General features: G+C 41.5%; 1 protein-coding gene across 3 annotated transcripts; it reads right to left on the bottom strand.

Annotated features, from left to right (window-relative positions):
* Positions 1-406: 406 nt before the first annotated feature.
* Positions 407-108284, bottom strand: MYBPC1 (myosin binding protein C1). Of its 3 annotated transcripts, XM_063133365.1 has the most exons (31): positions 108154-108284; positions 88562-88594; positions 86065-86106; positions 72885-72989; positions 71730-71878; positions 71456-71573; positions 69172-69220; positions 63028-63084; positions 57480-57646; positions 55071-55203; positions 51242-51366; positions 48946-49051; positions 48009-48175; positions 46358-46520; positions 44290-44396; positions 41534-41667; positions 40538-40697; positions 37746-37850; positions 34069-34257; positions 32677-32811; positions 26326-26436; positions 22099-22266; positions 20259-20347; positions 19285-19480; positions 16728-16867; positions 13429-13588; positions 11337-11473; positions 8123-8309; positions 3809-3867; positions 2467-2506; positions 407-645 (listed from the first exon to the last, which is right to left on the bottom strand). In XM_063133365.1, the coding sequence occupies exons 1-30, from the start codon at positions 108176-108178 to the stop codon at positions 2486-2488; spliced, it is 3537 nt and encodes a 1178-aa protein (XP_062989435.1). In that variant the 5' UTR covers positions 108179-108284; the 3' UTR covers positions 407-645; positions 2467-2485. The 3 variants fall into 3 exon arrangements, with proteins under 3 accessions (XP_062989435.1, XP_062989436.1, XP_062989437.1); XM_063133366.1 differs by lacking the exon at positions 3809-3867; XM_063133367.1 differs by lacking the exon at positions 26326-26436.
* Between the last annotated feature and the right edge of the window lie 2231 nt (positions 108285-110515).

Here is a 110515-nt window from a genome sequence, read left to right as displayed (position 1 = left end):
AATGTCAGGAAAGAAAACTGAAATCTTCTAACGGAAGATGCGTTGAGCTGAAATAACTGTTAAATGCTGCAAATTAAGTGTACCAAGCGGTCCATTTTTAGCAGCCTACGAACAATGTTAGATCCATTATTTATCAAAAGAGGTATGCGTTTCAAGGCCTGGCTGCATTGCCACTGAGTTTAGCAGTATCTGCTTCTCACAAAAAGAATATATCTAGCCATATAAAGTACAAACTAAAAGATCAGCTCCCATGCGTATTTGCTTAGCTTTTCTTTTTGGCATTAAAAAAAGAGAGAGAGAGAGAAGAAAACAAACAGAACGATGTGGAACATTACAAAATGCGGATAAACTTCCACTTAATTCATTTCAACCCCAAAAAGCAATCCATGCGCGTATGTTCTTTCCACCAGCAGCAGCAGGAAGAGGGGGAAGGGGCAATACATCAGACCATGCTGTAGGAGTCCCATGGCAGGGGTTAAAAACACTGCGGGTGCTGTGGCTACCATTTTCCAATGCAGTGGTGGAGAAGCACTGTGGCCAGGCATTACTTTTCATCAGGGTTGCCTGCTTGTATTTCTTGCATATAGGACTGAATGATATGTGGGGGCACCCCTTGCATTAGTAGTCTGAAGAATGAGACCCCACCTATGGACAAGGAATAAAACAGTCGTTAAAGCAACTAAGAGGACAGGTTTTTGTAGAAAGTGAGTTCCAGCTATGAACATCTTGATCCTATATGCATTTGGTGGGGTAGGGTGGATGGGTACAGTGATTTCAGTGGAGCTTGCTTCCTTGTGAATGGATTTAGTATTTGCAGCCTTCGTCACCTCTGATGGCTGCATTGTTTTTTTCTTCATGTGGGATGGAGTTTATCCCTTGAAGCATGTTCCATCAAGAAGTCATATGGTCTATTTAAGATTAACATTGCTCAGGCGATGGAAACATATGACCAATTAAGAACCAGAACACACATGGTCACTGTGCAAATGTTGCCAACAATGACGACCTCATGGTGAGTCATCTTTGTCCTGGCTGCAAAGTCTACAAGCACTCATCAGGTGGGTTGGTACCATCCTGGTATGGGTTTTCACACCTTTGCCCCGCAGAATGCAGTGAGAAGGCACTCAGTGTGATGGTGCTGACCTGTGCTACCTATAGCAGTATGGGAGGGCAAGGAGATCCGATGCGATGCTGACCCACGTGGTGAGTTCTTGTGCCAGGCCAGAGCACACATTACACTTGCCAAGGAGATACAAAAGCAGATTCCCAGTGGCAACTCTTCCTCCACTCAGCAATGACTTACTGATAGTGAGACTGTCGGCCAGTAGGCCAAATGAGACATTAAATGTATGGCCATGCCCATGTCTCGTCTACACAACTCCCAGTAATGGAAGACTATGTGTGACCTGACATGGCCTTCTGGGTCACCTCCTACACACACACTGAATGCTATGTCGTCGTGACACTTATCTGCTTCAATTAGACAAGCGCCATGAGACAGGAATCAGCCAAACATTTAAAGGAGACACCTAGTCTGTTCCCTGAATGCTGATCACGTGAGCTCATGGTGAGATGGTCATGTGATTGTTCCACAACAAGCACATTTCTCAACCTAATCCCCTAGTTACTGTAATTCTCCCAAAACTGTTACCATTTCTTGATCTATGGAGCAAGTGCAACTGCTAATAACAAAGACTTACCTTCTGATGCTTTTCTGATTCATAACATGAATCTTAAAGCTTAAGAACCTTTTGAAGAAGAAGTTATCAAACACTTCCTGTACATTCCAGCTCTACTAAATCAGTCATGTTTTACCATTGACTCTTAAGGGAAATAGCTTTTTTCACATTCAACCAAATGAAAAACACAAGGGGCATTTCTGAACGTTTTACTCAAAGTAATTAAGACATGTCACCGAAGAGCTCTTTCTTTTTGTTTAAGCAATCTTTTGGGCTATGATTCCCCAATGCAGAAGACAGACAAAAGAAGAAGAAAAACTGGCATGCTTTTAAAGCATTCTTTAAAGTCACTGTAGTATAAAATGTTCAAGTAAAATTAGGTAATAGTTGGGTATCAATAGCATCATTTCTGGAGGCATCTGGACCTTGAGGCAAATAGCCAGCTTTAAATGCTAAAATGCTCTGATATTTGGCTTGCTTATTTATGTGTAGTAAGCTGTTAACTGGGCTCATGCTTTGTTGCATCTTGCCGAAGTATTTACATAAGCTGTTAGTAAGTGGTTGCATCGTTACAGGGAATTGTAATTACAAGCATTTATTGGGCAGATTCAGTGCTATTTGTTAATTATGAGCACAGTACTGTATAAAGTCAGTCCATTACAATATTGATTTTCCTACCCCATTTTCATTAAATGACATAATGAAAATTATGCCATACATAGGGTAGGCTTTGTATGACGTGACAACAGCCATAAGCTTCATATGCAGGGACCATATGAAAGCTTACCTTAGATGAAACTATACATTCAAAAATCCTTACTGTGCAACTAAGGAAGAGAGAGAGAGAGAAGTTGTAAGCACTTAACTTGCTAAACACAAAAGTACAGAACTTGTTGAGTGAAATTATGTTCACAACTATGATAAGATGATGTTTTAATCCTTAGTCATGTAAAAAATGAAAGAGAGAGAGAAGCAAATGGAAAGTCAAAATAGGCAGGGATCTAGCACTACTTCAACATTACTATTAATACATTAAGCTTTATTAATTATGCACAAACACAAGTGATTGGCTACGGCAACTAATCTAGGGGACACAATGGAGCCAATCTGATTGTGCCACTAACCTAGGACCAAAACAAAAAGCTAAACTAAACTAAAACACACACATATATATCCAGGGTGTTTCTCAGTATAGGAAAAAGCCACAAATTTAAAAAAGCCACACACACAGCACTGAACTATATATATATGTGTGTGTGTGTGAGTGTGTGCATGTGCGTCAAAATTCTAACAGGCAAAATTATCAAGGATTACACACAGTCTAGATGTAACACAATTCACGTCCTATTATATACCTTTGCGAAGAATGCTGATATCATTTAAGAAACTGTACTTATTCTGCATGAGCCCCATTAACTATATGTTATTACTGGGACATTTAGAAGGGAATAGCTCTTAAAAGAAATATCCAATCTAGGTAGAAGGGTTAGTGTATATTACAGACTATTATTTATAACATTAATAGTGCAATCCTACCTATATTTTCTCAGTTCCCCTGCGTTCAGTGGGTCATACTCCCAGGTAAGTGTGCATCCTTAGTACACCACCAACCTGTGTGTGGCCATTTTGGCCCTGTTTAATAATTTAGATTTTGATAATGTGTTTCTGCTCAGAAGTTTTTATTTATTTAATAGGTGTATAGTACACTGCTGACCATATTTAAAATGTCTCTAAGCTGTTATCAAAGTTCATTATTGGTTCTGCACTAGGCTGTGATCTGCAGGGTTATAGACAGTTGTTTAAATCCTCCTGAATATTAAAATAGATATAATTCCTTGATGTATGGTGGATGTTGCTAAAGGATGTATAGGTTAAAAATTACATGAGTGTAGGATTATTTCTAGAGATGGAGCGGAAGGTCTAACCTAAAGTTTCCATAATCCAGATGTTAGTTCCCAGATTCTTGATTAATTTGGCCTTCTTTGCCCATGCCATAGCCAGTATGCCATGGAGCAACTACATAATCGAAGAACAAATACAAAATACACACTTCTCATGCAAACACATTTTATATAAGAAGAAAGGGATGAAATGGAAGGTAATGCCCAGTGGAATATGATTTTAGAAACCTGTTTCTGCCCCGCCAAGAAGATTGGTTCTCCTGGGGTAATTACTCCATGATATATCACTGCAGAATTAGAATATTTGTACCAATATTTATTCTCATTTGAAATACACCAGTTATAATTTTCTCAGCTTTCTACTGGTATGAGTAAAGCATTCTATCTCACATATTAGATTGTAATCCATAACTTCACAACAGCAACATGATGGCAACATGAACCGCCCAGAGAGCTTCGGTTATTGGGCGGTATAAAAATAAAATAAATGAAATGAAATTTGCTAGGTCACACTCCTCAGCTCACTGAAACTGGAGTAGTTCTGCTGACGTCAGTAGGAGTCCTTGAGAATAAGTGGCCTGACAATTGCAGCTTTTGGGAGTGATCCAAAGTCCTTGGTCAACTGGACATTCTCAAGTCAGCTTCCTTCATTAATTTCAAGGAGCTTTGTCTCTTCTCCCACCAGTCAAATAACAACCTTTGCCAAACACACCCCAGCCGAAAAAGCCCAACTCATTCATGAATTTTTATGCCCAAGAGCTTGTCTGCACAGGTCTTTTTCAGAGGGTTTGATTCCCATCACATGATTTCCATGCATATCCGGTTTCCTGCAGCTTCTTTTGGGGGAAATCGCAGTGTCAATACAGGGACAAACCACAGACTGAACCCATGCGCAGGAACAACAATGACTCTTCCCCTGCACAAAGCAGGGACATTTCTCATGCTACTCCTACAGTGGCTGTAAGATTTGCAGAAGGGATGCAATCCAAAGGACATTGAATTGCAGCTGGTACAGATAAGCATAATCGATAACATACCTTTGAGGAATCTAAAAAAGATCTACTCAGTAGCAGAAACAACGGTTAAAGAGGGGGTGACTTAGCAGTCCTAGGACTGGCACGGGGGCTACACTGACAAGAAATCAGGATTGGAGTAGGAAAAAATAATCAGGTAGCTGTCTGTATAAATCAGGTAAGCTTACTGTATGAATTGATAGATGCAGTTTTGCTGCAAAAATGTTTCAGGCTCATTGGGATCAATGACAAAACTCCTATTGGTTTCAAAGAATATGAATTGAACTTGTTAAACCTTGAAAACTGCACTATATGTGACACAATGATCTGTGCATAAGATCTCCTGGTTTGTTTGTTTTGAGGTGGTAGTAACAGCTGGAGGGGGGATTCAGACTGGTACTTCGGCAAGGCTTGGGCTAATCAGGGAAACAGCATGGGAGAAGGGGTTTCTAATATTATTTTAAAACACAGAGAGATGTGAATTCCGACAGAAGGATCTGACATATCACATCTCATTTGGCCCTGACATTCAAACAAAGCAGCACATAAGCAGAGCAAAAGTCCTTCATTGGTACTTTTCTTCAAAAGTGGAAACAAAAATTGGGACATCCTTATTGCATCATAAAAGTTCAGCAAATATATGAAAGTCATATGCAGTGTGTGTGTGTGTGTGTGTACGTGCAATATTTTGTTATATTTCTACAATGGCTAGTGTACACACACACAGAGTGCAGTTCAGAAACGGGGGGAAAGAACAATTAGAGCCTAATCCTAGAACCTAACCCTTCCTGTTAGGGCCCCTTCCATTAATTTCAGTGGGGGAAAGGAGTGTATACAAATTATCCATCCACCCAACTGAAATGCAAAAGAATGGGCATGCATGCACACATCCTGTCTGAATGGGGGCAGCACCATAAGGAGCTGACTGGAGCTTAGCCTGTACAAAAACACTTGATTTTGGCTTCATTGCTCCTTTTGAAGTACCCAGATGTTCTTGAGAAAAATGACCAACTGAGCAATCCTATACATGTCTACTAAGAAAGAACAAGTCCCATTACGTTCAGTGGGACTTACTCCCAGGTAAGTGTGTATAGGATTGCAGCCTTAATGGAAACATTGTTGACCTTAGTGACTACAGGTTATAGATGTCCAACCAATTTAGCAGGAAGTAAGACTGCTGAACTGCCCCAAGGACATATTATCAAGCAGCCAGTAATTAAGAGGTGCGTGACTTGAGTTAATAAATCATAGTATCAAATACTAGGGTGTGTGTGGGTGGAGACAGTAAAGGGGGAGTGGAGAATACAACCCTGCAATGAGATATTCACAACACACTGGTTTCTTCTATGGCTGTGAACCAAAATTACATTCATGCTTTCCGTGTGAAGTTTTTTAGCCTTTCCATCTCCAGATGTTAAAACAGAATGTTGGTAGCTAAGATGTAAAGAAGAAATTACTCTGTTATATATGGAATGGACTCAGTGTGGATGAAAAAGCTATGCATATGCAAATTTTTAAAGCCACTTTTTACCATGAGACATTGGAGGAATAGACATCTTTACTGTGTTTTCCATACAGGCATTTGTAGCTAGGAATGTGAGAATACAATTACAGGTTGAATTTCTGAAGCAGTTGAAGGCTTATGATTTATAATGATAGATTAGTCTAACCTGACCTTTTAGACTTGGAAATAAAGGAAATGGCTTTTTTTAATTTATTTTTTTACCGGTTATCATTTCCCATGTGGTGTGGAAAAGTGAGTTTGGCTGGAATGATGCATCACTTCTATGCAGAAGAATAGGTAATAGGGAAACTCAATAAATATGCCTAACCTAATAAAATGCAAAATGATATCTACACATTAACATTTTGTGACGCAATTCACTTCTATCCTGTTTGAGTTGTTTGAAAAGATAAATAAGAAATCACACACACAAAGCCCTAAGTAGAATTGCAACATACTATTAACGCATTAAATAAATATCATTTATTATCTAAACAATGAATGATACTTTTGATTTTTAAAACTATAAATTTTCCTAAGATTAAACAGCATTAAATGCAGTTCCTTGTTTCACCATTATGTTTTGCCTTGAAACTGCATAAAAAAAACACTCAATAATTTAAAGCTTTTTTTTCTTTTAACAGGTAGCTTAAATAAGCTTTTCTTGTCCTCCCAAACTAGCAAACCAATGTCATAAAGTACAACTATATGAATGATGTATATAGGTTTTGAACATGACTAGGAAAAAGGGGAGATAAAGAACGTCATCAGATGGGGGAAATCGTGTTTCCTTACCGTCGCTTTCCCCCAACTTCTGTCCCACAATACTTCCTCTTTCTTCACACAGGGGAAGAAAGGAAGTAAACAATTACCACATGGCCCACTCAGTGGTTTTTTTATCATGGTGCTTTTCCTGTACGCAGCAGGAAATGGCGGCACATTTTGTTTCGAAATTAAAAAATGAATTTACCGGGGTCTATTTTGTGACAGAACAAAGAAACGGGAGACGTATGGGAGGCGGATGACAAAAGGACCTACGAATGTCCGTAAGCGGGTAGTAACGAGCGTGCGACAAAATGCTTGTCTGATGACGCTCAGTCAAATTTAAAAGTTGCACAATTCAAAGCAAATGTTACTTTATTTGCCCCATTTCCTATCCATTTTTTTAAAAAAAAAAATATCTGAATACATTTTTCAGATAGATGTGCCTCTGCTTTATGGCGCTGTTCTGCTAGCTCGGAAGGATAAGTAAAGAAGGACCCCCTTTTTGTACCTAGAAAACACCCACAAGCTTCCAGTTTAGTGCAAACATGCTGAAGGCTGGCAAAGTACTCAGCTCGTTGTATGGTGTTAAAACGCAGGGATGAGATGTCAACTGAGAGCCCATACATGTGCCTATATGTCTGTGATCAGCCAGACACGCTGCAGTACAGTCAAAGTATTCCTACAGAGGTTGATGAGACTGTAGAAAGTGCTTTGTCTGTGGCATCAGTGAAGACCAAGATACAGGCTCTTTAAATTAGATCAGTTTGGGTCCAGACTGCTTCTGAATTAAAAATAGAAACAGTGGGAGGTGCAGTCTCAGATCTGCCACATCTCATTTGGTTTAGCCCTGTTCTAACCCTTTCACCTACAGCAGCCTTCCCCAACCTTGTGCACCCCAGATGTTGTGGACTCAAATTCCCATCATCATCAGGAGCACGCTAGCTTACAATGATAGGAACAGTAGTCCGGCACATTTGAAGTGTCCCATGTTGGGGAAGGCTGAACCACACCATCCTTGAGATGTATTACTGACATTCAAAAATAACACATTCCACAGCTCTCAGTACAGCTTAAATATTTCATTGACATTTTTTTTTATAGTTTTCCATGTAATCAATAAATTACCTGCTCTCTAAATGATATTCTGTTAAAGCGACACGTAGCTCTATAATCACAAAACCCAAAGACGTAAGCAGGCCTCTTCCCCTGATCTATTTTTTTCCTACCAAGAACTATTTCATCAAGTAGGGACAGCCTTACCTTTCACTTCCAATTTGCACTCAACTTCTGCCTCACCAAGAGTGTTGACAGCCTTGCAAGTGTACGTGCCTCCATCGTAGGGACTGGGTTTGCGGATCTCCAAGGTACAAACACCCTGATTACCAAACATCCTGTACCGGGGGTCATTCATTATAACTATTTTGTTCTTCATCCATGTTATTTTAGGCTGCAGTTAACGACACACAGAGAGAAATTATGAAATGGAATGCAAAAAATTCCCTTTCTGTGGTAGTCTTATTTTAAAGTTAGATTTTTAAAGAGGGGAGCTATGTAGATCATTCCATAAATTTTAAGAACTCACTTAAGGTTTTACTGCTTTTATTACACTTTTGTAGGTTTTACATTTGTTTTATTGTATTTTGAAGTGTCGTAAGCAGCCCTGGGGATTCTATGGAAAGGTGTGGTACATTATAAATTGCTAAAATAAATACTGTTGTCTACATTCTGAACCTATCACCTACCTGCACGTCTGAGTGGATGCATCAGTCTGTTTCAGGGGTAGGGGATCCCTTTCATTCCGAGGGCTGTATTCAATTTCAGACAAGCTCAGGGGCCAGATTCCAGGGGTGGGTGGGATTGAAGTCAAATGGGGCAGGGCCAAAGGCAAAAGGGGTGGAGCCAAAAATACAGCCCCCAGGCCCAGCCTATTTTAGCTTAAACCTCTGACTACCTGTAATTAAGCCCTAGGAGAGGCATTTCAACTGCTTAGACTTGGTAGGGGGAACCTCAAAGAACCTGGGAAACCACCAACTGAAAAGAAGGGGTCAGGGGAAGGGCGCATGAGCCTCTGGAGAACCTCGGAGGTCTGGACTGGGACCCCAGGTGAGCCAGATTTCACCCCCAGGTTTAAGATTCTCCACCCTTGGTCCATTTCTGGTCCATGTTACTTTCACATGCATTCACTTATAAGTCAGCTCCATCCTTTTCCCATTTTAAAAGTTATTTTTTTCAGCACCCATCCAAAGATTCACATTTAAGCATGCATTTATTTTTGAGCGCATCTTCTCTCAAAATACCCATTTCTAAATGCACCTTGATACATATTTTGAGCTGAGAATGACATTGCAACATTCGGAGGAGTGCAGAACACCAAATAGATAGATACATTCTGATCTACACATTAGTCCAGGAAGTCTCTTTGTATTTAGAATTCACAAAGATCAATTCTCTCAAACATTCCAAACCGCACTGGTAGCTAAATTTTCAAATGTCAGGCTGCCAGTAAAGCAAAACTAAATAGGGGGCCAAATTGCCCCACCACTACACACACACACGCCAGATGATGTCACATCCCCGTTTCATGTTTCTCCATGCTGGGAGAAGCATGGAATTCCATGCCTTTCTCAGTACATGGGGAGGCACTTGGCTGCTGAATCCCTATGCACAAAGCCACTCACTCAGCCAGACATCCTTAGGCCTAATCTACACCGAGCAGGATATTGCACTATGAAAGTGGTATGAAAGCAGTATATAAAAGGCAGGAGCCACACCAAGCAGGATATAGCACTATGAAAGTGGTATATGGTATGTGTCAATGGGCCCCAATGGTTGTCAGTGCACTTCAATACCACTATAGAGCAGTAGTGTGGCTCCTGCCTTTTATATACCACTTTCATAGTGCAATACCCTGCTTGGTGTAGATTGGGCCTTACTGTTATCTCAGGTACCTGTTGAGTGGCTTTGTGAATGTCCGGACAGCTCCATCACACCAGGGGGGAAACACGCTCCCTACCATGGCTTCTCCGCCCGTGTTTTCATTCCTCAATTACTTCCTCCCCAACGAGCACGAGGCCCATTGAGTCCGCTGTTCTAATGGCGCTTCTTCTCCTGCACACAGCAGGAGAGACAAGCAATTCCGTGTTTAAAAATACATCGGACTTAAGGGGGGGGTTTGTTGTCGTCAAAGGAAGGCCAGAAGGGGTGGAAGGTGCGTGGGAGGCAGATGTCATGTGAGGGACCTGAGCAAACTCCGTGAGTGCCCAGTAACGAGCATGCAATAAAACGCTCGTCGGATGGAACTCTCAGCAGCCAAGGCCCTTTCTCCATGTTGCAAAAGGCACAGAGCTTCATGCCTTTCTTCCAGGATTTCTCCAGCAGGGATTTCTCCAGGGAGGAACCCAAGGGAGCTCCGGGGGCAAGATGTGGAACCCCCAGAGGCTGGAGGCTTGGCTTCTCTGCAGTAAAAGCACAGAAGCAGGCGCAACTGTAAATAGGTTCATGTGGCTCACATCCAGGGGTCATTATTAGGGTGACCAACTGTCAGGATTTCCCTGGATTTGTCCTGGTTTTTGTTCTTTCCATGGTGTCAGGGGGGATTTTCTATAATTTTCAATAATGCCCTGGAATGACACACCTTCCCCTTTAAGTCTGCCATTAGCATGGCAGGAGGGAATGACATGCTTTCTTGAGGCACATCATTCCCCCACCCCGAGCTCCAATTGAGGTCTTAAAGGGGAAAGTGGGTCATTCGTGGACATTATAGAAAAGGCCCCAATTGGAGTGGATGGTGGTGGTGCAGAATGAAATCCTTTCCCCTCCTCCACTCCAATCGGGTTCTTTAAGGTGGCGGGGGAATAACGTACTTTCTGCAGGACTCAGAAAGCTGCTTCCCCCCACACACACTAGGAGTCCTCTTTTTTGGTTTCCCAAATATGGTCACCCTATTAAAGGTGTGCTGTAAAATCAGACATGTGACCAAGGCTATGTTTGGGTGGGCACAACCCCTTGGTACTGGACACGCCCCCTTGGGGGCGACCATGTTGTCCTCCTTTTTGGTTTCCAAAATATGGTCACCCTAGTCATTACATACCCCAATATCTAAACACTACTAAAGATGGAGAAACAATGCAGTAAGGTGCTAGTGGTGCTGATGAGATTATATGTCTATTTATTTGTAGCATTTATATACTGCTGAATATAGTAAAATCCCTCTGTGGTTCACACTATTAATATGAATATTGTGAAAAACATTCAAATGTGTTTAGATTTTGCTACACAGCAACGGTGTGGAAGAAGTGGAAACTCAGGATTCCTAATACTCTACTGAGTAGAGTCTACCCTTTAATCTTTTCATTCTGTCCTGAGATCAGATCTGCTTGGTAAAGTGAAGCATTCTATTTGAAGATGTCCATGTTTATTTAAAAACCCGTGTGCTGTCTTGTAAGATGCATATATAAATATGTATATATCTTACCTTGGGATTTCCTCTGACACTGCAGTTCAAAGTTGCATTGTAACCAGATACAGCATAAGTGTTAACTAAAGGCTGAGTAAACATTGGTGCTTCACTGAAATTGAAGTCTTCATAAATCGGGTTTTTGTAGACTTTACCTGCAAAACAGACATTCGGGAACTGCTAGAAAATAGTAGTTTGTAAAGTTTCACCCCTCCCAGTTTTATTGTGACTGCTATTGTTCCTTTTAACAGGTATGCAGTCATCAGTGACATAAGGGATTCACCTTGAGAAGTCTATCATACATTCTTTAGTGATGTTGTTTGGAACCTTAAAGCTTTACCCTTATTTTATAAACTGCTTGGGGTCTGGGTACATCATCAAATGTTCCTTGCTGAATTTGCTAGATCACCCTTATTTTAGAGGACAACTCCCCCTCCTTTGGAAAAAAAAATAGTTGTTTTGCATCATAGTTCTGGAGAGCAGAACAATTGCCCATATTTTCATAGTACTCACTTTCATAGAACCCCACTGATTTTGGAGACACCATGACTCCAAAATGTGCTTTATTTAAAAAATTCTTATGCGGCAACATTCATGTACAAGCCCCACTAAATACAAATAGACTTGGCACAGCCCCTTTAGAAGAATGATCATAGAGAGTCCTCATCACAAAATACTGGATACACTATACCCTTTCCTACAACAACCCTGTTACTACAGCCACGCAAAGGCCTTCTATATAATCACTTATTTTTAATTTCCCCATCCCCTTCATATTTTATTTCTTCCTGTCCACTGGTGCTGATATGGGGCAGGGACGGAGTTGAAAAAAAGAGCCACCTCTTTGTCCCTCAGTGAATACAACTGAGGTTGGGCCAGGAAGATACTCTTTATGATGGCCTTACATTTCTATTTCTTAAGTGTCACCATTGCTTGCTCAGCTTGATAGGGTGACTATTCAGAATCCTTGTTTTACTGCATGCAGAATATCCTGCATGAAAAGGATGAGGAAATCTTGGTTCTGCAGAAAATTAGGTCCAGCCAACCGTATTCCACACCAAATACCTTAGGTTGGAGCCAGGCCCTGCCTTCCATGGACACTCACAGAAGATGCCTCTGTCTGCTTTTCTGGAATCCCGTCCCTCACCCCATTCAAAAAGATCCCCTGACCCTCCGTGTAGCATTTTCAGTGGGCTGGAGGGACTGCCAAGAGGAGGAGGTGGCAGGGAAATTTGCTTCCGCCAACCCAGTTACTCATGCCTAAATCTGGATCTAACCCCTTATCTAAAACTGTCCTGACATTCTGAATAGCTACATGAGTTGAAAATCTCCTTTATTATGCCTGGGACATAGGTTAAATCTTTCTTACGCTCTCAAAATAGGATGCTAAGTAGTTTACAGGCTTTGCAGACAAGATGGGTTTGGTATAATATGCAGCGACAGGAAAAGTTCTAGCCACTTTTTAGACCACAGTCCTCCTGGCAGATGTCAAGTCTGAGTCACAGGACCAAAAACTAAGATGGTAAATAAATCAAATGTCTTTGTCTGCCAGAATTGAAAGTGGTTGTGATGGGCCAGTTGTATGAACTAGCCCTGAGCAGAAACGATCAGCATTTCTGCAATGAACTGCGTGTGAAAATCCACACAGCTAATCAAGGGCATGCTAACTGCTATTGTTTGTGCAGTGTGCAGATCAGCTCATTACTCATGCAGATGAGATAAAATTTTGTTTCGGCATTATACTGAAGGGGGGAAAACAAACAAAATTCCCATAGATTTTAGCAGGTGAGGTCTGCAGCCTAGAGGGGGGGAAATCCAATAAGTGTATCCCCCCTCTCTCCCAAAGATAAATACATTTATATTACAACTCAAACTGAGAATTGAATCTCTTGTGCTCTATTCTGTACCTCCAAAATTGTGTTATATTCTTTTTGCACAATCAAATATTACCAATAGTGATTTACTATTGACACTATTGGGTAGCTGCATATTACTATATGCAGCCGCCCCTCAAGGCATGAACAATGCAAGCTACCCCCACTTCCCCTTCTTTTATCAGCCTTCCTTTGCCCTATTTCAGTGTCATAGTTTTGGAGTTAAGCTAGCTAACCATCTTTGGCAATCACGGCACTCTCTTTTGTCTTTGTCGCATCCTCGCTGAGGCCACACATGTTTTCAGAAAAGATCCGGAAGTAATACTCATTCCCAATGACCAGTTCAGTAATGGTTGCACTGGTTCGGTGGTAATGTTCGATGACGGTGAACCATTCCTGCAAGATACAAGCCCATGTTAAATTTGTCTAATCCCACAGAAGTAAGGCCCACTAAGGCCATGGCTAGACCTACCTGGTCTAGTGTGATGGAGGGGTAAGGATCTTGCGGTGTGGTTATCGCGAGATCTCCCCTCTGTCTTCACGCAGTGTGCGACGTCCTAGGAGGAACAGGATGTCCTGCCTGCCATATTTTTTAAAGGGGACGGAGCGCATGAGCGCTCAGGCGAACAACAGTAAGTTTTTCTTTAAAAAATTAATTTCACCACTCCCCCCACCTCACCCCCGATGGGCAGGGAGCCAGGACAAACCACAACACCCACCCACACGTTCCACGGTCTTGGGGTCATCCCGAGACTGCGGAAAAAGCAGGATTAAAGGGTAGGGCGATATCCCTCGGAAAGGGAGGGATCATCCCTCCTTGCTCCAGGGATCCCCTGTGTGTCATGTAAATGCACAGGGACGATCCCGGGGTGATTCCCGGGATATCGCCCTGTCTAGCTGTGGCCTAAGTTTAATGGGAGTGACTCCTAGGAAAGTGTGCACAGGATTTCAGCCTTAAGAGTACAATTCATTACCCACCAAATTGCCTTTTTATAATCCGTCCCCATGAGAACACAACCAAGAGATCCAGAGTTAAGGGAAGTTAGGATGTTTATCAGTAAGTTCAGATTCAATGTGAAACAATAATAAAGAAATTGTGATTTAGTAAATATTTTGGCAAACAGTGGGTTTCCTCAGATGGGGAAATTGTGTTTCCTTACCATTGCTCTCTTCCTGGTTCTCTTTCGTGTTTGAAATGAGCACAATTACAAGGAGAAGAGAGCAGCGACCATGTGGCCTGTACATTTCAATGGGACAGTGCCTTCTAGTCAGCATTTTATAGCGCAACCTCAGAAAGCCTGGTTTTTTGAGGTTTATTTTGTGACAGTAAAAATGAGAAAAGAATCGGGAGACGCGCAGAAGGCTAACTGCGTCATCAAAAGGACCTGCGAACATCCGTGAGTAGCCAGTAACGAGCGTGCTATAAATTGCTGGTTTAAAGAAGCTCTACATTTCATGATTTGCTGTACCATTTTGACATGCCTAACATCCCTGCAAAGTTTAATGACTTGGCAGTAAAATCTGAATAGAAAGCAAAATCAAGTAAATCGGCACATTTCATTTAGAAGCACCAGAGAATCATTCTAGGAAAAGCAGTATGATGAAATGTGAGTTTTGAGAAGTTGTTGCTAGGGGGAGACCAAAGATCCCTTTGTCTGTTGATTAGTAAAGTACACTGTAGATAAGAAAGCCAGGGAATGGAAAAAGAAAACCAAAACCCCTTTTATGCATCTGATTCCAAGAAGTCATTGCTCCTGTGCCACCTAATAGCAATATTTTTCATAGGAGTACTATTAAATCCCAGCAGTTTCTCAAATTTCAAGAAGAATTATTGGCGTGTACCCCATAAAAACCTAAAGCACACTTTGAAAGAAACTTGGTCCATTTGTCAGAGGAATATTGACAGCGCAGGCAGGCAAAAGGAGTATAAAGTTCACAACAGGCAAGGCAATGGCAACCAGGAAAGGGGAATTTTTCAAACAAAAATCATGCACATGGCACAAAACTGCTAGGCCTGTAACAAGTTGAAGGGGTGGGGGGAATCGTCTGTTGTTTGATGGTTCGTTTGTTTGTAAAAACATTTCTATTCCGCTATCGCAGCCTGTTCAATCTGTGTTAAACCACTTGTGTACATTTAATGTTACTTCACGTCTAAAGTGGTGATGATATAGTATACAGAAAAGTGTGTGTGTGTGTGTGTGTGTGTGTGTGTGTGTGTGTGTGTATATATATATATATATATATATATATATATATGATAAAAGCCATCCTTTCCCCCCTCCCTCCCCTGCCTGTTACTGTGATTTTAGATTGTAAGCCATATGGCAGATTGTCTTGTTGTTTTATTCTGTACAGCACCATGAAAATTGATGGCACTTTATAAATAAATATTATTAATAATAATAATTTTAGGATACTTTTAGGGTGTTTTAAACAGTCTATACTATGTTTTTAATCAGTATTTTATGTATTTTACGCTTGCTGTTGTTCCCCACCTCTATCCAATCGGAGAGGCAGGTAAGAAATATATTATTATTATTATTATTATTATTATTATTATTATTATTATTATTTCACCCCAGTTCTTCAACTTGTTATATGCATCATTTTGGTTGATATTTTCAGCTGCTGCCTCCTGTTTTGGGTCTTATAGCAGTTGTTATCCATAGGTAACCTATGAAAAATGAATTATTTCCCTAAACCTATTGATTGAACTGGGGTGGGTGGCGAGTTGCATACATGCTTGGAGGAAGAGGAGGAGGAGGAAGAGGAGAAGCAGCAGCAGCAGCAGAAGCAGCAGCAGCATCTCAGCCCGTGCCAACTCCTCCTCCTCCACTGCAAAGTAACTGCCTCCAGGCCACACCCATTTGGAATGAGGGGGTGTATACTTCCAGGACAGAAGCTCTGGCTGGCTTCCAGCCAAGCAGTAATTCTAGAAGTCGTCTTGTTTTGAGAAATGGCGCATTTCTTGCCTAGGGTCAGTTAACATATGTGAGGCAGAAAGAGATTGGGCAGGTGATCTTTCTTCTATCACTGTTCTGCTATGGCACTTCGTAGATCAGCTTTCCCTATCCTGGTTGGACTACAACTCCCATCGTCCCCAGCCAGCCTGGCCAAATTGGAGGAGCCTGATTTAAATAATCTGGCTGGAAATTTCATCCATTTTTACTTTGTTTGCTCTTTTCATTTATTCATTTATTTATTAAGCCACCCCTCCTCTTTCAAAAAGCGACAAAACACTTTGTCGCTTTTTGAGGGGGTGGTGGGCTATAAATAAATAACCCAGGGATGGGGAAATTATTTCTGCTGAAATTTCTGCAGCATAACCGTGTGTGGGGGGAAATTTTTTTCCCCAGCCTCAAAGAGGCCAAGTTCATTGTTAGGTCTTTCCTAACAGCATCAGTTTTTAAATGGCAGATGAGCTTGATCACAAAAGCACATGCATGCATAAACAGTAGCAACTTTTCAAGACAACCTTGCATATGAAAATTTAGCAATCTTGTCCTAAGATTTGCCATGCAGAAAGCCTACCCACCATGCTCTTTTTGTCAGCCTTCTGGATTGTGTAGCCAGTAATGTTTGCATTGCCATCATCCTTCGGCGACTTCCATTCCAAAGCAACATTTTCTCCCCAGACATCAACAATGTTTACAACTTGGGGTGGGCCTGGACGATCTGTGGCAATCAAGTGGCATTGTAAGTATTTCTAATTTTACCTGTAGATGTGATTTTGCTTAATTTGCACAACTCACACTGCTCACAGGGTCCAGCTTCTCTTGGCACAACCTTTTTATTTTCTTTTGAGGTTTGCACCAAGGCTATGGCTTCTGAAGGGCCAAAAGGCCTTTCGGGTGGCATCTCCAATCCCCGACACCATCATGCAACTTCTTCCTCCATTTCTGTGCTGCAAGCTTTCCATACTGCCATAATGCTGCATCTGATAACAGTGATGAATTCCAGCACTGCAAATTCCACCCAGATTTGACCACATTATGGCATAATCCTGGAGTAGGGTGACCATATGAAAAGGAGGACAGGGCTCCTGTATCTTTAACAGTTGTATAGAAAAGGGAATTTCAGCAGGTGTCATTTGTAGGCATTCAGCACCTGGTGAAATTCCCTCTTCATCACAACAGTTAAAGCTGCAGGAGCCCTGCCCTCTTGACAAGATACAAAAGAGGGCAGGGTTCCTGCAGCTTTAACTGTTGTGATGAGGAGGGAATTTCAGCAGGTGCTTCATGCCTACAAATGACACCTGCTGAAATTCCCTTTTCTAGACAACTGTTAAAGACACAGGAGCCCTGTCCTCCTTTCCATAGGGTCACCCTATGACCTGGAGCAATTCTTGAATCACATCTTACACTACACGTATTCACATTAACTTAAAAAGAAAATTAAAGGTCAAATGATCTCCAAGACAGTTTACAACAGATGATTGCAATACAGAACAAAGTAATGGATTTGTCTCTTGTTGGGGCAGCCGAGAAAGAGCTGTGGGGGTGGGAGAGAACATGATGTTCAAGCTTCTCCCCAGCTCTCCTGCTGCCATTCCTGCTGCTGTTGTTACAGGGCCTGCTGGGAACCAAGGCCTAATAAGCTCCTTCCGTTCAGGAAGTGTGCTTCCAGACAGTTATGATTTTCCCTATCTCTAGGCGGTGGGGCTTCTCGCTTGTCTCTCAGTGGTGCGACAGCTCAAAGAGATGCTGGAAGGCATGAAGTTAAAGCCTTTCCCCAACTCTCTGGTGTTCTTGCCTCTGCGCCCTGACAGCACACAGACAAAGGTCAACAATATTTTAAAAACCCAATAAATAAACAACAAGAACTTTATAAAAATGGCAAGCAAGAGCAATTAAACAACGCAGAACCTTCCGACTGTGGTTTGTTTAGCGTGATGTGCAAACCAGGAACTCTGGCTTGTCTCTTCCCCCACAAGCCAGATAAATAACCCAAGAGCCGTTTGTAAACAATAAGTTAGTTCCATCACCCCCAAACTCTGGCTTATTGTATTGTACAAACTGGGCCAGTATGTTGTTGCTGGTAGTAGACAGTTTCAGATACTATAGAGGAAGCATACAAAAAGATCAGAGAACAATGATGAAATAAAATTAATAACCCATTTCTGGTTGCTTTTTCCTAGCTTCTTGCAGTTTATATTTAAGGGACATCTGAACATGCCAAAGAACTTTCAGGACTTCACAGCTATAGGCTATATCAGGGGTATGCAAGCATCTTTGGACGCATGGGCATACTAGTAATTTATTTTCATTTCCAAGAGCACATTTCTCCCAAGTTATTTTGGCCCACATGCATTTATTTTTGGGATTCTTACATTTTTTGACCACCCCTTCCAGTAGGGTGATCATATGGAAAGGAAGACAGGGTTCCTGTATCTTTAACAGTGGTATTGAAAAGGGAATTTCAGCAGGTGTTATTTGTATGCGTGCAGAACCTGGTGAAATTCCCTCTTCATCACAACAGTTAAAGTTGCAGAAGCCCTGTCCTCCTTTCCATATGGTCACCCTAGACCAGATACAAAAGAGGGCAGGGCTCCTGCAGCTTTAATTGTTGTGATAAAGAGGGAATTTCACCAGGTGCTGCATGCATGCAAATGACACCTGCTTAAATTCCGTTTTCAATACAACTGTTAAAGATACAGGAGACCTGTCCTCCTTTCCATATGGTCACCCTACCTTCCAGGATTCTCACTTTTCTTGACAACCCCTGTTCTTCCTCCTCCTCCTCCCCTCCTTCCTACTTGGGATGTCCTTCCCCCACTACCTCCCTTCTCTCCTCTGTCATTCTGCCACACTCACTCCCACCCCCACTTCTGCCTCCCACCACATTCATCTCTGCAGTGAGGAAGCAGGAAGTCAGCAGACTGGGAGATAAGTCTCCCCATCTGCCAACTTCCTGCTTCCTCACTGCTGAGCAAGGTAAGAGGCAGAAGCAGCAGTGGGAGTAAGTGTGGGAGGATAACAGGGGTGAACAGTGGGTTGGCAGGTGCACTTGGGAGTCCCAGCAGAAGCCAGGGCGGGCTCTGGTTTGCTGACTCCTGTTCTGTATTCTTATCAGCCATGATTTTTTAGACATACCAACTATTTGAATCTCTATTGTAGCTCTGTCCACCAAATTGTCTACTTTGACTTTCATGTCGTATTTCCCAGAGTGGATCCTCTCTGCCTTTCGAATGAAGATGATACTATCATTTTCACTGTTGCGGATGTTAATTTGGTTCTTGTCTACATGGGTACCATTTTTCTTCCAAGATACCTTAGGCCTTGGTCTTCCCTGTGGCAAAACAAACAAACAAAAAACATGTCAATGGAGGAATCATAACACTGCTTTATTATTATTTGACTTTTTTAACATAAACTTTAAAGAAGAGGCAAGGAGGCAGTAGAGAGAATTGTCAAGGAGAGATTGAAAGCTGCTTACTGAAGTATAAATTTGAAACAACATTCAAACATGTACATCTGAACAGATAGCACAATTTCCTTCAATGTAGCCACCAGATACACTGAAAGTCTGGATATCCAAATGGCTGATGCCACAGGAACATAAGAAAATGCTCGTAGGACTAACATGAAAGCAGACATAATTTGTCAACAAGATGGCATGACATCAGCAGAAGCTTCAAATGCGCTATTATCAAAGTTTGACTGACTTTAACAACTTTAGCTGATTCTGGCTACATTTCTGACACCACCACTCCCCAATGTATTTAGCAAAATATTGGGTTCTAGATTTAGGCATCATATAAGCAACTCAAGGACAGGTCATCCCAGGGTTGTTTATCACAGTGAAAGTAGGCAGGCCTGCGGAAAATAGCGTGCGTACACACACACACACACACACACACACACACACTCCTGCTGCACTTCCAACAACCCATGGTTTCTGGGAGCCTTTTGGCTGAGGAGCAGGATAAAAGTGCTTCAACCAACAACAACAAAATAATGCACTGCTGTTTAGAGAATATAATGGTATCTTCATATTTCTGCCCATTGCTCTGTTCTAGAGTAACAGTTACAATAACAGTATAAGAAAATACATATTTGTCCCATACCTGAAAGGGAATAACAAGATTCACAGCTTCTCCAACCCGTCGAACGTAGGTTTGCTTTAAGTGTCTTGGCAGGCGAATCTTCGGAGGTTCTTAAAAAAATTTTTTTTAAAAAAAGGCATTTGTTTTTAATATGTTTCATTAACAAGATCTGATCCTGGTTTCATATGCTGGTCAATAAGCAGAGATTGAACCATAGTTTCCCAGTTTGGAGGGAATAGAAAACTGTAGTTTAAACTAACCACAACTGAAATGCTCAAGCTGTCATCCAAGGAATTTGGGGAGAAGTGAGAGAAGTATGCAGGCCCAATACTCATTCTCGGCTTAATGAACTGCACTCTATTAAGTTGAGATGGTTATATATCTGAACTACCCCTTTATAGTTTCTAAAATGTATTCTCAAAGTTGAATTTTAAAAGCAATGTTCAAAAACTAAATTAAAACCTTGAATTCTACATCTGAAAAATGCATATTTGTGCATACATTTATTTAAACTCCAATACATTCATGGATACAGACGCCAGGGCTTTGGCTTTATACTCCCCCTGGGATGCCACTTCTTATTTGTGGCATCAGTCGCGCGATTGCTGCTATGATTGACAAGTAGGGTCTGAAAATGAAGCTACCACCAAGCTTAGCCCCAAATTGCTTTTTCCAGTCTAAGAGCTTTTCTACACGAGGCATTTATTGTGCACTGGTGAGTCATTACTCACAGGTTCTTTAGACAACATTGTAATGCTCAAGTTTCACTTCTGCTTTTTAAGAGCACTTTCCGCAGTTTTTTTAGAGCAGGGAAAATGGGTTATTATTTCTGATGGTGAAAGAAACGGTATTTGCACTATTTAGCAATAGCACAGCGCCACCTAAAGGTTGTGTAGTGGAAACACAGGAAAGGAAAAGCTCTTGGTCGCATCTCAATTCAGCAACGAAACTGAAGGGACAGCGATTAAGAGCCTCGTGCAGGAAAGCTCTGCCACTGGGTTGCTAGCGCAGACATCTCTTCCAAAGAAAAATTTCTTTAAAAAGTAGCCGTTGCTCATTTCTACATGCCATAAACTTGTCAGTCCACTCAAATGATTGTCTGCTTAGTTGCAATGATCCCAACATCCAAAGAATTCATTGGACAGTAAGCACAGAAACTTATGCTGCACGGATTTAAAAAAGGCCAGATGATCCTTGCTGGTGCACATATGAAATGGGGGAAGATGGTGTACTAATTCTAAACTAGGGGTGGGCAGACAGTCCCCCCCCCCCCACACGGCCGGGCAAAGCTGGTAATAGGCCTGGGCCAGATGGGAAATGTAGGCACCATTTCAAACTGCTCATTAAGTATTTTTTAATCAGTTCTAAGTACATATGAACTAGAAATATTTATAAAAAAGGTAATGGCAAGCGTTTTTATTCAAGATGTATATAAGACATCACTTTTTCATATTCAGAAATGCTTTACGTGCTTTTCTTTGGGCAAATTCCTCAACAACAACAGAAAAATCAAGCAACTTTGCCTTGTCAATGTTAGTACTGCTCACTCACAGGAGAACTACTTTGTAGCAAATCTTTACCTTTGCGTCTACCAGGGGGACTCAGAGTAGGCCCCTCAAAATCGTAGGCCCATGCCAACTGGCTCCACTGGGCCCCCCTTTGCCCAGCCCTGTCCCGCCACCCCAGTCTTCTTTGTGGTTCCCAGTGCCCTGCAGTGGCAAGTTTAGTGGTACGGCAGCAGCAATTCTCCAGTGGAAGGTGAGTGCGAGCCCTGGTGGATTCCAGGGCTGGTGGAAGCTATATCAGGCACTGTAAATTCTATCAAGGTTCACATGAGTTAAAGGTAAATTGTGAATCTCACCTATAACTTCCTTGACTAAAATGGGCTGTGGATGCAGCCGAGGATCACTGGGACCAGCAGCATTCACAGCTTTTATTCGAACAAAGATTTTTGATCCAGTTGGAAGACCAGTGATGGTGAACTTTGTTTTGTCAGTTAGTTCGGGATTGGCCACAATCCATTCTTCCGCTGAAGTAGAATAAAAGTAAAATAAAAAAGGGGTGGGGGAGGAAGGATGAACACCAATCATTTTTATATATACGCAAAATGTGGCTCTATGAAGAAAAGCACTAAACATTTTTTTTAATTAGATGTAGCAAACTGAATGTCATTTCCTTAAGATATTTTGCACCTTTGTGGTCAAAGTACTAGTTCTTAGTATGATGCACATGTAAGAAGCAAACCTTATCTGATTTCAAAGCACTGTCAGTATTCTCTACTTTTGAGATCTACTAATGTATATTGTTACCAACAAAACACAATAGAGTAAACTAATCAGAATTATACACCTGTATTATTTATTACTTCTTTAAATGGAAAGTTAACATGCAATCAACACAATAATGATCAGTGGCAATACAAAAATCCACATGGAATTTGATATCTGGCACATTACTAGGAGCTAAATAATTTCCTGTCTCTTTTAAAGAAAAGTTTTCTAGCTTTCATAGTTGGGAAATGACGAATGTGCATATGCTCACACACACAGCTTTACTGCGCCTTGCAAGGGTCTTTGTACAGTCCATGATTACCTCAATCATGTTCACGCATACATCTCTATGGCCCCCTCCTCAATCTATGCCTATTTTCCTGATGTTGCACCATTTCTCTTGAAACAAAATGAAAAGTTCCAAAATGTTCTGAGAATTCTAAATAAATTCTAATCCTGGAGTGGTGACCTAATCCCAGTGTAAATGCCATACGTATTTATTAAAGCTGTGTGGGTGCTCCAGTGTGCACATAGAACTCCCAGCAGGCAAATGCTTTTCCAGTCTCTAAAACAAAAACGGTGAAGTTTTACTGCCCAAAACTCACATATGAAATTTAGAAAACAGTGTGTCAGCTAAATCCACTGATTTATGCAAAGAATTTGTATAAACTGGTCACTTAGATAATTTCTGGAGCACAGAATTGGGTCTTTCTTGATACAGAATTTGATTTTTTGGCACAGAGTATGTAGAGTCCTGGGCATGATCACATACAGTTGGCACTGCTGGGATGCCACTGGCTCCTGCAGTTGTGATAGTCTATTTATCTCCAGTGGTAGACAATGTTGGTTATTTACCACAAGTGGTAGACAATGTTGGTTATTTACCACGGGTGGTAGTCAATGTTGATTATTTACCACCGGTGGTAGACAATGTTGGTTATTTACCACCGGTGGCAGACAATGTTGGCTATTAACTCCAACACCCACAACCCAATACAGGTGGTAAGAGAATAATATAAAGTTTTTTTCCCTCTTGTTTGACTTTGTCCTTTTCTGCTTAAGTACTCTGGAGTTACAAGAGTAAATGCCATTAGAAGAAAAACATCTGTGCAGATTTACCAAGAGATATGTGAGTAGCTGCAAGTGACTTGCCATGCTGATTTGCAATCTATACATTTTCAAAGATGCATATTTCCTATTCTACCATTTTTGTCTCAGGAATGCCTTGCAGGAACACTCCCATAAGCAAAAATTATAATTGATTACTAGCACGCTGGACTGGCAAAAGATACCTGAAAATGAATGGGACTCTTACCAATATATGTCTTGGGGGAGATCACAGCCACATTGCACAAAAAGAACCTAACATACTTACAAAAGTGGTCAGGGACCTGTCAACTCCTGTTAAATTACAATGGGATTTAACTTCAGCCAGCCTCTAGCATTATATGAAGGCAAGATCCCACTTGGGGACCAGTGACCTACTTCTACTATAAGTACCACAAGTATTTATGAATAAATATGAAGCCTAATTTAGAGTTGTATGGATACTTCAATGTAGTTGCCTTGGCTCGGTGATGCATGCTTTGGTTATAGCTAGGCTAGATTACCATAATGAGGCTGCTTTTAAAGACAACTCAGAAATTCCATTTGGTACAGAAAGCAGCAACAACAATGCCTGCAGGGGCCAAAAGATCAGAACATACAACACCAATTCTGTACTAGTTACATTGGCTGCCTGTTTCTGAGCCCAATTGAAAGTGCTGGTTTGGGCCTTTAAACCCCCAGTTGGTTTGAGACCAGGCTATCTAAAGGACTGCTTGCATCTTTACAAAGCTGCCTGAACTCTAAGATCAGCTTCTGTGAGTAAGAGATGTTAAGGACAGCGCCTTTTCAGTAGCAGCCCCGCACTGGTTGAATGCGCTCCCTTAGGAAGGGCATATAGCCCCACCATTGTTTGTTTTTAAAAGAAGGCATTTTTATTTCAGTTCTCATTTTATTAAAGGTTGCATCCTGATAACATTTTACTAGTCATTTTAAGAGGTGTAGTGTGGCTTTTAATTTGATGTATTTTGGCTTATTTGTGTTGTGTAATAGTGCTCTACACTGCTTTGGCAGGGCAGTGTCCCCTGGAAGGCATTTTTGGAGGTAGTATCCAACAGTGCCCAGTGCTAGTGATAATGACGCTGTGCTAGTGAAAACTAACCCTTAAGCAACATCAACTAGTGCAACAAGAAAAAGCAGTGACTTCCTGCCGAAATTTAGCAGCAGCATCAAAATCCAGTAGCAAATCGTTGCTCCTTCCTGTTGTGCTAATTACACTGTGCAAGCATTGATTTATGCTGGCACAGCATTGTTAGCGCTAATGCTGGGACACCCTGGGATACTACCCTATAAATCTCCCAATTTTGTTTAATGCACATGGTGGAGCTCCAAACAAGCACACATGCACACACACACTGTCTTCACTTCAATGTCCAGGACAAGTCTGTGCGCACACAAATAGGGATGACTGCGTGGAGCTGTCCCTGAAATTGCACTGAATGGGGAAAGCCTTTGTGCATGAGAACTATCTGCATATCAGAGCTCCACACATGCAAGGAGCCTCTGGACTGGGACTGTAGCTTCATCTGGATCTCATCAAAGGCCCTTTCTACACCTAAGGATTATCCCAGGAAAATGGAGGGATCATCCCTGCCTGCTCCCAGGATCCCCTGTGTGTCATTTGGACGTACAGGGATGATCCTGACCTGGGATGATCCCAGGGGAAAAGGCAGATGTAGAAACAGCCATAGTCTCCAGCTTATTGATGCTCAGAGTCAGAACATTGGAGAACAAAAGCCATCCATTAATCTCTTATAGAAACAAATTTAGAAATCACAAACAGCTTTAAGTAACAATAACTGGCTGCCTTAAACACTCAATTATTGAATAGGTCTTTGGGGGGGGGGGGAACAAGTGCATTTTTATACCAAAAGAAATAAGCATGCTGTATGGATAATGCATGTTTAGCGGGAGAAAGCAACTACATTCATTCTTTAAAAACTGGTTCTTCTACGAACAGAGTGGTTGTGTGCTTTAGTTGGTGGAGTACTGGATTTGGCACATATACTGCCTGCAGCCATAAGCCACTCCTTATAAGCTTCAGTTTACCATTTGTGAAATGAAGTTATAATAATAACCTACCTCACAGGGCTATTATGAGGATAAGCAAAATAATAGCAGCGAAACACTTGACAGGTTAAAATGGCTATAAATATTGTATAATTAATAATAAGGGTTCTGTTTCCTGAACTTTACCACACTCAACCAAATTATTTTGGAACTTTGCTGGAGTATATACAAGATTGTGCCCCTTAAAAGCTGGGGGTGCAGGAGATCTCAGAATGAATAGTTAAGTATCTTCATTGCATACTTTACCTTCCAGGTCATAGGTTGCCTCCAGAATTTCACCATCATATAGTTCTGCCGATATACCTTATGAGAGTCCATCATTACAATTAATTCAGAGACACCCACTTTCACACAGGTGATAAATGAGTCAGTAGTTAGTACTACCTGTTAGTAAGTATACAGAGATATGCACTGCACCTTGAAGAGGAGGTTTGGGATGATCAAGGAATTGGCAAGAGAGTGAAATCAACCGTATGTATTTGGATGTGTTTTTGTGCACGTGTGACTCCTACACATAGTAAATCACTGCTTTGTTTGATTTCATCCTTCGTTTCCATCAGATTGAGGCTTCAGCCATAGATCAAAGGGAAACGGCAAAATGGAAAGGGGGGAGGGGAGAAAAAAGGATGACATTGAGCACTCACAGGGTTTGGATGTCTTCTCTTCGTTCTGCATCTTGCCCCCGTCTGCCTCCTCACTATTATTTTGCTCTGTACCACTGTTTCCCTTGCCCTCTGTAGTGGGCGCCTGGGAACCTAAATGATTTGGAAAGCACACATGGGAATTTACAGTCATAGGCAGAAGAGCCTTTTCGACTGGTATATCTGAGTACCCAGAGAGAGAGAGAGAGAGAGAGAAAGAGAGAAAACTGACACAGATGAGAAATTTGAAAAGAGGAGATAGGCAGGAGAAATCCATTGAGAAAAAGAGAAGATTTAATAGGAAGAGAAGATGAAAGTGAAGTCCAGAATAAGAAAGAGAAAACTAGAATAGAAAAGAACAGTTGTGCGTGGAGGGATATGTTGATATCAGGTGATCTGAAAGTTGGCTGGGCATGACTACAGTTGCAATCCGTTGACTGACTGTCACAAGCTCAGTCTCTCTCAAAATTGTTTGTCGAACAGGTTGCATTCATAGTTCTCTGGGTTTTATAACTTTTAATAGAACCCCATAGTGCATCACATGTGTGGTTCGCTGTACTGCAGCGTATGATTAAGAATCTAAGAACATAAGAAGAGCCCTGCTGGATCAGACCAAGGGTCCATCTAGTCCAGCACTCTGTTCACACAGTGGCCAACCAGCTGTTGACCAGGGACCCAAAAGCAGGACACGATGCAACAGCACCCTTCCATCCATGTTCCCAAACAGCTGGTATACATAGGCTTACTGCCTCTGATACTGGATGTGGCAGATAACCATCATAACTAGTTTCAGGATTGGTGACTTGCTAGGTAGAAGTAATGACAAACCCTTGGACCATAAAATGGACCATTACAATTGGGGAAAAGGGGACTTGTAGAACCTGTTGGTAACACTACTTATGCAATAGTCTCAACACAGTCCATCTTCATTAGCTGTTAAGAATCACAGAATAATAGAGTTGGAAGGGGCCTATAAGGCCATTGAGCCCAATCCCCTGCTCAATGCAGGAATCCATATTAAAGCCTACCTGACAGATGGCTGTCCAGCTGCCTCCTGAAGGCCTCTAATGTGGGAGAGCCCATGACCTCCCTAGGAAATTGGTTCCATTGTAACACTGCTCTAATAGTCAGGAAATTTTTCCTGATGTTCAGTCCTAATCTGGCTTCCTGTAACTTGAGTCCATTATTCCATGTCCTGCGCTCTGGGATGAATGCTAATTATTCTATTTAAATCTTGATTCTGAATTTCTTGTGAATTATGTCCACAATCAGAACACACACTTGGAAAAATGAAGCATTTGGAGTACAAACTTTACTTGAGGTCATTTACCTAGCTGAAAGTTGTTTCAGAGGTAGCAGATTTTTCACAGCCCTTGCTCACTGCATTGGATCAAAATTAAGGTCACAATGTGCTACCTTATTATACTGGTGATGCTTCTGTCATATTGGTTCCACAGAAAAAGAAAATACAAAACAGGTAAGGGGAATCTCTTTATTACATTTTTTTTAGCTGAAGAAGAGTTCTGTATAAATTGCATACTAGTACTCTTACAGAAATAAATCTCTCTCTTTCTATATATAGAGAGAGGGGAGGGAGAAATATGTGTGTACTGATAGGGTTTATAGGCTAAAACATCTGGAGGGCCACATATTTCCCAAGCCTAGTCTATGTGTGTGTGTGTGTGTGTGTGTGTGTGTGTGTGTGTGTGCACTCACTCCTGCCAATTTCTGGGTTAAATAAATAACCCACGAAGTGACACTACATGAGAATTGGGTCAATGACATGAGGTATTATAAACAGGAGAAAAAGAGATTCTAATTATCCAATTGCTCATTCCCTTATTTTCAGTTCCCCAAACCTTGTTTGGCTTCTTGATATTGTAAATGAATGAGGGACTAAATGAGTTAAGAGCATTTTAATAACTGATATGTCACTAAGCCAATGCTTGATCCTTTAAACCTATACATGTATGCGTATATGGAATGTAATATTGGTTCCATGGAAAGCTGAGAATCCTTTATTAAGTTTTAAAGGAGCCATGATGTTTGTCTCTTTTCCCAAGGTCATTCTGTACTTTATTAAAGCAGCCCTACTAATACCCCATTCAAGGGCAACAGACAAGAGAAAGAGAGAGAGAGAGAAAGAAGGAAAGAAAAAGAAGTAAAAGAGAGAATGACTGATAGAAGAAGCAAGCAGAAGAGGAGAAAGACAGAACTGAACAAAGTGATAGCTGAAAGTTTGACAGTCAAAGAAAGTATTCCTGGTGATTCAGGTAAAATATTAAACTTTGTAAAAAAAAAAAGTGAAAGAACAGTACAAGAAAAAAGATGAAGAAGAGAGAAATTCAGGTATTGAAAGTATAAAGAAATTAGACAAGGTAGGGCAAGAGATACAGCAGTAAACACCAAATATTTTTTGAATTCTCTAGAAAGTTTTGTTCCAAACTTTTACAATATATACATGAGCAACATTAATTGTATATACATAAATAGATGTATATCTAGATATGCAACGCATAAGTAGATTATACAAAATGCACACAACACTGTAAAATACATCACTACTGTATTTTATCTGAGGTGGGTAACACCAAAATGGCAGACACAGCTGTCATTTTGAGATATCTTCTTAATGCTTTTAAGCCTATCTGAAAGAAAAAAGTAAAGGTTTGCTCCGTTCAACAAATACATAAGGAAGTTTGATCCACTGAACCCTGAAGCATCTGTCTCTTGAAAGACTTTTCTCCCTGTTATTGCTAGATTTACCATTCACCGTGCAAGCATATAGCATTCCCCATGTTTATATAGAATTTCTTCTGTTGTTGTTCCCTTGTTACTGACTGGTAGTTAATCACACAATCCTGAGGTGGTTAAGTATTGATATTACCACAAGCTAGATTTTTTTCAGTATGGTGGAACTGATCCTGTGAATGCAATTTCTACATGTCTTGAGATTATGACTCAATACCAACTTTCATAACCCACATTTCAAAGGATTTCCAGGATGCAGTGAGCCACAATGTTAACGAAAACCAGGCCTTTTACACCATCAGTCTGACCTCACTAAAACACCAGCACCTTAAAAGAAAAAGGTCACATGAATCAGCCTCGATTTACCAAGAGGCAGCCTTAAGTCCCAATCAATAAATGTTGCTCAGAACCCCCTTTGATTTCTAGGTCAAGAGTAGATCTGAGCCAAATGTTTGGTAAGTTCAATTCTCCACAAATCTGAAATATAGCATTTCAAGAGAAGAGAAACTTCTACAGGTGACATAAAAAACAGATTTATTCTTGTATTTTACACAATGCACTATAAGTAGATTGCCTTTTATCAGGAGCATGGCAAAGGGCAATATGCTCAAAACATATTGAACAAATTTCAAGAATAAATCAATTTTTCAGTGCATTTTGTCTTCCTTATCTCCACCCCACCACTACCACCACCACCATCCTCACCCCAACCCTATGAACTATACTGCAGCTCTTGTCTGTGGGAATGTCAAGCTAACCTATTGAAATGTTGTTGATCTTTCCAGTTCCTTTTTTTAAAGGAAAAACTCTTTATTTTCCCGTTTTCTTAAATGGTCCCAATGGATGGCAATACGGGGAAGGTTTAAATCTGCGTAGGTTAAAATCTTCCGCATAGCCGTTGGTGGTGCTGTTAAAAATAATAGGCTGGCCCTGTAAGAACAGCTTCTGCTCAGCTAGTTTATTTATTTATTTATTACATTTTTATACCGCCCAATAGCCGAAGCTCTCTGGGCGGTTCACAAAAAGTTAAGAGCAAAATATATTAAAACAGCTAAATACGGTTACAATGCAATTTATTGTCTTTGCCGCAGGTCTTTGCCTCCGAATTCGCACTGCATCAGTTATATGACACGCTGCAGATTTGGAGCCACCCTGGGGCAAAGAGCTGAAGATTCGCAGCTGGAAAGTCAGGGACTTACCCCAACTTTTCCTGCCTGAGTGAAGTCAGCACAGCTCTTGTGCCTTCTGTCCCTGCTCAGGCACTATGCTGGGAGAAGCGGGGCCAGCAAGCCTAATGGCCACCAGAAAGCCCGCACTGCCTCTCCCAGTGGGGATTATTCACCACCACTGCACACACCAGGGATACTACGGGTTTGGCAGCAGAGAAATGCCAACTCGGCACCATGAACGCAGCCTTACGTTCAGTGGAGCTTATTCCTCCCAGGAGAGTGGGCACAGGATTGCAGCTTGTACTTTGATCAGCATGGATTTCTGGCAACTGGCTGTCTGATTGAATGATAGCTACCCATAGTTTAGATCAGCCTTCCACACCCCAGTGCCCTTCAGATATGTTGGATTACAAATCCCATCATCCCCAGCCAATGGGCATGCCAGCTGGGTATGTGTGTGATGAGGCTTGTAGTCCAACACACCTGGAGGCCGATGAGCTAGGTAAGACGAGATTAGAGTGTGAAGCCTCTCAATCTTTAATTTGAAGGACAGGAAGGCCGTTTGCTCTTCAACAGTTCTTTTAGGATGAAATGATCGGTGGAATCAGTAGCTAAGGAGGGCCAAGTAGAACTTGGAGAGCACCCACATTTCCCCAGCTGTGCCTGCCACTCCTCTGCGGGCCACAGTGAGCTGTACTTCCTCCTCTGGAAAGAGGTACTTTGTGAACCGTGCCCTGTATGATGGCTGTACAAACAACACAGCTAAAATTAATTTTATGGCACACAAGATGACCCTTCTGTTCTTGAACATTTCCGAGAAGAGCTGTTCTCTAGATATCACAAAATGAAAAAAAGAAATACTCCCACACATGAATCAGATTTTGCATTCCACTCATACGCTGGTTCCTTTCCCCATTCTAGGTGACGGCAACATCCGGTTCTTTGCCTCAGATCAATGTTTGCTTCTACTTATAACAAGGCTCTTGAGAGGCAAGAAAATGGAAGCAATTGGGGTTTGGGGATCTGATCAACATAAACACTGAAAATCTTCATTATACAACACAGCTGGCCTGAACATGATAACTGGCCAGTTCACATGTATCCAGATGTTGATGGAATAAATTTGCTGTGTAGCAAAGCAGTTTTCTGATGTCTCTGTTAGCAGCTGGGCTTGCTTGTCAGCACAGAAAAGTGGAGCTGGGTGGGGAAGTGGGGTTGCAAATCTCACTTTGTGCTGAAGGTTGGGAGAGTAAATGCACTGGCTGTAGGGAGAGAATTTCCCCTCTTTCAGCTTTCTCCATACATTTAATTCTAGACTTCCTTTTTTATCCATGGATTGTCTATATTAGAGAGGCTCTCATACAAACAGGCAAATACTCTGAGGACACTTGCAGTACAATCCTAGGCATGTCTACTCAGAAGTAAGTCACATTAGATTCAATGGGACTGACTTCCAGGTAGTGATATGACCCAAAATACAAATTTTGTAGCTTATACCATTCTACCATCCTATATTCAAACCACTACCTTTCTGACTTCCATAGATCAGATTTTGAAGAGAGCTCAGCTCCCATCAGCCCTGTATCACATAAAGGTTTTCAAGTGCAATTTATAATGGCTTTCATTTCTTCACACCACATTTCAGCAATTTTTACATATTATCTGGCACTATCCTTGATCCTAAGCATTTGAAAATCACATATTGTGCTCATGTGCAAAAACTAGGTTCACATGTTGAACTGCTGTTAACAAAACCAGTGAAAAATGTCCCTTGATAGATATAGAGTACTCCTAGAACAAGTCACATAACCAATTTTTCAGTTGGTAAAAGCAGCATATGATTGATGTATTCAGTTCTTTTTGATATGTTGAACTGGTCTTGTAAATGTTTCATGTCCAGATCACAACATCTGGAAGTTCTTGTATCAAGACAATTTTGCTGTCTTGAACTGAAGCATTCACAACACCAGTTTGACACTCCAACGTTTAAAAGGTCTGCTCCAAAGGATGCCTTGACTTCACCCCCACCCAACCCAAATGACTATAGTGCTTCATATTTCTGCACTTAAATTAGTTAAGATGATAACTAATTCTGTTTTCCTTTTTGCCTTCCTTCATTTTTCATGTATAGCACAGTATCACTGCCACTGAAGGCAAGCATGACATTTCCATATCAATGTAATACATTTTCCTCAGGATTTCAGGATTGTGAACCACTGGTCTGGAATGCCAACTGAAAATATAAGAGCATTTTTTAAATAAATAAATAACAGCATCAACAATTTGGAAGTTAGATAGGACAGAATTACATACTGAATTTGGAGAATCCACTCTTATCACATATTTGCCTCAAGCTGAATGGAAGCAGCTGTCAAATAGAAAAGGGAGGAGATATCTCACCTAATTCAAGCAGCATAATACGATTGCCACTTACTTCCTTCAAAGCAATACTCTATAATATAGCCATCTAAACCTGCAGCTCCAATTTGGTCTGGTGGCCGCCACTTCATAGTAACTGTGGTATCGGTTACAGAATCAACACCTAGACAGGTGGGTGGACTGGTGACAGCTAAAAACAATGAAAGATCGCATTTATTATAGCAATACAGCCTTAGTGTATGTATGCATTAGCACTCCTCTGTTGAAGCCCTTTACATTTAACACAATAACTTTTTTTACACCGTAAAATTCTGCACTCGATTGGACAGGAAGTTAGTCTAAAATATATGTGCTTACATACATACTTCTTCTCCACCCAAAAATATACATTCATGAAAATAATTAAATGTAGCTATATCTAATAGTGTATCATCAGTAATAATTACGTTGAATAAAGGGCTATTGTTTTAATATCAGAAAAATCTACTTGTATAAATAACTTCCTGTTAGTAACAATTTCCAGAGGGTAGCTATGTTAAGTCTATTGCAGCAAAAACAACAAAGAGTCTTCTAGCACCTTAAAGATTAACAAAGTTGTTCTGCATAAGATTTTGTGGACTATAGCACACTTCATCAGATGTATTATGCAGAGTTTCAAGTTCATATACAGTAAATATGGTATATGTGTGTATGAAAGGAAGAATTGTAAACAGTGAAGTCAAAGGACATTAAATGCAGAAACTACTAACAGTGACAATCACATTATTAACAGTGGTCATTCACAGTGCAGTTGTTGCTCATAACATTCCTGTTATGTTGCCCATAACACAGGCCTTAGCTAGACCTAAGGATTATCCCAGGCAAATGGAGGGGTCGTCCCTGACTGCTCCGGGATCACCTGTGTGTCATTTGGATGCACAGGGATGATCCCAGGACAATCCCGGCCTGGTCTAGCCATGGCCATAGTTGCACTCATGTTCTGCTTGTGGTTTTCCCAACAACAGCTGGTCGGCCACTGTGTGTACAGAATGCTGGACTAGATGGACCCTTGGTCTGATCCAGCATGGCTCTCCTTATGTTCTTAACACAAAAATCCTGGCATTAGGTAAGCAAAAAACATGTAGTATGATCTGGAACTCCCAATAATACTCTATGCATCTGATGAATTGGGCTATATTTCATGAAAGATGATGCCAGAATAAGTGTGTTTGTCTTTAAGGAGACGGACACATTGCAGCTTCAAGCAGAAATGAGGTTGTTCCTCCCCCATCTTCCTCTTTCTCTGGAGCTTTGATGTTTCCTGTGAAATTGTGTAGGAAGACCACACCCTTTCTTCTCATATTTTAAGTCTTTCTAAAATTATCTCTTGTATGAGGCAACAAATTCCCAGTATACGATAATAATTGAAATAAAGGCCTTTCATAGATTAGGTATATTGTTTACTCACCCAATGGCACAAAAGGCTTGGAGGGCATGCTTGGCTTGGAAGTGCCAATGGCATTGACTGCAAATACACGGACTTCATAGGCGACTCCCTCAATCATCTTTTTGGGCTCAAAAGTTGTTTCTTTAATAAGATCGAAGTTTAGCCTCATCCACCTGGAGCTCTGCTTCTTTTTCCTTTCAATGAAGTAGCCTAAACAAATATATGCATAAATATTATATATTTAACTAATGGTCCAGCATTTCTAAAATTAGCAAATAAGTACATGACAGGAATTACTTGTTTGGCTTGGTTTGCACAGGAGTATCCGAATTAAAAACAAACAAGCCACAGGAGAATCCGAATTAAAAATGAACAAGCCACACAAAAAGCAAAAAAGCCACAATTGAAACACTTCTGCTTAAAAACATACTTCCACATTGCTGAAATGCTAGTTTAGCTACTCTTGTAAATTGTACACTGTGATGACCACTTCTGCACTGGGTTTACTCTGGATCACTATTATTCTTTCTTGACTCCAAAGGACCCAGCTCAGGTGCCTTAGTCAAGGGTTTGGGATGCTAAATCTGTCCCTGTGGTGCGCCTTCTTCTGCTTAGGCCCCACAGCTGTACAGATCCGCACCCTCGCCCCAAACTTCTCCCTTCTGCTGCCACCATAGATCAACCTATACCCTTCCCCAGGTATTCCATTGACCACACCAGATGTAAATGAATGTAATTTACTAACAAGACGTTAATGCAGGTTCAGAAGCTTAATGGTTTCTCTCAGTTCACAAGCATATGGTTTCAAAGTACAATGCGTAATGGTTTCAGATGATAATTCCACTTCAATGTTTCAAATGTAACTGTATAGGTACTCCAACCTACTCTACCCCTTCTAAACCACACTATTCTCTTTCCCACACTCTAATCCACCAAAACAACAAAACACAGAGACCCTTCCTATCTCTATCCCAAAACTCTCTCTCATATATTTTTCTCCTCTCATATCATCCCTTCTCTCCTGTCAGCAGCAGCATATATATTCTCCACAGTCCTCTGACTCCTCCTCTTCTCTCACAACCAATCCAGACACTTCACTCAAACATCCAATCAGCACTCTCCTTCCATCCAGCACTCACTCCTCCCTCTATGGCAGCCGTTCTCAACCTGTGGGTCGGGACCCCTTTGGGGGTCGAACGACCTTTTCACAGGGGTCGCCTAAGACCATTGGAAAAGACATATTTCCAATGGTCTTAGGAAACTGTATTGACTGAACTATGTCATGTATCATCTTTTGTATTAAAGCTATTGTTATGTATTATTTTCATTAGCAAACCATCCCATGACAATGGATCGTGTAGAGAAGAACGAAAATAATTTTATGGTTGGGGGTCACCACAACATGAGGAACTGTATTAAAGGGTCGCGGCATTAGGAAGGTTGAGAACCACTGCTCTATGGCTTCATACTTACCATTCTGCTACAAACACACAGTGAGTACTTTCTTTAAACTCTGCAAACCTACTTTTTTAATCTGGTTGAGCTTTTATATTGTATTTTATATTATGGTTTTATACTGTTGTTTTATACTTTGAATGTTTTTAATTTTTGTGAACCTCCCAGAGAGCTCCGGCTATTGGGCAGTATAGAAATGTAATAAATAAATAAATATTACACTTAACAACATATCCTTATGCAGTAGAACATCACATACACAAACTGTCTTGGTATGGCCTAAACCAGTGGTCTTCAACTGGTCCCGACCCGAGTCCCACCTTGAACTCCCAACCTGCAACATGGGTCCCACTTTCATAATTGCCCAACATAGCAGCAATAGCTTTGCCGCAACCCATCTGGACTGATCTCGCAATCCACTTTTGGGTTGTGACCCACCAGCTGAAGACAACTGGCCTAAGCTGCTCATCTTTGCACTCTCAAAAAACCTCAGGGCTGCTTTACACATTTTCCCTACACAGTTCATTGTTATAGGATGAAATATGGGCAGTACTAGGGGTTCATCAGACGAGCATTTTATCGCACGCTCGCTACTGCCCACTCACGTTTTTTCATGCGTCCTTTAGATGATGCCGTCCACCTCTCGTGCACCTCCCGCTTCTCCTTGCTTTTATTCCGTCACAAAATGGACCCCTTTTAATCCGACTTTTTTTTTTAGGAAACGGAATGTGCTGCCATTTTCTGTTGAGTGCAGGAAAAGCGGCACGATAAAACCCGGCCCTGAATGGGCCACGTGGTCTTTGTTTACTTCCTCTTTCTTCTCCGGGAAAAAAGAGGAAGTATCGTGGGACATGAGAGGGGTGAAGTGGCAGTAGGGAACCGTGATTTCCCCCATCTGATGATGCTCTCTATGATATATGAAATACATGGCTGCTTCTGAAAGCTGCCATGACATATGACTTCCTCATCTCAGGCCCAGTGTCTAGATGACGCAGCATCCTCAGGTCCAAGGCAGTTAAGTGCCCTTGGGGGACCACCCCACACCTTTAAAATGTCCCCCCTGCCAGCGTTCTAATCAGTGTCATATGCTACAAGAGAGTAAGGGAAGGCCTGTATGCACACTGTTATCTATGAGGCTAGCTTCATGAGATGCAATAGAGCAAACCAGAGTGGGGCCGAGGGGGAGCAATGAGGTCAATCTATAGCCTCATCCCCAGCCCTCCTGGCTCATGGACAGAACCTGTGCATGTGTGTATGTGTTCTGGGCAGTTCAGCCCTATGGATCCATGTATTTATAATTTCTCCCCCATTGACAGCAATGGGAGGAGCCCATCTAGGGGAATAGAGTGGCTTTGGATCCAGTGGATCTACAGTGGTTCCTTTTCCCCCTCTACTCCATCCATGGAACAACTGGTTCAGGGTTTTCCGCCTCCTACTATTGTGGCAGAATTGGTGGTGGCAGTTTCCCACCTACTTCGCCAGAACAGGGGCCTCTGCTGCAGTAGAGCTCCCTCCACCAGTGGCACCCCTTTTCACCAGTGGAGAGGCACCAATGCACCACCCTAACTCTCTCCAGCCATCAACATTAGTGTGGGGAGTAGGATTACACTCATAGTGCATGTCTACACGTAGGGAGGGGGAGGATCTCGCAATATGGTGATCACGAGATCCTCCCCCTCAGTCCAAGTACAGCGCATGACATCCAGGGAGGAAGAGGACGTTGCGCCCACCATTTTGGTTTCCCCCCCCCTTGAAGATGGGCACATGAGCGCTCCATCAAAAAGGTGAGGGGTTGTTGTTTTTTTAAAAAATACCCCCTCCCACCCCCAATGGGCACGAAGCTCCATGCCTGGTTCCCAGCTCCTCGCATTTACTCACAAGGAGCCAGGACTAAACCGGGACAGCTGTCAACATGTCCCGCGGTCTCGGGACGATCCTGAGACCACGGGAAAAGTCAGGATTAAAGCTGTCCTGATTATCCCGGGGAAAGGGAGGGATCATCTCACCCTGCCCCCGGGATCCCTGTGCATTATGTGGATGCACAGGGATGATCCCGCAGCAATCCCCAGGATAACAAGTCATGTAGACATGCCCTCAGTCTCCTTTGTTGGTTCTCAGAAAGCTCCTTTTTTAAAGGCCCAGAGGCTGAATGCCTTCTGTAGGATTATTAATTCAGAAGGTCCCATTAATTCTATAATTCTACCAAAAATCAGAATATCCATGTCAATGGTAGATCTACTTACCCAAGATAGGGGATCCACCATCATATGATGGAGGTTGCCAGGTCATAATACACCAGTCTTCTCCTACTTCAATTACATTGGGGGCTTCTGGGGCGTCAGGAATATCTGTCACAATCAAAAACATTTATATTTGTTTGTTGCTGTTCTACTAAAAGTGCTGATATTTCTGTACAGGCTATTATCTATTTACTGGAAAGGAGCAGAAAAGCAACAAAATGATTTTATAGGCAAGACCTAGGTTAAAATCCCTGCTCAACTATGAAGAAGTTCATTTGGTAGCCTTGGGCAAAATCACTGCCTTTTAGTTTCGTAGCCCAACTCAGAGGATCATGGCAAGACTAAGATCAATGAAGTCTTTTCTGCACTGAAGCGATCCACATAAAATATAAATAAGGATGAAAGGTCTAAGCTAGGCTGACCACACCCACCAGGGAATTCCAGAAACCTCCGGGGAAAAAGGTGGGACCGGGAAAACCGGAATTAGGGCCCAAAAGTACTGGAGTTGTGGTTACTGGGCCCACGGCAACCACAACCACAACTTACCGGGCCTAAGTTTCCCCAGTGGGTGGTGGCGGCCATCTTGAATCTCACTGGAACTCGCACGAGATCTCGGCCGCTGGCTGGGAACTTTAGCCAGACCCAGCCAGCAACCGAGAACTCGCGTGAGTTCCGGCGAGATCCAAGATGGCTGCCGCGAGGGGTGAGTGCAGCAAACACACACACTTCCTTGCACTGCTTAGCTGTTTCCTGCAATCAAATAAGCAGCATGGGGGAAGGGGAGGTTGCAAGTCCCCATGATCCGCTCCCCAATGTTGCTTAGGTGATTGCTGGAGATCAGCCAGCTGAGCAGTGTGGAAAATGGAGTTGGAAGAGACACTGCTGAGCTGAGTGTGGGACTCCACAGCCCCCCTTTCCCCCACTTCTCAACTGTTTCCTACCAATCAGACATCTAGGGCAGTGGCTATTACCATAATCTCATGGCACCAAAATCCACGGGTTAGTGACATGTTAGTGTGTGAAGAAGTTCTATATAAAAATCTTCCTTGGCTCTACTCTCATCAATATTATTGAATGGCTTTAAGTCCTAGGGTTAAGGGAGATTAAGAAAAACCTCTCTCTCCCAATTTCCACTTGTTTCCACTCTGCAAAAGTATGTCTGTATCAGTTGGTGAGGGAATATCTGACTTGCCCTATCTTTATTATATTTTCATATTGGATTACAACTCCCACCATCCTCAGCCAGCACCCAAAACATTTGGAAGGAACCAGTTCAGGGAGGGCTGGCCATTTACATGTGCTTGATTTGGCTGCCCAAGTGTGCTCCTACTCTGTCTTGCGCCCACCTAGTCCACCCAGCACAAGAGGCCCTGGAGGGGGTAGAGGTTGTTGTAGTTTTGCCTTCTCCTAATCTTTTTTCCTTTCCAGTGTCAGACACCAGAGTTTCCCCCCCCCTTCCAGTGGGTGTACATATATTGTCATAATCTGATCTGTTGTTGTTATTGCCAGGGATGGTCAGAAGCACTTGTGGGATTTTCTTCCTCAGGTGCTGCAATAACTTAACTGTCTTTGGGTAACTTGACTGCCTTTTGTCTATGACAGTTATGTCTGGAGGGTTGCAAGGTATTGTCTTGTCCATATGAATTGTTCTGTCCCAGTATATTTTAGGATTTGCATCCTCCTGTTACATGGTCCTGTTTCTTGGAACTGATGGCATTATTATAAGTAGTAGTAATAGCAATAGTACATGCAATATAAATATATATGGAATAAATTATTTTATTTTATTATTTGAATGAGAGTAGAGCTTTTGCTGCATATTGTGGGTTACTTGACTGCACTTTATTTAGCAGTTACCCAGTTAAATTTGACTACAAAAGACTGAAGTCAACAACCTAATCCTGCTATGGTAAAATGCCATTTGGGTGACTGGTTTCTTCATTTATGCAATCCCTTTCCTCATTTAACAATTGCTCAGATCTTGGTTTGGTTTTCTCAGTGACATGATTTCTAGTTTGTGTGTGTGTGTGTGTGTGTGTGTGTGTGTGTAGTTATCCAACAATTGATACTGAGCACATGGGAACATTTTAGGGTTAATCTTTTGTTTACGTTCAACAAGGTCTTAGTTGGGAAGCATGTATCATGAATTGCTCCTGCTTTATTTAAGCCTGCACATGTGCATGAGAGGAGAGGAAGTAGCATTTTCAGATTCATTTGAAAAGAATCTCATTTCATCTCACCTTGGTGCACAGGCTTTGACAAGCATGTTCTGCTCACTCTCTCATTTTCATTTCATTGAATGTACTTGAGTTCAGAATCTTATCTGCTTCTGAAAAAATCATGCTCAAAATCCCTATACTTACACTGCACTTAAAAGGAATTTGCCTGTGAATTTTGAGATGGGTTTAGCTAATTGCTCTGAAAGAGTTTTATTTTAGTGTGTTTAACGTAGTAATACATTTGATGGGGATACTTTTGTGTTCAATATAACTGAACTTTAAAATTAAGAATTAGAGTATTTTTACATGTTACATTTGCTTTGGACCAGTAGTTGTATGGTTTTTCATACTTGAAATCTATGTAAAGAGAGGTGTAGAATTAGACATGTGACCAAGGCCATGCCTCCTTGGGGGCCGGTCATGTCAAGATGGTCCCGACTTGGGGGCTGGGTATGTTGGGGAAGGCATGCCTCCTTGAGGGCGGCCATATTGTCCTCCTTTTTGGTTTCCAAAATATGGTCACCCTATCTAAGCATACCAGTTTGGTACAAAAACCTTGTAGTGGGAATGACTTACCAACCACTTTGATATTGATGTGGGCTGTGTCTTCTCCAGCTTCATTCTTTAGCATTATTCTGTAGGGCCCTGAATCATCTCTTTCAGCTGAATCAATCACCAAGCAACTGCTGTCTGGATAATTCTCTGCCCGTATCCTACTTGCAGGATCCATGAGCCACTAGCAATCATTTTTAAGATGGGGTATGGGGAGGAGGGATAATCAACATTAAGAGGATTGGAATCCACCAGGCAACTGACAAATCAGAATTGAAATATGATATATAATAAGGAATCTGCACAACTAGATACAATATCCAGAAATCTAAACAGTATACATGTCAATCTTGAACTTGAACCCACTGCATTTTCTCTCCCTCTTGTAATTTCTTATGAAATAATGAACAATGACTAGTTGTGAAAATAGCTCTAGCAATTATAGATCCTTATAACTTGTGATATTGTTGTGTTTGTAGTGTTTTATTGTTTATTGTAAAACACTTTGGGATTGTAAAATTGGAAGCAATATCATAGATAGATAGATAGATAGATAGATATAAAATAAGCTTTTATATGTATCTATCATCCTGTGTTAAAAATAGGCCTTTTCATCAACGAACACACAATCTTCTGCTTCATGAGATCTACAGGGATGAGGATGACAGTGGGGGACCATATGCTTTGCATGCAAAAGGTTCTAGGTACAGTCGTGGACAGGTAAGGCTGGGAAATACACCTGCCTGAAATCCTGGAGAGCTGCTGCCCATCAGTGTAGACAGTATTAAGCTAGACAGACTAATGCTCTGACTCTATAAGGTGGCTTCCTAGGTCCTATAGGCCAGGAGATGAGCCATCATCAATCTTCCAAAATTTAGTTCAAAGCTATGCCATTGTTAGTATAAGTCACTCTGTGCCCTGTCACAGCTTCGCATATTTTATTATAAAAGATAATACCACAAATTACTTTTAAGAAATTTGACACCAGACTGCCGACATAGATCTAAATCTCAATTGTACCTTGTCCCCTCTGCTCCACATAATCTTCGGGGCAGGCTCTCCAGAGACAGGGATTTCAAGTCGTAACTTTGTTCCAGCAACAACTGTCACTGTATTACCATCACCGAGCCCGTCAAGATGGATTTTAGGAGGATCTGCAAAATCGAGATACTGAGGAATTTCCACAATGAGAGGAACATTTCAATAAGTGCATTGATCTCCACATGTACAACACAAAGCCCAATAATATAGTATAGAAAACAGTGGATGAAAATGTCCTAAACTTGTGCATTTCTTTGGCGTTGGATTCCTTGGAATTAGTAAATAATTCCTACGTACTGCCCCAATTTCCTGTTAGGAAGTCATCCATACAACAGTTGGTTCTTTCAAATGCTATAATGAGAAATATTACAGATACACTTCAAAATTAATTTACACCAAGTGTTGCAGGGGTAGAGCACATGCTTTGCACGCAGGAGGTGTCAGGTTCAATCCATTGCATCTCTATTTAAAACTAAGGATTGGGTAGCAGGTGATAGGAGTAGTGAAAAAACTTTGCCTAAGACTCTGGAAAGATGCTTCCAGTCAGGACAGACAATACTGGGCTGGCTGGCAAATAATCTGGCCCGATACGTATATAGTAGCTCTCTATGTTCTTTTATGTTGCTGTTGCAATGTCAGAGCCAGTTCACGTGACTATTGGAGAATGTATCTGGCTACTTCCAGTTGTTGTTCCTGAAATCTGGGGGGCTCAAATTTAGTTGTTCAATCTCTCATGTGAGGCTTCAGAAGCCTATCTGTTTCATTCCTCCTCAGTCATGTCAGATTAGACCTATAACCTGAGCTCAGACAACTTGATAAGTCCAGAGGTTGCACCAGAAGCAGAAAGAGAACGTGGAGGAGTCCTCCAAGGTGTAGACAACAAAGTAGAACAAATCTCTCCCAAGAATATGGGAGTGCATACAGTCAAAAGAGGCTGAAGAGCACACTTCTGAATGCTGTTAATTTGCTGCATCTCTAATAATGTGTCTGGCAAAGGCGGGGCTGCTTGTCTTTGTACGGTGGCACTGTGAAATTCTGAAGTAGACATCCTGCCTCTTAGGAAAGATGGCTCGCACATGGCGAACCATTAAAATCAAAGGCCAGGAGTGCAACAGAAGACCTCACCGGTCAAGAAAGCACTGATGCTATTCCCTCAGCTATATGGCCAAACCACGCAGCTACACAGTGGTAGCTCCAAACCTAAGTTTACTCTGACTTCCTGTTTTAGAGGTTGTTGGAGCCCACCTGAGGTAGGTAGGATCCCTAGTCCCTAAAGGAGAGCTGCTCCTTGGGAGAATAGGCCAGAGCCAAATTACTTTGAAGCCACTTGAAGATGGAGGAAGAAGGCCCATATAAAAAAGCATCCTGCTGTTCAACCCACTTTGGGAAAGTTTGGGGTAACTTGCTCAGCTGTGATATGGACCTCTCACATGACCATGAACACACTGGTGCCTGTGTAGGGATAAAAAGAAATAAAGAAAGCCAGCCATGTTTCCATTGGTTGTGTAAACCAATCCTCAATTGGTCTGAAACCTTGGTCACTGATTTCTATGTCAAACAGTCACACCTTTTTACACATTTGTACACATTTTGTTTCATACAATCATTTATGAGAGGAACAGACATGACCTAATTGTGCAACTAGTAACTGAATGAATGGGGTTTAAAACAAACCAAAAACCAGCAGCTGCTTAGGGCCCTGATCCAGAGGTTGTCTGCAGCAGGGGCAAAGAGTTAAGGATCTGGATTGCCAACCTGCAGCTGCTATTTACTTAAAGAAACATTCATGCAATTATTCATCTGTCTGGGGAGCAACAAAGAGTCCAGTGGAACCTGAAAGACTAAAAATGTCATTCAGTTGTGTATTTGTGGTACCCTAACAGTAGGGAAGGGCTGTAACTCAACAGTAAGAGCATGTGCTTTGCATGCAGAAGCTCCTGGGTTCAATTCATGGTATCTCCAGGTAGAGTTAGGAAAGAGTCTTGCCTGAAACCCTGGAGATGTTCTGCCAGTCAGTGTAGACCAAACGTTGGCAACCTGGTGCCCTCCAGATGTTTTGGACTACAACTCCCATAAGCACTAGTCATGGTGGCCAAAGATCAGGTATTATAGAAGCTATAGTCCAAAACATTCAGATGGCACCAGGTTGCCTACCCCTGTTGGGGACAATATTGTGCTAGATTGACCAGTGGTCTGACTCAGTAGAAGGCAGCTTCCTATGTTCCACAAGTCCTGTTATGACTACATGATGGGAGGGTCCATAGCTCAGTGTTTTGCATACAGAAGGTTAGGGTTCAATCCCCAGCATCTCCAGGTAGGACTAGAAAAGAATCCTGCTTGAAACCCTGGGGAGCTGCTGCCAGTCTGTGTCAACAATACTGTGCTGTGTGGACCAGTGGTCTGACTCTGTAGGCTTCTTCTTAGGTCCCTGTTTATTGTTTAAGGGGCCTCAAAACCCTGCTGTTTTTGCTACAACAGATTAACATGGTTACCCCTGTGGGATACCCATAGCTTTGCAAGCCACAGTGAGATTCAGGTATAGCTGCCTACTCTTTCCCAGAATGCCACAATGATAAATGTAGGAAAACTAGCACTAGATCACCCCGTAAGTCATTCATGGATCCAATCTCCATTTTAGGACCAGCAATGCTTTATATCCATGGTCCATGCAGGGCTGCCTCTCGAAATTAAAAAGCACATGCTACAAATCAAATGAAGAAGCACTAGGAAGTTACCTATAATATGCACTCTGCAGGGGATGTTGACATTATAGGCATCTGGAACAAACATGTACTCGCCATCGTCCTCAACGAGTGAGCTATTAACAATTAGCCGATGGATTCTGTGGGAAATCAAGATGGAAGAAGTGCAGACATTATTGTGCAATGACTTAACATAGGTGTGAGACTATAAACACATAGTGTGTATTACATGACAATGCAAAAAACCATACACCATTATTGTTATATCAACCTTATTTATTTAATATTACTGAATCTAAAGAAGAGTTTACATATACATTTCTACAGAAATTTCTTAACACCAAACTTGTATGAAGAAGGGTTGAAGGGTTCCACTTGAACCCTAAGGGGATGTCTTCCTGTGTGTACAGCAGCTATATACATGATAGGAGGCAATGGATTGTGTTCTAATCATTTCTTTTAATGATTAGAATTCTATATTAACTACTTCAGAGGTTTGCTACTGCCCTATCCCAGCATAGGTGGAGCACTCATGTAGACATTTTGTTTTAAAAACAGCAAGGATGAGCAAACTAGAGCAATGGGATAACATTCTGTGATTTATTGATTTATTTAAAAATTAATCGCATTTGGATATCTCAGAAAGCCAACATTTTTAAACAATTCTGGCTTAGCAGAAACGAGCAAGCCAGCTAGGATTAGTCCCATTTGGCTCCTCCTGCCAGTGGGAGCAGCTAAAAAAGCTAGAGATTCTCTGTCCATGGTTTGTTTAGCATGACATCTAAACTGGGATTTGGAGCTCCATCACACCTACTTTTTTCTTCCTGGTATGCACCCGTGATTTTAATGTGGGCGCCTCCACTCGGGACCTGATTTTTTTATTTATACAGAGGGCTCCCAACATCGGAGTGATCACAATGGTTAAAGTTTGGGGAGTCACAGGCAGGACTTCCTTATGTCACAGAAGTCCTCAAAGGGTTTGAGATGCGCTGGGGGGTGGAGTGAGGAGGACTTTAAGCCAGGCACGGAGTCCTCCTTGACAGCACAGAGGTGACTTCTTTTACCACCTCTTTGCTTAATGTCAAGCCAGCTCCCCAACTTTCACACACTCTTTTCGCCATGCCTTGTTGGAAAAGCATCAGCAAAGCTGCCCACTGCCCCTTCTTCAGCGTTTAAAGATCTCAGTACGTCCCCCACTTTCACATGCCACACGCCAGTTATTTTATCCCCCCTCTCCCAATCCCAATTAATAACACTTAACATAGGATCACTGCACCTGTTCTTCCCAGCCAAAGTCCCAAGGGAACAACAACTTTGTAGGCTAACCATGGAAAATCCGAGACCCATCAGCCAATGTGATGGACATAACCAAAATGCTTACAGCTCCCTCATTTCTAAAGATAAAGAGATGAAACTTGGCACCATGATAGCTCTTAAGTAGGGATTTAAGCAAGCCAACTTTGAACTAAATTGCATCATCCATTGGGCTTTTTAGGTGTGTGTGGTTTTTTTAAAAAATCCCCTCAAATCATTCACCCACATAAACACACACACCCCTCTGATTCTGTGTTAATCCACCCCTGTGCATTTATGGAGGGAGCTTTTATCCTCCATAAATGCACAGGGGTGGATTAACACAGAATCAGAGGTGTGTGCATGTGTGTGTTTATGCAGGTGAACGGTTTGAGAGAATTGTTTTTTTTAAAAAAATGTAAAAAATCAACCGATGAAAGGACCTCGTTCAAACTTTGGCATGCCTAAAGCCCTACTTGGAATGTGTAATTGAATGACACAGGAGTGAGTTATTTTATGAGAGCAACTAATTGTATTACAAAGCGACCAAGGATATGACAAGTGAGAAAAACACAACAGCTTTTCATTGGGGAGAGCAATTCTATGCACGTCTCATCAGAAGTGATCACTTCGAGTGCAGTAGGACTCACTCCCAAGCAAACATGCTGAAGGATCAGTGAAATAATCAGAAGAAACAAAGTTGTGGGAGGCATCATTTCACAAAACAGTTTCTCCTCAAATTATTGGGTAATTTCATGATTTTTTTGTTCAAATGGCTGTTCCTTCCCAGCCCTATTTGCATACCTACCTTCCTTTGTGATACATCTTGATGCGGTCACTGGGCTGGAGCAGCTGCCCATTTTTATACCACTTCCCTTCCACGTTTTCAGAGATCTCACATTTCAAAGAGAGCTCTTTGCCAAGCCTTACAGTCTGGTCTTCCAATGGATGCAGTATCTTCAGTGGTCTCACTTCAGAAATACGGAATGAGAGAAATTATGGCAGGAGTTCATCATGAGCACTTCATGTCAATGATGCTGAATTGGAACACGTCTTTGCATGTCTGGACCATATGCAGGAGCACAGGAAGCTACTGTATACGTCAGGGGTGCAGAACCTCAGGTCCAGGGTCAAATCCAGCTTGTGTCTCAGAGTTTTCTCAGGTGCCCACACCATTTCCCCTGGTGGCTACTCTTTTCCCTTGACCACCAATCATTTCATAGAATCATAGAATAGGAGAGTTGAAAGGGACCTATAAGGCCATTGAGTCCAACTCCCTGCTCAATGCAGGAATCTACCTTAAAGCATCCCTGACAGATGGCTGTCCAGCTGCCTCTTGAAGGCCTTTAGTGTGGGACAGCCCACAACCTTCCTATGGAATTGGTTCCATTGTCATACTGTTCTAACAGTCAGGAAGTTTTTCCTGATGTCCAGACGGAATCTAGCTTCTTGTAACTTGAGCCCATTATTCCGTGTCCTGCACTCTGGGATGATCGAGAAGAGATCCTGGCCCTCCTGTGTGTGACATCCTTTCAAGTACTTGAAGAGTGCTATCATGTCTCCCCTCAGTCTTCTTTTCTCAAGGCTAAACCTGCCCAGTTCTTTCAGTCTCTCCTCATAGGGCTTTGTTTCCAGGCTCCTGATCTGGAATGGTGGTTTCCCAACTTTTGTGCAGTCTTTTCCCCATTCTAAAAAATTGAAATGCTTCTCCTACATCTTAGTCCCGGGCAGTAAATGCTTCCACCTAAATATGCTGGTATGTTTCGTGTGTTTTGGCCCTGCCCCTTTTGCCTTTAGCTGTGCCCACCACTGGAATGTGGCCCCTGAGAGCTTCTCCAAAATGGAATTCCACCCCACCACCACCCCCAGCTGAAAGAGGTATAACATCCCATACATCTGCACTGGATCTTCCAGAGGCACAGGGTCTTCTGCCTTATTCACTGGATTACTGAGGATGAGGAGCGCTATCTAGGCCACGTCAATAAAGTGTGTGTGTGTGTGTTTGTGTTTGTGTGTGTGTGTGTGTGTGTGTGTGTGAGTGTGTGTGTGTGTGTTTGTAAGACCAGAGATTTGTAAGTTCCAACGTGCATCTAAGAATTTACCAAACTTTGGATTAGGACCATATTAGATGAGACATTGACTTTGTAAATGTAATTAATGAGCACATATTCTATTATATAAATAGCAGCTACAGAGAAGCCCAAGCAGCCATGGGGAATGGAGGAGGGAAAATTAATTCTCTGACTTCTTGCCACAAAATGGCCTCTCTGAAGCATCTATTTACATTTCAAGCAAGCCTCCATAAAAATGCTTTTAATTAATTGATTAATTAATAGCTGCTTAGGAAGAGGCATATACATTTACCTATTTGTATGCATATAATGAGTAAACTAGGACGCTTTAGAGAGAACATCTCGTGTGCAATTTCTACCGCAACTAGAAAGTCATTCTTTACTCACAGTCAACGTTTAGTTTGGCAACTGATTGTCCTCCAGTTGTCATTGCAGAATAAGCTCCTCTGTCCGCTTTGGTTGCTTCCTCAATAATCAGAGTGTGCTTTTTACCCTCAACCTTCACTTTGTATCGAGATTTATTCTCAAGGGGGATCTCCACACCATTTTTAAACCTGATCAAGAATAACAGCGCAAATAAACAACTGAAAGATAATTGTCTTACAAACATAGGAGCATAGAGTTGGAAGGCCCCTGAAAGCTTCTCCCAAATAGACTTGACCCTCAGGCTGAAATATGTTCTTCACCCTTGGCTTAAAGTTAGATTTACAGACCCAGGATAAAATGTAGATTTTCTAGACCACCTAGATTTCCTAGACCACGAAGGATAAATTGTATAGCGTGCAACTCACATTGTTAGGCACTTTGTTTCTTGCTAATAAGGATCCAACCATCTGCCATAGAGCTCCATCAGATGAACATTTTATTGCATGCTTGTTACTGGGCACTCACAGATTTTCGCAGGTCCCTGTCATGACGTCGTCTGCCTCCTGAACGCCTCCCAAGCACCTCCCACCCCTTCTAGACTTCTTCACATGACAAAAAACCACCCCAGTAAGTTCAACTTACTTTTAAAGATGGAAATTGCCATTATCCTGCTGTGTGCAGCAGAAGCAGCATGATCAAAACGGCCCACTGAATGGGCCACATGCATGTTGTTTACTTCCTCTTTCAAAAGAGGAAGTAATGAGGGGCAAAAGTGCAGACAGAGAAGCGACGGTAAGCAAACACGATTTTCCCCTGTGTGATGATGCTCATAGTCAAAACCAATTAAAGGTTTGGGGGGGACTTCAATTATATGTGACTAACTTGCTTCATTAATCACAACTAAGCTTAGTTCGATCGGGTTCAAAATATTTATTAAAGAGGGCTATAGGTAGCATACCATTTCACATTTGCATCATCTTCAGACACTTCGACTGTCAATTCTATTCTATCACCAATATAAGCATTGGTATCTTCCAGGCCTTTTGTCACAATCACTGGAGGCTCTAAGGGAAGAGGAAGTCATAACAATAATCAAGACCAATTTGTCATAAACAGTCTTCTTTGTATAAATCCTAACATCAGATGACCTCCTTTTAACCATTAAAGCCATGGCCAGATCTACATCAAGCAGGATGTAACATTTTGAACGCAGTTTGAAAATGGTATATGGAATGTGTCATGAGCCCCAACAGTTGTCAGTGCACTTCAATACTGTCAAATAATAACAACAACAACAATAATAATACATTTGTTTCTTACCCGCCTCTCCTTTTGGATCGAGGTGGGGTACAACAATAAGTATAAAATACATAAAACTGAATTAAAAACATAGTATACGTTATTAAAACTTCCTAAAAACATCCTAAAATTCTACTGGATAGGCCTGCCGGAAGAGATCAGTCTTTATAGCGTTCTTAAATGCTAAAAGACTGTTAAGCTGACGAATCTCCTCCGGCAGGCCATTCCACAGTCTGGGAACAGCAGAAGAGAAGGTCCTCTGGATAATACTTGTCAGCCTACTTTTGGCTGACTGAAGTAGATTTTTCACAGAGGACCTGAGTGTGCGGGGCGGATTGTACGGGAGAAGGCATAGTGTAGCAGTAGCGTAGATCCTGCCCAAGTTTCCACACCCCAACTAGGAGAGTAAAAGAATGGAGGCTGACCAAACACCAGACCTCATGGCACTATGATGGTACTGTCAGTTGAACCAAGACAGAAAGGCATCATTTAGGGCAAGGGACACTGTTCCATTCTCACCCTGTTCCATTCTCCCCTTGTCCCATTTCCTTTCTTTCAGACTACATATGACTGTTTGTCTGCAGCATTTAAAGCCTTGAATGGTTTGGGCCCACGTTACTTGAAGGACTGTTGTTTTTATACTTTTAGTGGTTTTAAGTTTTGTATATCTGTTTTAATGTTCATTGTTTTTAACTTTTATAAACCGCCCAGAGAGCTTTAGCTATGGAGCGGTATATAAATGTAATAAATAAATAAATAAATAAAGGACGATCTTTTCCTGTACCAGCCTGCCCACACTCCAAGGTCATCAGTAGAGGCCATTCTCACATGCCCACTGCCAAGGGATGTTAGACTGGTGAGTACAAGGCAGAGGACATTTTTAATGGTGGCATTTTTAATCAATTTCCACTGGAGGTTTATCAGGCTCCTTCTTTGGAGATCTTTAAGAAAGCTCTGAAGACCAACTTGTTTTTGCTGGCCTTTCTGTAGTTCTTGTGCTGCTAGTCTTATTGATAAGTTTTTAAATTGAATTTCTATTGAATATATTTTTTGGAATTTTTATCATATTTGTTTTGTGTTGTGTGCGAGTTTTTAAATTATTATCTTGTACAGCACCTTGAAGGGTTCTATTCTTAAAGGTGGCCTCAAAATAAATCTAAATAAATAAGCAAGCATTCTTTCCAACTCCTTAATTCTACACACTATTACAAAAAAACTATGCAAGTTTGTGGGGAACACTGAAAGAAAAGGGACGCAAGCTTTCCCCCTCATAAGCACTGCAGTGGTGGCAGGAGTCCCTGGGCTTCGTGTCCAAAGATATATTGCATCCTTCATTCCTTAATCCCATTGGGCCTTCGAGTATAGAGCAGAACAATGCAACATGTCAAGAGCTGAGATCAAACTATGGGAGCCAGGAAGCTGGCCTCTTATACATACATGCAATCAAGAATCAAAGGCTCATGGCTAGGAAGCCAGTGTGGTGATGTGGTTAGAATGTTGGACTGGGACTCAGGAGTTCTGGGTTCTAGTCGCCATTGGCCATGAAGCTTACTGGGTTACTTTGGGCCAGTCTCAACCTAACCTACATCACAGGGTGGTTTTGAGGATAAAATGGAGAGGACTGTGTAAGCTGCCTTGGGTTCCTTGCAAGATGAAAAAAGATAGGATATAAACGTATATAATAAATTATATATATATATATATATATATATATATATATATATATATACGTATATTGTTGACCCATGAAATTAGCATGATCTACACATCATCTAAATTAACAAGGTAAGTGGCTACGCCACAGCAAGTGGTCTGTTTCATCTAATTTCACACTTCAGTTGTGATCCCCCATGTAAAAGAACAACAAAGCCTTAGTTAATATCAACGAAACTATACCAGTTTACATCAGCAGAAAAGCTAGCAGAAGCACTGGAATAAATACTGCTATTATTTACCTCTTACAAACAGTTCTGTAGAGCATTTCTCATCACCAGCAGTCACATGATAACGGGCATCGTCTGTCAGCATGCAGTTGTTGATAAATAAAATCCTCTCATTACCTTTGTGCTCAAAAATGTATCTGTGTTTGAAAATGGCAAAACAAAATTGGAATTATTAGTAGGTGTACTTATAATAAACACTATTCTTCAACCTAAGCACACAAGAAGGGTACTGCAGAGGAATATCCCAGGCTGCCTTAAAAATGGAATGTCTTAAAACCACTCATCTAACCAAGTCCTTGGATTTATCATGCATGTTTTTAAAAATATGGGGGTAACGGTAATGAATGGGATTGCAACAGTTGTGGAGGGGAGAATTAACCCTTTCCACCTGTGCTGTGGACCTGAGGAAAATCCATTTGGGGGGAAATTCCAGTGTGGGATTTCCTCCAAATGCAAATATCTGCTTCAGAAGAGGGATTTACCTCAGATTCTACTGCAATCCTGATAATTATCAACCCCATTCTCCAGCTGATTTAAAAAACCAAACATACCTGCATATTAAATGGAAATACACATTTAATGTCATATCTATTTTGCTCCTAAGATTGACAGAATATGTCATTTCTACAGCAACCAACCCCACCCCACCCCCACACACATATTGCAACTTCAAACTTCAGGAGGTCCAAACAGAATAGTCTATGAAACCCTAGTCAGTGAAGATAGAAATAACTCGTAACAGGAGCCTAGGTTTCATTCCAGCACTCTTGACATTTTTTAAACGTACAATAATAGCTGAGCTAAAGGAGCCAACATTACTGGTAGGCCAGATGGCTCAAAGGATAGGTAACCGGATATGGCGCCTTTCACCTTGAGGTCACTGGTTCACATTTGTTTCAGGTCAGTAATGACCAAAGCTCATTAGCATCTAACAGCTGCTCAGTGGCCTGAAAGATGCAAGGTGGTACATTCAATTTGGCTGGCTTCTTGAGAGGATACAAGGGCCTTTGGGAATCAGTATTCCAGATTGAATTCCTAGAATACAATCTGCCTTCCGGCAGAGAAAGTCTTTCAGAGTAAGGATATAATTCTATTCTTAGACAAATTGCTAAGATTTTTCTTATTTTTCAAGAGTTCAATTTTTGATCTTTTATTTATTTATTTATTTATTTATTACATTTTTATACCGCCCAAAAGCCGAAGCTCTCTGGGCGGTTCACAAAAATTAAAACCACAATAAAACAACCAACAGGTTAAAAGCACAATTACAAAATACAGTATAAAAAGCACAACCAGGATAAAACCACACAGCAAAATTGATATAAGATTAAAATACAGAGTTAAAACAGTAAGATTTAAATTTAGGTTAAAATTAAGTGTTAAAATATTGAGAGAATAAAAAGGTCTTCAGCTGGCGACAAAAGCAGTACAGTGTAGGCGCCAGGCGGACCTCTCTGGGGAGCTCATTCCACAACCGGGGTGCCACAGCAGAGAAAGCCCTCCTTCTAGTAGCCACCTGCCTCACTTCCTTTGGCAGGGACTCACGGAGAAGGGCTCCTGTAGATGATCTTAAGGTCCGGGCATGTACATATGGGAGGAGGCGTTCCTTCAAATAACCTGACCCCAAATCGTTTAGGGCTTTAAATGTCAATACCAGCACTTTGAATCGGGCCTGGACCTGGACTGGCAGCCAATGAAGCTGGAAAAGGACTGGCGTAATGTGATCTCACCGGCCAGTCCCTGTTAGTAACCGGGCTGCCCTCTTTTGTACCAGCTGAAGCTTCCGGACCGTTTTCAAAGGCAGCCCCACGTATAACGCATTGCAGTAATCCAAGCGAGAGGTTATCAGAGCATGGATAACTGTAGCTAGGCTATCTCTGTCCAGATAAGGGCGTAGTTGGTATATCAACCTAAGCTGATAAAAGGTGCTCTTTGCCACTGAGTTCACCTGTGCCTCAAGTGACAGTTCTGGATCTTTTGAGAAAGCACAAAACAAAACATATATCCCTTGCCCCATCACTCTTCTTGACCACTTTGCGAGGCTCTGAATTGTGTCTCCATCTACTCACACAAGGGGTGTGTGTGTGTGTGTGTGTGTGTGTGTGAGGGAGAGAGAGAGAGAGAGAGAGAGAGAGAGAGAGAGAGTCACTCCTTTACTAAGACTCTTCACCTACCTTTTACTGCTAAACAAAGCTACTGCCCCACCTTGTACTATAGAGCTCCAGCCTGTCTGGAACTGCAGAATCCCCGAGCTCATCAAGGCAATTTCTCACACTGTGGCACATCTGTCTAGCTCAGAGGTGGGCAATGTGCTGCCTGTGGACACTTTTCCTGACACTTGCCAGGCTGCTCGATCCCCTCCCACCTTTTCCCTTTTTTTTAATTAACTCATTTTCTTACTGGTAACTGAGATCATCTCTAAACGAAGTGAGGGCCTCCAGTTGCTGCTATCTTCACTTCTCATTAATGCCTCTGAGCTACATGATGGGGCTCAGAGACATTAGGGAGATGTCTATATGTGTTAAAGCCTCAGAGCTCCATCACATGTGGGAAAACATGCTCCCTACCGTCACTTCTTCGCTCCTGGTTTCGTTGGTCAGTTACTTCCTGTTTGAAAGCAGGAAGTAAACAACAAGCACGAGGCCCATTCAGTCAGGCGTTCTAATCACGCTGCTTCTCCTGCACACGGCAGGAGAGAGCAGCAACTTCTGGTTTTGAAAATATTTTGGACTTTCTGTGGTTTTTCTTGTGGCACAAGGAAGGCCAGAAGGGGCGGAAGGCGTGCGGGAGACAGACGACGTCATGTGAGGGACCTGCGAAAAATCCACGAGAGCCCAGTAACGAGCGTGCAATAAAACGCTCGTCGGATGGAGCCCTCGGTTATACGACAGAGCAACCACCTCGAAGCCACCACGGGCTTTCCTGCAAAGCTGCACTTTTGGGGCTGGTATGAGGTGAACATGGACCTTTTGCTGTCTAACCTGATTGGTCACTGGAAGCCCAGGCAGAAGGCAGGGAGTGGGCTGGCGAGCCGAATGGCCACCGGAAAGCCCACAATGCCTTTGGTGTGGAGATTAGCTGCCACCACCCCGCAGCAGTGAAAGCACGGGTTTTTCACGAAAGCAGGGGCAACCAGGTCCCGTCAAGACAGCGCCTAGGAAATGAAGATGGTGGGCAGCTGCAGATCGATCCTTTCCTCTGCAGTGCACCCAGCCACCAAGAAAAAGAAGGGGGGAAAGAAAAAGGTGCTAAAAACTCTGGTTTCATATGAGTTCCTTGCTTAGTATGTTGTGGCTCAAACCCTCATCTCTATCTTGTATACAGTCATTTGCACAAGTTACTTGTCTTTTGTGACTAGACATGCCTCCCATGGCAGCCGTTTTGTGGTGGTGCCCACAGCAGTTTCTAAATGGGGCAAAAAAAGTTACCTAGCCCTGGTCTAGCTTTTCTAGAGCTGCAAAAGTGTAGACCCACCAGTCCTCAGCAACCTGTGAAAGGGGGATCAAGCCTCTTAGAAAACGGAGAAACACAGACCCAGCAAGCCTGTTTCTGCAGATGCCTGGTCGCTACTGAAAAGACTGTGTCTTTTGTACTCACGAACCACCCTTGGAGGTGGACAAGTGAGAAGGCCCTCTATTGATACCCTCAGTTTATGGGCAGGCTGGTACGGGTGAACCTTTTACTGCTTTACTGCTTCTGAATGCAGAGGTTCCATCTAACTGTCATGACTAATAGTGCTTGCCTGGACTATTTTTCCTGAACTAATCTAATTCTTTTAAATAAGGATATAAGAACAGAATAAGAAACATTTTGCAAATTTAAGGTAGTGGTCCATACTTACTTTCCACTTGGTCGTATTTCTTGGCCATTTTTATACCACTTGAGTTCAACTGTTGGATCAGCCAGCTCCACCACAAACCTTACTCTACCTCCTTTATCCACTTGATATGCAGGGTCCAGAATCTTAGCAAAAGCTGTTGGAGGACAAAAATGCTGAGGTTGAGAAGTAGAGACAGAAAGTATTTAGAAACAAGTATATTGTCATGAAACTTTACAATGTCTAAAAAACAAAAAAAACAGGATACTAAGTGGGTTTATTTAACTGTATGATCTGGTTTGGACATAACAACAATCCAAAGCTTAAACAAACCATGGGTTGTTTTGAATGGGCAGGAGTGAGCAAGTATGCTGGCTCCTGATTGCTTAGCTACTCCTGCTGCACTAAGCAACCCAGGGACGGAGCATTGTTTAGCACAACATACAAATCTGGAATTGTGGGTTGTTGAGAGAAAAACAAACCAGACTTGGAACCTATGGATCCCAAGTCTGAGATGTTCCTCCAGCAACAACTCACAATTCCAGATTTTCACATCATGTTAAACAATTTAAGAATGGAGCATCCCTGTGTTGTTTAGCACCACAGCAGTGGGCGGGAACCAGTATGGTCCCTTACTCCTGAACAACCCATGGTTTAAACAAACCAAAGGGCTGTGTTGTCTGGCCAGCCCTATGTTTAAGATATTTCAAATGTTATATTGCTGTTTAAAAATGTTGTTACTCACCATCAGAACTTGGGAATAAAATAAATGCAAATAATAATCAGGCCAAAATATACACTTCTGAGGACAATACTTCTTATGTAACCTTGGTAAGGGCTGCTTTACACGGATATCAGAGAAGAACTAGCTTGAGGCCCATCAAGTTTGATAGGAAGACGAGGAAGGGTTCCAGTTCATTCTCCTTGACTCCTCTACTTTGCCATTTCCCATTCAAAATTGACACCAATGCCATGAGTGGAGCAAGAAGCAGAAGTAGGCCTGTTTTTCTAAACTTAGCTTTTCCCACCTGTTCCCTTGAACTGAATCTGGCAATCAGGTACTGGGGAAAAGGTGAGGGACACTTCCCCAACCCTCCAAACTCAAGAGTTGGGAGAGGGGAAGGATGCCACAAGAATGTAGTGTATCTTCCCCTGCAAGCCTGGAGATACCTTCAGGAAACTGAGAAAAGCCATTGCTCTACCCCTCATGGGATCCCTGCATGAGTAGTGGGGGCAGGCTTTCCCCCATGTCAGTATTGTCTTCAGGTCCATAAGAAGGAATGGCAGCGATTCACTTATAGGGGACAAAGTACAGTCATGACGCATGCAGGCACAACACTGAAGTAGGAAGTAAGAACTGTCACACACACACCTGTGAGGATCTCAACGTCTGAGTAAGAAGTAGGTTTTGACCCCTCTCAACTGTGTCCCAGATCGTAGCCTGTTCATTTTGTCTCACAGAACTCAGTCGGAATCGCTGTAAACTGTACTGATGTTTAACTGCATTGCTCCAGTCCTTACAATGACTGGGTCTACTAGATCCAGGTGCCCTATTTATAAGCATGCCAAAGTATGACTAGAACAATGGGAAAGTCCAACAAGAGAGATAATAGTTGGAACTTGCAGAAAAATAGCTGAATGGATGGATTGATAGTTAATATGATGAAGCCACAGCTTCACAGCCACCCTGGGTCTTTCCCCAAAGCTGCGCATTGAAAACGTCAGGGACTTACCCCAACTTTTTCATTGGGAGCGAGATCAGTAAGGATCTTTCACTGTATAATGTCGCTCCAGGTTCAATCCAGGGGGAGGGCCTGGTGGAAGGCAACCAACAATTAATTGCCTTTCCACCAGGAAGTGGGGGGGGGGCTCTGGTACCCAGCTGGCCACCAGAAACACACACTCCCTCCTCAGCACCAGGATTTCTTGCTGCCGCAGGTGTGTAATACCACAGAGTTTTGGAGGGAGGCGTTGCCAACTCGGTGCCGTAAAGACAGGCTCCAGGTGTGGTCAACTTGTGGCCCTACAGAAGTTCTGGCCTGCAACTCTTGATCCCTCACCACTGGTTATACCGGTTAGGGCTGATGGGAGTTGTAGGCCAAAACATCTGGAGTGCCACAAGTTGCCCACACTTGATTTATTTGGTAAACAAATGTTGAGTGCCTGCCCTCCCCAAAAGGGACAGCAGCTTTGTGGGGCTGCAAGGGCTAATTGCTATAACAGGTATCAGGAAGAGATTCCGCAAGTTTGGTTTCTCAGTGCTCCAGTGACAAAAGAAGTCATACTTGGCAAAATCCTTCATGTGGCTCAGTTGTCTTTGAAAAAGAAAAAGCAACTTCCAAGAAGTATTCCTGTCTGAAAGAAGATTTTAGGAGGAAATTTCTGTTGGTTTCCTGGAAAGAGATGGACATTTTTTTTCTTTGCTTTCTCTACCTGCAGTCTTCTTTTCTTCCCTGCGAGTCCGCTTCAGACGTTTCAACATGCCCCTCAGGTCAGTGATTCCATACTGAAATGCAATTTTCTCATAGTCATTGGGGTTTGCATTTTTCAGAAGCTCCCACACATCTATGTCAGGTTCATCAGGCTCTTGATTAACCTCCCTAATTAGGAGTGAGGTGGAAGAAGGAAAGGACAAGGAGGGTGGGGAGAAGGGAGGCAGCACAAGTTAATAAGACACTTCTGCATTATGAAGTGGGCAAGTGGGACATTAGATCCAAAGAAGGGCAAGTTTGAACTGTTTTAGCTAAGCCCAGCTTTAAGGCAAAATCTTAAGGATGGGTCTGAGCTAGCAAAGTTGGTTGTGCAGTCAAATATCCATACGGTAGAAGGGGAGAGAGGTAGCAGGAGGCATACTTACCCCTTGTCTTCTGTGTGTTACATTTTACAGATCTTGAGTTAGCCTTTTGAATTCAAACCTGTGAGATTTCACATGAAAGAAACTGGAGCTCTGCACCAATTTATTGTTTTTCCATATATGGGATTCAACTGACGGGAAAAAACCTGTGAGTTGTACTTTGAAACATATAATTTGTGAAGGATTTGGGATTATCAGAAAACTATTGGATCAGCCCCTAAACATGAGAGTCATCTGGAGGAGTTTATTATTAAAGGTTAAGTCTGATTATTACAGGGGATTTCGTTGTCTCAAAAAAGAAAGTTGTCATAATTACCTAATAGCTTAGAGCCACAAGTAGCTGATTTCTCCGCACTACACTTTGAATTTATGAGTGAAATCCACATGGATGCCTGCCTGCCATTTGGTCAGACAGATCTGAGTGCTGCCAGAACTGTGGTGCTGGAGGACAGTGTGGCTGCGCTCCAATGAAACAATAACCAACCGTTGACTATTCAACCCACCGTTGGTTAGTGTGTTGTCTGAACCCAGTCTGTGACTTCAAACCCTTCAAGATTACCATCCCCATGTGACTTGACTGCAACAGACTTGAAAAATAATCTTGGAGGAAAGAGGAAATGACCAGATGAACTCCCTCTGATACTGGAAAGTTCTTGTTAATTTTCCCTGTGGAGGGTCACCATGCTGTTTTTACCTGTCATTTTCACATGAAAAAGATCCCAGTTCTCAAAGAAATAGTTATCTAAGACTCCAATGCATGGAACATATATTCAGAAGTAATGTCAATAATGAGAAAATGATTGGTAACCTCATGGTGACTTTATCATGTCAAAAATAAATGAATATGCTGGGTCTGGTTCAAAGCTCTTCCTAATTATAAACTGATTTCCATTCTGGAGGAATAAGCATAAAACGTAATAAAATATATTGAAAATATGGTCTTTGGAAAAAAATACCCAAGGAGTCTCTTTGTATTTATATAGATGGAACCACCAAATCATGGGGTGGGGGGTTGGACTTTTGGTTAATGGAGTAGCGGCAAAATACGGAGGCTCTCGGCCGTAAAGCTTTTGAAAGATAAAATTCCATCTTTAAAAGCAAAATAAATGTGAGTACTGACCTGGAAGCTGGATTGGAATGACTCTAGCATTGAACTTGCTAATTAAAACTGACTCTAATGCAGGTGAGGCGTGGCTACAACTCCCGTCCAAGACTGGCCTGCATTGTCAGTATTATTTTACCAGAAAATATAAGCAGCTATGAGAGACAAGGACTACTAACATCTTTGGATGTGACTTTTATTATATGGTATTTTATTTTGCTTTTTCGTGCTTACAGTTCACAAAGGTTGGCTACTTACTGCAAAACACTGCTGTATCAGTGAGGCTCCACCTTCCCAAAAGTCAGATCAAAATGCAAACATATCCCAAAGCAGACATACATTAAGGGGACGAATTCTCATTTCAATATGCTGGTCATCCTAGCTGTGGCAACCCCTCTCAGTTGCAGTGAGAGGTAGGATTGCACATGCATCAACAGGAGCCAAGATGAGAATGTGCCCCTTAATGTTAGGCAGTTGTTGAGAATGAGGATTAGTATATCCTGATTTTCAACCCATTATAAGAAATGCTCCTCCAGCCTCTTCATATACCTATTTCAACCAAAGAGGAAATCCTTGAGCAAGAAAAATCTATGTCCTGAAAATGAAATGGCTATTCCTGGGTGGATAATGGGCAAGAAATTTCATTTGTTTTAGACAGATCTATAGTAAAGAATGTATTTTTTTTATTCCACTCTAATTGATGTCTTGTTAAACATATTTTTTCTTAAAAATAAATCAGTTAAATACTTGAGTTCTTTTGTTCCATATCAGATGAATTTGTTTAGCTTCTACAGAAATAGATAACAAAATTGTTCCAGCAATCTAAAAGCCAGTAAGTGCTTTATTCTGTTTTTATTTTCATTTTATCCTGTACACCGCTCCGAAATTTTCAATGGGGAGCGGTATATAAATATTCTAAATAAATAAATAAATAAATAATTCATGCTGATTCCAGAGTTAAAGTCTTGCTATCAACTATTAAGTTCATTACACTCAAGTAGTTAAAATCAAGCCAGTTTCTGAAAGCTTTTGTTTTGGGGAGTGATGGAGGTAGGCTTGTGTCCAACTGCCTTCGAGACTCGATGGATTAGGTTCCCATTGACAGTTTAGATAGATTGCATCTGGTCATTAATGTAAGACAAACACTCAGCCTTGAGGAATGCAATCATGTGTCTGTCTAACCATTTGGCCGCTGGACCTTGATATGAGCTGTGATACAAATCTGACATCCGTCCATGTAAATTGGCTTCAGTCCCATTGAAGTCAATGATGCTGAACAGGCTCAAGTAGTTTGTGTATTCCACTACTACTAATTTATAATCACTCCAGAGTCAGAATGTATAGTATGAGCGCTCAGATTTTTTTCTGAAGGGAGATGGAAAAAAATGGATGTCTTCAGTATAATCCAGTGAAATAATGATAAAATTGTAACATGGTGTTTAGTATAACTAGAAACACAGGAATGGTTGAGATGTTCTTAAAGCACTTAGATGATAAATAAAGCAGTTCATAAAAAAATAACTATACTTAAAGCAGGATATGGAAACCTCTTCTAATCCCCATGATGACTTTCAGTATACCATGGTGATAAAGTGTTAATTGATTGACTTGAAAGTCTAATCTGCCCATTATCCACACAAGAGTTACATTTCTATAGATCTGCATGCATGCATGCATGCATGCGTACATACATACATATCCATATAGAATAAATTAATGTAGCACTCATAGCCATAATTCCACACTGTCACAAAAACTCATAAAAAATCTTTCCACACACAAGTTGTATATTAGTAGAAAATAACAACAGAAATCAAGCCAAGCAAATGCATTTCAAAACCAATCTTAGTATGAATACAACTATCAAACTGAGAATCCAAGGTAGGGAAGAGAAAATTAAGACCTGGCAGGATGAAACGCACCAAAGAGGGTTTGGGATTTATTCTTTGCTGCTATGACTTCTACACAGCACCAACCTTGCTAAAGCTAAGCAGGTTCGCCCTTACTGGTCAGTGTCTAGATGGTAGGCTGCCTGGGAACTCTCTGTACGCTGCCTTAAGTTTCATGAAAAAGAGGCAAGAAATCAGGGCTGCCCCAAGATATTTTGCCACCTCAGGTGAAGGACAAGATGGTGCCCACCCATTCCATATATAAAATCTGACTAGAATCATTTATGGCGAGCACACAATAAAAGCCTTTTCTACACAAGGCTTTTATTGTGTGCTCACCATTCCTCATTCATGGAAGTTTGTGGATGCTTTACAATGTCATCCTCCTCCAGAGCTTCTCCTATGCTTTCCAAACATTTTGGTGGTGGGCTTTTTGACTGGAGAAAATCTGGTAGTTGGAGAATAGCAGAATGGAATGCTAGTGTAGGTGCAGTTCCACTATACTACAGTGCCACCTAGAGGTTAATAAGCATGGTAGCTATTTCATCAAGTTAGGCTTTTTTTCCCTACAGAAATTAACAGTGTGAAAGAAAATTCCTTCTAGACCATCTTGACTATGACCTAGGTCAGAATACTTTTGGACAGAATTTAGGATGCCTGGTGGTAATCTTTTAATTGAATTTATACCAGGGCTCTTTTAATAGGGCTGAATATGATATTTTCATGAACACCTATCAAATGATAAAAGGGAGATCTAATAAGGCCTAGAAGTGTCTAGCCAAGAAGCAAGATATATCTGTCACCTATTTAAAAGCTTAGGCCCAGTATGGCAAATGATTAGAGTGCTGGATTAAGACTGGGGAGACCCAGGTTCAAATCCCCACTCAGCCCCCTCGCTCCCTAAGTGATCTTGGCCCAGCCATTCTTCTCAGCCTAACCCACCTCACAGGGTTGAGGATAAAATGGAGCTATGCACACTGCTCTGAGTTCCTTCAGGGAAGGACTGGATGAAAATATAAATACATTACAGCAATTTTACCAAGCAGCATTTTAGCAGGAATGGGGACATGATCCCTCCCCTGTACCTCACATCGCTTGTGATTCAGAGTCTTCACACAGATGGTTCATTTTTGCACTGTTCATCTCCCTCAAAAAGGTGTCAGGGAAAATCTCATGAACGCAGCAAAACCTGGATCATCTGCATAGAATGCCTGCATCAACCATGTCATGATTTTATTTCCATGGTGGAGGAGGGTAGCGTCATTTGTGTGCCTCCTTCTGCCACGCAAATGTAACTCAGCTTGTGAAGTCTGAACAGCCCTCAGTCTTGCAACCTAAAATGGGCATAATTGTTCTTTCAACCTCATGAGCAGAACAGGATCTTGAAAACTGAAATCACATGTAAAGGACAAACAAGTGTCTGAACACTTATTCATTTTGTTATTCATATCTGGGGATCTGAGGTGCAGGTGACAGTGTCCTGGATTATTCTGATTTTTTTAAAAAATGCTTCCATTTGCCTTCTGAAATGTTTCCAAGTTTATAATACATTATCAAATTCCAGAGTTGTCCAGCTTTCCTTTTAACAGCCCATGGCAAATATATATATATATATATGCATGCATTATTGAAATTCAATAAATCATTTTGTATGCTACACCCCATATATGGTCAGCATTTTTAAGAGCTGGTTTCTGTTTTTTTTTTTTTTTTTGTAATTCCTCACCAGGATCAACTGCCTGAATTTCTCATCCCCATATAGGAAAACACACACATGCAAGCACAAAACAAACACCAATATAGTACTGGCACCTCCCAGTTAGACCTCTTCCCATGTTATAATTTAGTGACATAGGAATGCTTCTCTGAGGCACTCCCATGTTGGTAAGTCATAAAATGGGTATCAGACCTAAGAAAGTGCAATCATAGCCTAAGATTTTTGCGGTTTCTTGTCACCATGCTGACAGAGTTGGCTTAACTCTCAGCACATTTTGTCCCTTAAGAATTAAACTTTTTAACACCAAAAGGACATAACATTAACATTTTTGGAGGGATTAATTCTACACCTGGTGCTTTCTGTGTACGAGCCTAACCATTTTCAATCCACACCTGCTCAGTTCATTGCTTGGTTCTCACCTACGTTTCAGGAGACCACTAAAGTCAAGTTCTCCTGCATCCTCTTGTCCTTCACCGCTGTTATTAATAAAAACAAACAATAAGATCAAGTCTTTGTTTAATACCCAGAGAGTCAGACAACTCACATTGCATACATTCCCAACACCCTAAAAATGCACTACTATAGAGACACACAAGAAAGAATCTTATGTCAACACAAACTTGTATTCTTTTTCACAGGATTTACAACTCCCGTTAACAAGCAGTTGTGAAACATGAACACAAAGGTTTGTATTGCTCCAAGTTACACTTGTTCAGGCAAATCCTTGTAAATCCATAGACGTACATTTGCCTAAATTTGTGTTATACGTTCCTGTAACACAAATGTGTTTTGAGGCGAGTCAGCACAAAGGGCTTTGTTTTCGACTTCTACCAATGTGCCTTCTTTACAAAAAACAAAGGGCTTGTGCTGAGCTCAGTTATAAAATATAAAACAAGTATTTGCATTGTTGTTTGTGCTGCATATAACAATGCACAGCTGTGCAAAATATCAAATAGTAAAACTACATTTCTTTTAAATGTGTCAGTGAGGGTGAAATTTGGAAACTGAAAGTCCACCCCTCATACACATACAACATGTTGTACAGTTTGAAATATTAGATAGAGTCATTGTAGGGGGCGGGTTAAAAGAAGGTGAATTCCTTTCTAGAATATGTTTAGCAATAACAGTATCATTGCAATATTTATGGACAGCATATTCTGCATATTTAGCATATTCTGCATATTTAAGGATTCCCCTGGCACCGAGTTTGGGATCCTGATGAGAATCCAATCTTTGGAGAGACAGGGGTTTGGTTACATAGAAGGCGCCTAGTCCTCATGTTTGTGTAGTTGTATAATAAACTGAAAAACGTAGTCAGTATCTAATGAAGAAAGAAAGAAGAATATTGAAAGAGGTTTTCAGTGCTCAGGCGATGGGGCACCAGTGGCCTGCACAATACCCTCTCTGTCCCATAGCTACAGTTTTCTTTCCCCTGAATACACATCCAACCCACATCTCCTTTCTTACATCACTGCATTCCCTGTGTTACTCCATTCTTTGCAAAAAACAAATTCTCCAGAAATAATCTCAGAAGGGGAACAAATTATATCAAGTTACTTGGCTTATTTCATTTATTCGGAAATCAGGATTTGGATTTTCCTGGAAGAGAATCTGGTTTCTGGCTGTGACACAAAATATATTAACCTCTGTTTACAAAACAAACAAATCCTGAAAGTTAAATGGGCAAGGATTGGATTCTTCATGGGGCGTCTCACTTTATGGCGTTTCAAAGCATTATCTTTTGTTTTCCATTGGCCATGGAAAAGCAGCATCCTTTCACATCACACGGTTGCCCAACTGAAGATGAGTGCCTGACCTAGAACATGGGTGTGGGGAGAAAAAGGAATTGGGGAACCTATAGTTGCTACATCTTCCTGCAGTACCAAATATTTGGCTGAAAATATATGGATGGGCCTGGCCCAAATTCCCCCCATCCATATGTTAGCTGGACAGGATGTAGTGGTGGACACTGACCCCAAAGCATTCAGTTGGTCAAGTGTCTTTCTTTAGTTATAGGGGACTGATGATGCACTATTAATTTATTAGTACCATAGAAAACATTAACCTATAGGCGATTTAACCAAGATCTTTAAAAATCAACATTATTACATTAATAGTGTCATAAGCTTTTATTTCTTCTTTTTTGTGTGTGGAGTGGGGAAAGTAACAGATGTCCTGTTTATTAAGCTAGTAGGTCTGAATGATTTGTGGGAATAGGATGATACCTTATACCAACTGATGAAGAGGCCTCTAGCCCAGTACAGTTTGTGCCATAATAAATGTCTTAGGCCTTAGCTAGACCTAAGGTTTATCCTGGGATCGTCCCGGGATTGTCCCTGCCTGCTCCCGGGATACCCTGTGTGTCATTTACATGAACAGGGATGACCTGGGGATGATCCTGGGATAAACCTTAGGTCTATCTAAGGCCTGAGTCTTGGTTGTGATTCTTAGTCGTTTTTGCCATAGGCAAGGTCATTTGTACATTAGCCCAGTATGGTCTGTTCTAACTGCTCTCTAGCATCTTTCCAGACAGAGATCTTCCCCATCACTGCTACTTAACTGGAGGTGCCAGGGATTGAACCTGGAACTTTCTGTGGATAAATCTGTGCTCTGCCACTGACATATAATCCTTATCTAAGCCTGGGATATCTCCCCTCCCCTCTAGCACAATAATGTGGTGTTGATATTATCAACCACCTCCATCACTGCAAACTGGAAGGCAGGAATAGTGACCCCCTTCTCGCCGCCTGGGCAGCAGCAGAGAGTGCCCTCATTCAGAAGACACCTTAAACCAAGGCTTTAACTTTGGTGGTTAAGCCAGAAAGCCAGGCCATGTTCAGAAGACAGCTTAAACCATGGCTTCAACCATAGTGAATAAGCCTTTTTGCCTTAAGTCACCGTGGTTAAAGCTGTGGTTTAAGGTGTCTTCTGAACACAGCCTGGCTTTCTGGCTTAACCACTGTGGTTAAAGCCGTGGTTTAAGGTGTCTTCTAAATGGGGCCATTATTAGTAAGTGAGGTATTAACCTACATTGGAACAACAGTCCTCCATGCAAGTCTAGTGAATTCCACTGCAGAAGAGGGTGCAGAGCCTTTCTGTCTATGGAGTAGATCTCCGTAAGGTCCTCAGGAGTCGTTCCCAAAATCTATAGGGATGGAGTCCCTAAACTGACCACCAGGTATTTCCAGAATGCAGTAGTAAACCGAGGTATCTTGTGTGTTCACATCTAAATATTTGTCATCCATCACCATATCAATGCACGTTTGTGTCCCTATATGGGCATAAGATGGCGGGAGGATGAGGGGAAGAGACAGAATCACATCATACCAGATTGTTGAATTGGTAGAGGGAAATGTACCATGATGCAATGTAGGGAGAGCAAAAGGTATGTCTAGTGGATGACAACACAAATCTTTAGGTTAAATGATGTCTATATCAAAACTTCCATGATATTCGCCTAGTCAATTGTAAGTATTTTATAAATTAAAGAAATATGTACATATATATCTGAGATTGCAAATACTACTCACTATCAAGTTCAGGGTAGCATTGCATAGGTACTTTTTGGGCTCACCCATATATCATGTACACATGTAGTTGTATCCAATGTTAGTCCTACTTAAAGTAGAACCATTAAAATGAATGGGGCCTAAGTTAAAGTAACATAGGATATAACTCAAGGGAAGAGATTATAGACCTTTCTTTCATGTAGGGTATTAAGGATTGGGATGTCAAAATACCGGCATTTGCAATAAATAAATAAGGAGAAACCCTGATGACAATTTCCCTTGCTGTGTACTCACATATGGCATAAGAACATCAGAAGAGCGATGCTGGATCAGACCAAGGGTCCCTCTACTCCAGCACTCTATTCACACAGAGGCCAACCAGCTGTCGAACAGTGACCCACAAGCAGGACACAGTGCAACAGCACCCTCCCACACATGTTTCCCAGCAACTGGTGCATACAGGCTTACTGCCTCTGATACTGATTCTGTTCTGGCAAAACAGAAAATGTCCTGGGCAAATGACACTTGTGCAGTCGCTTGAAGAAGTCAGCTGTGAGTATCTGCTGAAGAAACTCACACATGTGCGTCCTAGTCTGGCCACGCCTTGCAAGCATAGGTGGTCTGATCCACACCCAGAGCTTCCCCATCTGCAAATGTTGTGTTTCACTTAAATTATAACGCTCTACACATTCTTTTGCATGTATATGTTCTCCTATTGAAATAAATGGAGAAGCCCACAGGTGCAGGAGTTTCCATGTTGATCTGTGGGGATCAAAAGCACTGAAACAATGTGGCTGCTTCCTGATGGCCTGGACAAACCATTGGGGGCCATAACACTGTTTCAGTGAATGTCTGAAATATGGTGAATAATGACATTGACATGTGAATTTTGACAATCCCAGGTGAATGATAAATGTATAAAAGGAAGCATGTATTTCCCTGCTTCTCAGACATACATAGATGAATGCTGACAATCTCTCTCTGACTATGCACATGGTACCATGTCTCCCTTTCTTCAAAACCTTCCTCAAAATCTCCTTCTCCACGTAGTTTTTGGCTTATCCTCAATCTTCAATTCTAATTCCCAGCTGTAACCATGCTTTATGAACAGCTATATGAGATGATGTCAGAAACCTCTTGCTCCCATGAGGCTACCTCAGGTTTAATACCAACTTTGGACGCCCTGCTGTCTGTCCTGTACATGTGTGGTATCAGGTGAATGAGTACAAGAGACAGGGCCTTCTCAGCCATGGCACCACTCCCTCCCAATGGAGATTTGCCAGGCACCCTCTCTTCCCAGATGGTCAAGATGTTTTATCCAGACTAGCTTTTCATCAATTACCTGCTGTTTTATGCTGTCTCTACTGATGTTATAATACCACTGGCTGCATTTGGAAGTAATACTAAGCCATAGTTCAGTGATACTGAAGTGATAAAGACTGGCAAAGGTTGATGATTGCATGCTCCTCTGCCTCCTCTTTCGGCATAGGTGCGAGGAGGAGATTGGAAGCTTTTGCTTCTGTTTTCAACTAATAGCAGTTACTTGTTTTGTCTGATCTGAGAATTCTGGTTAATTTTAACTATGCTTTAGGTTAAAGTAACTACAGTTTGTTTAAAAATGGAAGTGAAAGCTCTCAATCTCCTGGAGGCCAAAGGAGGAGAGGGAAGGGGTGGGCAGAATGGTTGAGTCAACTGGACCACATCTCACATATTTTTAATTATTGCTATTTCTCATTCTTAGCTGAATATGTAATTTTATTGTGTTATTTTGTTGTATGGAATAATTTTTCTTTTCATTGTAAGCCACTTTGGTTATTATTTTAACATAGGAGTGTATAAATACTAAATAAAATAAAATAAAATAAAATAACTACATTTGCCCACATTCTTCCCTCCCTTTGGTTGCCTCTCCTTCCTGCCCTCTGTTGTTTTTCTAGGGGCTGCCTTCACGGCCCTGGGTAATCCTCATGCCAAAAAGGGCGCATAGGTTTCAGAGCTGTCCCCCCACCCTCATCCCGGCTACTGGCAACCAACTGGAGGTCACCTTCATCCAAGAATCATCTCTACAGTGAAGCTGGACAGCGGAAGGACCGTATTCGCCTCGCTTGAGCCAAAAAAGTTGGGGTAAGTTCCCAATTCTTTTTTTCGCAGCTTCACAGGAAAGCCCCATGGTGGCTGCGAGGTAGATGTTGCATCTTCTAACCTATACAACGCCACCGTGCAGCCACTACAGGATTTTAAAGCATATTGACAGCCCCCCAAAGTCTATTGTGCAGTCCTTAAGAGGAGGGATCTTTCTACACTGCTTATGTAAACCTGTATAGCACCATAGACACTGATGACACTGAATAATAAATAACAACAACCTTTAGGAGATTGTAAATATTCATTGGTATCTCTGAGCTTTCGGATATTTCATCACGTTTATCTGGAATCGTAAATATTCACATGTTAATTGTTAATGTTCACACAATTTCATCGCTCACAATTTCACCATACACTGTGAAATATACATTATGACCACTACATGGAAAGTGCTTGGCATTTTTGTGTGCTCATTTTAAGCACACGGTAAGCACTTTGTATGCATCAGTTCATACAATACGTTGGATGTTTTTCACCCACACCACTGCAAGACTTTCTTCATTCACGTTTGCGGTGGAATGATCTCTGCTTTCTTGCTGCATAGCAACAGTTCACCTAGTGGAAACAACCACTGAATGGAATGATTCACAGCCTCCACATGGCAACCTTAATGTGTATACCAGCCATATGTTACAGGAAATGGAGTGAGAATCTTAACTTTGCAGTGGTGGCAGAGACATTTCAAAACCACAGTCTATAACTGTTAGCACTGACATTTCCCTTTGTAGCATCTACTTCCCTCTCATTTTGCAGTGCCATTTCTAAACGCCAGTTACAGTCTTTATTTATTTCTCTTCATTTTTATTTGAACCTGCTTGCTATGCTTGGTTTTCAAAAGGTGGTATAGTGTGTGTAATGCTTTCAACACCCGATACTGAAGAAATCTCCAAAATCACTACTTAAAGTTACCTTCTTTTGAATGCAGACCGGATATCTATTGATGGCGCAGATGAAGATTCTACAAAAAATAAATTAAAACAAAATGTAAAAGTTTGGTCTCTGTAATTTGCAAACACAAAGCCTGGTCAGAAAGTGATTTAGATTTCAGTGGCTCACGTTATAGAAAGATGTGGTTTTGGCAGCAGCATTAGCTCAATATTGTGTTATGATTTTACTAACCTAATTCATCATTCCTACATGGGTAGACAGAGTTTCACTGGGAACAGACAAAAGTGTTGGTCCTGATATCAATATTTCCTATGGGCAATATGCTATGCTGTCCACACACCAGTAGGACCCATGGCTAGTGCAACAGTGTAAAGGAATGGGAAAAGACATCAGTTGAATAAGGAACAAGCAATGAGTCAGAAAATCTAAGTAAGTAGCCATCACTTCTGAACATAAGTTCTGGGCATCCAATAAAAACTTCATACCCACTGAAAATGCCATTTCTGGTTCAAGTCAGTAAGAGTTCTCAGACTGGTTGACAGCATGGAGTTGAATTTCACCCAGTGTAAATTAGCCATGTAATCAAATAAAACAATTCACTCCTATAGAAAGTTTACGCATGCAGACAGGCTGGCTCCTTGCCTGTATGCTACTGAATGTGCACAGACTTTGAGGCTTGTCTGGTTAATTGGCAGTCAGCTGCTGGACATTCCGTTAATTGTGTCCTGCCTGGCTGGCTGATTAATGAGCACTCTGACCTTGGTAATTTGGTCGGCTTGTTTTGCTAGGGTGAACGTATATTGGGTTAGCTGCCAAACTGCTGCAAGGGTAGGATATTTGGAAAGCTTGCCTAGATGTATCTGGCAGCTGAATTTGCAGGGCCAGGTGACCAGGCGTTAGGACCCAAGAGGGGCAGGCAACGTCCTTTGCTCTTGGACAGTCTTTTTTTTTCTTAGTCCATAAATAAAGGAATTGCTCATGCAACAAGTCCCATGGGATCAACGAGACTGTATACGGAAGAAAATGCTGACTTATGTAGGTGCAAGTAATTCTGGTGGACCAAGACATATTTCTGCTTGAGGTGAAAGACAAGATGGCACCCCACCCACACCTCATTTCATGTACAGAAGTTGACTAAACTGGTTGTTGAATCTTACTTCAGCATTCTCCACTGTACCTGAAAGCAGCAGGCTAACTTACAAAAAGAAAAAGAGAGAGGATATAATGCTATATAATACTACTTATTTCACCATACAAGCTCTTTGTAACATACACTAAATGGATTATTTTATTTCACCCTTTTCCTTGCAAAGATGTAAGACGTGGGCTCCTGACAGTGAGCAGGCCAGGCACTGGTATATCAAGAACTTAATACAATGTCCCTCTTGGAGCCTCGTGATGGGCTTTGTAAGGGGCAAATTCCTTGCTAGACCTGAGATGAGCCAAAGGGGAGCCTTTCCTTTGACCTCCATCACAAATAAATCCATAGAGTCTTGAGCTGTCAACACTGTCATCTTCCATACCCTTTATTCCAAATATAAACTGCAGGCTTCAGCAAGCTTCTCAAATGCTTGCTTCAAGAATATTTCTTATGATTTCACTGGCTCAAAAAGTATGTTCTGAGTCATTTCCAGCCTACAGGAGCTGAGTGAAAGAGCTGTCACTTTCAAAGGGGGATTGCACAAATCCACGCAGAACAGGTCTAAGAACGGGTATTACCCTCCATGCTATGTCTATGGAAGTATACTACTGAATGCTACTTGCTGAGTCACAATGGCAGCAGTAGGGGAGGTCCGTTGCTTTCATGGCCTCCTTGTGGACCTCCTTGAGGCATCTGGTTGGTCACTGTAGGAAAAATGATCCAGCAGGGCTCTTATGTTCTTATGCTGAGATTTCTCCAGCCGAGGTCTCTTGCCTTCTTTCCTCACATAGCTACAGTTCCCAGGATACCCCAGGAGCATATATCTTCTGCTGAGTCTTTATACTCAAATCTCTGCCGCCACCTCATTTATACTTCCATTTGTGTTTCTTCCCCTTCAGTGTGACGGCCCTGAATACTGCTCGCTGACTGCTAATTCCCCCACCCCTGAAAAAAATGCACCCGTGAATGGATAGATATTAAAAATGAGAAAGAGGAGCATGAGTTCCATACATACTTGGTGGGCATAAGAAGCCTATGTAGAAATAGGTGTAGATAAGGGCATAACCAGATTGTTTGTATTTATTCCTTATTTTTGTATCACTTTAAATAAAAATATAATAAATAAAAAACACTAAAGAAGGAAACCATAAAAGTGATTCTTACCGTGGACTTCCAGATCGAAAGAGCAGCTATCAACCTTATCCTTATACGTTACTTCACACCTATAATTTCCTGCATAGTTTTCCTTAGCTTTAATGATATGCATCTCAAATGTATAAATCTGAAATCCAAATACACAGTGCAATAGTTAATTCAATTTTGGGAAATGATTAGCAGGTAACACACACACATACACACACATACTCATGTGCAAATATCACATCCTATATTGATTTATTAGGATTAAACTCTGGGTTCTGCCGTCATCCATATGTACCTTGGTTTGGCGCTCAAATGTTTCCTTTAGCTGAAGATGCTTCCCTGCTTTGCTTGCCAGGTCCATCCATTTTCCTTTAAACCACTTAACAGTTGGCCTTCGGAGAAGATCCTGGGCTTCTACTTTGGCTATGAATGTGATATTTTGCCCTTAAAAACAAACAAATGACTTAACATCTGGCTCTCTATCATGTATGTCAGCTTTCCCCAATGTGCTGCCCTCTGGATGTACTGGACTGCAACTCCTATCATGCTGGCTGGGAACGATAGAAATTGCAATTCAACACATCTAGAGAGTGCCAGCTTCGTGAAGGCTGATATATGTAGTAATTCATAACAACACACTCAAAGAATTATATCTATGGCAATCAAAGAAATCCTCTAGCTGGAAGTACATTTGTCACACTTGACAAAAATGAAGCCCTACCCAATGAAATATTATGGCCTGGTTCAGACAACATGCTAAACCATGCTGCTTAACCACAAAATGGTTAACAGAGTGCATTAAGGTCAATGCATTCCGTTAACCATTTTGCGGTTAAGCAGCATGGTTTAGCGTGTTGTCTGAACCAGGCCAATAGCTCCAACATTATATGGTCCCATAATAATCAATGCAAGCATTTTCTCCCTGATCCAGCTTCCACCCTGTACGGGCACAGGACCTTTGTAACCCATGTGTGCAACTAAGTGCTACGAGTACAGTTTCCCTGCTGGATCCAGCAGATGGGGCTGTTCCCTTTAGACCCCGCTTTTTTAAAAGCTAAAATTCCAGCAATAGACTGTTCAGCAAGGGCTGGATGGAATTTCTTTTGTTCCCCTTTCTCATCGAAATAACAAGCTGGTGGGATTTTAAGTTACACTTTTACTCCTTTGGATTGGACACTTGTTCGTCTTGGATTTTTTGAAAGCATGTTAACAGTCATGTTGAACCATTATATTCTTTTCCTATTGATTGGGGGTCCAAGAGGAATTTGAATGCATATTCGCAGTACACAGAAATTATGCAAGCCTCATAAGGCATATACATGCAATCCAATTCTACACGTCTTTAGTTAGAAGCAAGTCCCATTAAGTTCAAGAGGGCTCACTCCTAGGTAAATGTGTATAGGGTTACCGGCTTAATTGTTGTTGGGTTTGTTTGTTTGTTTACACTTACCAACACTAATTGAGCCACCCTTTGGTTTTTCCATAAATAAAACAGATTTCTGGGAATTGTCTTGCTTCTCTGCTTCTTCTGGTGCACCATCTCCCGTAGACCACACTAACATGGAGAACAAAGGGGAAAATATCACTTATTGGTATAAACCTTTTCAGCCAACGGATGTTCACCTGAATTCTTTATGTTAGCCCTGATGTGCCCTTTCTTTAGGCTACATCTTCAAAAGATCATAGAATCATAGAATAGTAGAGTTGGAAGGGACCTATAAGGCCATCGAGTCCAACCTCTTGCTCAAATACTCACATTCTCCATCACTCTTTTTCAGCCTGATATGTCACTGAAATAATGGGGTCTAAATTTATCAGACATAAATGTCTGAACTGAATAGAGCTCCTTATGGCTATGGATAATAAGAAGTCTGTGCTGGACTGTCTTTAGCAACTGCAGTACCACCTTCAGTCACTAGGTAACCAACTTCCCCAACCAAAGCTTTGCTGTTGACGGCGTTTGAACCCTGGGCGGGGTGTGTGTGGATAGTCTGAGTTATATGGCTACTACCTGTTTGCTGCTGTGGGGCAGCCCCCATATCAGAGGAATGGATTGGACAGACCCCTCCCCCAGGGAACAATAGGAGGGTATCGTGCCAGGCGCCATACCTAGGAGTACCAGCAGGCATGGCTTCACTCAAATGGGGGAGGGGAGCACAAATGTGTCAAATTCTGACAGCTGCATAACTTTGCCTTAAAGTTTCACTTTAAGGCAAAGGGCTATTTCAGCCCATGCAAAGCAGGCCCATGTGTATATTCGATATGCTAGGATATTGGGTAAAAGTTTGATTCAGCCTTTATCGAAGTGCTGGTAATGAGTATCATCATCCCATAGTAATCAATCTGGATTCTGTAGGCCCATCTGTAAAGGAACTATATCTAAAGGAACACATCTTGAAAATGATGGCACACAAAACATCACATGCAAAGTATCGTAAGAAATCATGTGTAAGAAATTGTGTGTTTTGTTAAACAAGCCAATAAAAAAATAATTTGCCCAAGTGTGAAGCTTTTAAAATGGGTTTGGCATTGTTCTTCTTTTATATTCTCATTGTAAAAGTTAGTATGTTATTAAAAAATTGGTCTGTGCCTAGCTTTTCCAAATCCATTCTATAAATTGAAGCACCAATATACACTTTTGTGCTCCAGAGCTTCATATGATCAGGGGCACATGTTTTCACCCCAATGATGTGAAAGGGGGGGCCCTTGCTCATAGGGAGCTCTGCACATTGGAACCTCATGAAACTTTGAAGCAGGGTCTTTAGATCTGAAACAAATGTAAAATAAAAATGAACGGTTAGCATGAGATAGCACATAAACCATTCAAAATGGAAGAAAAATAAGCTACAAGAAATCAGTAATTAATAGTTATTGCATTGTGAGAAAATTGGAATGTTTTGATTTTTCCTTCCTTCCGTCCTGTTTTAGAAACTCTCACCTGAGTCCTTTCTGTCTCCCGCCTTTCTCCCATCTGAAAGGTAAGAGTAAACGGGATGATACCAATTCAAAAGTTATACCTTGATTATTCTATTACCCATGTAGTATTGTGGACTGTTGTCATATGTCAGAAGAGAGAAAAAATTGTAGAGCATAATGGTCTTGTTTAAGCAAATAATAGAACTGGGGGAAATTAGAACAGAGTATCCAATGGCAGCACAGCACTAGTGTTAATGACGTACTGTAAGCCAATGGCAAGTGCAACCTCATTAGCATTTATTAGTGCAAAGGGGGAAAGAGGTGATTTGCCACCATCAAATTTTGGCAGCAAATTGCTGCTTTCCCTCTTTGCATTAAAAATCACTAATGACATCGTGGCAGTGTTTGTTTAAACCAGAACAACGTTATTAATACCAGTGCTGCACCACAATTGGATACTACCTATAGTCTTAAAACTATGGAAATGGGGAAATCCCTGAAATCAGGGTGGGGGAAAGGATCATAGTCTAAAGGCACACGATTGCCGCAACTTTGCTGAAGTTCAGCAGTTCTGGGTGCAGTCAGTGCCTGGATAAGATAATGAGCAGACTAGTCCAGCCAATGGGGGGTGGGGAGTGGGTCATGCTGGCAGGATTGAAGGGAATCCAATGATTCCAATGGGAGGGAAGTGCACTACACCAGCTGCAGAGCTGCCATAGTTTTTTCCCCATTCCAGGGGTATATCAGGGGCATGAGAAGCTTTGGATCCTCTCCTAGAACACCCAGGAAACACTCCCTGTAACACTTCCTTTTTGTACTCTCCAATATAGGAGAAAGGCTGAGGACCTTTCTTCGGCCGCACAGAGGAGGCTTGTGAGATCAGGTCTCTCTTCTGAGGGTGCAACATCCTCTCTGCCGTCAGAAAGAAAAATCTAAAAAATCCTATAGCCCCTGGGAACCCTCCCAGGGACCATAGGATTCATGGAGGATAGGTCTAATAATTAATAGCTATGATGACTAAATGTTCAGAGGCCATATTCTGTATACTGCCTTGAGATCAGGATACTGGCTGGATGTATAAACGAAATAAATGAATATCCTCTTCGAGTTTTCAGATTAAATTAAGTATTTTTTAAAAAAATGTTCTTCATCAAGGCCTCCCGAACCATACATTGCTAATAGCAAAATGTTTCTTCATTCAGAATGGCGTTTTTTAAAAAATAATTTCTCCATTTTAAAGCACAATTCCTAATGGAGAGATCTAAGTGTAATCAAATGGAAAATTGCTCATGAGTAAAATTTATTTACTATGGCATCAGCCAAGTTAAAAAGAAGAAGAAAAAAATTCTTCCCTGTCAGGTGGAATTATGCAGAGAATGTAAGAATTAACTCTTACTATTTTTCCTCATCATATTCGCCAAATTAAACAACATAAAATGGAATAATCCTCCTAACCTGCAGCTGAAGCATCATCTTCATCTGTAAAAAGAGATATATAACAAGTAAAATAAAGCAAGCAAGGAAAAGGAACAATGTAGGTTATCCTAATTTTTAGTACAAATGGATGAAAACAAGAAACCTGGAATAGAAAGGAAGGGAACTATGATAGCTGGTAAACTGGTAATGAAAACTGCAAACTGATGGATAAAGCTTTATGGGATCGAGCAGCCGAAATGGTCAACTTTGATGCTTCAAACAAGTACAAAAATGGGATATGAAGTGTGATCTATTATTAACACATGAGTTTGAATGAGAGCTTTCAAAGTGGTTGTATTTGTTAGAAATGTCATCCACGAAATACGAAAATTGAGGGGGAAATGGAGTACAAAAAAAAAAAGCCACAATGAAAAATCAAGGTCAACCATAGATCTGACCTTCTGAAGAGGTTGTCATTTCGCTGACGTTCCCGTCTGCAAGTAAAATGTGTACCATGTATACATTCATTACAATGGTGGTGGTGGTTTTTAAGAGAGACAAAAATAACACCATAATCAGGATAGGGAGGGAAGAGTCCAGCACTTTGGAGCACTGGCAGAAGGTAGATCCAAAACAATGGTATCAAACAATTATTTTCTTCTTCTTTCAAATTCAGGTAAGATGTCTAAATAAGAACTATATAACATGTGCCCATTAATATTCTTAATCCTGTCAAAATTAAGAGTCTAAGGCTTTTCTACACGAGGCATTTATTGTGTGCCCATCATCCCTATATTAAGGGTTCTTTAGACCAAGCACTTTCAGCAACATTTTAGAGCAAGGAAAATGCAGTAATTAATTGCGAAAGCAAATGAAACCTTTTTTTCTCTTGTCTATTTGGGCTTTTAGTGCCATCTAAAGGTTATGTAGCAGAAAAGCAGGTAAGGAAATGTTCTTCTTATAGTGCTTGGATCTCAAGTCTGTGACAAAAACAAAAGTAGATACAGCAGATTAACAGACTCACGAAGAAAAGATTCTATTCCTTTCAACTGAATAATTAAGCATGTTTTAGCTCTTTCCTGTCATGTCAATGGGATCTAAAAGTCCAACTAAAAACTACTTCTGCAGTATTAATAATAAGAGGATTCTGTTCTAACAGAATATGTCCTCTATAATTTTAGGAAATATTGAGCAAATAATCAACAGTGATACAGAAAATTATTAAGGTGGTAATATTTCCATTGAATATTCTGAGCTAGAAGCAATAAACATGTGTGTGTTCATCCAAGTCCCAAGATAAAATGCACATCCTAAATTACTCCACTATTTCAATTAGCTAATAACTGAGCTCAAATTTAGATGGTGAAAGAAGGGAAGAGACCAAGGCCATAGCTAGACCTAAGGTTTATCCCTGGATCATCCAGGGGTCAAACCTGTTCATCTAGGTGACACACAGGGGATCCAGTTCTCAGGTAGGGGCGAACCCTGGATGATCCCAGGTTAAATCTTAAGTCTAGCTGTGGCCCAAGAGGTTACTGGCAACATTAAGACTGTAACCTTACCAGGGAATAAGTCCCACTGAACTACTTCTGAATAGATATCAAGCTCTCCCACTGCCTGAGGAAAGAGAGCACATGTACCACCACTGCATTGACCCCACATGCCCTTCCATTTATCAAACCATGCTCTCCAACCCTTCCCTTCCTGTGTCACGCCCCTGTCCCTTTCCTTAGTCATGCTTACTTCCCCTTCCTGCTGCTGCATTGTGACCCCCACCGCCTTCCCCTTCCTATTTTGTGTTCCCCACCCCTTTCCCCATGATACCCCCACCAGCTTCCCCTTCCCTTTCCTGCACCCACCCTTCCCCCTTACTGCCACATCATGCCTTCACCCCTTCCCACATCATGCTCCCATTCTCATTCCCCTTCCTTCCACCCCGAATGCCACTATGTCGTCCCACCATCCCCTCCCCATCCAACCCCTTCCTGTGTTGTGCTCCCTTCCTTTCACCACATTGCACCCCAATGACTTTCTCCGCTGTGGCACCCCGGTTGTGGAACGAGCTCCCCAGAGAGGTCCCCCTGGCGCCTACACTGTACTGCTTTCGTCGCCAGCTGAAGACCTTTTTATTCACTCAGTATTTTAACACTTAATTTTAACTTAAATTTAAATTTTACTGTTTTAACTCTGTATTTTAATCTTATATCAACTTTGCTGTGTGGTTTTATCCTGGTTGCGCTTTTTATACTGTATTTCTTAATTGTGTTTTAACCTGTTGGGTGTTTTATTGTGGTTTTAATTTTTGTGAACCGCCCAGAGAGTTTCGGCTATTGGGCGGTATAAAAATGTAATAAATAAATAAATAAATAAACCCCTTTCCCTCCCTTTTACTGTGTGACGCCCCACCCCTTCACTCCTGCTGCATCTCATCCCTACTTCCTTCCCCTCTCCCGTGCCGCACTCCACACCCCTTCCCACGTCATTCCTCCATCCTCTATCCCTTGCCACCACATTACAGCCTCCACACCCTTCACTTTACCACATCACACACCCTATTCCACTTATCGTTACTGGCAAGAGCTGGCTAGGCCAAAATGCCTGGCTCTGAGGGGGTCCTTCCTCAGTGCCAGGCAAGGGGGGAGTATCCCAGGAGATCACTTGTACAGGCCATCTCATGGGACACTCCTCCCACAATGCCTGCCTCTGAGGGAGGGCCAGGCATTTTGGCCTGACCAGATTTCTGAAGAGCTGTGCCAGCTGCCCCCTCAGCTGACTTGGCTCTTTAGAGGGCAGCTGCTCCAGAGAACCCTGCCGGCAGCTCTTTCGCTGCAGCAAATGCCACAGCAGAAGACCAACTGGCAGGGCTCTCCAGAACAGCTGCCCTCTGGAGACATGGCAGGCCTTCCTGGTGAGGAAGAGTTAGGGAGCACTGCAGTTCGCCGCCCCTTTTGCTCTGCTGCCTGAGTCAGGGGCTCATGGTGGGGTGGGAAGACTGGCTCTGGTAGATATGTATAGGATTGTGCTGTTAGGCACAAATATCTCTAGTGGTGTAAATCAATATTATTAGAATAACATATGCTTTACCTGCATACTGTGTGAAAAGCTACAACTAAGAATGGGTGAAGATAAGTGTGACAGAAATGGGTTGAGCACAGTCTTAATGCTTTCCAAGGCACCTGTTTTCAAGGCAGACAATGTGTCTATGAATTACTTCTATTACATTTTAGAATGTCAGTCAGTCTGTCTTCATCCTATTATTATCAAGACTTTTTTTTTTAAAAAAAGGCAAACATGAAAGACAAAACAAATCCCTCCTCTCAGCCCAGAATGTTACAACATTGTATGTACTTAACTTTGTAAGAAAAAATAAATAAAACTGAAATCATTTGGAAAAGCTGAATACTGGTACCATTATAATCAATGGTTTGACTCCTGTTTATTTACTTAAAGACAGGATATCACACGTTCAATCACATTTGAGTAGGCCCACAGAAAGGCTCCAGTCCTGCAAACATGGAAGTATGCATGGTGTTCCTGAAACAGGGTGGGGGATGTCTGCTTTGATCAAGAACTTGTAAAATTGTGTTACTCTTACAAGTAAATGCTTTTGAAATAAACCTGATTATGCGTATTGAGCAAAACAATTTTTTAAAAAAATATCCTATTAACAAAGGGTAAAAGGGGAGAGAGAGAAAACAAACAGATTTTTTTAGTTTACCTTCTGAATTCTACTTTTTCCCCTTGGGCCAAACTATCCATTACATTGAAAATCTGTAATTAATTTCCTGGTTTGTATTTTTATTTTGTACTGTTAATGTAACTGAAGGGGAAGCTGCCAACTTGCTTGCAGCAGCAGTACGGGGGTGGGGGTGGTTATGTTTAACTTTCCTCCCCACCACTGTCCCAATGTTGTTTTCAAAATTCCCCCTAAGCTGCTGTTTGCCCTAAAAGGGAAAACACAGTATTTTCCCCCTATGGGGCAAACAATAGCTGGGAAAGAGGAAGAGTGGGGAAAAGTGAAACATGCTGTTCCTGAGTACCATTGGTGTGAACAAGTTGCATTTCAGGGTGCATGTGGGTGGGTGTGGTGTGTTTTAAAATCAGTAGATCAATTACAGATCTCTAAGTACTAATTTATGGTAGAGTGAACAGATTTGAATTTCGAAAAACAACAATCTCAAATTTTGATGCTGTTCATTTTTCCTCTCTTTCTCTCCTTCAGATAGGGTTGTGTCCATTTCTATTTCTAGCAGGTAAAAAAAAATGTAAGTGTTGATACAACTGAAATGCAATATTGAAAAGATGCTCTTTGGAAACAGAGTTCTTTGAGAAGAAAATTTCTGTGGGAACAGGTGTCGTCTGTACACATCCGGACCCTTTTATAGGAAGTTAAAAAAACAAAAACAAAAAACATTGGACCATACGAAATGAACACAACACGGACCTTCTAATCCTAGGAAAATTATTCCATATAGTAAAAAATACTTTCCTATGAACAAATCTTAACAGGTTTGGAACACCTGCAAATTCCATAAGCTGCATGATGACATGAAGATGCTGATCTGCAGAGCTATGATAATGATAAATGCATGAACAATATGAATATTGTGCTAACTGATCAGAAGGCAATAACAGGCTCCAAAGACTGGAAATTTATTAGAGTTGCATATATTTACACCCTTCTGTCTTCCTCATAATAGTGCACTTCTGGTCAATGAAAGGATGGAAGAAATCAGAAATTTGTTTAGCTCAGTCAGCACAATATATGCAATGCCGTGCTTGTTATCCAAATGGCAGATGATCACAACATAAAAGAGTGATCTAGTTTTTTTTACTGTCCTGTTGAAAGACTTGAAAAACTAGAAGAATAAAAAGCCGTTATTTGGTATGCAAGGTAACAACTACAGTTTCACCAACCAGTGCAACATGTCTTTTCCAAGCAGATAAAGTTAACACCAACCACTGTATATCACCAGGATATTAAAATGTGGTGTGCAACTTCTATGGATACCAAGGGAATAAATGGCAGTACTATTGCTTTGATGAATGGGATGAAAAAAATGGATCAGTCCATCTTTCCTAATTCTTCTGTTACTAGTACTGGATGGACTGACTGCTTCAGCAAAATGGAGGAATGATTCAACAACAGTGATCCATTTATAATGAAAAAATGATGATGTAATCTATGTTAGCAATGTCATCCGCAAAAGATAACAAATACCCAAAGAATATCAGACCTGATGGCAGAATTACGATCATTATTTCACTCTCCTTCTCTTCTGCAAATAAAATTTTAATGGAATAAATATGTTTAACAATTCACAAAAAGCAATTCACAAATAGAGCTAGAAAAGACGAAGACCTTCAAATACAAACAGATTTGTTTACTATAAAGAAGAAGTATACTAGTTGGGTAGATTGAGCAATGCAACAATTTTGCATGAGTTAAGAAAACTGACCTGTCTTTTAACTGCATTTTAGCATTGCCAACCCTTTCTCATTCTTTCAGCCTGACCAAAAAAGCAAGTTCTTCTGCAGAAAAATACTAGAATAGCTCTAGCCAACTGCATCGTTATCACTACTGGAGATGACCTCCCATTCAGAAGAGCTCAAATAATCTTCTAGATGTAAAACCAGGTGGAATGTGATATCTTTTATCCCCCTGTAGTCCAGAATTACCTAACAGAAGACCATGATATGGGAACTTGCTTATATTTGGTGTGTATTTAGAATGTACACTGGTACAATTTATGTCTCGTAGTACTACAATGTGATTTATATCAGGTCCTATTCATCCCTGGGATGAATGTGTTGGCTCTTCCCAAGAGACTACGGAAAAGAGGGGACTGACTGGTTGGTCTACAGTTCACTTGATCATGGTTTGGGTGGAGGTGGCCTAGGAGAATAGCTCAGGTTTGGTCTTCTCTCCATTTTAGTAACCTTGCTTGCAAAAATATGGTTTTATTCCTTTATGTACTCACAGAAAGGTCTCCATTGTGGATACCAATATAACTACACCTGAATTATCATAAAAACAGGTCAGAAGACAAACTATACAACTCTCAAAAGTAGAAATTACCTCATTTAAATTAATCTAATATTTGTGTTTGAAGTGTTTTTTTAAAGGCTGCTTCACAATAGCCACAATAGAGATGTGTTGGCCTCTTTAAACAAGCCACTTAAAAACAAATGAAGCAGATGTTTGGCTGGGTTAAAGTGTCTGAATAAAATTTGTTGCAGCATTGCAAAGGTCCTAACTATTTGATTCCAAATTGTATCCAGCTTTTGACTGGACAATAGTATTAAAGTAATTCTAACGTTATTATTGAAAAAATATATTTGACTTTTAACACTTGTAACAAATTTAAAAAATCATAATTTGTATTTTTATTAGCTTTTTAATGCCATTATATTAATACCTCTGGGTGCAATCCATAAGGAGAAGCTCCCATATATGTTGTAGTGAAATGCAGTCCCTGTCTTGGACACTACACATGGAAAGGCAGGATATAAACTTAACAAACAAATAAAAAGGGGAGAATCTCTATGAAACCCCAACATTTCCCCAGAAGTATATGATTCACATCTATGTTCAATGGTAACGTTTGGGATGGCTGTTTAAACAGTACATTATAAATGAGGGAGGATGATAACCTGTTTCGCATTTATGAGCTGGGGAATGCTTGGATCTAATGAAATGTTGTATATGCCCCGCCCCACTGATATCTCAGGGTTGCTCATAACCTTTAAAGACTCCAAAAAACAGCTGAGATTTTTGTACCGACACCTCATGGAAACAGCAGTCACAGAAGAAACATACACAGGTTTTAATAGATGACATGATAGAACCTAGAGAGATGAAGTTAAAATGAAACATGCAGACAGTTTAGTAAATGCTTGGATGCGTGAATGGAACCTAAAGAGAGAAATGAGCACGTTAATTTTATGTTATTATTCCAAGAGATGACGAGCACATTATACTATTGTGTGCACAAAACTGAGGGTAAATTAAAAAACATTATGAAATGTAAGATATGGGAATACAATGATGCTAGACGAAACAGACATGTGAAATGGAGTCACTACAGGATGATATTGTGAGTAAGGTGAGGCTGCTGTTGATTCCAGTACTTCTGTAAAGAAGGAGGAGGAGGAGGAGTGGGTGCTCTAGTATTCCATACCTGCAAATAGATATCCTGATTCAAAACACATGATTTGGAAGTAAATATCACTGATTTCACTAAAAATTATATCCCCTTCTCTTTGAACCAAATAGTTTCCCAGGGTACACACACTAAGGGTTGTCCGTGATAAGGAGGACAGGGCTCCTGTATCTTTAACAGTTGCACAGAAAAGGGAATTTCTGCAGGGGTCACTTGTATATATGGAGAACCTGGTAAAATGCCCTCTTCATCGTTAAAGCTGCAGGAGCTATACCAGAGTGACCAGATTTAAAAGACGGCAGGGCACCTGCAGCTTTAACTGTTGTGATGAAGAGGAAATTTCACCAGGTTCTCCATATATACAAGTGACACCTGCAGAAATTCCTTTTTCAATACAACTCTCCCATTCTCAAAAAACCCACTCTTGATCGACTTTCTCTGTCTAACTACCGACCTGTCTCTCTGTTGCCCCTTGTCTCAAAGATTCTGGAACGTGTGGTCTACTCTCGTTGTCTTGACTTTCTCTCTAGTAACTCTGCTCTGGATCCCTTTCAATCTGGATTCCGTCCTTTGCATTCCACTGAAACAGCCCTTACCAAGATCACCAATGATCTTCTCACTGCCAAGTCTAAGGGCCATTATTCCGTCCTTATTCTCCTTGATCTAACTGCAGCCTTTGACACGGTTGATCACGATCTTCTCTTAGATTCCCTCCATGACCTTGGACTCTGTGGCTCTGTCTATAACTGGTTCGCCTCCTATCTAGAGGGTCGCTCTTTCAGCGTGTCGGCTAACGGCAGCTCGTCCTCCTCCTTTCCCCTTTCAGTAGGGGTTCCGCAAGGCTCGGTGCTTGGCCCGCTGCTGTTTTCTCTATATATGCTGCCCTTGGGTAAACTTATTCAATCTCATGGCCTCCAATATCACCTGTATGCCGATGACACACAACTATATCTCTCATCTCCGGAACTTTCTCCTGATGTCCACGATCGTATCTCGGCATGTCTTTCAGATATCTCAGCCTGGCTGCTTCATCGCCGTTTGAAACTCAATATGGCAAAAACTGAACTGCTTGTTTTTCCTCCTAAACCTTCTCCTCACCTCTCATTCTCTCTTACTGTCAACGACGTCACGCTTACTCTGGTCAAGGAAGCTCGTAGTCTTGGCTTTATATTTGATTCCTCGCTCTCCTTTATTCCTCATATCGAGGCAGTAGCTAAATCTTGTCGTTTCTTCCTGTATAATATTGCCAGGATTCGACCATTTTTGTCTGTCTCTTCTGCCAAGACTCTCGTTCACGCACTGGTTATCTCTCGGTTGGACTACTGCAACCTCCTTCTCTCTGGCCTCCCCTCATCTCACATCAGTCCGCTGGTCTCTGTCCACCACTCTGCCGCTAAGATCATCTTCCTGGCCCGCCGCTCTGACCATGTCACTCCGCTTCTGAAATCTCTTCATTGGCTTCCAGTTCACTCCAGAATCCAATATAAACTTCTCCTGTTGACCTTCAAAGCTTTTCACGGTCTAGCTCCTGCCTATCTCTCCTCTCTCATCTCACACTATTGCCCCGCTCGTGCTCTTCGCTCCTCTGATGCCATGCTTCTTGCCTGCCCAAGGACCTCCACTTCCCTTACTCGGCTTCGTCCTTTTTCCTCTGCTGCCCCTCATGCCTGGAACGCTCTTCCAGAACACTTGAGAACTACCAACTCAATCACAGCTTTTAAAACTCAGCTAAAAACTTTTCTTTTCCCTATAGCTTTTAAACTTTGAGTTTGTTCTGACTCTATACTGTTAGCTTCACCCTACCTGTTTACACTTCCCTGTGCCTGTTTGCATTCTCTTTCCCTCCCTATTGTTTACTACAACTTTATTAGATTGTAAGCCTATGCGGCAGGGTCTTGCTATTTACTGTGTGGTCTGTGCAGCACCATGTACATCGATGGTGCTATATAAATAAATAATAATAATAATAATATCCAGTGGGATTTTTGTTCATTTGTTTGCAGTGCATTATGGAGGGCTGTAGGAGCTGTCTAAAGCCCCCACTTGTAATTCGGCTCTAGTCATATAGGACTTCAGATCCTGGCTGAAGCGGTCAGCAGAGGAATTCGGAGCAGAATCTCAGACATTGAACAAAGCACTTGACAGGGAATGGTACTTCTTCAAACACCCAAGCCCTTTCGAATAAGGGTGGGCAACTTATGGCCCTCCAGATATTTTGGCCCATGTGAAGAAATGCTATATATATATATATATAATGTTGATGTTCTGTCAATGCATTTTGTGAGGATATAATGTACCTCTGTAAGCCTAAGGCCTAACTATGTCAAAGACCTGTATAGTAGCAGTAATTGTTTAGTGACAGTTCTGAAGGTGCAGATAATCACTTTTAATAGCCCTGTTCAGAAGACACTATAGCCTAATCTACACCAAGCAGGAGATTGCATTATGAAAGTGGTGTATAAAAGGCAGGAGCCACACCAAGCAGGATATAGTATTATGAAAGCGGTATGAAAGCAGTATATGGTATGTGTCAATGGGCCTCAACAGTTGTCAGTGCACTTCAATACCGCTATAAAGCAGTAGTTTGGCTCCTGCCTCTTATATACTGCTTTCATGCCACTTTCATAGTGCAATATCCTGCTTGGTGTAGTCAAGGGAACTATTCTCCTTAAACCACGGCTTTAACCATGGTGAATAAGGCTTTTTGTTGTATTCCAGCCTGGTGGTGGCATTTTATACCAATTAACGTTAATGAATACTTCTCAAGGGTAATCATAGAGTGTGTTGAAATAATTCAGTCTTAAAGTTACTAAAGCTTGAATTACTGTGGCCAGGTCTTGCCTTCTCCAGGGAGGGCCGAGGTTGGCATACCAGTCAGCCAATGCTGGTAAAGTAGAAGAGTAAAACATTGGGAGAGCCAATCATGGATCACCCACATCATGTACAGTTTGGCCTTGAGACATGCAGGAAAAAAATCCAGAAAGCCACACTAAATCATACTGTTAAAAAGAGATGAAATTAAAACTCTGGCTGAGGAAAAGGAAAAAAGGAAGAGAGAAAATTCAAATCTACTTCTGTTGTATCATCTAGTGATATTTTGTCTGCTTCTAGTTTTTGGAGAACAATTGCACTCACCTTTTGCTGGTGCATTTCCATCTCCCTGAGGTATATTTTGTTCTGTGTAGGAAGTAGAAGCACATTTTTTAGATCAAACATGTTGATCATAAACATTTATGCTGGCATACCTACCTGTGATGCTGGCATAACAGTAGCATTTTTAGATATTATGTAAGCACAGCAGTCAGCAGGTTCCAGAACATTAATTGCCAAAGCCTGCAAGAGTTAGACCATTCATCTAAAATGGAACATGTATAAGAAACATTTGGCTGCCTGAGGCAAAAGAGGGTGCTTCCCTGCATTCCATGTACAAAATTCTATGACCAGATTAGCTAGACGGCGGACCAGCATCCTCCACAGCACCTGAGGGCAACAGGTGAGCTTAGGTGTGCAGGGCAGGCTGCTTGGCACACACAACGTTGTCTACTCCCTCAGCATTTGCCACCTGACCTGGTGGATGACTCACTCTGGCTAATGATAGCAATGATCCTAACACAGATTTTTTTTTAAATTACAACAGCCCATTGGATCCTGTTGGCATGTAATTTTTTATTAGTCAGTGGAATTCGCTAGAGGAGGAACCATATCTCAGTGGCAGAGCACATGCTTTGCATGTGGAAGGTTAATCTCTAGTTAAAAGGGTCAGTGAGTAAAAAGACTTCAGTGCCAGTCAGGGTAGACAGATCTTTGCTCTGACCCAGTAGGATTTGCCTTATGCCCTTATCTGAGATTTTTCAAAGAAAAGAGCAGCAATGGTGATGAGACTCTTCTCTGAAAGATCACTAGTCTATTATCCTTCCAAGAGAAAAGGAGGGATCATCCCTCCCTGCTCCCAGGATCCCCTGTGCGTCATGTGGACGCACAGGGACGATCCCCGGGATATCGCCCCATCTAGACATGCCCATAGGATCCAAACACCCAGGCAGGATGCCAAGGCCAAGAGGACCAACAGGTTCCCTCTGCACCCTCCCAAACACCAAGTGAGATTTAGGGAAAACAACTATTAGCACCTTCAGGAGAGCTGTGCACTGTTCCAAGGGATATCCTCCAAAACATCATGGTAGAGGTTTTCCAACTCTACTTGTTCAGAACTGTGTTAAATAAAACCACTGAAAAGCAGCAATCCCACATTCTATGCAATCTCCTTTTATATCCAGTTCAGAGGAGCAATGAGAATGACCCTGACTGGCTGACCCTACAGAAACTCTGTAAAACTCCATTCCATAGCAATGGTCTTAGTTAATTCCGTAGATCTATAAAGATTTCTGATGCAATGTACTGCCTAACTATAAAGTCATTCTTTTGGAAGGGATCCATATCACATTGCTGCATCATTTCTAATCTGTTTAAAAAACCCAACTGGGATTTAGATGGTGCATATGCCCATGAGTAGATTGGGCATTTGGATTATGGTATTTGGAAATCTCAAGCTTCCTGTTGTGACCAGCACGTCCCTTCCCTGGAGTTCTTAAAGTTCTCTGCAGTTCAAAAGACAATGGCTCTGTGTGTTGAACATGGGAACTGTCTGTATTACCTCATTTTCCAGTAGCCGCAGCGCTTTACGGCAGAATGTTCCACACCAGCACTAGTGGACGCAAGCAGCTTTAAAACAGTTTTGTGGGAAGTGATTCAGTTTATATACTTTCAAGCGGTAGCCAGTTTCTGCTGCATCATCTAAAGCAGGGGTGGATGACATGGCCACCAACACTCCTTGCAGCCCCCCAAAGTGCCCCATATTTTTTTAAAAATCATTTTTTAAGCAAACAAAATGGTGCTTTGCAGTGGCTGTATGGAGTGCTAAAAGAGCCAGATTTAGCTTGTGTTTCAGCTTGTAAATTTAACCCTTTTAATGCTACTGCTATGGAGTAGTTTGGTGAAGAATTCCAGTGGCAAACCAGCAATTTTTAAAATGTTATTTTAATTTAATTCCACATACACACACACTGTGGCTTGGAGTACCTGCTGGACTGTTAAGCTGTGCTCCTCCGCCTAAGCTCAACTTGCATTGTAAATAAACGTAAATACTACAAAATGGAATAAGCCTCTGGTGACCTCATTCGAAAGCAAACCAAACTTGGGTAAGCACTACAGCCCCAGAAACTCTCACAGCTTGGATAATTCCCTTTCATCAGCTACTACAAGTGGCTAATATATGAGATACTGAACTTTCATGTACTACAGCAGACATAGGAGGCCTTCTTTAATAGTAGTAGTAGTAATAATAATAATAATAATAATAATAATAATAATAATAATAATAATAATATTCAAGCAATAAAATGATGCTAATTTCCCCAATACTTCCAGGTACAATTTCCTCCAGAGAATTCTCAGAATCCTTAGTAATTCACAATTGTCAAGGTTCTTTGTGTGGTTTCTTTGTGTGGAAGCTATGGCTATTAAATTCCCATAAAACAAGTTTAATATAGTAGCGTTGCAAATATTAGTACAAAAAGCAATCACCTCTTTATGTTTAATGCTTTATTAAACAAAAGCACACAGCCTCTTGACTAACCTGGAGGGGGTGCATTCTCTGCTTTCGTTTCATCTGAAAAGGGTAAAAGAAGCACTTTTAGAAGCTTATGCACACACATACAAACAAATATATAGACACTCACACAGAGAGGTACCATTTGTTCTAGTATACAGCTGATAGGATCTATACAATTCTAAACATTATGAATCACCATCTACTATGTATTCAGTCATTCACATAATTGATTTGTAGATGCTTGCTCTGTTCTCACATATAACCCCACTAAATTATCAGGTTTTATTTCAAACTGAAATTAGCCATAAGATAAATATTGCTTTACTTTTTCCATAATTGACACTTAAAATTGTATCAAAAGTAAAATAGACCTGCTGCTTGTTTGCATTATTGTTATTATTACAAGTATTATTCATGCATCACCATTAATGCACATACGCAAATAGAGACAGCTCAGTCCCCAGAGTGCTTATAATCTAAATGTCATTTATTTTGGAAAAACTTAATGCAGTGTGCCTAATATAACAGAGGTGCCTGCCACTTCTAATATATTATTAAGCAAAAGTAAACAAAAAACAAAAAGACAAGATTTACAGGACTGAACTCTTAAGGGCTTGAGCCCATATTATAATTCACTACTCTATCACTGGAGCACTGAGCGATGAGTTTGGGGGTCCTGGTGCCAACACAAGGTAATTTATGACTTTGTCATTGTACTAGATCTGATCCTTCCTGGATTAACCTAGCAGCTGATCCACTGATTGCCTTCACTGGATATTTAGTTGAGACACAGAAGGGGTGGTTCAGTATCAGGACTCTGATTTACATATCATTCTACGTATTCTTGCAGGCTCAACAGAACAGGAAGTTTAGCCCCACTCTTCACTGGCCACCTGTAAGGGACTATTGACCCTTATTAGTAGTGGTGTTGGAGCTGCTTTCCTTTGGCTCCTTCTGACACTGTTCTGGTAACATCTACCAACTGAACAATTTGAGTGTGCCCAAAGATGTACACCAATTGTACTATATGGATGAGGCCCAAAATGTGGCTTCCTCCCATACAAGCATTGCTCTCCATCCCAGCCTTGTTCTCATGGTTTCTTCATGCATGGGAAGAAGTCTTGGAGAAGTGGTTCCATTGGTACTATCAATAAGTGTGAATTAGCCATAAGCATAGAGCAAAAATAAAAAAGTGTGGGGTGGCTTGGCAAGTAGACCAAAGCTGGATCTACACTACTGATAACTGTTGGGGCACATTACACATTCTGTATACTGCTTTCATAGAGCCCCTTCAGTCGAGAGATGGAATCGCATTCCCTTACCGTGGCTCGGCTTTCTGCTTCTCTTCCGCACTTACAACAACCTCTAATTACATGAAGAAGAGAGCAGCAACCGCGTGGCCATGCAATTCAATGGGACAGCACCCTCTAGTGGGTGTTTTATAGTGCAACTTTGGCTGTACATGGCAGGAAAACCCGACAAATACCGATATATCTCAGAAGGTTTTCTGAGGTTTGTTTTTTTACCACTAAAACTGGGGAATGGAGCGGGAGACACTCAGGAGGCTAATGGTGTCATCAAAATGACCCACGAACATCTGTGAGTGGCCAGTCATGAGCATGCTATAAAACGCTCATTTAAATGTGTTCAATGTGTTATTTCCTGCTTTTTATTCCATATTATCCAAAATACCGCAACAAATATCATTGTGTATCCCACAAAGTATAAATGTGTTAGAGGGATATAATGTTAACATGGTGGCATTATAATGATTTGACTCAAAGTATAGATCTGCCCCAAGATTACACTGGTCCAGTTGTCAAGGACAGAATGTTTCTTTATTCATGCAACCACGGTTATTTGCTCCACCACTCTAGATCTAGTAGATTTATAGGGCTGATATTTTTTACTTGTGCTCTATTTGCCCTTACATATGTTCCCCGGGCAAAGAGATTGGTTTGAAATGGTCTTTCATGTTTCCAATTAACTTGCAACATGGAGTGGTCTGAGCATGTCAGGTACACTTAAACTTTACCCACTGAAAATCAATCCATACTGGCATCTTTCATGTGACCTGAGAGATTATAAAACCAGTGAACCCTGGAGCAAATAACAGAAATAACATTTCAGTTTCAGGCACTCACAGTATGATTATACAGACTAAATATATTCTCAAGTATGCTAGTGATGCTGGCTCTCTGCTCCAGCAAGAATCATGGTAAATCTTCTCTGGCAACAAGCTTAAGAATATGACATCTTTGCAGAGTTCTTGTTTTATGAAGAAGAAACACTTTGGAGAGGAGGTGTTTGAAATAGTTTAAGAACACAAAAGCACCCTGCTGCCTGGATCAGATCAAAGTTACATCTAGTTCAGAATCCTTCCTGCAGTGGTCAACTAGATGATCTTCAAGGTGGAGATCGAGGATGGCTATGTGTCCTCTTTTACAGAGGACAGTGTTCTATTTTGGAGAACTGGCAGAGGACAGTCCTCTATTCAAAGGTGTCCAGTCCAAGTCTAGTTTTAAATGAAAGAAAAAGGAGAGAGACAAGGGGCCTTGATGTTGCCAGGTCACCTGGTCATAGTCTTCCCCATTACGGTGAGATGTATTGCATTTCTATTTAAATTATACTTATTATTACTAACATATAGATTTGTTATGCAGAGTGGGATCCTCTTTTGTCCACATTTTTGGTGATGCAATTCCTCTCTTCTTTTTTTGCAGTGTGTAAATTGCCACCTTAGGGAGATCTGACTATAGACCCACCCTCCCAGCTGCCACAGAAACCTCTGCAGCTGGTTCATCTTCAATGCCTTCAAACACACTCACACACATACATGATACTAGCAGCAGATCTATGCCAGCCTGGAGCTAGTGTAGATTAACTCCTTCCCACTAAAAACAATGGAAAGGAAATATTTTTAAAAAACCCAAGATACACCTGGGGAGGGAGAGGAAAGCAAGAATGCCATTCCACCCTCACTTCTCTGCTGCTGGCATGAACCCAGCAGATCTTTGGATGCGCTGGTCCATCCACCTGCAGATCTCTTCAATGCAGCAGGTAGGATCTCCTCTGTTAGTCATCTTTTTTCTAAACTAAGAAATGCCCAAAGCTTTATTATTTCCTCACAGGAAAAAAGCTCCAACTTCTTGAGCTTTTTGGTTGCCCTTTTCTACACCCTTTCCCAACCCTACAGGCAACATCAGATGGGGGAGAAATCGCACTTCCCTAGCGTCACGTGTTAATGCTGCAACTCATGCTCAACCTGTACATATTTGTAAATAAACCATATATCACAAAATACCATAAGTCTCCAGCAACTTCATTCTAAGAAAACCAAAACCCTGAGTAATGCTTGCACCCCTGGAGTTCTCACCACTTGGAGGACTGGGGTGTGAGGGTGTAATAAATACTTCTTGAAAGCGAGAGGCCATCAGCACTTCATGTAGCTCCATAAGTTTTTATTTCTATTAATAATTTGTAGTTGCATTAGTTTATTATTCACCATGTCAAGAAGTAGTACTCCTTTTAGTCAGTCCTCAACTTCCTGCGAATCGCCGGTGTCTCTAATTTCTAGTATTCAGAGAGAAGGGGGAGGGGATCTGCTCCAGTCATTTTAAAAAAAACACTTAAAAAAATGTCCCCTTTCTCTACCTTTTAAACTCGATGGGTTTGGGGGCGCTTGTTTAGATGGTGTAATGAAAAATATACAGAGTGGTTGCGTGGAATGATAAACCATGGGCTTGTCTGTTTACTCCGACCTAAATGCACTTATTTGTGTTTCAGGACACATGACACAGCCGCCCATTCGCTGTAGCGCCGGTTTTTTAATGCGATAATGCGCACATTCACATTTGCGATTTACCGCGACTTTTAGATCACGTCTGAGTTTGCACCACGTTATGGTTATGTGTCTTTGGGGGAGTTAAATCGCATTTTGACATGTGGGTGGAGTTTTGAGGGTAGGACAACGTGATTGGCCGATTTCCCACCTATTGGCTGCCTTGTTCGTTCGTGCCATTTTTAGTTTGAATTCTCTGATTCTGCTGCCTCGTTCCTGAAGAACACGGCCAATATTTTATACATGGCCATGTCAATGATTCATAGAATGGCATTATATGTGGTGTTCTTCATGGTTGGAAGAGATATTTTAAAAAAGACCTGAAGTGAGCTAAAAAAATGTATTTTATGTTGTTTCTATACAAATTGAATAAAGTAATAGTAATAATGTTTGATTATAGAAGTTATTTCTGTCCTCTCATTCAGCAAATATGATTGACAAAGTTCTGGGAAAAGTAATGTTCATGCATGCATTGCCAACGGCAAAGAGCCTGCTGCAGTTGGACACCCACACCCACACCCATACAGGGCTAACGGTCATCTTGACCCTGTGGGGAAGAAGAAGCAAAGGAGACAGAAGCAGGCAGAGAGACCACTAGGACCTGCTCCAGTTGGAACCCCCTTGACATCAGTGTCTGAGAACACCTGAGCAGATGAGCAAGCAAGCAAGTACAATGAGAAGGAGCAGTAATGATAGTCAGGGGTCAATAGTGGGCCCTCACACGATGATGGCTCTCAAAAGCTGCCCAAAGATGTTGAAGCTTAGCTAGACCTAAGGTTTATCCCAGGGTCATCCCAGGGTCGTCCCTGCCTGCTCCCAGGATATCCTGTGTGTCATTTACATGAACAGGGATGACCCCGGGACGATCCCGGGATAAACCTTAGGTCTAGCTAAGGCCATGCAGTGGCTTTTTTCCTCTGCAGAAAGCATGCAGCTGTGAGACTCTTAATAACACCCAGGACTCTTTGGGGGTCTGATATATTTGAGTGGTTTTAAACCAAAGTGGCTAGGTAAACACATTACAAACTAATGATGAAAATACAACAAAGATTAACTTTATCGAAAAGACAGCAGATTTTTTTTTAAAAAAAAGAGATAACCCACATTCAGTTCCAGAAAAGGCATCTTAAGTGGCCAAACAAATAAAAGCCCTCTTTTAAAAAGGGTGCTTGATGCTTTTTCTCTAAACTTGGAAGCAAGCTTCCTTCAGGAGGGTGTTCCATAGCCCTCAACATTTCTCAAACAAAAATAGGGATGCTCTTGTAACACCCCAATACTTTTAATAAGGATCCCAGCCTGAGCCTCACCCCATGCTTTCAGACATTGCCAAAGGCTCTACTTCACCTTCTGTATAGTGTATTTATTTACTCATGACATTGGCTGCCTTCCACCCATTTAAACGCTACGTGGGTGATTATTTTGATTAGAGATATTCTAAAGGGAGAGAAAAAATCGAGATGAACTGAAATTTCTCAGAAGACATTTTCCTAAGAAACATTGTGATTTTTTCCCCTTTTTCTTAGCTCCTTAGACAAAGAAGGCCACTTTGCATAATTTTCTCCAAACATTCACCACTATACTTTTTTAGTGGCTACCATTGCCCCAGAATGACACTAGGCCCTGTGCATTGTTGAAGATGCAAAATTGTGGCTAGAATGCCACTAGTGTTGCTGCTAGTGCCAATTGCAGCAGCAGCTGTAATAGCAAATAAAAACTCAAAAAAAAAAAAAAAAAGAAAGAAAGAAAGAAAGAAACAAGAAACTGAAAAAGAAGTTGTGCTATTACCCCTGCTAATGGTTAGCCGCACTCCCAAGAAGCTGTTGAATTTCTCCTTCCCTTGGAAAAAACCAGCAAAATGGTCCCCAGACCCAATTTCTCTGCTCCCAAAAAGGGTGGAGAATTTTGAGAGGCCATTTGTGCACACCTCTGAATAAGACCCGATAGTCATCCTAAAAGTGTTTGTCAATAGTCAAAATATATATCAGCAGCTGTGATGTACAGAATAGCAGGCTAGAAGAACATAATGCCTTAGTGTTCATATGCATTGGCTCTAGAGGCAAGATTCATCCACCCCCAGCAACCTTGCCTGAGATTTAATTTCTTGAGACTCTGAGGAGGGAGCTGAACTCAGAAGAATGACAACTCTAGCAACTCATGTTATGAATTTTTACCTAGGCATCCCAGAAAGGCAAAAAAGGAAGTGGTGAGATATCAAGAGGAAAAGATATTTAAAAACCAGGTGCTGTCCATGGAAAAAGGAGACAAGTTGAAGAAGCAGGCGGGGGTGGGGAGACAGGCAGGCAAAGATTACCTCAGGCCCCTGTTTCATCTGGACTATTTCTCCCTTCCTCTACAGAGCCATTAACACCATCTGCCCTGTGGGAAGAATCCCAAAAGAGATTCATCAACTGCTCTGTGGGACAGATCCTTATGAATTGTTGTTTTTAAATATTATTGTTGTTGGTTTTTATTCATATATTGTTGTTTTACTTTATAAGCTGCCTTGGAAGGATTTTTATCATGAAAGTTGGGATAAAAATAAATAAATATAAGGGAGAGGACAACAATGGGGGAAAGACCTGGCGCTGGTATCCACTTTCTGCATTTAAGATGGCAGGAGACAGGTCCCCTCTTTCAAATGGCACTTGACATGTATTGTATCATCACTGATCTTACCAACCACAGTGGGCAGCTTTGTACGATCACAGAGGGAAAATAAACCTGGTTGACTTCTTTTCCCTCCTCACATGTGTCAGTCGTAAACTGCATAATTATCCTCGCCAGGCACCGGTTGGCGTGACATCTGAATCCAGCATGGCTGAGGTCATTTACAAGCCACCCTGTAACCCTAGAGCAGGATCCCCCAACCTTTCTGGGGTGATGGGGATTTGAGAAACTGCTGAGTGCCACCACAAAATAGCTCCCATGGTGGATGTGGCTGCCGTGGGGTCCTGGCTAGTCAAAAGTGAGCTAAAGAGGTGGGGATGGGAGAGAGAGACAGATAGAAGTTTGAAAGAGAGAGAAAAAAGACTGCCTGAATATTTTCCAAGATTTTTCTTAAATGTTAGCTCTCAGGATGGACTTTTCTGCCAAGAACAAACAAGCAAACAAGCAAAGTTTAAACTGCCACGGCTGTTCTGTTCTTTACTTTACTGACCCAACATGCTCTGGACAGTTCCCAAATGCTATTCTCTACCATCCAACTGCCTTATAAGGTTCTCTGGTTAGGTGTTGTGAGGGACTCCACTATGGATCAAATCCTTCCTTTGAATGCCTCACAAAGCATTCCATCACCACGAGAGAGAAATTTTCCTCATTGAATCACGATGAGCTTCTTCAGCTGCCAAGGTTGGTGAAATGTCAATATAGTTCTAGCCAGAAACGCCAAAGGTTCTCCAGTGTAAAAATAGAAAATGACTAAAACCATTACTATAATAGAGTTTTAAAATAGGGAGAGCGATCTTGTAGCCTGACCCTTGGATTTTAGAAGGAAAACCTATTCCCACCTTTCCTGCTGTTTTCCAGAACTCAAACTACTAAACTGAGTTGTCAGAAAACTCTGATTTTTTCCCCAACACAAACATCTTTTTTGCTATGTGAAAGTGAGGTATTGATTTGGTTCACATGTCAGGTTAATTCATGGTGGGTTGTCACCATGGGTGCTTGCAGGGTGGCTTAGTGTGATGTCCGAACCCAGTGCGGCTTTTGCATCATGGATTGTTTTTCGCAAACAAGCTACCCTAAGAACACATGGTTTGTAGAAGGGTTGTTTAGGGTGGCTTGTTGTGACATCTGAACCTGGAAGAGTTGCTTCAGCGTGGATTGTTTAAAACAGCAAGAGAGCTGCTTGGCAATAGGGCTGTTTCTACACCAGCCCGAAAATCCGGGCTGGTCATGGCCGAGTTCCTGTGTGTCCAAATGATGCACAGGGACTCCCAGGGGTAGCGGGGGGGGGACATGGGTTTTCCCAGGGATAAATAATCCCTGGGAAAATCCGATTCTTCCCGCAGTCTCGGGATCATCCTGACACCGTGGGAGGTGTGTGGCTGCCTGCCCCTGCTTCGTCCCACCTCCTCACGAGTAAATGCAAGGAGGCGGGAAACAGGCATAGGGCAGGGAACTCTATGCCCCTCAGGGTGGAGCAGGAGTGGGGGTTTTTTTACTTACATTTTTGTTGCAGCGCAAGTGTGCTTATCTCAAAGAAAGAAAGAAAATGGCGGGCACGACATCCCTCCTTCCTCCCAGGATGTCGCGCACATGTGAGGACTTAAGGGAGGATCTTGCGAACAGAATATCGTGAGATACTACCCCCTCCATCCCGGAATGCTGGGAGGTGTAGGAAGGCCCTAGGTCTGAAAAATCCTGCTGGCCACTCCTTGCAATCTTGCTAACAATATCACCTCTCTATTACATCTTCAAATGACACTAGTCAATTTACTCCTCCACTTCATTGCTTCTCCAGTCAGTGACACTTTTGTTTTTCACCTTTGGGGAGATTCCCACAGATTTAACACTTCCCCCCCCACACACACATTCAGAAAGATTTGAGCAAATTTAACTTTAGTTAGTTAGTTTTAAATTTGGGAGAGATTTGCACACACCTGCTAAAATATAGTCATTACGCTTTGCGCAAATCTTCCAGGTGAAAAAAAGGTATGGCCAGTGAAGTTGTAAGAAGAGCGTTATATCCTCCATATAGAAATGAATGCTAACCCTGTTTGTATTGTAGATACGCCCTTTGTTATTATACCCGTAGTGAATGGGTTGTCTGAGTGGTTCTCACAAGTAGAGATTGCTGGTCAGCTAGGCCTGTTCTACGCTACTGCTTTAAAGCGCTTTATAACAGTTTTGACAACTGTATATGGAGTGTGTCCTGGGTCCCAACAGTTGACAAAACTGTTATAAAGTGCTTTAAAGCAGTAGCGTAGATCCTGCCCCAGTGTTTGAACAGTCTGACTTTTGCTCAGTCTACAGACCTTCTTGCAGTCTCTGCAAAACCATATATTCCCTTTTGGAAAATATCACCACTGTTCATCTTGGCACTGATGAGCCCTCAGCTGGAGAATGACATAACTTCTATTTTTTGTGTATAAGACCATCACAATGGGGGAAAGGGACACAAATGTGATCAGGTGTCAGGTAGATACAGAGAAGGGAAGACTGGCTCCCAGAGGGATCTTCAAAGCCTTTTCCTGAATTTTAAGTCACTACCTGTGCAGATATGAGGGAAATTGTGCAGGCAGTATATTCTACCCAACTCCTGAGTCACCAAAGCCTTATTGAATCATTTTCCCCTCACACAATTGAGCATATGTAATGGGGACTGCTGGCCCTGCCATTCCATCTCCTTCTGTGTAGACTCCTCTAATCATACTTTAGGACCCTACATGATCAGTGTTGGATCTGGTTCACACAAGGCCAGGTTAATAACCCATGGTGGCTTATTAACCTTGCATGTGCTAGTCATGGGCCAACCCAATTTACATACCGACCCTCATTGGATGCAGCTTGTCGTGATATCCAAATCCAGCAAGAATGGGTGGTTGGGGTAGTTAACAAACCACCCAGAATCCATTGCCTGTTCTAGGGCTGCTGGGTGATTTGTTAAATAAGCTGCAGTGAGCTGCAGTGATTGTGCGAATTGGGTCACTGGGCAGTTTCACACGATCATGGAGGGAAAATACACCATGGTGGTTTATTTTCCCTCCTCGCACGTGCTGGTCATGAGCTGCCTAATTACCTTTGCCAGGTCCTGGTTGGCATGACGTCCGAGCCCGGCAAGGGTGGGTGCCTGGGGTGGTTTACAAAAGGACCGGCATGCACTTCCCACCATGGCTTAAATAAGTGATCATGCGAACCAGCCTATATATTGTTACTGGGGAAATCTATTTTCCCCCTGTTGAGAAAATGACTATGTGGGCTGTTTTATCTGTGCCCACACTGTATTGAATAGTGGCTTAAAGCCCCTTCTATTATAAATTAAAGTTTCTGTAGCTGTTTAATCAAAGCTTCTGCAGCTACTAAAATATATTAAGAACTTGCTCAACCAACTGAAATATTAGTCACCAGACTGTGCCCCTGCAGAGGACAGGAAAGGGTGTGGTGACCTAAGCAAGCTAACCGCAAAATGAACAGAGGACAGGATTGCCTAAGTTTCTCAATACCCATTAACGTGTTGTTTTTCTGTCCTTGGAAACATTGCACTCTGCACATGCATAAAAGCCTTGCCTATCATTGGTTGAAAAGCTTACCTGTTACTGTTTTATGATTGGTGTATTGTATGGGGAAGTTCTTCTTTGTTTCTAAGGGGAACTGACCCTAAAAGTATGTTAACCTTTCCTGAAAATAGTGGGCAGTTCCTTGGATCCTCTGTCACCTTGCAGCACTGCAGGCTGCTCGTAATAAACTTTTCTAAAGCCAGAGAAATTGTGTCTTGACCGCCACTCAGTGATCCCATTAGAGGTGACCTGCTTTTCCAGGGTTCCTCCACACCCTTTCCCCGCTCCAGCTACTGTGCGGATTACAGCCATGCTCAGAGCAAACCGAGAAGCCTGAGTGGAAAATAAATGACCTGCTAATTAAAAAGTCTTGGCATTTTGACTCTGCGAACCCTGGCTCTGCTACAACACTGTACACTATTAAAGGAGCCTGCTCTTCAGAACTTCTTCAATGCAAGAAGGGCAGTTCCATGAAGGGATGTGTGACACAAGAGAATATGTGGAGGCAGGGCCAGCAAAAGTGGTGCTGTTCTTCACCTCACAAAATGCTAATTGCGTGAGGGAATAATGTTAAATACTGAATAGTGCTTAACTAATGCAGTTCAATGGTTTAAACGGATTGAGCTACCTGTATTTACGCTCTGGCTACAGGCCTGAACATGATAGAAATTTTAGAACATAAGATGTTGCAAAGAACTGAAGGAACTGTGTGCATTTAGTTCAGCCTTACCCAATCTGGTACTCTTCAGATGTGTTGGACTGCAACTCTCATAGTTTCCAGGCTGGGGGCGGTTACCTTAGATTGCCCTATGCTGTCTGAGGACGATGTAACACACATTATACAGGAATAAATGGCATCTGTCTTTGCATATGTCTAGTTTATGCCATAGACACCTAATTTGCCTAAGATTACACACTTCAGCTATATAATATTTGCAGAAAATGACAATCAACTGAAGAAGAAGAAGAAGAAGAAGAAGAAGAAGAAGAAGAAGAAGAAGAAGAAGAAGAAGAAGAGTCTATACACCCTGTCATGTCTGCGCAGCGGCACTATGTTGTTTAAATAATGCAGCCGCCAACTCGCAACCATATTGGGCTTTTTCATGGTGTCATTTTACCATGACTTTTTCAATTGCTCCAAAGCATCCCAGACAAAGCAAGCGGCAACGCATCATCGAAGTCACAGCGTGATTCTCAAAATGGGACAAAGGATTTAGGAACATTAGTGCCACCACCCCTCCCCCACTAAATCTGATTTTTCTCCCCCACTGCTGTGGGGAAAAGATGAAGCTCCAGCTGAAAATGGCTTTCTGCAATGTAACTGATTACTGCCGCTTTGCTGCAGTGATTCTGCGGGGTTTGGGGGGAATGGGAAGGCAAAGCATCATTGTGTAGACACGGCCTAGCTGAGCTTTGGCCTGGGTTATTCAAGTGGCAGATACCTTCATGGAAGTTTCAAAAGTAGTTTTTGATATAGCAATGTAGATGTGTGTGTGTGTTGGGTGTGTGTGTCTCATGTCCAATGAAAAATAGTCAAACGCTCCATTGAGTGCACAAGCCTTTGGGAATACTTAAAGTACCTCTGGATCATGAGCTAAGTGCCCTATGATTACCAAACTAAAAATATGCTTAAACATACATTGGCCTTTAATAATACTAATACTAATACTAATACTAATACTAATAATAATAATTTAATGAACAAGCTAGATGTGAAGCAGTTTACTCAAGTCGCCTTTAACTGGTATTCATATTTTCAAGCAGATGAAGGAGATATTATTGTGAAGCAAAACGTGATGCGTAGGAGGTTGAAGGTCAAGATTAATCTGATATCAGAGGAGGAAGTGTGGGAGGTGGACATGAAAAAAAACTGGAGATATCAAAGGATGTTTCTCAGTAGACTTCAGGTCTTCTTTCTACAAATGGATCTACTATGCGGGCAGATTGTCAAATAGAATTGTCAAATAGATAGTCAAACAGGGCCAAGGTCTGTGATTTTCTCTTAAGAGATAAACTTTAACTACAGTGGCATTTAGGGCATTTAAAACTGTTTCTTCTGGGGCTAAAAAGTAATTATTTTTCATGTGAAGACAAGGTAAGCAGTCCCCAAACTCTAAATAGACATTATTGCACAGAAGAATGGCCATTTAGGCAAAAAATAAACTGGACTGCATTGAAATAAAAGGTACTGATCTGCTCTTATATATTTCATTGGCTCTGTTTTCACGTGATGCAAAGCCATCGCTTATATTATGGTTTACTGCTTTAGCCATGAATTGTCTTGTAGACAAGCAAACAAGCCACAGATTGTTTTCCCTATTTCTGGTTTGATTCTCTCCCACCCATTTTGCCAATGTTCAGAACGGTTAAATTTTCAGTCTGCTTATGCAGGGTGCCTCTGTTTCAGGGTGGACAGCAGTGCAAACAAACCAGGGATAAATCATGATTCTGGGTTCAGACATCACAACAAGCTGTTGTTTAAAGAAGCCAGATTTTGTAAACCAATAACAAACTATGGCTTCTATCTTCTGGCTTGTAGCTGGTTAATAAATGAGGATGGGTTTGGATACAACGACAAGCCAGATTTCAACAAACCACACATTATGGCTTAGCATTATGTGCAAACCACACTATTTTGTTGGAATATTGGAAGGAGCCTTGGATCAGGTTAGACTATTTGCTCCTTTAGCCAAGTATTGTCAACTCTGACTGGCAGCAGTCATCCAGGCAGAGATCTTTCCTTTAATCTGCACGTTTAAAACTGGGATGTTCTGCAAATAAAGCAGAATCCAAGAACCACTAATAGAAAACTAAGCAGCTGTCTTGGAATCCTGACAAGCTCAAATGTCATGATTATTATTATTTAATTGAAAAGTGTTTAGCCATGTAGTTTCTGGGGTGTGTGTGAAGATGCAGTTATCTGCAGACAATTGTTTCTGAAGTCTTAAAAGTTAAAGTAGATCTGGATGGGGTGTCTAGTAGCCAAAACCAGATGCCTTTTCACTCAGTCATATGTCTATCTTAGGGTCACCACATCTAGAACCATAGAGCTGGAAAAGATCTTGAGGTCATCCAGTCTAACCCCTGGCTCAATGCATGATCTGAAATGCAGGATGCAATTACTAGTCCATAAGATGGCTTCTGTATATTTTTAATAGGTGCACAGAAATCAATCTCTCTCTCTCTCTCTCTCTCTCTCTCTCTCTCTCTCTCTCTCTCTCATCCCTCTCTGATCTATAGCTGGGTCTGGGTTAGCAACTCAATGTTCAGAAAGTTACTTCTTTTGCTGTAACTCTGCTTCAGATTAGCTCTAGCAAATTTCACATGATCTGGACAATAGCCACATAAATAAAGAGATATCGTTTTCCATAATTATCCTCAAACATGATCTACAATTTAGCCTGAACTTCCCCCCACCATGGTAATGGACCTGGGCCAGGCCCGACTAGATCTCTGAACTCTGGCAATGTGTATCTTCCCCATCCTTGGGCCCTTTCCATTTATAATGCAGAATAAGGTAGAACATTGACATGGTAGAAATCTAGACAATACCACCTCAGAGTGCAAGTGGGTGAGTCAAGTTTTTAAAGGCTTCCAACATTAAAAACAAAAGATTGTCCCTGATGTGGTAAACTAGCACATCAGGGATAATCCTCTGCTAAATCTTTTTTCCTTAGCATGCTAATTTACTATATTCAGGGTCAAGGTGATGTTTTAATGAGGGACTTGCAGGGCCAGCATCAAGGGTCAGCTTGCTCAGGCAACTGGCCAGCAGGGGGCGGGGGGCTGCTGGCAAGAGCCCTTTGTACCTGCTCCTCTTCACCATTGCAACCTGCTCGTATCCCCTACTCTTGCTCTGGCCCAGCCAATGGTGATGGTGTGACGTAATTGATGCTTGTTCACTCTCTGCCTGGCAAGAAAGCAAGTGGCAGTAAGAAGGAGGAGGAGGAGGAGGAGGAGGAGGAGGAGGAGGAGACAATGCCAGTAAGAAGCATTGCTAAAGGGCCCTCCAAAACCTGGCACTGGCACTGTGAGGGAGCGTTCAGAAATATGCCCAGCACCCATCTGTATTTTGCAGTAGTGCAGTCCAGGATTCTCCATTTCAGTATGTGTATTATTTGGTAGAATGGCTCTGATGTTTTCTGCATAGGACTGTTGCCCTACAGAGATTTATCCCCAGTATTTCCCTCCCCCAATATATTTTATTGCTTTTTTATAAGGTAGGTACAATTCTTTTGTAATAAAAACAACAAATATAATCAGTCAGTGGGTAAAGTTCATATGATTAAACAATGGCATTTTACAATTAATTAGGGATATAAATGTGCATGTGATAGTTATGTGTCTCATTGCCTTTCACTGTTAACCATATTGATTATGCTTTTCCATTCATCTCAAAACATCCTTCCAGCATGATCCATGTGAGAATGGAGGCACCATGTCAAGTGTTATTATCTGCGAAATTTATAAAAGCTTCTCAGTTTTCATAAAAACAATCTCTGTAATTTCCAGAACTAACCTGTCTAATCTGGTATGTTAGTTTTTCCATTAAGGCAATTAACTGAATGGAAGTTAAGTTAATAGATACTGTTATTTTATACTGTTTTTATATTTTTGATGGTTTTAAATGTTGTATACTTTTTAATGTTCACTGTTTTTAACTTTTGTAAACCGCCCAGAGAACTTTGGCTATGGGGCGGTATATAAATTTAATAAATAATTAAACTAAAGTTTATTTCACCAAATTGAAAGAGAACCTAATAATTGTTTTTTCCAGGATGGTGATATTTTTAGTCGCGCTGCTGCCCACATATATGTTAATAAATCTTTATACTGTAATTTTTTGTTTGCTCTCTCACAATATTTCTTACATTTTGCCTTATGAGTATATTCAAGTATTTGCCTTCTTCTATGTGACAGCCCTTCTGGCATTTGAATAGGGTTATCATGTCCTCCCTTAGTCTTCTCTTCTTCAGGCTAAACATTCCCAATTCCTTCATCCTTTCTTCATAGGACTTTTTTCCATAGTGCTGACCATCTCCCTCTGAGCATGTTCCAACTTGTTTATATCCTCATGCCTGGCCACTCACAGAAGATTGCGGGTCGATTTCATGATGTCATCAACAGCCAGGGCATCTCCCGCTGTTTCCCCCAGTAATCCCGTGTTTTATAACACAGGAATAATCCAGCATCTATTTATTTTGGGATTTTCCACCACTAGATCGCACTGTTTCACTGCAGCCTATTCTTTTCTATGGCATTCCCTTTTCAATTCAAAATCACGTGGTCACTGTTAGTTGCTGTATGAAGGAGCCTGTTTTGAATGCAAAAAGATCCAAGATCTAAGGATGCGGTGGTGGTAATGGTGGTGGTGGTTTCCTAATGTAAAGAAAACCCTTAAAGTCAAGTGCAGCTCCCAAAACTGGTCTATCGTACTCCAGATGAAGTCTGACTAGTGCAGAATAAAGTGGAAGGATTACTTCCTGTGACTTGGAAGGCCTTCAGAGGAGGGGGATTTCAGACAAGTAAACTCAGACTTCATCAGGATTAAGCGCATGCATAACTGATTGGTTGCTCTCAAAATCATTCATGGTGCTTAACATTAAAGGATCAGAGATCTCACTAGCAGTACTTTCCGTATGATACCCATTGTGTTTTTTGTTTCTCTTATCAGTTAGAAACTTCTCACCCAACTTCAGGAAAGACCTTCAAAAGCAAATAATCAGTCAATTTTATTGTAATGTAGCTACTAGCCATTAAACACTAAACCATGCAGATAACATACAGCAACCAGTGGTACTTCAGAAAGAAAGAATATCCTAATTCACATTTATCCCTTTAGATCTTGCATACATTTGCAAGGCTAAAACAGGGCATTTAGCTATTCTAAATGTTACTTATTTTTTAAAATCAATCAGTAAAACACACCATTTTGCAAAAAATGAACTTCCACTTCACTTAATCCAACAATGAAGGATATACTTAATTCTAAGGTCATGAGAAGTATTACACTAAAAGACAAAAAGTATGACATCCTCACTATATAGTGTTTTGCAGAAACAAACTCTGCTCTTCTTAGGGATGCCTTTGAGATACCTTCCCAAGTTGCCCAAGAAGGACATTTAGCTGCATCCAAAAACAAGCTACTCTTATTTTGTTATTAGGTAAATCAACTGGGCAATTCAGAACTGTAAGATAGAAAAGAATTAAATAAGCATACAACCTATTTGATGTGTAATGTACAATCTCAGCCATTGCATGTCAATATCCCTAAGCCATTGTGAGGATTCAGCTTGGTGCTGTAATGACCTAGGGATAGCAAGAAGGATGTGGAAAACTCTAATATTCAAAACAATCAAGAGGGTCCTTTGTTTCCATGAAATTGGGCCCATCCATTAAGTTCCATAAAACTGTGCTCATCTTGTCAGTTGCAGCCAGTAAAACTTTCGATGCTCGTTAGCAAATAGATAACAGTGAGTATTACTTAAGCATTATCCATGGTGTTATTTAAATTTCATGCTGCTTTTGTTGAGTCCTGTGTTGTGAACTACTACCAGCACAGCATAATGCAGGTTTACACACATAGGAAGTTATGCATGAACAATGGTATCACTACACATGCTAAGAGATTGATGGATTGGGGTATATTCCACTGTTTTCTAAATTCTCTTCTCTTTCTAACATACGCCACGATAGTTCCATTTCTCTCAGCCACAACTAGTCCCATTGATATCCAAGAATGTAAAGACATAATTATATGATGTTCAATTAACAAGATAAAAGACCACTTTGGAGGGAGGGAATGAGAGAGACAGCATTGTCTTGTACACACAGCTTTAACGGACTGCAGCTCACTTCAAAGTTAAATAACCTGTAAGTTAGTCAGTCAACCAAAATACTTCTTTGCCTAAATTCTGCATCCAAAAGTGATTCTGATAAAAGAAGTCTTATATATAATCCAATACTATCTCAAATAGAAATGAAGTGTGTGTATCTGTGTCTGTGTGTGTCTGTGTGTATATATAATCTGCATTGCACATAGGATACTTTAGAAGGAAGGCTGGCTGTAGTTTGGGTGCAGGATTAGACTCATATTCGCATGCACATTTGGTTCAGCTATTTTCAGTAGGATGCATCATACATTATTGTCCCCTGGCATTACAGAGCAGTGCCAGCAAGCAAACTGATCCTTTCAGCCTGTCAACACTAGTTGCCTTGGGCACAGCCCTGTAAGGTGCTGGGTCCCACTTGGAGGTGCTAAAACCCTTATATCCTACAGAAAGCTCTTCTCTCTACTGAAGACAGAAAACTTAATAACTAGATAGCTCAACAGCAATATCTAGTGGTACAAATTCTCCATCAAATTGTACACGCATGAATTAAATATATTTACTGGGAAAAGAAATAAACAGCTTGCTAGGTCTCCCACAAACTGTACAGAATTACCAGAAAACTGGAGCATCACAAGTCCCAAAATCAGGGGTGGGCAGAGAGGGTAGATCATGTGCAAGATTACAATCCTGTCTGAACAATCCTAGAAAACCTCAAGGAAATGCTCAACCACAGAGAGGATATAATGCTGACCATACAAGCAAAGCAAAAGAAGGGGAAGAGAACAATGCACATATTGCAATATATCTCTGGCCACTTAAGTAACATGCACGATAAAACAGCAATTGCAATCATGTTTACAAAGTTTCATTGGAAGCATTAGGAAACAACTGCAGCCCAAGGCTCTCAGCACTTCATTACACCAGTAAAGTTTCTATCAATAAAATGATGATAAATTTTAGGGCTGGAAAGATTCTAAATATTCTCCCATCTAATCTCTTATGTCAAGCAAAGTCTTCCATAAGCATACACCCCAAACAAATTGAGTCAGTAAGCAAACTGGGCCCCTCTAGATTTTATGAACTACAACCCTTATAAACCTTGACCATTGCTCATGCTGGCTGGGGCTTATTGTTGTGGTCCAAAAACATCTGGAGGGCACCAGGTCGCCTATCCCTGGATTAGATCATATTATCCATATAACAGAGTGCAATATAAGCAAGTCCATAAGCACCAGTTGGACAAGGAATAGATTTAGTAAAGGACACCTTGTAAAACTCTCAAGACATCCATGCTACATGCTAACAAACAAGGTGAAACCCCCACAGAGCCACCGTTCAATATACCCTGAGGATATATCCTTGCCAGATCCCAAATATGGAAGTGATTTGTATTCTGAGTATGATAGCAAACACAGTACACTAAAGACACATGAAGGGAGATTTTTTGTCAGCTTCTTAGCATAACAACATCCTTTTTCACCATCCCAAACCGAAGAAGAGTAAGGTCTTCTTCATTCAAAGCAATACTATCTGTGAGAATATTACTTCCATGAAAAAAACTTTTGTCTTATCATGTAAGGAGAGATTTTATGAAAACAACTACATCACCACCAAATTGTGTTTATTTTGTTGTTACTGTATATTGTGGATTTTCCTATGTTACAGTGTAAAGAGAACTGCAAGTAAAATGATGTGGAGTAACTGTGTGACAGGGTGAAAGAACTGGGCAGGTTTCATTTAGAATAAGAAGGTTAAAGCTGCCATTGTATGCCCACTTACTTAGGAATAAGCCACAATGAACTTAATAGGATGTCTGAGTTAGCATGCACAGGAGTGATCTGTAAGCGGTGATATGAGTATTCTAAAAGGATACCATTTAAAAATAAAAAAAGGAAAGCATCTGTTATTTGGGGCCATCATGAGTAGGACAAGAAGTACTACTAAAGGAAGGCAGACTTAATACGAACAGTAGAATACTTGAGCTATTGGTAAACTATTTGTGAAAGCTGAGGAACCTCCTTTGCAATACGGTTTTTTTAAGAGCAGACTGTTCAGAAAAATTGAAGTCTAGATAATCTTCCCACTGTCAGGTTCTGCACTAAGTGTTCCTAAATATGCTAAAGTTTTGTACGAGCTTTGCTGGGGAAGGACAGCACTCCTCCAAAGTTCAGACTGAGGCCAAGAATAATTGCAGCATCTCCGTTGTGGCACAAAAATAGTCTCAGAATTTGATACATAGTGAGTAAGGTAAAGATAGAGCAGTAACACTGAATTATAAACCTGCTCTTCCTATTACCATACAACTGAGATTCATTTGACGTAATAAAGATCTATGCACTTTTTAAAGAAAACTCAGAGGTTGTGAAGAAAGGGAGCTTTCAGAAAATTAAACTACTACTACTAGTAGTAGTAGTAATATAAAATAATAAGCGTTATTATTAATAATGGTGCATTATCATCATCAGCTTGCATGAACCCCAAAATTATCATTCTCCAGTTAAGCAGAATTTTCTAACCTTCATCACTAAATCTTTCTACTATTGTTACAAGTGAATGTAGAATATTTAATGGAATATCTTTATCTCAATTAGCAGCAAATTTGGTGTATCAAGGATACAGTGTCAAAGGGTTGCCTTCTTTGATCTCTGTTCATCTGCAAAACCTTTCCACAAAAAGTGCTTTGCATTTTTAAAACAATGGTATATGGGATAGGTTTAACCTTACCAGCTTTTTCCGTGGGTTCCGGCATTGTTTCACTCCCTCTTTATTCCCAATATGTGCCAGATACAACAGCAAGTAGCCACAAGTCCCGTGGAGAGCATGCAGACCAATATGACAAGCAGAAGGAGAGAAGAATTCTTCTGCTTTATATACAGCATTGAAATATCAATCAAAATAGCGCCTCCTCTCCTCTCAATGCAAACCCTCCGAAAATTGACAGTTATGGGAGCTCCGCTTACATCTGTTGTTTGCAGCCACTGCCCTCTTGGCTTTAGGAAGGAATTTGTGCTGCATTTCATGCGGCTGAGCAGAACAGCTATAACTTTCTAAATTCAGAAGCATTAGATTCGCACACAAAGCGGGGAATAAAAGAGATTGCCAAGCTGTCAAAGGGTTTTCAGAGATGCAAGATCTGTTCTAAATAGTATATATACAGTTGTCTTCCTCTACCACACAGCATGGAGATAACCCAAATAATCTAATTGTGAACACACAATACTGCTTATCTATTTTTAGTGCTTTCTGGGCTAATATGAGCCTCAGAATGCTTTTCCTAATTCAAGGGAAGTGAAATATTCATCTTTGCTGTTGGAGCATGAGAATATGGCAGACTTCAATTACATTCTACAAGTGAAGGACCCTTCACTAAAATTAGCGTTATTTACTTTTCCATCCAGTTGGGGTCAATGGGAATTCAGTCAGAAGTGTCTGGGAGGTGAAAGAGCTACACTCAGAGACACCATAGATGTGGGGGCAAAAATAAAAATGAGTAAGTCCCTTTAATTTATAGGGCAGAAAGTAAAGCAACAGAATTTAGGCACCCTCTAGAAGGTACATGACACCAGAAGGCCTGTGTGATCAAGTAAGGGCTCAATCCTATGCATGTTTAGACAGAAAAAAATATCTTACAACTCCCAGCATTCTCTAGCAAGCATGGCTCCCTAGTGGCCTGGCTGTGGTGGTGCAGCTCCTGTTGCGCTTTGCTGTCACTGGCTCCTTGTGGTGGTGCCTGGTGGGGTCCTGGTCCCAGAGGCGGGTAGAGGCAGAGAAGGGGCGCAACTCAGGCTGTTGCACCACATGGGAGTGTGAATCGGCGGGTGGAAGCTTCCTTGAGAGGAGCAGCAGCACAAAGTACATGGGGGGTGCTGGAGGTGCTGGAAGGAAGGTGTGCCTAAGTTTAATGAATTTAAAAGGTAATTGACCCCATGTGACCCTAGCTCCCACTGAGAAAGGGTAAACAGAGGAGAGGAGTGGGGTAAATATTTCTACTCAGAAGTAATTTATTGCCTTCAATTGCACTTCAACTGAGTACAGGGTCAGAGAGAGGGGTTGGGAGAATTTCTTTGCCTGTAGTTTTAAATCTCCGCACATATGGACCAACAGACGAGTGGAGTGAACATGTCTACTTAGCAGTAACTCGTTGCTTTCAATTGGACTTCACTGAGCATGGGAGCAGAGAGAAAGGCAGGGAGCAAGCCTCCACTCATTTGCTGCCCCACACATACAGACTTCATGACGTTCATTCTACCAGCGGGACTCTGCCCACCTAACCCCAAAGTAAAGTCGTTTCAGGTGGTATTTGGCTCATGCAAGCATTATTGTTTTAATGTATACATCACTGCAGTAGCTACATGAGCTGCCAGAGAAGCAAACCTGAATTGATGAAAATCCAGATTAAAACAGAAATGTGTCATAAAGCATCTCTGTGTAGATCCAGTCCTGAGGCAGCACAATACAATAGCACCATTGCTACCTGCAGTATCTGTATTCATTTCTCTCTCTCTCCTGCTGTGCTCTTTAATCAAACTAGTTTTGTACTTGTATTTTTAGCAGTGCTTCCACCATGTTTAACTGAAGTGGAGCAGAAAAAGTCTGACCCAGGGCAATAGTGGTTATATGGCACTATCTTCCATTCTCTAAAATAGATAGATATAGATATACACACTGTACGCAGCCTTAATGAGTCATATCATGTGACCTAGGTGTAACATTTTATCACAGGGATTACCATTCCCGCAGAGGTTTTCCTTGTTTGCATCATCTCTTCACTGGCTAAGTCAGGGCCATCAAGTAATAAGTTTTCCAAGCTGTGTCTCCCCCTCCCAACTTGGGAGATGACAACCTCCGTGGCAGATCAGCCTTTCCCAACCTTGGGTTTCAAGATGTTGTTGGACTACAGATGCACCTATGTCCTACTTGTGGGTTTCCCAGAGGCAGCTGGTTGGCCATTGTGTGAACAGAATGCTATGAACCTTGGTCTGATCAAGCATGGCTCCTCTTATGTTCTTACAACTCCCATCACCCCAGCCAACATGGCCAAAGGCTGGAGATTATGGAGGTTGTAGTCCAACTACATTTGGGGACC

Source organism: Elgaria multicarinata, chromosome 9 (genome assembly GCF_023053635.1).
Source record: "Elgaria multicarinata webbii isolate HBS135686 ecotype San Diego chromosome 9, rElgMul1.1.pri, whole genome shotgun sequence".
In the NCBI taxonomy this organism is placed as follows: Eukaryota; Metazoa; Chordata; class Lepidosauria; order Squamata; family Anguidae; genus Elgaria; species Elgaria multicarinata.
Note: the sequence above shows the minus strand (reverse complement) of the source record. Positions and strands in the feature narration are given on the sequence as shown.

Excerpts from the sequence above, each read along its gene's own strand:
- MYBPC1 (XM_063133365.1), bottom strand. The coding sequence starts at position 108,178 with ATGCCGGAACCCACGGAAAAAGCTG. Across the intron at positions 49,052-51,241 it reads TACAGAACTGTTTGTAAGAG|AGCCTCCAGTGATTGTGACA; the intron begins GTAAATAATAGC and ends CTCTTCCCTTAG. Across the intron at positions 34,258-37,745 it reads TGGTGGATCCCCTATCTTGG|GCTACTTCATTGAAAGGAAA; the intron begins GTAAGTAGATCT and ends ATATTTGTTTAG.